Raw genomic sequence first — 144,179 nt, 5'->3', positions numbered from 1 at the left:
CACATAAAGCAAATGAGCCCGCATGTAATATTTTATCATCAGCCAGCAATTTATCTCCTTACTAAAACAATACCGTTACAGTTACATTGGCCAAAATGCTTTCCCAGGGTAGTAGCGTAGCACTCTGTTGACACTAGCACTAGCCATTTCTAGGCATTTCTTGACGAGACACCAGTATTCCTCCTTGGAATATTTGCTGATCTTTGAAAATAAGCGAACACGTTAAGTAAACGAAACTAGCAAAGTTGAGCAGCTACAGAGGACGATTTATTCCAGTCTCATGAATCAGTGATTGTTCAATAAGTTCAGCCATAAATTAAGGTGCAGTGCAAAGGGGAAAGAAATTGTATGAGTAGAACAGGCAGGAGTTAAAGGCAATAAAAATACAGCAATTGTGCTTCCAAGGACCTGGTTTATTTCTGAGTTTGCTTTGGAATAGTTTAGCCTGAGGAACTACCATCGGAGGGAAATAGGAGCTTTGAATGGAAAGGGCCTGCAGGATAATAATACTTAGTTATAAAAAGCACTTTTCATCTCCAAAGGACATTGGCTAATACATAGATTCCTAGATTTCAGGGTTTTAATTAATGCTGGTAGCATGCCTGTAAAGAAAGTAAAAAATGTCTCTGCTTTACAGATGGAGAAATAGGAGCTGAGAGATTATTTGCCTGAGGCCACAGAGAGAACTGAGATGAGAACTCATAGAGTAGAGTGAAACTAGTGGAAAAACTTTACACACAAATTTTTTCATTTGCGGATATTTGACATCTCTCAAATTTAACTTTTTTTCCCCCGTGAAACTTAACAAAATGTCTATCTCTGCATGAATAACATGCAAATGTGTGAAACCAGATCACGGAATTCTGAGCTCCAAAGCCATGTTTGGTTTGGTAGGGAATGGTCTCCACATAGAAATGGGTTCACGTTCAATGGAAAAGCGGCCTATCTTCATACAAAAACAAAATGGGGAAAATTTCAGGCAAAATAAGCCCTTTTTCTGATGCACAACTAAAAGCAAATAAATTTCAGAGCTCATGTAATTTTCTATCTATATACTGTACTTATGTGGGCCTTATCATCACTGTAGTGTGGTAGAAGCTCTCATTCTTTAATCTGTTTATCCTCACAACACCCGTGAGAAGAAGGGAAATGTGATTATCCCCATTTTACAGGTGGGAAAGTGAGGCACGGAGATTTAGGGCTTGTCTTCAGTTTTTACACCGTTTTAACTGATTTAGGCCACGTTTATACGTACGGCACTGCAATGGTGCAGTTTTATCGATACAGCTGCGCCGCTGCGAGCGTGTGTGGTGAAGACGCTCTATGCTGATGGGAAAGAGCTCACTTGTTGGCATAAAAAAACCACCTCTGCAAGGTGCAGAAGCTATGTTGGTGATGGAATAATTTGGGGGAAGTTCTGTGGCATCTCTTATACGGGAGGTCAAACTAGATGATCACAGTGGTCCCTTCTGGCCTTGGAATCTATAAAATCTATGGTTTAATTTAACTAAATGGTAAACCAGGGCTAACCCAAGCGGACAGCTTTATTTTGGTTTGAGAATAGCTTGTTTTGGTTTAGCTTAAACTGACTCTTAATCAAGTATAACTGAAATAAGTCTAGTTTAAAAATGTCTGCACATCCTTTACATTGGTTTAATTAAATCAATTTACCTTCTGTTCAGGTTATCAATGCCTTCTGTTAAGGCTGTGGGGTGGGATGTATACCTGACACTGGCACTGACAGAGATAAGTGGAGCTGGAGAGCTCCATTAGGGCATGTGGGTTGCACCTCAAGGGTGGGCCAGGCCCAACTGAAGGTTGGGGAGGAGCTGTGGTTAGTGTAGTGAGGAAGCCCGGAGGAGGAGGGGGCTGAAGGGGCAGTGTTGGCCTTGGGAGCTTTCCTGAGCAGAAAATTCTGGCAAGAGGCCAGGAGAGACCTGGAGAAGCCTCTGCAAGCTCTGGCAGTGAGCCTTAATGAAAGGACCACATCAGACCTTCGGGGCAGGAAGTTCAGGGCAGTGTTCAACTGAGGAATGAAGCACAAGGGAAATGTAAGACTGCAAAAGTGGTTTAATTTATATTTTTATTTGGGATTTGTTGGGGAACATCAGAGAGGAGCCAGGTGAGCCCCTGCCTGGAAAGAAGGGCGAGCTTGGAGAGGTGTTGATGCCTGGGAAGAGACTTGGGTACACCGTGTGCCCAAGAAGGGGATGTGGGAAAGGCCTGAGGTGGGAAGAAGTCCAGGGAGGAAGCGGGGTGGGGAATCTGAATAGACAGACCTTGCCTGTCTACTACAGTGTCACAGGGCTGAAACTCAGAGGAGAGGGAGGGCCTGCATTCTCCTGCAGGCCCACTGAAAAAGGTGGTGCAAACACCCTGGAGACCAGGGGAGAAGGACTGGTGAGTCTAGACTCTGATCAAAGACTTGGCATGAGGCTGTTTGGACTCCCTTACCGTGGAAGGGGGGAACTAGAAGTGACCTGGCCAGAGGGCTAAGACACGAAAAGAAGCAGTCCATTGTAGAGCCAGAGCAGCTGTCAGCAGGGGGTACCAGACAAAGAGGCTCTGCTATGCCATGCTCAGCCATGAGGGGCATACCAACTGGTCAGTCCACTCCTCCAGAGGCTGGTGCAACCTTATTGTGTAGACAAGGCCTCATTTCTGTGCCTTATCCATGAGGCAACTCTGCCTCTCTAGTTCCATTCAATTTCTCTTTCAATGTGACTTTTTCACACCTCTCTATTTAGGAGCACCAAATTCCCAGACTCGAGCCCATCCCTGTCCTAAGAACATCAGAATATATAAACAGCCATACTGGGTCAGACCAAAAGTCCATCTAGCCCAGTATCTTGTCTTCTGACAGTGGCCAACGCCAGGTCTTTCAGAGGGAATGAACAAAACAGGTAACTGTCATGTGATCTATCTCCTGTTGCCCATTCCCTGCTTCTGGCAAACAGAGACTAGGGACACCATCCCGGCCCATCCTGGCTAATAGCCATTGATGGACCTATCCTCCATGAATTTATCTATTTATTTGTTTTTAAAATAGACATTGAGTCAGCCCCTTGCAAGCTATTAGTTTTAACACAGTTTCACTCAGAAGAGAATGGTCATTCCAGTTACAGGTTAACAGAGAATCCCTCCTATATCTAGCAAGTTCACTTACCCTGGGTGCAAAAGCAATGAGGCAGGAGTGGAGCCTGGGGTCAAAGCCTACTCTTGTTTACAGAGGTGTAAATTTGGAGTAATTCTTCTGAAGTCTATGGAGTTATTTCAGATTGACACTAGCATAGGTTACCAGAATTTGACCTTGGATAAATGCTCCTATCTTTAAACACCTGTGAAAGCTAACATGATGTCATGGATCCCCAAAGATTCATCTGAGGTAAATGTAAGTATATGTTTCTACATTTCTTTTCATATTAATGATGTTTTACTGTAGATTTCATTTAAAATGTTCAGAGGAACTTAACAACCAATACTACACTTTAAAATCCTCCCTGGTGAATTGATTCTGGAGAAGGTGATAACACTCTTCCTACACTGTATGGATCGGACATGTTATTTATTCATTTGCCTTTCTGGGAATAGCAGGCAAACCATGTTAAATCGATAGATATGCAGTGTATTCATTCAAAATAGAACTGACAAACAGATTCAACAAATCACATTTTGTAATCCTGAAGTCTATTTTATGGGCTAGCCCAGCATATTAATCAAATGATGAGTCCAAGTGAAACATGGATTAATTTATTTGAAAAGATAGAACTATGCCATCAGATCATCTGCTGATATAAACTGGAGAAGCCCAATGGAGCTATCTTGATTTACATCAGCCGAGAATCTGGCTGAGTATCTGGCTTTATAGAGACAGCAATTTGGCTGGATACTTGTCCTGGTCAATGAAAAATTCAACTCCCCAGTGTACATTATGGTTAAGTATTTAGATAGCAAGGTCTTTGGGGCAGAGACTTGTACTTGTCTGCAATGGGCATATGTGTGTAAATAAATAAATAACCTTAGTATATAGAATAAGTAATAGGTCTGCCAGCCTCAGGAATAAAGATCGCTGTTGCTGAGTGTACAGTTTATTGAACCTATATCCTGACTCTTAGTTGGAGCGGGCACTCTGCTGGTATTAGTGCTGTCTTTACAATGAAATGTAAAACCAAGGTTCCAAGTCCTTGTAGTTAAAGGTCTGATGGCAATTTTTCCAAGATCTGGGGTATTCATCCTGATGCCCTGGCTAAAGTTCCATTTGGGTAATGGCTACATTCTGTCTGTCTACAGTCAATCTGCACTTTCGTTTAAATACAGCAATGTTGCATAGTCGTGCTGCGCCCTGCTAAAAAGCAAACATATTCCACTTCAAAGGTGTCTCCATTTCATTGATGTGTGATAAATATATTCCACTATTTCTCTTTCTGTTATCAGCCTATCACCAGGGTAGCTATCTATCTACTGTACTTTGTGGTCTGTGAAATTGTAATCCTAAAGACAGTTTCGATGTGTCCAGAATATCAATCAATATTAGAGCTGAGTGAAATGTTCCAGCTGAAACTTCTTTTCAGTGAAAAATGGAGATTCAGCGACTACACCAAAACATTTCACCAAATTATTTGTCTACAAAACAAAAAACACAACCACAACAAAATCTGAAAACATCAGAATCTTTTGTTTTGACGTTTTTTGCAACAAAATGTTTTTTTATGTGAAATGGCTTTTTGTTTTGAAATGTCTTTTTAATTTTAATTTTTTAAAATTAAAAATGATTTAAAAAAATTAAAAATGATTCATTTCAGTTTCAACCAGATGTGTTGTCTGATCTGAAACAATTTTTTTCCAACTTTTTATTTGACAAAAGTTTTGAAAAATATAATTTTTGGTTTGACACAAAACATTATTTATTTATTTTTTGCTAGATTGCCAATGAACCAAAATCCACTACTCACCCAGCTCTAATCAATATATTAAACAAGAACAGGGGAAGGATGGTCTTGTGGCTAATGAATAGGAGTGATAGCAACCATGGCCAAGTGATTGTGACGTGGGCCAGGTCACTTATCCTCTCTGTGCCTCAGTTTATGAATGCACAAAACAGGAATAAGTCCCTCTCACGTAGGTTTTGTGAGGATTAACCAATTAATGGCCCCAATTCAGTAATATACTTAAGCACATGCCTAGCATTAAGCATGTGAGTAGTCCCATTGATTTCAATGTGACTGAGCACATGCGCAAATACCTTGTTGAATCAGAGCCAATATTTGTAATGCCTTTTGTAGTACTTTCCATCTGAGGATTTCAGTCTAAGCATGGTTGTGGACTAGTGGCTTGATCACGGGCTAGGAATCAGGAGCCTTGGAGTGTATTCCTGAATCATTCATGCTAACTCACTGTGTAACGTTGGCCAAGTCACTTCAGCTCTGTGCTCCATTAACTCATGCGAATAAAGGGTGTATTAATACTTACTCATCAATGTTCAGTGCAATTTAAATACAAAGCAGTCGTGACTGGTATTATATGTAAGTGCAGCACATTGTTTCTATAGTGCTGTACTATAGAAACAAAGAATAGTATTTTATTTTAGCATGGTTCTGGATTGTTTCGGGATATGTACATGGTGTATTCATTTACCAGCTCAAAGGTGTTTTGAACATAGTTTTACATAAACCACTGCTTACTCATCTCTTATCTTAGGACAATAGAATATATTCAGTAGAATAATTAGGAAGACAGATTCCCCTTATAAACATTTTCTGCTCTTGTGAATACTTTTTCCATTTTCTAGCCCTGTGGGATCATTAACAACAGCATAGTAAATCTTCAAGATCTATTCCCCTCATGAGCGTGATTCTCTGTAGTTTGCCATGTTACAAGAAGTATAATTAGGACCCATTCATCTGACAGATTGATGAGTGGAGCAGCAAAGGCCAGATAGCAGTATATTAAACACCTAAATACGGCCGTCTTTGCACCTAATGTAATCATGAAATAGCACATCTTCTGTAACAGTTATGGTCATTTCAACATATATATTCTTTAAAATGGATCAGTTTTATGGTACTTTCTTTACTGTGTCTTGGTATAAATATTTATACTTGTGGCTTGGCTTACCAGTAAATATTTAGCATTTTGTTCTATACAGTGATTGCCACAAATTCATAAGCACAAAGTCCTGCATAGATGTGAGCCACTGAGAATGTGCACTTGGCGGTAATCATCTCTTAAAAGGACTAACAAACAGTCTTCAATCTGCTTCTTAAACCTGCTGTGCACCAGAGAGACTCTGAAGACAGCGTTCCCTAGTGGTGGTACCATACACAGCAATTTTAAGTGAATATGTTAGATAAGGCTGTGTTAATATACACTCATTGGGGTGAAGCTCTTTATTACTATCTTTAATCCCATTTAAACAAGTGGATTACTTGAAACTGCTGGATTGTGCAATTTGAGTGTATTTTTCAGTGCTGATCAAATAATTCCATGTGTTCATTATGGGCCCAATACTGCTCTTATTAATGTGATTGTGTAACACCAACAGACCCTGGTCGTCAGCAGGTGGGATTGAACTGGAGACTTCTGGAGCTTAGTGCATGAGCCTCTACTGCATGAGCTAAAGCCAACTGACTTTTAGCTAAGGCTGCATAGCAAACTCATTAATCTCTCTCTCACTCTCTAAGTGGTCTCTGCCACTAAATGGGACAGAACACCACACCCAGGAGGTGTGTAGGTTACAGTTGCATACTCTTGTAGACTTTATTCTGGGTTAGGGACTGGCCTTCTTAAAAATTCAGAATGGAGAGGATTATTTATTTGTATAGTAGTAGCATCTAAAAACCCTAATCAGGGATCTAGACCCAGCTGAAGTAGGCACTGACTGTACACACACATGTAAACCACCCAAAGAGCTTAGAATATAACATAAGAGTCAGATAGACAGCTGGTTCTTATGAGTTTAGTAACCAAAAGAGTGCTCAGAACCATGCAGTTTTTAGGAGACAATCATATAAAATATCACTAGCAAAACAGGCTAGCACTTGGTCACTACTGGGATGAGAGAGCTCACAGAAAACACAAGTGATTCAGTAAGTAGCGATCGTCCCTTTGGGTCAGAACTGACCCTCTCCCCTTATTAGGGTGCATGGTGCTGCACAACAGGAAATACTGTCTTTGGCATACAATGTAAAACTGAAGTCCTGATGAGAGATGTAAAAAAAAACCTGTCAAAAATTATTGGCAAGCCAAAGGCAGTGTAACAGAGACAAGAATTCTCACAAACTAGGTACAGAGTGGTGAGATAGGAGGGTGTGACAGTAATGGAAGAATAAAAAGTGTATAAAAAGTGTGTATAGAGTCAGAGGTTAAAGCAAACAAGAAGATTGTAAGGCAAGTTTTGAAGAAAAAAAGTGACTTGGTGAGTTGGAGAGAGGGTAAATGGGGCAGCCCAACTGTAAGGGTTACTGGAATTCTCCCTTTGTGGGGCATCACAGGGAACTGGATCAAAGAGAGGAAGCCCAGGCTGAAGCAGCAAAGTGGATGAGTGGGGTGAAATACAGGTAAGGGGATAGAAGGTCAGAGACAAAGGGTGGAGCGAGTCCTTGGAGAGGTTTTAAAACCAAGATGGCAATTTTGAATTGGATGGGTAAAGAGCAGCCTTGGGATTGCTCTATCTTGCAGCAGCTGGCAGCAGATTCCCATGGATTGTCTGCCAACTGGAGAGAGCCAGACTGCATTGTTTTCCAGCCACTCCTCTTCACCAACTCTCCTGGCCCTGACATGCCTCATTCTTGAGCTGAGAGGCAGAAGGTGTAGGAGCTGGCTGTGATGGCTCTCTATGCCCACAGGGACTCGTCTACACTAGGGCTAATCGCAGCTGGGCTATTAGTCAGATCCTGCCTGGAGAGCATCTGGCCTGTGGTGTATAACAAATAAAAGGTGGTTCTCTTTTAAGTTTAGGGCTCGTGAAAAATTATGTTGACAGCATAGGAAGACTAAATCCCTATTGTGCAGAACAGGCTCAACATGGGCAACATCTAAGTGAAAATGAGGTACGATCAGAGGCTAAAATAGAAAAATAAGAAGTTCAGAATTACTTAGACAAGTTAGATGTCTTCAAGTCACCAGGGTGTGATGAAATACATGCTAGAATATGCAAGAGCTGACTGAGATATCTGAGCAATTAGCGATAATCTTCAAAAAGTCAAGGAAGATGGGAGAGATTCCAGAAGACTGGGAAAAGGCAAATATAGTGCCAATCTATAAAAAGGGGAATAAGGACAACCTGGGGAATTACAGACCAGTCAGCTTAACTTCAGTACCCGGAAAGATAATGCAGCAAATAATCAAGTAACCATTTTACAGACAACTAGAAGATAATAAGGTGGTAAGTAACAGTCAGCATCAATTTGTCAAGAACAAATCATGTCAAACCAACAGCTTTCTTTGACAGGGTAACAAGCCTTGTGGATGGGGGTGAAGCAGTAGGTGTGGTATATCTTTACTTTAGTAAGGCTTTTGATACTGTCTCGCATGACCTTCTCATAAACAAACTAGGGAAATGCAACCTAGATGGAGCTATGGTAAGGCGGATGCATAACCAGTTGGAAAACTGTTCCCAGAGAGTAGTTATCAGTGGTTCACAGTCAAGCTGGAAGGGCATATCAAGTGAGGTCATGCAGGAATCGGGGTCCTGGGTCTGGTTCTGTTCAATATCTTCATCAATGATTTGATAATGGCATAGAGAGTATACTTATAAAGATTGAAGACAATACCAAGCTGGGATAGGTTACAAATGTTTTGGAGGATAGGATTAAAATTCAAAATGATCTGGATAAATTGGAGAAATGGTCTGAAGTAAATAGGATGAAATTCAATAAGGACAAATGCAAAGTACTCCACTTAGGAAGGAACGATCAGTTGCACACATACAAAATGGGAAATGGCTGCCTAGGAAGGAGTACTGGAGAAAAGGATCTGGGGGTCATGGTTAAGGCTATGTTTTAGTCACTGATATTTTTAGTAAAAGCCATGGACAGGTCACGGGCAGTAAACAAAAATTCATGGCCTGTGACCTGTCCGTGACTTGTACTATATAACCCTGACTAAATCTTGGGGGGGCAGGGGTGCCACATGTGCTTTGGGGGGCAGCCCAGCGGATGCCAAATGTGGTCGGAGTGGCAGCCCAGGACCCTCACTGGTGCTGGGGGGGTGAGCTTTGGTGCGTGGCCTGGGACCCCCACTGGTGCTGGGGGGGTGGCACCACCGCATGACCAGGGACCCCTGCTGGTGCTGGGGGGTGGTTGGCAGGGCTGGCAGGCTCCCTACCTGGCTCTGCGCCTCCCTCTCTCCCTCAGCTCCTAGGCTTCTTGTCCTAACCTCTGCGGATAGGACAAGAAGCAATGGGCTTAAATTGCAGCAAGGGAGGTTTAGGTTGGACATTAGGAAAAACTTCCTAACTGTCAGGGTAGTTAAGCATGGGAATAAATTGCCCAGGGAGGTTGTGGAATCTCCATCATTGGAGATTTTTAAGAGCAGGTTAGACAAACACCTGTCGGGGTGGTCTAGATAATACTTAGGCCTGCCATCAGTGCAGGGGACTGACTAGATGGCCCCTCAGGGTCTCTTCCAGTCCTATGAGTCTATAACGGCTTCAGCCCCACTGCCCTGAGCAAATGCCTCCACCCTGCCCTGCAAGGTGATTTCTGTGTTTTATAGCGTGGCTTCACCCACCCACATGTCTCACTCCTTGCTTCTTTGGGGAGACTATTCATAAGGATGCCCATTGTGATGCAGGCACCTGTTCGCTAGCAACTGAAAACCCATCTCATTTCACAGAAACCACTGAACAGTAATAATCAGATAGTAACGACTTCTGCTAACCACCAACCTGAGTCACATTTGAGCTGGTGACGTGGGGGTAAAAAAGGCTCCGTATCCCACTGACAACTCTGAGACAAGCAGTATGTACAATTCCAGTGACTAGAAGATATTATCTTTTGCTGGGTGAGGGTCCATCTAATGCTTTGCTGGTCTCTCTCCAAAATACAGACAATGGACCCAATATTGCCCTGGTATAAGTGGGTGCTGCTCCCTCTTATTTGGTCCATTGTCTCTGGGTGAGAATAGCCCTTCAGATCTGAAAGTGGTTCAACTTATTTTTCATACTTGTGATGCCGGGGATGCTGGCAGAACAGTAACTAAAGAGGGGTGTGTGTGTGTGTGTGTGTGTAACTGAGTGTGCATATGTTTGTCTGTTTGTGTGGGTGTATAGTACAGAATATGGGTTTCAGTTTGTGTGAGCATGGTGAGAAGTATTTGCATGTATCTTGTTTATGAGAGTGGGTGGCATAGCGTGTGCATGTGTGACAGACTATGTGGTTTGAGGCTGTGTGATTGTGAGATGTGTGAGTTTGTGCGAGAGCATGTCCCGTAAATGCTTCTACTGTTAAAGAGGATTCTTAAGCTGTTGCGTAACAAAGAAGATTCATCTGTTCCAGTTACAAGGCTCCATGCTCTTGTTCAGACAGCGCCCCCAGCTCGGTTTGTTCTCTTGTCCTGAAGAAACGGAACACTTCAAAACTTTAAATAGAATTGGAACATGCAGTGGCTCCTCCAAAACCAAAAGCTTGTGTTTAAACAAAACAAAGAGTTTGTTGCATCATTTCAGCTTCTGACCTTTGACAGCTTTAAACACTGACTCAAAAGCAAAATTTTAGTGTGTTTTTTGCTTAAAGAAAACCTCATTATTTCTATATATGCTGGAACAAATTCTTCTTTCATTTATGGTTGTAAACCTTAAGTAACTCCACCAAAGTCAGTGGCGTTGCTTGGATTTATACCGGTGCAACTAATCGGTGAATTCCATTCTGACTTCTGTAGGCCCTGTGCCAGCGGAACCAGTGCCGTCCCGCTGTGCATGGGGGGCAGGATTCAGGCTGCCCTAGGGTGTGCATCTGCAAAGGGCAGAGGCCAGCTCCTTGGGACCTGCATCAGGAAGCAGCAGCCTGAGACAAGGCTGGGATAGAGAAGAGCTGTGGATGAAAAGTGCTCTCTGGATGAAAAGTGCTATGAAATTGCTTGTTCTTATCTAGGATTCTTGTTCTTATCAGTTTTCAGAATGGCGAGAGGTAAATAGTGGTGTCCCCAGGGGTCTGTACTGGGACCACTCCTATTCAACATATTCATAAATGATCTGGAAAAAGGGGTAAAAAGGTGACAAAATTTGTAGATGATACAAAACTACTCAAGATAGTTAAGTTCCAGGCAGACTGCAAACAGCTACAAAGGGATCTCACAAAACTGGATGACTGGACAACAAAATGACAGATGAAATTCAGTGTTGATAAATGCAAAGTAATGCACATGGAAAAACATAATCCCAACTATATATATAAAATGATGGGGTCTAAATTAGCTGTTACCACTCAAGAAAGAAATCTTGGAGTCATTGTAGATAGTTCTCTGAAAACATCCACTCAATGTGCAGCAACAGTCAAAAAAGCTAACAAAATGTTGGGAATCATTAAGAAAGGGATAGATAATAAGACAGAAAATACCATATTGCCTCTATATAAATCCATGGCATGCCCACATCTTGAATACTGCGTGCAGATGTGGTCGCCCCATCTCAAAAAAGATATATTGGATTTGGAAAAGGTTCAGAAAAGGGCAACAAAAATTATTAGGGGTATGGAATGGCTTCCGTATGAGGAGACGTGAATAAGACTGGGAATTTTCAGCTTGGAAAAGAAACAATTAAGGGGGGATATGATAGAGGTTTATAAAATCATGACAAGTGTGGAGAAAGTAACTGAGGAAGTGTTATTTACTCGTTCTCATAACGCAAGAACTAGGGGTCACCAAATGAAATGAATAGGCAGCAAGTTTAAAACAAACACAAGTAAGTATTTTTTCACACAATGAACAGTCAACCTGTGGAACTCCTTGCCAAAGGATGTTGTGAAGGCCAAGACTATAACAGGGGTCAGAAAAGAACTAGATAAGTTCATGGACGATAGGTCCATCAATGGCTATTAGCGAAGGCCTCTGTTTGCCAGAAGCTGGGAATGGGTGACCGGGGATGGATCACTTCATGATTACCTGTTCTATTCATTCCCTCTGGGGCACCTGGCACTGGCCATTGTCTGAAGACAGGATACTGGGCTAGATGGACCTTTGGTCTGACCCAGTATGGCTGCTCTTATGTTAAGTTTGATAGTCTAGTTAAAGCACAGGGCTGAGATACTGGACACCTGGGTTCAATTCCCAGTTCTGCCATGGACTTTAGGCTAGTTGTTCAACCTCTCTGTGCTTTCACCTGCACAAGGATTGTGGTCCATCTCGGAGGCCACTAATGCTGTAAGGTAGGAGTAGCTTCCTTGGAGCAGCCCCATATTGTTCTCTCTGCATCATAGGAAAGATTCTTCCCTACTTCCCATCCCTCCCCCACCCCATTGACCTCTCCAGTGTCCAGCCACATTATGGAGGTTGAGTGGTAGGGCATGGCTTTGTGCCCAGAAGCAGCATATGGTCCCTTAATTCTGAATTCTCTCTCTCTCCCCCACCCTCTAATAGACAAACACACACAATCTACTGAGAATCATTGTGCCAGCCAGAGTAACCACGGTTGATAGCATCATACCAGGCATTGTAGAGTGAAGTTCCCATATCTGGCTCAATCTGGTGAATCCACAAATATCTGGGATGGCCCCATGAGCGACGCAGGTAGGGTCGAGGCGTGCACCCCTTTGCACGCTGACAGAGTTTGAGAGCACGATGTGTGTTTTTGTCCATCCCGGTGACACAGCTGCAGAGCGTGCAATGCTGCTTTTGAATTTAGTGGGTAATTGGAGGAAGGCCAGACCTCAGTGAGATTATGGCATTTCCACAAAGTCAAGCCACTTTATGCTATATATAATATAGATGAATATTAATTTTCTTCAAAGACAGTTGAAGCAGCCACATGTTTTACCTGGCAAATGTATTCAGGATGACTCATTGCAAGAACACTCTGAAAAATCCCCACCTCCCTTTTACCTCTAGGAAATTCCCTTTACATGGGAATGAAAATCACAGCTCCCACGCCCACAGATTTCAGGGCCTTGGCCCTTCGAAAGGCTACAGAGACTAATCAGCCTTGCAGCAAACACAACGCTTTCCCCGGTTCGGATCGTATTTTTCAATCCGAGCATTTTTATGGTAGGTTTAAGCGACTTCCTATGTTCCTGTTGTTGGTTTTAATTTTTTCCTACTTGGGTGAAACCCCTGCAGGGGGAACTGCACAGGGGGAAAAAGAGAATAAATAAATAATGAAACAAATGTTTCTCTTTCCCCGCCCGCTGTAATGAATGTATGGAAAGCTTTAAGCTGCAGCAGTATTTTGACACTGTGCACAGTACTGCTCTCTCTCCACCCCCTAGTCCTTTGAGGTTCATCTTTCAGACCACAGCTCTGTTCCACTGCCAACTTGTTGGAAGTGTTTAGTGACTGGAGAACTGTTGCCTGCTCTCTTCAGAACTTCACACTTCATTTTTCCAGATCCCTGCGAGCAGCAGCAAATATTTCACCAGCCTGGTTTGCTGGCTACTACCATAAATCAGACTTAGAACGCAAAAAAATATCCAGGCCTGTCAAGGCATTAAGCTTTTATTTTCAGGCTGAATCCAGTGGTAAATGAGGGCTTGTATTTTCCTTTAAAACTGTAAAGGGATTTTAAGGATTGTCGTTGGACAGTGGCCAGATCCAGAAGATACAATGCAGAATGTAACTGGTTAGAGGAGATTTGAAAAAGTCTTGAGTATGAAAAATGGCTTTTCTTAAAGGTTTTTCAATGAAATGTGAAACTGGGCTTGAATTTCATAAAGGCTTTGAGCATCGACTGCTTAAGAGGAAAGCAAGAGGAGAAACACAAGAGGAAGAGCTTTCTGGAAGTATAAGTGGCTATTTGTTCGGGCATATGGGCCCATTCATTAGCCCATTATCTGCCATAATTATTGTCGATGTGACAGTCAGGAAAAACTGAGTAGACAGATTTATTTTCTTGACAGTAATTGCTTTAAACTTTAGATGTACACAAGGACACCTAGTGCAAAGTGATTGTGGAAATACACTGAAGCAACCTGGCAAGGTGCAAGGAGTCAGGACTCTTATTCAGTGAGGATGCTGTAGAGAGAACAGGAGTAGACAGGAGGCTGGTGTTGTTTTTTTTTAAATAAGTCTCTTGCAGGAAACAAGCAGTACCTCCCCAGCTCTGCTATTCATTACTGCAACCAAACAGCAGCATGGCTTAGTGAATAGATGCTGGAAATCTGGGTTGTATTTCTCTGCCACTGGCTTGCTGCGTGGCCTTGGTCTGTAAAGTTTTAGAAATCTGGTGCTTGAATGCCCTAATTTGCATATTTGATTAATTTAATTTATTTGCCCAATTTAAATGATAGCAAGTGTCCTGATTACTTGAAATTAAGCCTGGCAAGGCTCCCTCCAGCAGGGAATGAACTTTGTGAACACAGGAATTGCTGTGCTCCTGACAGACTCCCTGGGTGGGTGTCCAGGTAACTCTGGTGGCTCTGTGGGTTCTGCCCTTGGTTGCTCCTTGTCCTAGGCAGTGAGTGGGGGCCTGTGGTTGGGTTGGTGCCACACGGCATGGGCTGCTGCTTGCCCTGGGCTGGAAGGGGGATCTGGCTGGGCTGGCAGCCCCTAGCTGGCTGACTAGCCCTGGCTGCCCGGTTGCTCACTGGCTGAGGTAGAGGAGCAGGCTCTGGCTGCCTTTAGACAGCTGCCTCCCAGCATCCCTGCACAACAGCTGCTTCACACATGGACCTTTATTCTCAGGCATCAGTTTCCCCATCTCTAAAATGGGGAGGAGGATACCTACCCTCCTTTGTGATGTGCTTTGAGACCTAGACATGAAAGTGCTACATCATTGCTAAGTCTTCTTAATAGTATCATCAAGGGTGGCCTTGTGGTTAAAACACTGGTCTGGGCTCAGACCCTAGCCCTGCCACAAAATCCCAGTGTGAGACTTTGGGCAAATCACTTCACTGCTCAGTGCCTCAGTTTCCCATCTGTGAAATGGGGATAATGAAATCTACCATGCACCAGTGTAGTGAAGCTAAACTGATGGGACGTTTCAAGGCCATAAAAAAGCCATCAAATACATACAATGTTGCAAATATATTGGAATCAAATTTTTTTTATTGTGGCAAATAGCTCTTTCCCAATCTGCATCCTGGACAACTGCACCTGTACATAGCATGTCAGTTTTGCAGCAGGCAGGGTATCTGCTTCAACAAGGGCTGAAAGCAAAAACGACTGCAATTCAGATTAAACCAACATAATAGGATATTGTTGTTTACTCTTGCTTTGCCTGATGCTACTTTTCCTGACATCCTGGGATAATAATGAATAGCACTTTTAGACGGCTTCACAAACATTATCTAATTATCACACACATACACCTTGAGCAGGTAGGTCAGTTTAGCTTCGTTAGCCCCAATTGACAGGCATGGAGAAGCAGAGTGACTTGCCGGCTGCCACACACACTCAGGCCCTAAGAAATTAGGAGTAGGGACTGTCTTCCTTATTTTTGTAAAGGATCGTATACACTCAGGGTGTTCTGTCCGTAACAAATAATAACCGAAAATAAAGGAACTGATTTTATTTGGAGAGACTGATTGGTGGTAAATAAAATTACTGAAGCCACAGGAGAAAAATGGTGATGACAGATACCTAACTGTTGTTCCTTTTTATGGCCAGAATGATTGCCAAGGGGCTTATTCCCAAACAGATGGCATGTCTGTGAACGCGCTACATAATTTAAGATTTCTTTATGGGACGAGGATGCTGTGGATTTGCTCACTGGATTCACAAAGATAATCTTTGATGTGCTCTTTGCATGCCCGGAGAGAGAAAAGGGGCATCTCCAGGCACATCTGTCCCTTGATGAGCCAGAAGCATTCCCAGTTAAAGACATATCCAGCCTGCCTCCCCTTCTCCCAGTTCTCCTGAGGTCTCTGACTCGCCTCCCCTTACTGTATCTGATCTGAATGCTTTCCTTTTTATGTTTCCTCACTGCTGCCCATATTCTGCTGTGCTGCTTGCTCGCTACATTTGTTGCAAAATTTCCCACCTCCTCTGACCTTGCTGCTGCTGCGTCTTGGGTGTTCTGTATTTGAGGCTGCTTCTGCAGCAGGCTCTGAGTCAATTAATTTTCCAAATTATAGCTAGCTCAGCAAGCTGTTCATGAGCAGCAAAGCGGGGCGGCTAGTTTTGCGGGAGGAAAAGGAGTTTAATTGCTGGATTTTTTTTAGCTTGGAGTATGGTGAGGCCAGGCAGGAATGGATGGGTGCTGCTAAACATGATCACTTTCCAGATACATTTAGGCTGCATGCACCAGATTTGCAATCAGTAAAGGGACTGACTTTCCTCTCACTAGGAGAATCAGGCCCTGAGCAAAAAAAAAAAAAAATCCTCTACCTTTGGAACTGTTGCAGGGTTTCGCAGTTGGGGGGAAAACAGGCAGTTCTTGACTTCAGAGGAGTTGCTCCTGACTGACACTGGTGTAGGGCAGAATTAGGGCAGATCTCTTGCTACATTTTAAATAGCACTAAGCACACTGATGTTGCTTAACAAATATACTAATGAATAATCATACTAACTAACTTGAGAAAGGAAGGTCTGGTGATCAGGGTGTTAGCCTTGGATATGGGAGATCTCTGCTCACTACCCTGCGCCACCATAGGCTTCCTGTGTGACCCAAGCAAGTCTCTTAGAGCCAAATCTTTAGAAGTACATAGGCACCTAACTCCCATTGATTTCAAAGGGAGTTAGGTGCCTAAATACTTTAAAAAATCTGGCCCTTAGTCTTGCTGAGCCTCAGGTCCTCATCAGTAAAACGGGAATATAACAACAGCACCTTACCTTGCAGGGGTGTTGAAAGAATAAATACTTTAAAGATTATAAGGTGCTCGGATACTATAGTAACGGCAGGGCATATAAGTACTTTTGATAAATAATAACGAAGTAAACACTGTTCCTATGTAGTTGTCACTATGTAGATTACATTGTTTTTTTAAAAATGATTTTAATCAGTTATCTTATTTGTCTATCGCTGCTGTGTAACATGGAGATTTAGAAGCACAGTACCTGTGTGTGTGTGTGTGATGGACAAATTTGCATGTTCTCATTAAAACATATGGCCCATACTTACCCCCTCCCTTCAATTTAATGACAACAGTGGTTGCCACAGAAGAATCTGCAAGCATATATGTAACACCCTTTGGGCTAGATTCATCATTGCTCGATGTAGTCATTGATTCCAGTGCAAGGTTGGAGCACAACAGTATGGGCTGAATTCTCTTCTGATGTAAATGACACAACTCCATTGACATCAATGCAGCTATGTCCCCTTACTCCAGCAAAGAGTTTAACCTGGCCATTCTGTTTTGATAGCGTTTTTCACCTGCTTTGCATGGGCGTAAAGGGCTGCACAAGGTGCAGAGCAATAGTGAGTCTCTTGCCTCCAAATTATATCCATCAGTGTAACAAAGGGTGGATGTAGAGTGTCTTTCCGGACCAAATCCAGACGTGACTTACATTGATTTCAGTGGAGTTCTATGGAATGTAAATCAGGGTGGCGTATTGAACTCTCTGTATATCTTCTCTTGATTTTTATCATAAACTTGCTTATTTATTAGAAACATTTTAGTTTCAGTGCCCTGATACTCTTTGAAGAACACCGTGCTAGGGTTTTCTTCACTTTAGTAAAATCGGCCCTTGGTGCCATCTGTCCCTTTGGCAGGCTTCTCTAGCAGTTATCTTGGCTTTTTAGAAGTTGCCTCTGGGTTTGTCATCTGGTTAGGCTGTTTGCTTGTCTGGGTAGTGAGGTCCCTTAAGACTGCAGCATCCTTTTATCTCACCTTGGCTTCATTCTGAGCCATTCACACAATTCCATTCCTTTGGAAATGTGCTCCTGCACAAACCGCTCAGGAGATCTGGGAATGAAGTGCGCACTGCCCTGGGTGTAATATACATGTACTGTTGGTATGTCCAGGCATGTTTTGCAGGAAACTCAATGTGTCTGTCACTCTTCAGTTAGTCTTAGTTAAGGTGAAGGCCCTCTGTAACACAGTTCCTCTGTCTAGGAAAAGAAAACATTATTTTTAAACAGTGCACGTACTTAAAATGTCCTCACATGTCATCCAGCCCCAAATTGTCCACCTACAAATGTGTCCTCAGAAGTCTGACACATGTAAGAGCTGGGGATGGCATTTTCAGAAGTGTTTAGCATGGGGCTAATTCTTCTCCCACTGAGTTCAACCAAAGCTGAGCACTTTTGGGAATGCCACCCTCTGATCTAAGGGCCAGATCCAGGGCTGGTGTAAATGGGCACAAGTCCATTGGTGAGGAGGCTGTTCATAACGGATCCTGCAGAATAATAGTAATCTTCCCAAATACAGTGTATGGTTGAGTGGAATTAGAAGCCCCAATCAGGGGTTCAGGCCTCATTGTGGTAGGCAGTGTATGTACATACATGAGCACGCACACTAAAATAATAGTCCCTGTCATGCTGAAGTGCAATCATTCTGAGGTGGGGGAAATGGTTAGTGGAGGTGGTGGGCTGAATTGGAAGGCATCACTAATTTTCCTTGCAGGATACTCTATCAAAAGAACAAAATAAATAAATAAATACAGTGGTAGATTGTGTCTTCTCATCACTGAGTTCCTTTTTGCCTTTAGTCTCTCAGCTATAAATAGGAGAGTCTGTATCCTTTGGATCATAGCAACAAACATGAACCGTGGAAGACTCTCTCAAGTTTTTCCATGTTTCTTAGTTGTTCTCCTGCAAGGAGACCGTTACACAAACAAACAGGCTGCTTTGTTTGTTCTGTCTCTGAAGTCACAATTTCTTCCACTAAATGTTTACGCATTCCAGAGTCAAGTAACTTGACTTGCTTCTTGGGAACCCAAGGGTGGTGATTCAGACTACTTTCTTATGAATTTGAAGATGCATGCTTGATGGGTTTGGGTAATGATGTAATTAACCTGTTTTTAGTTGAGGCTTAACCTTCTGCTGAAATCAAAACACAACTAACATTTATTTTGGTGCTAATGGGGGAATATTTTCTTAAATAGTAAATTCAGTGCTGGTGGAAGGATGCAGACTTGGCAGCTTTTCAGCTGAGAGCCTGATCCAAAGTCCCATTGATATTAATGGGAGTCATTCCATTCATTTCAATTTACTTTCACTCAGGACCTATAATATAGCCATAGAACAGGTAAGGCACTGCAGGCTTCCCACACAACGTTCCACCAGTGTCCTCAACCCTTACCTGGAGGAAATGCAAGAAGAACTTAATGGCCCAGTCAGCCCCTGGGCTCTTTTTGGAATGTTCAACCAGGGATTCTAATTATAGTGTGGGTTGCTGTGTTGTGCAGGGACCAGATAAATGAGAGCACCAAACAATTTGGTCACTACTGACTTGGGCTAGATTTGATCCAGTGACCTAGAGGCATGGAATCTACTCCTGATCCACATTCATTCACTGCTTTTAAGTCTTCTCAGTTACTCATTCATCTGTGAAGCTGTTTCTTTTCCCTTATTTTTACCTTCCCTATTCAGTTCATCCTGATTTCCCCCCTGATTTTTTTTTTAATATACAAAAGAACTAAATTCTATAAACCCCTCAGTAGTGCTATCTGGCCTTTTTGTTTTTAAACTTGGCATCATTTATGAAGTTTCCCTTTGTACGCTTTCCTGTTCCTGTATTTCAGTCATTCAGGGGATCATATACAATAACCATACTGTGGTTTTCCCATGGAAAGAACTGTATTGTATTGATGGCAACTGTTGTAATGCATTTTCATATCAGGATGATGTCTGAATAAATAAACTTTATAGTGTGCGCTGCACAAAAATCTCTGTGCTTCGCTAGACGGTGCAGAGTGTATCTGTGTGTATGTTGTGGAGGGCAATCCTGCGTTGGACTGTGGAGTGGACAAGGTGATCTAATAGGCCTTTTTTACCTGCAGTTTTGATGATCAATTATTACAATATAGGTCTGTGCAGGACTGTAATTTCAGCAGTGATTGTGTGTGTGTGTGTGGTTTAGTTCTGGAACAGCTGAGCTCATGGTTCAATGCAGAATATTATTTCCATCTTCAGTTCAGTGTCCCACGTCTTTCCACAGGGCTGGCCTTAGACAGAAGCATCTATTTGGCTGCGGCAATTGTGCTCTGACCGGGGCCGTTTAATTTGCCTTTTCTGCCACTGAGAGCAGTGTGCGGGGGTTAAGCTGCCCATCAAATCTTAGCTTCTGTCTACAGAACTTATATTATGCATGGAGCAGTAGTGCTTAGTGGCCTCAGGCAGGAATCAGGACAAGATTGTACTAAGCACTGTATAAGCAAGTAAAGCAATGACAATCTACACTGAACAAGCCATGGCCCAGCTTCCACTCCATTTTGGTAGCAGACCAGAAGGGAAGGCGATTTGTGGACCAGCACCCTCTCCAGCAGCTAGGGATGGTTAATTCTCAAAAATCTATGAGGCTGGCTTCTATTTTCCTGTCTTTGTTTCAGCGCTGTCACCTCATCTCAAGAATCTCAGCCAGCAGCACCTCATATCCTTGAGTCCTGCCTGTGGAAATCTCTCTCTGGGATGTGCATGCTCTGTCTTTTATTGTGGGAATCAAAGTACGCAACCTGGCCTACTAATGCGAAACGCCCACCTGGCAACAAGTGGCCTGTTACAAGGTACGGACTCAGTTTAAGAACTGAGCCTGTAGTTTGTCATTTACTCCAAATCTGGTATGATTCCTTGGTTGCTTGGTTTCTTCGCCTTCTGCTGCTCACAGAAATATGCAGTATGGAAATTGGCCTTTGTTTTAGGTGCCACTTGTTTCCATTGTACATCATTCCTACCAGTACTTGTGGTCTAGTTTCTTACATTATTAATTGGTTCATAATTTAACACTCTTTTTAGATTTCAGCTCTTTTGTCATTTCAGCATCCACTTTTCCTATTTGAGATAGTTTGCTTCCCTTTCTATGCTTTCCTCCACTTTTGATCCTCTTATGTTTAACTGAGCTTGTGAGCTGTCACATTGCAGCTCTGTTTTCATGTGTCTCCTATTACTTCCTTTATCCTTCTTGCTGCCTCATTTTTGTGACGTCTTATCCCTTTCTTGGCTTTCTCTCCTTGTTCAGTTTTGCTTTATTCTGATTGTAATGTTCTGGGTTGGGTTTTTTTCATTCCTGTTGTTGGGGGGTTGGTTTTTTTTCATTCTTTTTCAATTCACATTCTCTCCACTGGCTTTGAGCAAACTGGCTGTATTTAATCTTTCTCCAACACCTGTTTAACTGAACTCAAATCAAGCCCCTTCTTTTAAAGTATTTTGGGGAAGTTCTATGGCCTGTGTTACACAGGAGGTCAGACTAGATGATCACAATGGTCCCTTCTGGCCTTGGAATCTACAAATCTCTGAAGTTAAAACAGAAGTATTTCCACCACAATTTTTGCAATTCTTGGTTCTGGTCAGGACAGAGAGTGGAAATGCCAAAATACAACTGGAGAGACTGTTCTCCTGGGGCCTGATTGTGCTCTCACTCTACGGCCTTCACTGGAATTACCACTGATGTTCCTCTACGTTTGGGGCAACTCTCCAAATTAGTGGGGGCTTGTTTAACCTGAACATCAGGGCTCTTTGAGGTTCAAGTGTCTCTACTACATATTCACAATTGAAATCATTACTTAATTGTTAATGAATATGGTCACATTGTTTCTTTGCATACCATAAGGTAGAAGGGGGTTGCCACCTGTCTCGGTGCAGAAGAAACTGCCCCTCCCCTTCCTTCTTATTTGGCTCCTCGAAGCAGCCTTTTATCTAGCAGTGAAAGGAAAACCTTGACACCCAATGCAGGAGTGCTAATGCTTCAAGGCATGGGGATTTCTTAAATCTCCATCCAGAGAATTTTAGCAAAGTCATTACCATCTGATGGCTTTATGGTGCCTTCAACTAAATGAGATAGATGTTCTCAGTCCCCTTCCTAATGGGCAAGTGTCCACATTACCAAAAGATAGTGGTATAACAAACACTTTTTGTTGGTACTCTCAACAGACCAGACAAAAATGGAGTGGGCTATGGAGACCCAAAACCACCGTAACACCAAGAGTTTGCCTCCACAGATCAGTGTTTAGATATGTTGGTTGGAGAAGGGTCAATATAAGAAAGCGTCCACTGTGCTGGTGTCTGAGCTGCACCTATTATGTGGCTAAGGAGAAGTTTTCAGTTCCAGTTGGGACTTCTTGCCAGCACTAACTTCACTTTTATACAAATCAAAGCCTGACGGAGACAATATTTGTTCCTTTCATGTGTCTAAGACTTTTTGCCATCATGAGCTCCACAGGAAATGTATACTTTTTTCACCTCAAAATAGTCACTCGGGTTCATATTGTATAGTAGTCGTAGTATTTATTTGTATTCTGGTAGTATCTAAAGGCCCTGTTCAGGGCTAGATATTGTACATACATGCGGCGGGCTTGCCTCATGGGATAGACCTACGAGTCCTAACTGGGTATTGCCTCTTCTATCCTGCAAAACCCTTTGGAGAATAGCCTACTCTGGTTTCTATACAGTGCCTGGTTTATCAGTTAGCTGTTTACTGTGGATGGGGCATGAGCATGGCATTTTCTGTGGAAAGGTATCACCCTGAGTTCCTGGAATCAACTGAAATCTTTGTTACTCACTACTTTAAAAATAGAGTCTCTTACTGCCTTGCTTTGTCACTGTCTGGACTGTCACACCAAATTCTTAATCCTCATCATTTCTGGTTTCTGGGGCATTTGATGGAGCTAACATTTTTTTCTTTTCTTTTTAGCAAAACTCCATCTTTTCAGGGTTTATCCATTACATCCTGAGTTTATTGGCAACCAAACAAGACTGCCATCTTAAAACTGAGACTAAGCCTGTGGCAAATCTGATAAATGTTTTAGACTTTGCACCACAGACCCCACATCTCTCTAATAATATCTATTTCTGTGGGTGGGGATTTATTGTAGTGGTAAGAACATAGGACTGGGAATCAGGAGACTCCTAAGTTATCTTCCAACCTCTACAAGAGACTTGTTGTAAGACCTTGGGTGAATCACATATTTTGGTTCAAGCTTATCTCCAGTTGTTTGATTTCAAGAACTAAACTAATAACTTGGCAGAGGTCATGATCAACATGACAATGTCCTTAGAAGGAAATGATACATGGTTCATTCGATGGGTCCAAGTTCCAGAGCATTTGGAAAGTTAGCTCTCCACAGACTAAGCTTCCCTGAGAAGCTCAGGGTAGAATTACCACATGCTTCTAAACCTATTTCTAATGGAAATAACACACACTCCAAGGCTTTGTAGATAAGTCAACATTTGGAAGCTAAATAGAGGAAACCTTATATTATCGCTAGCCATTTGAAAATAATTAAACTTCTGGATGACTTTATATTGAGAAAGACAGTGTGTGCTTTGGATCCTCGGGTGAGGTTACTATCTAGATGTAGCTAAGCCTAAACTGCCCCCCTTTTCCCACTCCCATAACTCAGTGAGGAGTGTCGAGTGGCACTGTTGAGCACTAGTGCAAGTTGAAGTAATAAGAAACTTTCAGTTGAATCAGTAGGACAGAAATGATAGGGGTGAATCTCACAGGGTCCTTGTCACCTTAGTTTAGGCCCAGAATTTAGGTTCTGTAAAATATGAAATTAATAGAAATATTTCAATGAATTAAAAACAAAAGCCGAACCATATTGCTCTGAACTCATACCAAACAGCATTTTTTTCCTTGTAAACCAAGCCACTTTACCTACATTTTGTGTCTGTGAAGCACTAGTCTTACCTGTGGCACTGTATAAATGAGTACTAATAACAATACTTATCGGAACCCATTCTATACCAACGTGAAACAAAGGAGTCCAGACCCACTGCCCAAGATGGGGAAGTACAAACAAAGAATGTCAAAGAAAATAATGAGGCCAGACTCGCATGGCTCAACCCTCTGCCCCCCTGCTATTCAACGTCTATGTGAAGCTGTTTGGGCAGCAGGGGCTACGGTGCCAGCAACACATCGATGGCGCTCAGGCAGTATATCTCCTTTACATCAGGTGTCAACAGCACGATCTCCTTAGACAAAATCAGCAGTTGGGTGCAGGCAAGTGACAAAGACTGAGAAAATGTGTCACCTCTATAACATCCCAGTACTGATGGCATCTGCCCTCTGACTCTTAATCTCGTTCACCACCGTGAGAGCCGTTTGAACTCCTCATTGTTGCTGGATGTTCAAATAGCTCTGTTTAAAAAAAAAAAGCCTGTATCCCTCTGCATGTGGCAGAAGATTATGCCCCCATACGCATGCTCACAACTCGCCACAGCGATCTGTGCATTTGTGATCTCTAGGCTTGATTATTGCAAGTCATTTTATCTAGGGTTGAAGCCGCACATCTGAAAAAGTTCCCTCTTGTACAAAGAGCAGCAGCCAATGCACGAGGCAACACCAACTCTGTGACCACATCACCCTGGTGCTCCACTCTGCACAGGCTGCCCATTGAATCCAAAGTCTAGTTCAAGGTCTCTCTCCTGACAGTCAAAACCCTCCTTAGCATCAGCCCCAGCTATCAGTGAGATCACCTCTCTCCCTGCACCCATGACCTCCCAAAACAACCTTGCACTGGCTCAATGGAACTGCTGAGCAATAAGGGGAAGTCTTATGAGTCTCCATCTCTTGAAGTCTCCAAACTAAGACTGGATGCTTTCCTGAAGATGTGCTTTAGCCAAACACAAATTATTGGGCTCAATACAGGGATGACTGGGTGACATTCTGTTGTCCATATTATACAGGAGTTCAGACTAAATGATCTAATGGACCGTTCTGGCCTTTAAATCCATGAATCTGAGTGCAAAATTGTTAGGAGATCTGTTCCTGGAATAAGGAACTTATTCTAGCAATATAAAAGAATGGCATCTGCATTCAGACCTAAATGCTAAGTTCATTTCGTCAACATAATTCTCCCACAATACGTTTTTCACACTCTCACACAGCCCTACAACACACAGGTTCACTTTCACACAGAAACATAAAGACCAAAAAAACCCCACAAATACTGTGTAAACTAATCAAACTATTTCTTCCTCAGGCTGGGAAGGAAAGAAGAGTGTGAGAGGTTATTATTTCTATTCTTAAATCATAGAATCATAGGACTAGAAGGAACCTCGAGACATCATGTAGTCCAGTCCCCTGCACTCAAGGCAGGACTAAGTATTATCTAGACCATTCCTGACAGGTGTTTGTCTAACCTGCTCTTAAAAATCTCCAATGAGGGGATTCCACAACCTCCCCAGGCAATTTATTCCAGTGCTTAACCACCCTGACAGTTAGGAAGATTTTCCTAATGTCCAACCTACACCACCCTTGCTGCTATGTAAGTCCATTGCTTCTTGTCCTATCCTCAGAGGTTAAGAAGAACAATTCTTCTCCCTCTTCCTTGTAACAACCTTTTAGGTACTTGACAACGGTGATCATGTCCCCTCTCAGTCTTCTGTTTTCCAGACTAAATAAGCCCTTGTTTTTCAATCTTTCCTGGTAAGTCATGTTTTCTAGACCTTTCATCATTTTTGTTGCTCTTCTCTGGACTTTCTGCAATTTGCAAACATCTTTTCTGAAATGTGGCGCCCAGAACTGGACACAATACTCCAGCTGAGGCCTAACCAGCGTGGAGTAGAGTGGAAGAATTACTTCTCGTGCCTTGCTTACAACACTCCTGCTAATACATCCCAGAATGAAGTTCGCTTTTTTTGCAACAGTGTTACACTGTTGATTCATATTTAGCTTCTGGCTACATGGCACTTGGATAATTCAGTAACTTAAGTCATGGGCACATGACTTAAGGGGAGGCAAAGGTGGCTTTACATTACCTACATGTTCCCCTGATCCTGAGGTAATTGGGAGGCCAGTGTGGTCCCCAGCACAGAGTAAGGTAACCTAAGGGCTGCTTTATAACTGCACATGCAAAACTGTATGTTCATGCAGTCATGTTAAATAGGTGCATAAATTCTGCATCCACATTTATATAGGTGCAGTTAAGAGTCTACGGTTCTAAAATCAAATGCAATCTTTCCATCATGTCACAAAGATCATTAATCTACCAGAGCTGTCATCTGTGAACATCACTCAATAGTAGAGGTGAAACATGTAATTGTGAGGCACAGTAACCTAGGTCAGCTTTTTCTCCTGGTCAGGGTATCAAACCATAGTAGTACAAGATATGATGTAACCCTGCTCAAGAACAATATCCTGCACTTCTCTAGCACCTTCCATCCAAACATGTGAAAGCACATTGCAAACATGAATGGTTTTACTGTCATCCCCCCACACCCCTGCCAGGTAGGTATTGTGATATCAGTGATGCAGATGAGGGACCTGAAGTACAGCAAAGTTAAATGACACGCAAGGTCTTCCAGAGAGTCTGTTGAAGAGCTGGAAATTGAATATGTCTCCTGACGTCCAGACCTCCATCTTAACCACAAGACTGTCCTTCTTCCATCTATTAGAATTACTCTACTGCAATATAATAAGCAGATAAATATAATAGACTAAGAAAAATAAAGGGGGCAGGAGAGGGGAAATAAAAAGGAAAGGCTCAAAGATGCTGTTTTAAATCACTGGTTTCAGTTCGGGGTTTTACTATTTTCTATGGCAAAGAATAAGTCACGTAAATTCCATGTTAACAGGTATTTTGTACAGTCCCATAAAAGCCAAGGGGCCATGGGTTTTTAAGACCTTTAAACTATAGGGGAAAATTCAAGCCAGTGACTTTGTGCTGTGCAAAAAATCCTGAAAGGCAAGGAGAGTAATGTAACGCACACAGCAACTGGTTTGAACAGGGAAGTACGAACTGGATTTTCAGTCCTGATTCTGTGATCTTGCTGCCAAACAGGGGTTTGCAAAGCAAAGGCCTCTGAAGATTTCTCATACTTCTTGGCTTATTCTCCTGTTCATCTTAACAGAAATCAGCTGTTCCCCTCCTCACTTAGCCAGTATGTTGCAGGATAGAATTTAGCATCTGCTCTGACTAGTGTTAAAAAATGAGAACATCCTGCTCTGTTAGGAGAACACCACCACTGGCAATAAAACGGCAAAGATCATTCAAGATTCCAGAGACCTGCTTAAATTAATCTTTCCTTCCACTTCTCCCTCAATGGATAGAGACCACTGCTTGCTTTTCATATTCCCTGACATTTCCTTCACTTGCATTGTGCTCCTGATTTCCTAGAATTTGGGATCAGGATCGTTCTCTTTTTGGGAGAAGCTGCACAGAGGAGTTGATCTCTGAGCAGTTTGATGCAGTAGGTAGGATGAGATCAAGCTATCAAGGACTTTATTTTTTGTGTGTGTGGGTGGGTGTTTTTTTTTTTTATTTTAAACAACTGCGGAAAGGAAAAAGTAAACAAAACTGGGGGGCTGCATCATTATTTATGCTCCAGTGTGTGTATTTTTAACTGTACAATGCCATAGTCTGTAGGAATAAAAATGAAGGGGGACAATTTCACAGTGAGTTTGGCACCCTTTTCCCATGGACTTTCTATGGAATTTGCGCACCTTACTTCCCTGTGAGAATCTGACCCCCAAAGGGCCACATGGTGTCATCAATTTTTAAGAAGTCAAAGAAAAATGCTGCGCAAAAAAAACTGATGGAGTGATAAAGCCTTAAGCTATTGAATGATGTCAGCTGAGTTCCTGCTGATGTACACTGATATAATTGCAATCAGAATCCAGCCCGGTTAACCATAGAAACACTGACAACTTGCTACATAATGTCACATTTAAACTTTGCAATTTTTTCTTCAAATGTTGGGTTATTCTATCAGCTTTTACTCTATATCTTGATGATCCTTTCTATTTGAAAAGGAGAGGCTGAGAATTATGTTCAGTAAGTGCAGACCAAATTGTATCCTGTTCTTAGCTATACCTTTGTAAATCCAGGGTGAATCTGTTGACAGAGCAGTATTTGGCCTTATGTCTGCATTGTTATTGGCCTGCTCAGCAACTTGCAAACTGGGTTAACTTTCTGTAAACATGTGGTTTAGAAACACACTGTTTAAAGAGATACTGGCCAGTGGCTTAGGCCTGAACACCAAAGTTGTAATAAAAAAGGAAATTAAAATAACAAATAGCATGTTCAAAGCACTCAGTAAATATTAACTAATCCTCAAATAACCCTGCAAAGTAAAGAAGTATTAATATCTCTATTTTACATAAGGGGAAACTGAGGCACAGAAAGGGATGTGACTTGCACTCAACCTTACAATTTCTCAAAAATGTAAGTAAATGAAGTTTTTTTAAAAAAAATTAAATATTCCCATGGAGGACTAGACCCCTAAATGCAACAGCTCTGTGATCATACGTGAGGCCCAGAAAATGAATCCAATCAGTCAAGATTCACTGTCCAACCTATGCAAAAATTAAACAGCACAAATGGTGAAAAGAAAACTGTGTTAAGTTCTTTTGGTTATGTAGGGGATCATTAGCAACCCAGAGAAAGATGTTTTGGAGGCAAGTCATTTAACCTTAAATTTGCAAGCGGCTAGTGATTTTTGGTGCTGGTTTGGAGGGCGAGGGAGGGGTTGGATACCCAAATGGAGGGAACTGTTTTTTGAAAAGAGCTGACCACATGCCCTTCAAAAATCAGGCCCTTTTAATGTGACTCAATTTAAGCACCCAAAAGTTGAGGCACTCAATGAGAATTTAGGCATTAAGCTCTTTGCACCTATCTGTTAAATAGGGATAACAACTCACTGTTCACAGAGGGTGCTGTGAGGATTAATAAATGAAAAATTGTGAGGGGCTCAGATACCGCAGTAAATGGGGGCAATATAAATACCACAGAGAGATAGTAGTATTTTGGAGATAAGTCCCGGTCAGCTACTACAGCAATGGAGAGAGATTTATAATGATCGTGTACCCATAAGCGTGAACTTGTATTCTATATTTCTTTGATGTAGTTTTTCGCTCTACGTTCATGATGTGCTACGGGCTGTTTCCTTAAAGGTGCCGAGTTGAGCTGCTCAAACTATTCATGCAAACCCCTTTATCTCCTGGACTCAGCCTCTATTCACAAATTGTCTGTGAACAGTGCACACGTTTTTAATAAATTTGTTTGTTATGTGAAATTTTCCAACATACTTTTTACGAACAAATTTCAGCCTCTGCGTTCTTCTCAAACTGTTCCCTATAAGAATTAATTCAAGTCTGGCTCTATGAGCAGTACAACTGGTTACTTGAGTCACATGGCATTGTCTCTATTCCCTGATTGTACCAGTTCAATCCTATGGTTTAAGCAGTGCCAACACTCTGGCCAGGGGTGAACTCCACCCAAAAACATTTTTAATAATTTCCCCACTACTTGCTTAGGTCTAGTGCTTGGAAGTTTGCAGCATTTGACCAAAATCTGCATATCAGCTGCTTGAATTTAGGACTCTATCTTCTCTCCTCTTGTAAAAACGTTTTATAATTTTTTGTTTGTTTGGTGCTAACAGTGAGCTCCGTGTTGAACATAAAGACAGATGCTGTCCCAAAGAGCTTGTTTTAGGGCACTGAGAAAGTAGATTTAGAGCTTCTGTTCTCCCTCTCATAGCAGAAGAACAATGGGATAGCCAATGAAACTGAAAGATAGCAAATTCAAAATGGATAAAAGGAAATACTTTTTCATTCAGTGCACAATTAGACTGTGGAACTTGCTGCCACATGATGTTGTTGAGGCTAAGTTGTTTATATGGATAATAATAAAAATGTCCAGAGATTTAACAATTAATGCAAAAAAAAGTTTTAGAAGAGATGAAAAACCTCATGCTCAGGGATGCTAGAACAATTTTTATAGTGGGGGTGCTGAGAGCTATTGAAACAAACTATAAACCCTGTATATAATGTAAACCATTTCAAGTTGGGGGTGCAGCAGCACCCCCAGCACCCATCGTTCCAGCACCAGTGTTCAGGCTTCAGGGTTTAAAATGGTCTCTGACTACTAGGGATTAGAATGAGACTTTTGTGGAGCAGATTATCTCACATCTGCCTATTGTGGGGTTCTTGCACCTTTGGCCACTGTCTAAGACAGAATACTGGTCTAAATGGACCACTGGTCTGATCCAGTCTGCTAATTCCTATGTTTTCTTCTAGGAAAGCACATGAGCTTTCAGTTCACAACCCTTTGTTCCTTCTGCTATCTATGAAGCCCACCTTCATGCTCATCATCCAATTAGAAAGAAACTATTTCTTATGCAAAACAAACTGCTGATGTGCTGTAGATCAGCTTGAAATACTCTGGTATTTTCCCCTTCCCTTACATTTTCACACACAAGTGTCCCTTTTTTGTCTCGTGAGCTTGACTGTGTTCTCGCACTTCTGTAAATCAGGAGCAATTTCACTGAGGATGTGGGGGAGAAATAGCTCAGTGGTTTGAGCATTGGCCTGCTAAACCCAGGGTTGTGAGCTCAATCCTTGAGGGGGCCATTTAGGGACCTGGGGTGAAAATTGGGGATTGGTCCTGCTTTGAGCAGGCAGTTGGACAAGACCCCCTGCGGTCCCTTCCAACCCTGATATTCTATGATTCCTCTCTGAGGTTATAACAAAAATCTGGTCTGGAGTCTGAGACTAAAGGCCATAGTGTTTGTGTGCTTTTGAAAATCCCTCCACTAATTTATTTGAATGCACTGTTTTACATTTTTCTTCTTTTGGATACTAAACAAAACAAGAAGTTGAGGCAGCAATGTTTGCTGAGGACATGTGAATGATGAGTTCTCAGGGCAGCAGAACTCAGACTGCAGAGTTGCATGCTCTACGGTTACCAAAAATGACTGCAGTTATGAATCAGTGACTGCAGCCATCCCTGTGCTCTGGTTGACCAAGAGGTCTATGCACTAATGATTTTTATAGTTTATGGTATAAGCAGTTACCAAACTCCTTAACAATAAGACTTGGAATATATTGAAACACTAGAGAATGAAGTATGTTGCCTGGCACACTGGTGGTTCTTGCTTTCCGGGCAAAGTTTTCCTAAAGTCAGGGGCCAAACTGGTACCATGTTCACCCACAATCTGAGGGACTGGATGTTTGTATTACAACAAACAGCTATTAAATAGCTATTAAACTACTATTTACATTTTCATCATTAGACTTCAGCATTAAAGATTTCTTGAGATGGATGGCGCCTATCACACCTCCCTGAGCTATTGTTTCTCTCTGGAAGCACTGCTTTTGTTCATGTCAAGAAGGTTATCTTCATAACTACAAAGGGCAGAAACTTAATTGCTTTAACTATATTTCGCAGAAACTGATGGGGCTTCTGGAGAAGTGATCATTTGATGTTATCACTGGATCCCCAATCCTGAGTAAAATACAATAAATCAAAACTGCACCTCTACCTTTTTGCCCTTTGTTACTGGAGGTTTAATAGGACTGATGGGAAGAAAAAGAGCTATTAACTCCTTTCCATATGCCTTCAGCTGCAGGCAGCAGATACATTACTCCTGTCTCAGACCCACACCTAAGAGCTGCTATAAATGCGAAGTAGATATTTATTCACAAAAAAATAATGCAAACTGATACCATGAGGCTAAGGCATTTTGTGGGAATGCTCTATGCAGGGATACTCTTAGACATAAGCAATGCAAACAGCTATTTGTTCTATTCCTCCCATCCTCCACGTGGTCCTATGGCAACTCAGCAGCTCACACAACAGGCTGATCTCCTGCTGCCGCTGTCATGGGGAGGGGAGGAAAAGTTAACTTCTCCCAGATCTCCTCCTCACAATTAGTCTGACCAGGTGCAGGGGTCAGTCAGGTAGAAGTGAGAGTGCTGAAATCTGCTCAAGGTCTCCCCAAAATCGTAAGCTCTGCTCACAATGCCTCATGAACTGGCTGTTTGTGCTAAAATTCGCCATTAGGTTTCAGAGTTATCACTCAGTGAAAATGAATGGGAATGTTTACATCCCTCTGAAAAATTCTGTTTAAAGTAGTTTGGCTGCAAACTCAGGAAGAAAGCAGTGTTTGGGAGTGGGGGGTCAGATCTGAAAAGTTTTCTTTGCAGCCATCCAGACTGGAAACTTTATCTTGATGTTTAGATGAAACCTTAAACACTGCAGAAAATGAAGAAACAACCGATGAATTTTTGGTATAGTAGCCCATGGTATATTAGCTCTATCCAGTCCTTGACTGTTCAGGTGTATGACTTGGATAATTAAAGAGACAGCAGAGGAGAAGAAGCAATGAAGAACATTAACAAAAAAGCCATTTTATTGAAAATGAAATTCAAACTTCAAATTAATATTACAATCATGAGAAAATGCCAAACAATTCAATTTACAGTTGCAACATACAATACAAATAGTCCCTTTGAACTTAAAGTAAACTCATCCACAATCGCTGTCTGTGGCACAAAGCAGAATGTGTTTGTACAATATGTGCATGAAAAGCAAATCTTGGGCAACGGTATTTGAAAAAATAAAAAACTTAAAGCTTGTATTTACAAGAAATGCTACAAATGTTTTGTTCCAGCGGAAATTCAAGACTGGTAAAACATATTTAACAACAACAACAAAAAGGAATGTCACTTGTATTACCTAAAACAAAGTTACTGTAAAAGTATGGTTTTGGCTGATATACTTAAAAGTACTGCATTTAAAAAAAAAAGCAACGAGTTATCTGTAAACGTGGAAGTAAACAAACATCTAAAAAAGTTCTCAGAAAATGTTAAAATGAAATGCATTATATTAAAAAAACAGTAAGAAATTCAGGGGTTCAGAGAATCGGGCTTCTTTGATCTTGTACTCATGGCTGGTACCGGTTATAATTATTGCTTTGGTTCATGGCTTGTTGTCTATCTGAATCCTGGCACACTGTATCACCTGGATTCCATGGCAGGCTCCAGTAATCAAGGCAGAGCCGTACTCCGATAAGTATGACAGTGCAAAAGTTTCCCCACTCAAAATGGCGCCTGTTGAGACTGATAAATCTTTGCTGGGGGACTGCTGGCAGGAAGTTGAAGACTAAGAAGTACACAGCAGCTGGTCTGGTAAAAGAATCCATAAATGCCACTTTAATGACATTTTAGGTCAAATCCAATGTGCTTCATACATGTGGTCCCATTGACTTCAGTAGGTCTACGTATATGAGTATGGAGAGCTGGATTTACCACCCTATTTTGTATAAAGGACATCATACCTGTTCTGATGTAAGTACATCTTTGGTAGAATCTGAGAGAGCTGGAGATTAACAAAGGCATTTCGTTCTTTTTAAATCCATGAACTGCACCAAGACTTCCACTCCCCGAAGGAAAAGGGCTCTTGTACCTCTGAGGAAATAATCCTCATAATAATCATAATGTAAATGATACTCTAAGATTAACTCCATAACATACATTTTCCTGAAATCCTGAATCAAGAACATTTCCAAATTCACTTGGAAGCATTTTCCAAAAGCTCAGACATGCGATTGTGCACTGACATGTTTGTGTAGTTACCCCCAATCACCAGTGCAAATATAGGAAGAGATTTTTCAAAAGTGCCAAAGGGATTTAGGAGCACACATTCTATTAAAAGTCCATGGGACTTGTGCTCTTAAATCTTTGGGTACTTTTGCTATCTCCTTCTTAGTATTTGCCTGCTTACATGAGCAGAATTAGCCATTTGCCTGTGTGAACCTAGAAGCTGAGCGCATATCCACATAAACCATGGCAGCAAACCACCGAACCCTGGTCAACAAACTCTGTATTGGGGGGCTCATGATACTTGTGCTTAAAATAGCTGTGTAGGCAGTGCTTTGAAGTTGCAGCTTAGGCTGCAGTTCAGGCTCTGAAGCCTAGAGAGGGGGATGGGCTTTAGAGCCCAACTGCAATGTCTACACATCTATTTTTAGCACAGTAGCATGAGCCCCCCCTTGTCAACCTGACCTGTCAGAAAGCAAGTGCAACAAACTTAAGCATGCATTTTGCATTGCATGCAAAAGCTATTTGCAAGTCTGTTCCTAATGGTCCAGTTTAACAATGGGGTGACACAAACAGAGTTATGTAGGTACTGAGCAAAATGGAAATCAGGTCTGTGATGGATTTATCCAGAAATCAAATGAAGTGCTTGAATGGTACAACAAAATCTTTAAGGAGAAAAAAAATTTCTGGGTTGCTGCCTGCAGCCACTCTCACAACATTTCAACACAAAAGCATCCCTAAAAAATTATTTAATACGCATACAGTAAATCTTTACAAAGCCCTTCTCAGCAATCACAAATAACGTACAAATATAGTACCTTTTATTAAATAGGAAACCGCTTGCACGGGCAGTACATGTTTTTTCTTTTGCTTACTAAACAAAACACAAAACTGAAATGTGTAACCAGACACTGGCTTTTTAAGTGCTACTGAAATTAGCAAACGTACTTTACAGTTACAAATAAATGGACAGTGGTATGCTTCAAGCTACCACAAATAAATAGAATCAATTACAGCTTCCATCTTTGAAGGAAAACTAAGTATTAGAAAAGTGTCTTACTTATTTAAGCATACTTAGTATACAACCTTTAGAAGGCAAAGATTTTTTTGTTTTTTTAAGAGCGAGTAATCACACCAAATTGTGAGGAATGTACCATGGTAATCTCTGTAGCTGACTGGCTAAACCATCGACTGATGATGACAATGTCTATATTGTCCAAATAAATTATTATACTGGATGACTGTTCACCATTTATTTAGTGTGAGGATTACATCCTCATTGTCAACAGAGGTGCAGCCCAAGGAGAATACTGGTTACTGGACGCAATTAAGACTAGCTGGGTCAACAGAGAGCACTGCATACTGGCAGCATGAAGCCTAGGCAGGCTGCACTTCTTGTTATAAGCCAGGGTGGCTGCAATCTGATGTATTCTATGGCCCTGATTCAGCAAAACACTTGAGCGTGTTCTCAAGTCCCATTGAAGACAATGGGAATTAAGCATGTGCCTAAAGTTAAGCACATGCGTAAGTGTTTTGCTGAATGTGGATGGACTGCTGAATCAGAGGTTAATATGTACAGTAGGAGCCTGATCCAAAAACCCATTGAAATCAATGGAAAGATTCCCACTAACTTCAGGGGAGTTTGTATCAGGATCAGACTCCTGAGAACTTGCCAATGCAGCCCTTGGTTTGCAAAATTTGGGTGCCTTGGTTTACTGTTGGTAGCAGACAGGTTAGTTAAGGGTATCTGGTGCAATTTCATATCCCTGTATTAGTGTACAATGCTTAATAGCCAGGAGTGAGCTTTAAGGTGACATTCATCTTCAGTATTAAGTTTGAAGATCTGACTATTGCTGAACACCGGACTGGCAGAGCATTGGTCTGCAGAGCAGTTATTCCCTTGTGCTTGTCTCTGCAATATGACAACTGCCATATTTATTTAAAAGTAAACAAAAAAGAATCCTCATCGCTCTAGCATTTGATGCTAGTTAATTGTGACTAAATCACATCAAGAGGCTAAATACTTTTGGTTTTGTTTCATAAACCAATTATTATATACACCTGGTTGAAATTTCAATGAAAGAAACATTGATGGGATTATCACAAATTTCTCCCTGTCTCCCATTTCTGAGCAACTGCTAGTTGAAATTTTTATGAATTTTGAGACGCTGCCAGAATTTGTCAACATTTCAAAATTAGAAACACGCTGTCAAAATTGACATTTTGAATTTAACATTTTTCAAATGCTGATGGAAAAAACAGGGAGAAAGGAAAATCTGGGGTGGAGGAAGCACTCATTTTTCCTTCCTGTTTTTCAACCAGCTCAGTTATTACTGATTAAAAGGCAAGACTGTGCTGAAGGCAACCAGATAGCTAATAACATTTTTAAACACAATATTTCCTTCATAGGTTATTTTTTTAAAAAAGCTACATCCAAAATAATTTGATATGGATGTATTTTGGTTTGCGGGGAGGGTTAATCGCATTGTAACCAGTTCACACTGGAACTGTTTTTCAGAGTTCAGGTACCGGTCTGAGGTTCACACCCCTGAAGAAATTTTATTATTTTTTTAAAAAACAACCCACTTTTAGAGACCGAAGTCAACATAGCATTACATTAAGAGACGTTTAAAGGGTCCAAATGTCATTAAATAATTATAAATATTTCTTTAAAGTTATATGATGATTTATGTTAGCAAATAACTTCAAATTTCACACATTTATAATTTAAAAAGAAAAAAAAAACACAGCCAAACACAAGTACTACCTATACCATTTTGGCTTGAGTAGCATATATTGCCATTTTTATTTTTTGCATAAGTAATAAGATTTTGCTTTAATTTTGGAGGGTTGGGGTTTATTTTTGGTTAATTGGACAAAGGCAAAAATAATTATAGGAAAAACAGAGGAAACCCCAAGATTGTCTATTCAGATTGGTACCTTGAAGACTTTCTCTTTTAAGTACCAAGAAAAAAAAAAAGCAATGAACCGAAAAGTTCCAACTTTTATGTGCAACAAGGCTTGGATAGAAATTTTGAACATCCACCATGATCTGAATGTGTTATAGCAAAATGGAAGAAAGAAACTTGATCTGTGCTTTCCCTTTCATGTGCACCAATACAAGCCAGTTGAATTGCACTATGTGAGTGAACAGGGTCCCATACGTTGTATGTTTGCAACTGTATCTGGAGCTCAAGGTTTTAAAAAAATAAAATGGAGCGTGACCTTTGCCTTGCTTCGCCATGTTTTTCCTGATAACTGGGGAGTCCGTTTTCTCCTTATTGGCAAACGAACTCACTATTTATGACAACAGTCTAGACAAAAAAAAAATTGGGTTATTTTTGTGTGTAAAAAATACATTTTAAATATAAAACAAGGTGTAAAATGTTTCCAAGAAAAATATGTGCTTTGATCCACATAATCTGAAACCTGGATTGTGCTTGGTTGGTCACTCTTGCGTTATTTATGGCCACTACCATCTCATCTAAATAGTTGCACATATCAGTAAAATCTATTTAAAAAACAGGCACTTTGTAGTTTGCCGACCATTTGTTTTTGGCTCACGGAGATTGGACTGCGCAGAGAAAATTTCAATATGGCCTCCAAACGGACTCATCCATTCTGCCACTAGAATTCAAAACAGTTGGGGAGCTGCTGTGGCTTCCATCAGCCTCCACACCGTCATTCTGGTTAGGCAAGTTAGGATTTAATAGTGTGCCTCCGTTTGATGTGGTGGTGCAGGGAGGAAGCATTCTGGAAGGGGAGCGGTCTCCTCCCGGCACCATGGGGAACTGGTATGATCCTGATGAAGTGCCATAGTAGAGATATGGAGTGCTGCTGGTCTGGAATGGTCCACTTTGGTTTTGGGAAGAGCCTGGATAGGGCGGTGGTAAGTAGGTGTGGTAGTGAGTGGTTGCTGACATACCCAGTGACATGCCTGAGGTGACTGGCGGTGTATAGGTAAAGGTAGCTGGATAGTGCATTCGTGGGTTGGAGAAGCGGCTCTCAGTGAGGGATGAAATGCTTGTGAACTGCCTGGGATCTGAAAATGGGCCCAGCTCTGAAGCACCTAAAAATTATAACAAAAGATGGGGGGAAAATTCTGTAAATATCAATTTTTTTATAATAGTGATTTTTTAAAAGAAAACCCACTTCTTTTGGTCCCCCAAAGAACAGCAAATCATATCAAATAATACATTGCAAGGAAAAGAATCATAGACCTGTCTTATACAAATGCTGGGCCAAAAGCATCCCTGGTGTAACTCCACTGATGGCAATGGAGTTAGTAGTATTGCCAACTCCAAGCATTGAAAAAACACTGGTCGGACCCAACCCCGCTGAGACTTTAAAAAATAATAAATGCTGAATTATATTTTATTTGCTTTCTGGTTTCTGAGCATAAAGGGTGCACTTGGGTCATCTTTACAGGCTTTCCTCTGCAGCCATGAGTGCTAGAAACCTTTTGTTTTAAAAGAAAGCTGAGTCTCCTGTGAGCACTTCCCTTCGGAAGCTGGGCTTTAAGAACAACAGTAATTATCCCGAGACTTACAATAAAATCACAAGAGCTGGCCACACTGAGTTAGTCATGCTAGTGACATCAAGAGAGTTAAACCAGGGATGAATATGCCCCCACTGTTCTTATCATTCAGTATATCTCAGGTCATGATCCACTGGACAAGGTTTTCATCTCTGAAAAAGGTTATTGGCTGCATGTCGAGAGTTTTAAAACAGGTGAGCCACCAAGCTGCTAGGAAGTCTGAGTGTTTTAATTTTCAGCACAGTGCATGGTAAGTTGCAAGCCCAACACTCATTATTCACAGAAGCTGCCTGCTTATAGTGTCTCTTCCATCTTGTTGTCTATAGACCCCACAGCACGTGGTTACTCTAATTCTCCTGGTGGTAACACTCTACAATAAGTTTGTCTCTGATGTGAAGCAGTGATGGGTGAACTCATTTAGCCCAATTTCCAATTCTCTTCAAAGATCCTAGGTTTCAAAATAATAGGCTGGGTGTTCTGCTTAGGAAACTTGGGGGGGAGAGAAGGAGCAGAAAAAGGGATGGTAGAAGTTGGATTAGAGAGCTGGCAGAATGAAAATTGGACAGGGGGAACAGAGAAGGGGCAAAGAAGTCTAATGAAAAAATAGAATGCAGTGTAAGGGCACTCACTTGTGCCACCCTACCTTTAGAGGTGCACAACCCTTTAGAGTGTGTGCTCACTTTCTCCTCATATGAAGTGTGTGTGTGTACACGCATATGGAGGGAGCACTGGTTTAAATTGCAGGGAATGTGTTCATGATTTAAAGCTGCTTTGGCCCTGTGCTTCTTTGTTTGAGAACTTAGCAGCTTTGCAAAACTTCATGACCCATGTGGTTCACCCATCTTTTCTCCCAAAACCACCAAATCTGTTGTATTTAAAAGGGAAATTAGGGTGCCTGTCAGGTGCCAGATGACTGCACTGAACACTGAATTTCTCTGCTTATCCACAGCATAAGCTGCACAACAGATAACAGCAGTGCTTTCCCACACCATAGCAGCAATGCACCTCAAACCTGACCTGCAAACATTCCCATCTAGTGAGGGGGTAGGTTGGTCCATTCCTGTCCTTGGCCTTGATGGTGAGAGACAACGGTGGGCATGAATGAAAACCCTAAGGCAGAAGGATTCTGTTGAGAGTGCCATCAGCTGGCATGGTGGTTTTTATGATTTTGACATTCGACAGTTTCTGACCATTAGAAACTGCACGAAGACCCCCACTAACTCATTTGACATAAGCCAGTCAAAATGCTGCCAGGTGGTGATTAGAAATGTGCCGAAAGGCAATGTTCAGAACCAGATTAGGCGTAGGGTAAAATCACAAGGTCTGATTGAGCGTGAGGGATTCTAATCCAACATCTTCAGAAATTCAAAGAGAGCTAGATTTAAAGTTCCAGTGTGGGGCCGTTTCTAGGAGTGATCATTATATGATTACTACTACCTGATCTGGAGTTGAAGCAGTGACCTAGAAGTGAATGACTCCATATCCATTTACCAGCCCACTAAACCCCAGCACTATTGAACGTAATATAGCTTGTACAATAGAACCTCAATGTTACGAACTGACCAGTCAACCATACACCTCATCTGAAACAGGAAGTACGCAATCAGGCAGCAGCAGAGATAACAAAATACAAATACACGTACTGTGTTAAGCTTAAACTACTGAAAAAAGGGAAAGTTTTTTAAAAAATTGACAAGGTTCGGAAACTGTTCCTGTGCTTGTTTTATTTAAATTAAGATGGTTAAAAGCAGCACTTTTCTTCTGCATAGTAAAGTTTCAAAACTGTATTAAGTCAATGTTCAGTTGTGAACTTTTGGAAACAAACATAACATTTTGCTCAGAGTTACAAACAACCTCCATTCCCGAGGTGTTTGTAACTCTGAGGTTCTACTGTACTTTTATAGCAAACACTGTGTCACTGCATGCAAATTCTTTGGTTCTTAACTACAAACAGCAGCCTGAGGCCATACCACCCAGAAACAAAGCTGTTGTATTGGAACGCTATCATGTTGCTCCTTTTATACTGTGAAAAGGTCTGATACATATCGGGAAATTTAAGGTTATTGTACAGTTTCTCCAGCTGCTTGAGATACTGAGTCTGAATCTGTTATTGCTTATGATGCTCTCACATTAGTGTAACTCTACTGACTTGAACTAAGTTGCTCCTAATTTACACTGGTGCAAGTTACGTTCAAAGGTAGATGTGGAATTTGTACATTAAGTATTTATATTTTGTTTCTTTGCAATAACTACAATTCTTGTTATAAAGTCCAAGATGCGTTTGATGTTTTTTCACTGTTGCTTATAAAGCACAGAGTCCTATTTAGGTAAACACTGAATAAATGTAATTTCTTCTTATCACAACGAGGGTTATGTCTGTATAGCTCCTACTTGCAATTCGGTCACTTGCCCAATTTGCCAAATTCCCTTTTAGCCACATCTTTAACTTTTTGGATTAAGTTGCAATGTGTTTCTTTACCAACATTTCTGTACTGCCCTTGTGCGAGCATATTATTTTCAGGGTTGATCAGAAAAGTGCTGGGTTGAAGGGAGTTCTGAATTGGAAAACAAATGTCAGCCGTGCCTTGTTTTTCTTCTCAAAACCCACTTTTTCAGGCTTACTTGGAAACTCTAACTCTCATTGCATCGAACCATTGATATCACATCTTTTGAAACCTGTAACCCTGGTAACTCATACTCTAGCCTCCCATATGGCCATGCCATTTTATTGACTTCACTTTGCCATAGCCCCCCCCCCCCCTTGTCTTATCTACTTCTGCTGCTTTAGTTTTAACTTAGGCCCTGATCCTGCAACCACTTTATGTGTGTAAATTTAAGCACGTGCATAACTGTTTGCAGGATTGGGATCTTAGATGGTAAGCCCTTCTGGGCATGGAATCTATCTTTATTTGTTTCTGCTGTGAAGTGCCATGCACATAAGTAAGGATGATGGTTTATAGTATAATAATTTGAAAGTGCAGTAAAGCATCTCTCTTGAAATACCACCCTCTTCCCCCCATAAACATCCCAATCGACCATTAAAGATTTACATTGATTTTTCTGATATAACAGTGGTGAAAGTAGTTTGAATTTGAGGCCTCCTGGTCTCACAAAGTGTCACTTTTCACATGAGTGACACATGCAACCTGCAGCCTATTTCAGAGCTGAAAGTTTTGCCTAAGCTACACTTGTTTAGTGAAAACAGTATTTCCTCTGTTGATGTTACAAAGACAGAAATGGAAATCGGCATCTCTAATGCCATTTCTATCTTCTATGATATGATCATTTTATGGAGCTTAATTAACAACATAAAAGAAAAATCAAATCAGAGTTTACCTCTTTACCCAAAGGATTTACATCTCAGAGTTTAGGTGAACGGTACTTAAGTTTACTAGGTAAGTTCTGCACAAATGTCGTTTGGCATACAAATCATCCGTGAGATATAAATTTAGAACAGAAATGAAGTAATGTTAAAATGTCAATCTCTGCACTAAAGCAGTAGGTTAGTACGTACTTTCTTTCCTGCAGACCATACTGCTCTTGTGTTTTGTATTTAAAATATGAACAATTAAAATTCCATGTGGTTTCACTTATTTTGATGCAGAAACCTCATTAAAAACCCTAGACTTGGGAGCTTGCCAATAACAGTCTAGGATAGGATTGCTTTTGCATGAGCTTTTTTTTTTAACCTGTTGCAGCTTCACTGATATATTGTTTACAGCACAGCATGTGCCATGGTCATTTCTCCATTTCAGTTTACGGATGCCAGCTAATGCCAGTTGACATTCATTTTTCAATTAATGAGCTCTGCTTGTAGTTTACAGAGAATAATGCAACAAATTTCCGCCTGGTTTCAGCACTTTGGCCAATCACTTCCAATTATTATAGACTGTAATGTACTGTGGGTATATTAACTCCTTCTGGGTACAGCAAGCTGATGTGAACTTTAAAAGGATTATGGGATAATTTTATAACTTACAAACATTGCAATTTGCTGGAATGTGCTTAGTCATTTTTTGTTATTGGGACATTACTGAAGAAACATTCCCTAAACCTATTGCATATGTCTGCTGTGGAAGGGATTTTTAACAATCCAGTGCAGTGTGTAATCATTAAAAAAATGTATGAGTAAATACAATGGTGTTTGTCTATTCTATGCTATATTAGAAAACAATTGAACAGACAGACCCAAGGAACCTCAGCTTGGCATACTTATAACTATCACTAGGGACTATTTTAATTAATTATATTTCACCTAAATGGTGCATTCACAGCTTTTAGGCTTCGTGTTATGCCTTGTACTGTTTAAAGATTGCAGTAGTTATTCTATCCTGAATAGGCAGGGACGTGGGACTAATTGATCCGATATGGCTTTTTTCTTCCCTAATGTCTAAGATTTACTTGTGCAGTTTAGCTTATTATAGGTAGGGGTGGTAGCACACCTATTATTACAGTTGCCTGACTTTTCCCATTATAAGATCCAATTATCAGTTGTTTATAACTTTGCCAAATTTTTAACCATTTGAGCTGAACTTTTTGTATTTATTTATTATTATTGTTGTTATTTATTATTATTATTTCAGCCAAAACAGTTCTGTTTCTGAGAACGAGGCAAGTGGAAAATAATTGTTTAGCCCTGTGGAGAGTAGGCTGGGTCCAGGACAGACTGGAAAGAACAGAGAAGATGTCATGCTTGGGGGGTAATTGTCCACTAGAGCACACTCCCTCAAGAGCCTAGAATGGAACCCAATATTACTATTCCTCCACTCTCAGCAAATATCTGTGAAACCCACTGGCAAAATGTCCCATATCCCTTTAGTGGTGGTCCACATAGAGGACAACAACATAGTATTGCCATCAGTTACTCCACTAGGACAAGTGGCAGGTCTGTGCGGCATATCTATAAGTTCCAACCTTGCTGAGGACCCACGTGGCTGTCAATATGATGTCACATGATCGAATTTCTATTTGATTTTCAGTTTACCTTTTAAAAAACCTAGGAACTTGAACACAAAAAACTGCTAAAAGAACATCATTAAATCAAGCACCCAAAAGTCAGGATACATGAGAATTAAGGTTGCCGGTACAATCTTAACTTGGACCCCTTGTGCATGTGCATTATGATACAGTACTTGACTACATGATCACATACTATTTTTTTCCGCCACAGGATCTTGCCTCATTTAGTGTACAAAATGGACCTGCTCTGTAGATGAATCAGGGCTGCATAGTGAAGGAGATTGTCTGTCTGTAGGACCCTTGTCTCATTTGTTGCAGACATTGGAAGGTGTGTGGTGAATGAAGCAGAAGAGAGAGGATGGCCTTGTGGTTAAGGCAGCTGTATGCTGCCCTGGAGAACTGAATTCTATCCTTTCTTCTGCCACAGAGTTCCAATGTGATGCTGGGCATATCATTTCAACCAGGTTTCAGTGTAGCAGCCGTGTTAGTCTGTATTCGCAAAAAGAAAAGGAGTACTTGTGGCACCTTAGAGACTAACTAGTTATGTACTCCTCTTTTCTGGGTGCCTGACTTGATACTCTGGGGTCTGATTTTCAGAAGTGCTGAGCCCTGTCAGATACAACGGAAGTCAATAGGAGCTGTGCTTTGAACAAATAAAATGCAATGTAATGTTAAGTACTCTGAAAAATCAGCTCCCTAGATATGTCAGATTTGGCACTCAAAATTAGTGAATACTTCTGACCTTAATTTTTTTGTGCCTCAGTTCCCCAATTGTAAAATGGGGATAACACCACCCCCTGCAACTTGTTAATGTTTGTGAAGCACTCAGATGCTGCAGTGAGGAGCACCAAAGAAAGTCTCATGAGGAAATTAATAATGGTGTCTTCAGAGCAGAGTTTAAACAGTGTGCAGTAAATAAGGCTTGGGGCCACACACTGAACAGTGAGGGAAATAAACTGCTCATTCAGTGAGCAATGTCCATCTTGGGCACTGAATGAGGCAGTGGTCCTGTGGGAAAAAATAGTTGTGTGAACATGTAATTAAAGAATGTATCATAATGCATACACACAAGCGGGCCGAATTAAGGTTGCACAGGCAGCCTTAATTCTGGCATTTCCTAACTTTCGAATGCTTGACTTTGCCCTCTTAATTTTTTTTAATACAGGGGTTTTTTGTGTGCAATTTATATCTGACTTTTTCCGCAAACACACTTTTGCATTACTGTGTCATTTTATTTTACTTTTATTACTTTTCATTTTAATTTTTCTTCTACTGCAACTGAGAGTATTTATAGAACCAGACCCTGATGCTGCAGTTGGACTCCTACAGGTAGACCCTTGACTTCAAGGAGGCTCTGCATCCAGGCACAAGGGGTGACACTGTGGATCCAACTGCTGGACTGGGGTCTGAGGTGATGTGTGGGGGAGGGGGGACTGAGGGGTCATATACCCCCTTACCCCAGATTTGTGGCCTGGCTTGTACTGAGCATGCTCACATGGACTGCTCTCACTCTGCTCCTCCCTCCCCCCTAATATACACACACTATCAGCAGGCACAGGTCGTCTCTGCCTGAGACTGTAATTTCCATGCGGCACAGGCTGCCTCCTTTTATGTCTGTTAATTGGCATGCATGCTTAGGCTCTCATCCTACACAGGTTTACACATAAGCTTAACTTTCTGCATGAGCTCAATGTGACGACTTGCATGCATACAGTTGAGCATATGTGTGAATGTTTGCTAGATTGGGGACTTTTGGTGCTATGGAAATAATTATCATCATCATTTTGTTTTTTCTCAGTGCCTCAGATTCTCCATTTTGAAGGGAGAATGATAACTTCCTACCGCTTGTGCTAATTCTTACAAAATCCTGGGTCTGCGTTTGCAAAGCACTTCATAGATGCATAGTGCTAGAGAAATGCAAATTGCCAGTAATTATTATTAATGTCATTCCTCACACAAATGATCCTCATCATTTCTACTTCATGAAAGTAACATTCGGTGAGGTCTGGGATTTTGTTTTTTAAAATACTTTAAAGTCTGTATAGCTATTACTTTCTATCGCCAACCAAGCACATCTTTAATTAAGGGTTTCACAGCAAGCTATGCTGTCACAAAACTATTTATTCTGAGCAAGGCCATAAGATCAGGAACATTTAAAAAAAAAAAACGTGAATTAGGGAAAGAGGCTCCCCACAATTTTTTTTGCTGTGTTCCACCCTCTTCAACAAAGTAAAGTTTTGGGATTCCCCTTTCCATCTAGTCATAAAGAAAGGAAAGGTGGTTGTGACCCACTGAAACCTGTTTGAAACCCCCACATTGAGAATTCATCTTCTGTGGAACCACAGACTTTTAAAAATAACATTTTTAGCCTTCTCCAATATGGAGATAGTGTACACTGATGTATAGCTGCCATGTTATAGGTTAGCTGAAAATATTTTAATAACAATACTAATGAGAGCTGTACACAACTTTCATTAAAAAACCCCAGATCACACGGAACTCAGTTGGGGTTTGAGCCAAATCCCATTAAAGTCAATGGGAGTGGGATCCAGCCCTGGCTTTGGTTACCATCATTGTGTCTTCCGTGTTGTTCCCTATGTATGGAACTAAAATCTAAGGTTACCACCCTGCCCTTCTTAAAACACACTTCTGCAGAGATGCCCACGATAAACTGCTCACTGATAATGGTTAGGAAGGTACCCTGCATGGACTACTGATTTCATTAAATATCTCGTTTTATTGATATCCTAACAAAACCAAACTAGCTTTGTCCTCCTTTCTGCAAGCCCTCTGTTTGTTACTCACTTGTTGTATCTTATTTAAAACAGCCCCAATTTTGAAATCAGATCTGAAATCAGATATAAGTGAACTGGCATGGAGTTCCACTGAAATGCAAAAGGTTCCTTCCATACAAGTGGGATTACAAGATTGGGGTGTTACAGTGTAACCCTAAGGAGTTTTACCTTAACAGTCATTTTAGTCTGTATTCGCAAAAAGAAAAGGAGTACTTGTGGCACCTTAGAGACTAACCAATTTGTTTGAGCATAAGCTTTCGTGAGCATCCGATGAAGTGAGCTGTAGCTCACCAAAGTTTATGCTCAAATAAATTGGTTAGTCTCTAAGGTGCCACAAGTACTCCTTTTCTTTTTAGGGTTACACTGTAGTTATCCTGTGCGCATGAAAAGCTTAGTTTAAACAAACTGCGCCGAATACCTCCTTGTTGTTTGAGGCATTCAAAAAATAATATATATATTTACTTAATTTGTGTTAAATATTTTCAAATTGCATTTTTAAATCAGTTTTATAGACCAAAACTTTGTCTCCAGACAAACAATAGCAGCAGAAGAGGTGTGAACTGCTCCCCCGTTCGCCTCAACGGGGTATAAACTTCAAGCCTAGGTGGGGACCATTTAAACTGTAATATTATTGAGCACAACAGTCTAACAAAACTCAACTGAACATTTTTACTCCTTCACAGCTGTTTCATTGCATAGTGTCTTCCTGGCCTTGCACTTCCTCTATTTACATGTGAATTTTGATGATATTTCAATTTTTTTTTTAACACTGACTTGTGTGTTTTGGTGCTTAGGCATGGTGAGTGGCACATTAAGATACCATCTATTCTTTAGTTAGATAGATGTTTTCCTTGAATTTTTTGTGTCGCCCCCAAGCATTTTGGTTCATCTAATATCAACCGTCAAAGTACCAAGTATACAATAAAGGAGAGTGATTCCTAGGCATATCTGTCAGATTGCTTAGCAGGTAAAGTGGTGTCTCTTTTCACTTTCCCATTTAATCCAGCGTAGGCTTTATCATTACCCCACTCACTTAACAGGGGGGTGGGATAGCTCAGTGGTTTGAGCATTGGCCTGCTAAACCAAGGGTTGTGAGCTCAATCCTTGAGGGGGCCATTTAGGGACTGGAGCAAAAATCGGGAATTGGTCCTGCTTTAAGCAGGGGGTTGGACTAGATGACCTCCTGAGATTCTATGATGTTTCTGCTACAGTGGCTGCACAGGAAGAACAGAGGAAGTCCTGTTTCTTTATGTATTTTAACTATTTTTGGCAGCTGTCGCGTATCTGTGCACTGGTTTTCACTGAGCTGTCCACTATGACACCAAGGACTTTTTCCTGGGTGGTTAGTTAATTTAGAACCCAGCAACTTGAATGAATAGAAATTCCTTCAATGCCTTGTACAGCACAACACCTCTGGCCAGACGGCTGACAGCAGAGATCGAAACAGGGATCACTGGTTCTAAAAGTGGGGGTGTCTATTGCCTGAGCTACAGCCCCAAAGTACCTTCGTGCAAAGGCTATAGCAGACTCCTAAACCTTTCTATACAGACCCAGCCGGTAGAAAAGGACAGAGGGCCCACTGTGTAAATGTAGTTTACACTTGCATTTGTCAAGAGTGAATTTCATCTGCCATCAAATGCTGCCCATTCAACTTGCTTGATTAGGCTCCTTGCTGTCTTCTCTAGTTTTCACTATCCCATCTTGGTAATCTTTCCCACAATCCACATGTTGGCCCTGTGTGATCATGGTGGAGAGAAGGAACTGGTTGTATTTTGGGGATGAGAGTAATTCATTCTCAGCCAGCTCGACTTGTTAGAAATTTCAACCTTCTCTCATGTTGGGACAGAGCTGGCTGCTGAGACAAAAGAATTTAAAAGCCTTGACACTTTTATGTTATTTGTTAGTCTTTTTTATATAACATACCTCCACAAATAACTATTCCCCACTATTTTTGCACTGGATGATGTGATCTTATATATCTGTGACATGGAGTCTGTCATATAAAGCACTTCTCCCACCATTGTAATAACATAGTACATCAGCTTCTGCTGTGAAATGCACCAACTGTTAACTGTGCACAGCAACATTCACAGCAGTTGAAGGCAGGAAGTGCAGAAGAACATCAAACCCTCTTGAAACTAAGTACTTATACAAGGGCTCATCACTACTTGTACCTATCTATTAATGTATGCAATTGGTGCAGTATGATGGAAGCAGAACATATATAATACTTCTTGGAAATATCACACGAAGTCTGGCAAATCTACAATGCTGTGCAAAAAAAAAAAGGGGGGGCTAATACTTTGTGATGTCACTCACACATGAAACATGCACACCCTGTTCAATTTCCCAAAAGTTTCACCACTGGAATTTTAGTTGCTGCTGTTTTTCACCAGCCCCAGCTACAATGCACTACAGGGAACGTTTGAGGATTTCTTGGATAGCAATCTAAACAGAGCTGTATATACCAGGAGAGTGAAGCCACAGGGCTGAGATCTTTAATGTACAGTAATAGAGAGTCTCTGTATAATAATTCTGTGCAACTCTCATGAATGGGAAGATAATATACAATGGGGGCTAGGAGTCTAGTTTATTATTATTATTATTGCAGACAAATGTGCCTTAACAATCCAATATAAATGTTTGTTTCCCATGTTGTCATGAATTGTACTTTTCCACTGCATGCTCACAACTCTCAAATTCCATCTGATCCTCAAGCAGAGGCAAAGAAACTAAGCTATGCAAGGGGGAAAGTAAACCTTGGCATTTCACTGTAACTTCAACCTTTAAACCCCCTCTTTTTTTCTCCCCTGCCAAATTTTCTATTAGTATCCTGTTCAAATAATACACTTCCCTTTTGTGGAAAGAAAGACAGAGGATTCCTTGCTGGTTCTTGATTAAGAACTTTTAAGAAACCGGGAAGGAAGAGACTCTTTGAAACTGGATCTACTGTAGGACGGAAGCCAACACACAAGACATGGTGTCTTTTAGAAAAGGCCACACACAGTGCCATTGCAGTCATATGACTTTTCTGTCACATCCTGAAGCCATTTCCAGCTCGTGCGCGAGTTTGTACTCCCATTTAGAAGAGGATGGGATATATTGGGAACACACACATGGAAACACTTTCAGGGAATCAGTTTCCATGAAATCCATAATGAGCCAAGTGGCTTCAGATGTGGCGGCATGCCTCAGATTAGCCAAAAAAAAAAAAAAAAAGACAAATCCACCCTTTCAGCCCTTATTTCAGTTTCAGAAAAAAATTAAAAACCACTAATGACTTATGGCTACCAAAACATGAAGCCACCAAAAAAAAAAAAAAAAGGGGTGGGGGTGGGGGGAACCTACCCCTCCTCAATATAGCCTTTTTACTGATGTTCTTATCAATCAAAAGGAACTATTTCTGTCATGGCATTGGTTTGCTGGGCTTAATTAGCTCTTTCTGAAGTGTTGCTAAAAACACTGTGGAGGTGAGGGGTGGGCGAAGTGTGTGTATGGGGTCAGGAGGCAGCCTCTGGTTTGATAACGTGTGGTCAATTAAGATAGTTTTCAAAATTGTAGTTAAATGATAAATGGTTAAGTAAATCTCTCCAGAAAAGCTGCATTCAGATGGGACATCCTTATGTTTGCCTTAGGCCCATATTGGTTGCAACTGGGTCATACGGAAAGCAGGATTTATGAGTTGGCAGGTATGTTGGCTGGCAGGTATTACACACTAGTGTCAGGCTGGAGGTGTGTATCAGCATAATGTGCTCCAGTGGCAGGAGACTTAAAGTTCAGGAAAGACCTGAGCCTGCTTTGCTGAAAGTTACATGTGATGAGGAATGGAGGAGGAGTTCTGGATCTAACTTGGTAATGAACCACTTATTATGGACCCCAAACACTGATCTGGAGGCTGCACTGCAGTTCAGCCAACAACACAGTAAGGACTAGGAGGCAGAATTACCAATGGAAGAACAGAGCAGCAACCCACATCCCAATCTGAGTATTAAGTCAAATAATTGGATTCCGAGGATGTACGGAACATGGGGGAATCATGCACTCACTGAATAGGACATTTAAAACAAGAACAGAAGAGATGTTGAGGGCATCTTTTATTAAAGCTACTTTACATTTTTTTCACTAGCAAATATGATCAAAATTTGGCAATAGCCCTTAATTTGGATCAGATCATGCCACCTTTACTCTGCTATTGGGCAACAAAATGGCAAATGAAATTTAATGTGGATATATATAAAGTAATGCACACTGGAAAAAATAATCCCATCTATACATACAATATGATGGGGGCTAATTTAGCTAAAACTAATCAGGAGAAAGATCTTGGAGTCATCGTGGATAGTTCCCTGAAGACGTCCATGCAGTGTGCAGCGGCAGTCAAAAAAGCAAACAGGATGTTAGGAATCATTAAAAAAGGGATAGAGAATAAGATGGAGAATATCTTATTGCCCTTATATAAATCCATTGAATACTGCATACAGATGTGGTCCCCTCATCTCAAAAAAGATATACTGGCATTAGAAAAGGTTCAGAAAGGGGCAACTAAAATTATTAGGGGTTTGGAACGGGTTCCATATGAGGAGAGATTAGAGGCTAGAACTTTTCAGCTTGGAAAAGGGGAGACTAAGGGGGGATATGATAGAGGTCTATAAAATCAGGAGTGGTGTGGAGAACGTGAATAAGGAAAAGTTATTTACTTGTTCCCATAATATAAGAACTAGGGGCCACCAAATGAAATTAATGGGCAGCAGGTTTAAAACAAATAAAAGGAAGTTCTTCTTCACACAGCGCACAGTCAACCTGTGGAACTCCTTGCCTGAGGAGGTTGTGAAGGCTAGGACTATAACAGGGTTTAAAAGAGAACTGGATAAATTCATGGAGGCCAAGTCCATTAATGGCTATTAGCCATGATGGGTAAGGAATGGTGGCCCTAGCCTTTGCTTGTCAGAGGGTGGAGATGGATGGCAGGAGAGAGATCACTTGATCATTACTTGTTAAGTTCACTCCCTCTGGGGCACCTGGCAGTGGCCACTGTCAGCAGACAGGATACTGGGCTGGATGGACCTTTGGTCTGACCCGTATGGCCATTCTTACGTTCTTATGTACGCTCCCTGAGTAGTAACTTATTCCACAGACAGTCCCCGTGTTTTCAGTAAGACTACTTGTGAAACAAAGGATCTCCCAAGGTAAGAATGAGAGACTCAAGATCTCAGGTAGCCAGGTTGGAGCTTGCTTAGATCTCCAAAAGTGAAATTGGAAAATAAAATCCCAATGAATTTTAAAGCTTGTTTCTACTGCTGGTGCTGCTAAGACTTAGCTTGGAAACTCTGAAAGAGTCTCATACTCCATTAATACAATGCTCTTCTCAACTTCCGCCTCCAAAACTAGATCTGAGATTTGTTTTTCAGACTGTTCTTTCCACCAGAGTTCGGCACAGTAAACTAACTCAAAACTTCTGCATCAAGGAAAAGGTCTCTCTTAAAGTTTTGTTTGGCTTTGCTTTCAAAGAGCTGTCTGTATATTTTAGAATATGTAGAATTTTCCTTTGATTTAAACCTCCCTTTTTAACAATGGACAAGAGATGATTTCTCTGCTAAGTGATTTAAACAAAAACAAACAGATTTTGGTTACTGAGGGCCTTGTTCTTAAAGCGTTTTGGGTTTTTTTTCAGGGAAAAATCAAACCCTACAAATTAAGCTTTTGGCAAAAACTTAAACTCCCAACTCAGTACAAGTTTCTCCTTCTTATTCCAGCTAAACAACATAGTACAAAAGGGTAGAAAAGGTACCTTCTTGTTCCACACATATATAAAAGGACTTCATGTCTAATGTAAACAAACAAAAACATACTGTTCTAGTCCTGAAATAATCTTTGTCTCTTAAACGTACATTTTTAACCTCCATCTCTTTTCATTTCCAATGCCCTTATTTTTTTTTTCTTTTCCCCTGGTATGAAGTTCTCTGTCTCCTGAATGTAAACAGACACACCTAATTCTGTACTAAGGTGTCTGAAAGCAACTCCTTGTTTTCAGAGACCGAACTATGCGGAAGACAAGAAGACTGAAGCTGTAGAAGCAGGAGTTGCAGCTCCTGTGCTGAGTGGAGAGTTTAACATGTGGATTGCTTTTGAATTTCATGGAAAATTATAAGGAGTACTTGTGGCACCTTAGAGACCAACCAATTTATTTGAGCATGAGCTTTCGTGAGCTACCTGTCATGGAAAATGATATAACTATCTTAGGTCAGGCCATCTCATGCAGGGCAAAATACACTGCTGTAGCTCAAACAATGGAAAGAAAACACTCCTGGCAAAGCAGAGGGAGCCAAGTGAATTTTTCCCCCTTACCTTGATGATGGTGAACATACAGTGATATTCCTAAGTGATGCCCAAACCATCTTGTTATTGGCAGCAGTCTTTGGGTAAAATTTTACCCAAAAGTGCCAAAGTGACAAACCTCGATTTTCAAAATGGTCTTAGACACGTAGGCCCAGATCCTCAAAGGTAGTTAGGCAACTAACTCCTAATGGGAGCTTAAATTATCTTTGAGAATCTGGGCCTTAGGAGACTACGTCCCACTGTCATTCAATGAGACTTATGTCTTGTCTACACACAAAAGTTGTACCACTTTAACTATATCAGTACGGTAAATTTTATCTATATCAATATAATTAAAGCAATACAACTTCCCCATGTGTGGATGCAGTTATAGCAGTATAAATGGGTTTATTATGATATAGAATATTCCAGTATGGGAAGGGAAAGAACCTCTAGCAGTATAAAGCACCTTTATGTCGGTATAAGCATGTCTATACTAGGGATTGTACCCTTATAACTGTATTAGTAAAAAGTCACACCCCAACCAACAAACCGAAGTGTGTGTAGGCTCCAAAGTGCCTAAGTCACTTTTGAAAATGTTACGCTGTGTCTGTATTCAAAGCTGCCCCGGTGCAATGAAATATGTGATTGTTCAACCAATTTAGTTAAACTGATGCAAATCCAGGAACGGATATTCTTCGTTTGATACAAACCTGAACTCTATTCGTTGCTGAATTCAGCTAAACCACTATAAGCCAAATTTAAATTGGATGAAAAGCGTCCATGCATGGTTTTGCACCAGTTTAATGAGATCAGTTTTTAAACTGATTTAAAGTTTTAACCTGTTTCAACTCTGAATATAGAGAGAGCCTCAAAATAGTTTTTCCTGCTCCTCAGGGGAGCCTTTGCATTTGACTTTTATCCTCCCAGGGGTCAGTGATGAGGAAGAAGGGGACTGGGTTTTTAGCCTGCATATCCTTAGTTACTACACCATTACTGGGCTGAATCCTTATTCTCTAAGAAAACATTAGCTGAATTGGCCAGATATCAAGAGGCCTTGGAATGTCTCCTTCCCAGACCAGTTGGAGATGGGCGTAGCATGGAAATATTGTTCAGGATGACTGCAAGTGAGGAGAGAGGGAGGTTTTGAGAGCATCCACTTCTCATCCAATCGCTGCAGCTGCTTACAGAGAGGGAATGCAACACAGTCCTTACAGCAGAGTTATTTTCTGACTCTGGCACTGACCTGATGTGTGACATTCAGCAAATCACTTAATTTCTCTGCCTACGTTTTGCCACCTGTCACATGGCATTCTAGTATGTTACCTGCCTGACAAGGTTTAATTAATTAATGTTTGTGAAATGCTTTGAGATCCTCTCATGGAACATGCTAGAGGTAGAAATGCTAGAGGCAAAACCAAGCCAGTATCTTAGAAAAACTCTTCAGCAGATTAAGTTGAACAAAGTGTGGGAAACAGAGAGCATGGGGAGAACTCTGCTTAAGATTAACTTTCACGTTCAGTCACAATATATAAAGTACATTTTAGATGTGAAAGATAAGAGTGATCAATCCATATGATCTTCTGTTGCCTTCAACTGCTCTCAGAGATAGAGCTAAAGTGGTCTTAAACCAAACTTCTCCAGTTCATATGCAAAACAGAAAGGGGCTACGAAATTCAGAACATGGTCAGGAGCAGACCTAAAACACTGAGTTTAAACTCGATTTCTAAAAGCTCATCTACACAGTGAGTTACTATGCAGGAAGATATGGTGTGAATCTACAGTGCACCAGCTTGCTGTGCAGCAATGTCCGGGCTGGATGCTGCTTCGAGCACACAGAACGTCCCAGAGTGCAGCTTAGCCTACTGTGCCTTCAAGAAGTCGTAGGCTAAGCTACACTCTGGGACTTTCAATGTACTGTAGCACATGGGATGTTACTGTGCGATGAGCTGGTGTGCTGTACATTCACCCTAGCTTGCCGTGTAGTATCTCACCAAGTAGTCATGGCCTCATGTGGGACTGTGGCCAGAGGCCTTTTATTAAACACTGTTCCAACCCAGTTTGGCACATCTACACTGGCTGGGCCAAACTAGGAACAAGTTGGCCTGGGATCATATTTAAACCCAGTTTCTTAGCTCATTTTGGAGCCCAGTACAGATGGATCCTAATTAGAATCATAGAATCATTGGGTTGGAAGAGACCTCAGGAGGTCATCTAATCCAACCCCCTGCTCAAAGCAGGACCACCCCAATTAAATCATCCCAGCCAGGGCTTGTCAAGCCAGGCCTTAAAAACCTCTAAGGATGGAGATTCCACCACCTCCCTAACCCATTCCAGTGCTTCACCATCTTCCTAGTGAAATAATTTTTCCTAATATCCAACCTAGACCTCCCGCGCTGCAACTTGAGACCATTGCTCCTTGTTTTGTCATCTGCTACCACTGAGAACAGCCTAGTTCCATCCTCTTTGGAACTCCCCTTCAGGTAGTTGAAGGCTGCTATCAAATCCCCCCTCACTCTTCTCTTCTGCAGACTAAATAAGGCCAGTTCCCTCAGCCTCTCCTCATAAGTCATGTGCTCTAGACCCCTAATCATTTTCATTGCCCTCAGCTGGACTCTCTCCAATTTGTCCACATCCTTTCTGTAATGGGGGGCCCAGAACTGGATGTAATATTCCAGATGTGGCCTCACTAGTGCCAAATAGAGGGGAATAATCAATTTTCTTGATCTGCTGGCAATGCTCCTACTAATGCAGCCCAATATGCCATTAGCCTTCTTGGCAACAAGGGCACACAGCTGACTCACAGAATTTAGTGGTACCTAGAGTTTTCTCTGTCCTCCTTTTCACCCATAAAAATTGCAGGTTGCCTTTTAGCATGAATCAAAATGAAGACAAAAACCCCTTTTAAAAGATATGTTTAAAAGGAGGGGGGGAAGAGTTGCCTTCTCCTGCTTCCCCGGGATTCCTCTGTGGGTCCTCCCGACCGGCCAGGATCCACATCACAGGTCTCTAGTGCTCTCGATGAGTGTTTCAACAATTCCTATCTCATGTTTCTGCTGCCTCTAAATCTCATTGTCTTCAATCATCTCACTGCAGATTTTATGTCAGCAGATCTCCTTGTGCTCCTTGGGCCTCTGACACCTTATCCTAGCCAACAGACTATTCCCCTAACCACCAGTTCTAGATTCTGAGTCCTAGCTCATGGTCTGTTTGTCATTTTGTGTAAGATGTGTCCTGGAGGCTGTTTAATCTTCTATGTTCCTTCTCATGGAGATTTTAGTCCTCTACTCTATATTTCACCTCTGTCAAATGTCCACAACCCCTCGCCTGCCTCTTATGGCTATTGTGGGGCTATTCAGCATTCTGAAACCCTTGTACACTGTGAAAATTGTTTCGGCTCCCAATTCATGGTCAGCAGCTCCAGTTCCTATCGTTCAGCTGTATTCCTAAAACACTCATTGTTTCTCAAGCACTTTTAGTGCATTCTCCTTTTAAAAAAAAAAAAAAAAAAAAAAGCCTGAATCTTAGCTTTGGCATTCATGGTTTCCCGATTTTTTTTTTTAAACTACACCATTCCAGAATGGTTTCCTCCTCCTAACCCTACATACATTACTGATACATTTAAACTTGACCTCCATTTTAACAAAGCTTATGTCTGGAAATTGTCTTTCTTTTGAGGCAAGGTTTTGTTTTAAATAAGTATACTTCGTTGGCTTCTTGATCTAGTGTATGTACCTATTGTCTTGGCAGCTCTGTGATGGCTGGCCAGAGTTGCCCCCTTTCAGCTAGACAAAAGCCAAAGGGAACTCTATCACTAGAACTACTCAACCCTTCCACCTAAGCATCTTTCACTCTGTCTGGGTTTTGCCTGTTGGGTTGAGGGTCCTCCTAGATGCACCAAAGGCAGCAGAGCTATAATACAGGGCAGGATGTTCGCTGTCTTAGTGCAGTGCTACTTTCTGCTCCGTCAAGCTGCACCAAATATTAATGCTACTGCGCTAGGTGGAGATTTTCAAAGCTGACGAAGGACTTCAGATACACAGCTTCATTAAACTAGCCCATAGTTCTTTACATTTTCAAAGAGATGTACAGATATAAACAAATTAATCCACGGAGCCTCCTTGTGACATAGGCGAGGGTCGTTATTCCAATTTCACACATCAAGAAAGCAGGAAAGCGGCCCCAAGAAGGTGAGTTGGGTGGAAGGCAAAATGGTTTAATGTTAGTGGGCTAAGTACAGTCTATAGCTGGGAGCCAGAAGCCTGGGTTCTGATACTAGCTCTTGCCACTGACTCACTGGGTGGCCTTAGGCAAATCACTTGGGTCACTGTTTTCAAACCTGGGTGCCATGAATGGGAGTCAGAACCTCTGAAAATCAGACCAGCAGTTTAGGTGCCTATACGTGGATTATACATACTTGACTGTAAGCACTGACACTTGAAAATTTTGGCCTTAATCTCTCCAAGCCGAAGTGCTGCCAATGGCAGATGAGATAAACCTACCTGACAGGAAGGAGAGAGGGTTTGAGGCAGAATTAATGTTTGTACAGTACTCAGCTGAAAGTTACCACCTACGTATAAAAACTATCATTAAGCACATGCATTGTGGCAGTGGATCTGGAGATCCTGGCTCCCAGTCCTCTGCTCACTGCACTAGACTGTGCTGTTATCACCCTGTAAGCTCTAGCAGATGCGGCAGTTCCGGTGGGGTTCCCCAACCTCATCATGGGCAGTGACTTGGCCTCGGTTCTGGAAACACTAAGGTCTCGCCATGTTAAGAAACTCACACTTGAGCTGCAAAAGATGGCCTTTTCCACAGCAGGATACCACAGATGTTTCAGAGAATAAAGTGATTTTTTTATGTAGGAACATGTGTACTATGGGAGTCATGGGGGCCACTCCCCTTTGCCCAGGTGAAAATGATCTTTGTGCACAAAGCAACATCTGAATACACCAGCTGTTCTGCTGCATAAAAACAGCTGAGGGTAGCAGTGCACAGGGAGATATCGCATCTGAAGTATGAGAGAAAGGATGTTCTGGGAGTAAAGGCTCCGGCCCTTGATTCAGAAGGTATGGATTCAATATCTTGTTCTGTCACAGACTCCTTGTGTGACTTTGGGCTAGCCATTTGGTCTCTTGGCACTTCAGTGTCCCATCTGCAGAACTGGGAGGCTGATAATTCTGCTACTTTCTGGGTTTAGTTAGATTGTAAGCTCGTCAGGGCTTTTATTAGATGTTTGTGAAAAGCCTAGCAAAATGCGGCCTGATCTCAGTCGAAATCTCTAGGTGCTTCTGTAATACGGATATATTTTAACAATAATGAAGCAGGATACATGGAGAAAGCTGCCATTGTGCAGCTGAACCACGCCATATAACATCATGAATCAAGAGGAAAGAGAAGTGTTGGTCAATCAGCCCGCTAGGCTGCTGCCCCCCTGAATTTTGCTCAGAAGACTACCAGCACTGAGTGGCCCCTTTCTCCATTGCCTCAAACATAAGCTACTTGTCTTCTTTCCAGGCCCTTCATGGCCCACCCTCACCCTCCTTATTGTCTCTTTTTCACTGCTGAAATGTTGACTCCCACCTACAATCGACCTACGTCACCAGCTTCCATTGTCTACTTGTTACATTTTTCAAACAAGCACTCTGTGCTGTCTCCTGTGCTTCCCCTCACTCTTGGGACGATGTAAACATCCACAGAGCTCTGTCACTGTCCTCCTTCAAACTCTCCTTTGTCGTGACACCTGCAAAAACTTGACAATGGTGAGGCTGCTGGCGTGCTGCTTATCATGCTGACTGATACTGCCTCATAGTCTCCTTGCGTTCCCCTATCAGTCTGTTTGTATCCATCTTTGTATGCAGTGTTGTTGTAGCCACTGTTGGTCCCAGAACATTAGAGAGAAAAGGTGGGTGAGGCAATAGCTTTTATTAGACCAACTTTGGTTGGTGAGAGAGACCAGCTTTCGAAGTTACACAGAGCTCTTCTTCAGCTCTGGGAAACTTACTCAGAGCATCCTAACTAAACAATCTATTCCACCTTGTACTGAGCTGGGACACTTTAAATTTCCCAAAACTGAAGATGAGCTCTGTGTAAGCTCAAAAGCTTGTCTCTCACACAAACAGAAATTGGTCCAACAAAAGATATTACCTCACCCACCGTGTATCCATCTTGTCTTGCATTTAGATTGTAAGCTCTCTGGGGCAGAGCCTTCGCCTGTGACCCCTACCCCCACCCCACTCATGTTTGTACAGCACCAAGCACGATGGGTCCTGGTCTATGATGTGGCTCCTAAGTGCTACCACAATACAAATAAGAAGTGGCCACAATATGGCAATGGTAAGTGGCTGGATGACAATTCCAAAGGTGGCTTAGCAGCCACTCTCAAACATAATCATTGCTTTGATCGTTAAGCCCCATGTCTCTAGTAAGGCAAACCAGTGTGTGTACCTCCACAGCTGGTCCAGGCAGAGTGCAATGCTCTGGGAAAGCCTTTTTCAAGAAAAAGAAAATGCAACTTGGAACTTGCAAATGCAAAGCTGTAACCAACGTCAGCTCTTGGAAGCCCTCTGCTTCCACAACTGAACAGGGCAGCATGTGCCAGAATTTCATCAGGCATGGAATTAAAAGAGCCCTGGGCTGGGCCATGTGTTTCTCAGTGCATCATACTATCATCTCCCAAGAGCCTCGTAGGTCCCATACGCTATTTTTTCCTGGGGACATTGCTGGGGCTGATGTTGCTCTGTTTTCAGAACAACACAGGCATTTGGCTTCACAACATGAATTCACACGAGGTGGTTTCTGTACACCCACACCCTTCACAACGTTCTGCCACCCCAGGTCCAGATGTTAAGAGGTGTTTTTTGTATTAAACATGATGCTTGTTTGGAAGGTGATACCATAAAGCAGAGGTGCCCAGGTGTTGGAGAGTGATATTCCAGCTAACCCATCAATGACATACAGTGCAAATTGTTCATGTGGCATCATTAACAACTTCCCAGACTGTGACCCCTTTCTTTAGTCCCTTGCCAATTGAGAGAGACACTGTTGGTGCAGATGCCGATATTGACATTCCATGTTGTACCTCCTCCAGTAACAAGCATGTGATGCCAATTGGCAAAGACAAGCAAGAGAGGGGCCTTCCACATAACTGCCTCTTAAGTACTGTGCCCTGTTTAAACACAGGTGTTAGTCCACTGACTTCAACTAAGTACTCCTGAGAGGAGACTCAGCTTCTGGTGGCCCCTCTACTGCCAGTGCCAATACGCTGTACAGAAAGCAGCAGTATTTCACGTATGCCACAGGCCAATTAGGATATTAAGGTGGGAGCTCCACATCTATAGCCACCACAGTGCGAAGGATCAGATTGTGCTTCCTCTTCCTAGTCTCAAAGATGTCGTAGACTCTTTGCAGCAGTTTGGTTATCCCCCAGGTCATCCCCCTCACCCACCCATCTCATCACTGGGATATCTTAGCATGGCATTCCCCCTCCCCATCATCCTCAGTAATGGCTGCCATTTCAGCATCGTCAGTCTCAGTACCTGACAAAGCATCTTACGCTCTGCAATTGGCAACAGTGTCTGCTTTTCCTGCAGGGATGTGGACTCCAGCCTTCAGCCCTGACATGGGGCTCCCTGATTTCTGCTTGGTCCCAGTTGAGCTTGATCAATTAAAGAAAGTTTTGAGCAAACATACCATGAGGCTTGCAGGTGGAAGTGCCTGCCTAGAAGGTGGACAAAGTTGATGAAGTAAAGCACACCCTACAGCTGCCGCCTCTGTGTGCAGCTACAGCCCCTTGAAAACACTGCAGCAATGGTTTGGTGCAAATGACGTCTCTGCTTCTGAAGGGGAACTTCTTTGTGTAGCAGGGGCATTACCTACTCCCCAGTGAGCAAGGGATTAACTTTAGCTCTGCTACCTCTCTTCCTGGCACCAATGGCTATATGTGTGGTGTTTGAGAGATTGAGGGAGGATGCTTTGGAGAGGCTGGGCTCTATACTCAAAAGCTGTAGGAGTGGGTTGGTCCCCAACAACAGTATGCTTAGATAGCGAGGGTCCATAGTGCTGAATGTCCATGGTCATGTTGTCTGGCTTTATGCCAGGTGTTTAAAAGCTCCGCGGGATTGTTACTGACCTGATGCACCCAAGTTAATCATGTATGATCACATCCAATCTTCAGGGCTTGATGTGCAGGGACTTCATCTCCGAGGTGGGTTATATGACCAAAAAGGGCCAACCAGTAGTGACCAATGATGACTTCAGTCCTCTCAAGGCCAATTCTCAACAATACATCCCTAATACTGATAAAATCAAACCACTTTATGCCCAGTAGTCACCACTGGCAATGCATACGAAATGCCTCCAGCCCCTTTATGTCTTGTTTAAGCAAGTCCATGTTTCAGAGCCGTATAAGAGTGTTTGATAAATCTGTACTTTTGTATATAATTTCACCTTCTTTTTGCTCCAGACCCTAAGCAGGTCCTTCATGGCTGAGGCCGCTAAATCGACTCTTCAGATGCCTGGTTGGCTGCACCCATCTGATGACAATTTACCGTCTCAATAGATGAAATCATCCTCTATTTCCACAGTTTGTCTGGCAGCGTAGATGTCTTGTATCACAACTTTTGTGCTGACACTGTGAATTTTTGTTTTTGCCCAAGCAGTCCTAAGCTAGAGAATTCTTTTCTTTTTGCTTTCTCGTGATGTCCCCTTACCCTGAATTTTGAAGGTCTTGCTGACTGTGACTGTTTTTCAAAGGGAATGGCCAAACATAGTGCAAAAGGTGCAGGAGAATGTGCCTCTGTCCAGGAATAATATTCCTCTACCTCATGTAACAAGACAAGTCTAATATCAGTGAAACAAATAAGTTTGCCTTTGTAAAAGTGAGTGATACTTAGGTCAGGATAAGTATAAAAACAGAACCATTCCCATAGGAATTTCAGAAGGTAATTACTGTATTAGCCTACCACCTGTAGGACATAGGGCTAGGATTGGTTGAAAATGTTTTCTCAGTGGAGGTTTTCAGAGGGACAAGAAATATAGCCTCTTACTGATAAATCAGATGAAAATAATTCCTGTTCAGCTGACCTTCCTGATCTCATCAGATAGGCGTAGACAATTAGGGACAGAGAAATGGCATGTGACTCCCACCATGTGATGCATCCAATGGAATACAGCTCAAACTTTAATTACACTTTGAACAGCAGCTTGAAAAAAATCTGCAAGCAGCCAAGTAGAGAAAAATAATTTCCCCCAAAGCTTCAGTGGACAGTTTGCATACACCCCCAAACCAGTTCTGATGAAACACTGGGAGGGTGTGAGATGAAGCGGGGCTGAATCCAGGTACTGAGGTCTGAGTAGAATGGTTTTGCACAGCACTGCTCTGGCCTTTTGGCAAATTAAATTGTTGAATTCAGCTCTCTAATCTGATTTTAACCCTAATCTTAATTTTCTCTATAGTTTCTGTTCTATCCCTAAGACCTACTACAGAAACTGGTTCTTTCACAAACCTCTCTCCTGTGCCTCAGTCTCTGCAGTAATAAACGTAAAGGCTCCAAATATTAACCTGGTCTCAATTGCAATTTGCTCCCTAGAATCCATTGCCACCAAAACCCCTCACTTTTCAAATATGCTAATAATTTTGCATTTAGTACTTACCAGAATGTCTGCAGAATTTAAAAACTCTGCACCCACTGTAGAGTGGATCTAGTCACAAGTGACCAACAAAAGGCCATCACCTGCTTTTATCTTCCTCCTGGCTCTTCCTTTTGTGTCAGCCCTAAAACCTATATTAGGCACGTAGAGTCTCCCTTTCTCTGTGTAAAACGTGTCTCTCCTATTACTCTTGCTTTTTAAAATGCAGTTTTGGGTATTCTCCTCCATCTGTACCCTTCTGTCTTCCCCTCTGACTAGATTCTGTCCTTTTTACTGCCAGAGGATGTGTGAATCATTGTCTCAGCCCTTATCTTCCATTTCTATCACAAATATCATCATTCTTTTTAATCTCTCAGTGAACAGCCAACACCTTTCCAGTTTTGCTTTTCAGCTGAAAAGTTCTACTCTGAATCAGGGGGTGGAAGAGTGTCTAGGCTCTATGGTTCTTCACTTGCCCCATCTGTGAAATGGGGATAAAAAATACTAGCCCTCCCACCTCCGAAGGGTGTTGGGATGGTTTGTTAGGCTCCAGCTCTGCAACTTTCATAATAGGCCAAATTTTGCACTGGTATCAATGGGTAAAATAGCACTGAAAGTCAATGGAGTTGCACCTGTTTACACCAAGAGAGGATTTGGTCTATTGAGTTGGCATTACTGCATGTGAGCCAGGGTTGCAGAGTTGTGCCCTTTAGAGTGTAAAGCTTTTGGAGACAAGAGCGTTGTTTTCAGCATATTCTGCACAGCATCAAGCATACTCATACATTCAGAGGACTGACTCTCCACTGCCTTGCACCTTGTGGAATCATTTCTACCAGTGCAAGCTGATGTAAATGATTAAACAAGATGCAGGGCCCATAGATTCTAAGGCCAAGAAGAGACTATGATGATTATCTAGTCTGACCTTCTGTGTAACGCAGGCCAGAAGATTTCATCTTGTGATTCCTGCACTGGAGGGAATTACTCTTCCTTATCACATATGTGAGTGCCCTCAAGCCCAGTAACTATGGATGTACAAATAATAACAGCTCCCATCTTACAAAGTGTTGTCTGCCCCTCCTGTGGTGCTGAGCATCCTCCTTGTTCCGCTGATTTTAATGGAAGGAAGTGTCGCTTAGTGTAGCTCAGTTCTGCACAGGATCAGGCCTACTGTGTGTCAGTCACTAGGAGGACACAGAAATGGACATGTGCCTATATTCAAAAGATAAGAGGGCCCAATCCTAGAGCCATCGCATGAGTAGTTCATTGACTTGACTGATACTATTCTCATAACTAAGGGTTGCAGGATGAGGCCATTTAAATTTCTGGACTGGCTGCTCTATTGTCCCTACAAGTAGTTACCATTCTATTTCCAAAAGCCAGTAGAGGCTGGTAAGAATAATCATTACAGAAATGTTCAGACTATGAGACCTTATTCCGGTTTAAGTTCATATCATTTTAATTAGCTCTTCAGAAAAGGCCTGGCACTTACGGAAAATATCCTTAATTCACATCAGATGCTAAATTAGTAATCAAAAATGAATATCATTTGGTCTCAAGCTGGAACTAAAGTATGTTTTGGCATCATTATTAACTGTTAGCAGCAAGTTCTGGAAACAGATGCAACTCTAGATACACTTCATAAATAGAAAACACATTGCAAAGAAAACTCAGATAAAAATATATCTCTACATACCTATATATTTGAGTGTGCTATTTCCTGTCTGTATCTGCCACAAATTCATTCCACTTCAAGTTCCACCTGTTTCTTTCTTTTCTATTGTTTACAAATCTCATACTTCTGAAATAAAAACTCTTTCCCTCTGCCCCAATTTCTCCTGTTTGTTTCCTTTCTCAACAGTAATTTTAAATAAATTAAATGGGGCTCTAGTAAGGACCAGGATTGGGTCCTTCAATTCAATTGGGTTCTGAAAATCAGGCCATTTATTTCAATGTCTAAATATGGATGTAGTTGCCAAATTTTAGGTCACCCACATTTGAAAAAATTGGCCTATATCCTAAAGGCAGGGATCATGCAACACAGCTTCTGGACAATAGCTCCAATGAGAGATTCCACGGTAGAGAGAAGCTCCTATTGATGTTCTACATGTGAGTGCCAAGGGGCAATAATGCCTAGGTAGGATTAAATGGGCAGGAAGCTAAAATGGACAAACTGTGGTTTGCAAAATAAATAGTCCCATTTTTTAAAAAAATACGATGAGTCACAGGTTTAGGTACAAAATGCAAATGACAGAGTTGCTTCTGAACAGCACAAATTTATCTTCATTTTTAGTAAAGCTTTTGAGTCCCACATGACAGTCTCATAAGCAAACTAGGAAATGTGGTCTAGAAAAAATGACTATAAGGTGGGTGCACAACTGGTTGATAATTACTCTTTGAGTAAGATCTTTCAATGGTTTGCTTTCAAACTGGGAGGCATATTGAGTGGGATCCTGCAGGGGTTAGTCCTGAGTCTCATACTAGTCAATATTTTCATGTATGTCTTATATAATGGAGTGGAGCATATGCTTATAAAATTTGCAGATGACACCAAGCTGGGAGGTCTTGAAAGCTCTTTGAAGGATAGGATTAGAATTCAAAATGACTGACAAATTGGAGAATTAGTTTGAATTCAATAAGATGAAATTCAATAAAGACAAATGCAAATACTTCACTTAGGAAGGAAAAATCAAATGCACAACTACAAAATGGGGAATAACTGGCTAGGTGGTTGTACTGCTGAAAACGTTCTCAGCGTTATAGTGATCACAAACTGAATATGAATCAACAATGTGATGCAGCTGCAAAAAAGGCTCTTATCTTTCTGGGGTGTATTAACAGGAGTGTCATATGTAAGACATGGGAGGTAACTGTCCCTCTCTACTCATCACCGGTGAGGCCTCAGCAGGAGTAATGCGTCCAGTTCTGGGCACCGTACTTTAGGAAAGATGTTGACAAACTGGAGAGAGTCCAGAAGAGAGCAACAAAACTGACAAACGGTTTAGAAAACCTGACCTATGAGGAAATATCTAAAAAACTGGGCAACTCTATCTTGAGAAAAGAAGACTCCAGGGGGGAACTAATAACAGTCTTCAAATATGTTAAGGGCTGCTATAAAGAGGGTAGTGATGACTTTTTCTCTTATGTCCACTGAAGGTGGGAGAAGAAGCAATGGGCTTAATCTGCAGCAAGAAAGATTTAAGTTAGACATTAGAAAAAACTTTCTAACTACATGGGTAGTTAAACTGTGGAATAAGCTTCCAAGGTAGGTTGTGGAATCCCTGCCACTGGTGGTTGTTAATAACAGGTTAGACAAACCCCTTTCAGGGATGGTCTCGGTTCACTGGGTCCTGCCACAGAGCAGGGAGGAAAAAGAAAGTGAGGTGGTCAAGGAAGAACTGGCAGAAGGCAGTGACCAAGGAGATTGAATGCGCTGGCGTCATCTGGGAAGACATACCACAGCTAGCAAGTAACTATCATTAGTGGAGGAACTAGACTGCCCAGTGGCACAGCAGGAACTAAGGTCTAAGTTCTGAAATGGGTTTAAAATGAGGCATACATATTTTTTTTCTTTACAGGCAGGTGACCCTTCAATGCTAAATTTCAGTGTTGGTTTTTATGCCCGTTCTAAGTAGTTTTTGTCTGACTTCTTTTCACACATTTTTAATAAGGACTGTGAAATTGGGCTCTAGCTAAAATTTGTCCCTACTTTTTGTCAGGTGTCTTTTAAGAGAAACAGTATGAACCTTTCCAAAAATTGGCAGATAGGCGAATCTTGAGTGGATTTTGTACAATGGGTAGTTTTAAAAAGAAATATATAGGTTTTTAAGAGTCTTTTTGCCACTGTTTTTTTAAAAATGAAAGTTTATCTGTCAGAGAGTGAGGCATAAAATCTTCTCATTCAGAGAAATTCAAAATGGATGCCATCTCCCATCATTCTCTAGGTCTGGAGACTGAGGCCACACATCAAACTTCTACAGTTCACAATGCTAAGAGGGGTAGTGTGGTGAAGAAGGGAAGGTTGAGCAGTAGTCTGGTGTGTTGTAGGGGATGCTTTGGTAAAAAGGGGTGCTGGAAGGCTAGCATCCCCTGACAGACAGAGTTAAGTTTATGATCTGTGAGGTATGGTAACTGTGGTAATGGCAGGGTGAAGGGGCGGATGGGTGTGCCTGTGGTTTGTACTGTTAGTTGGCTGTCTTATTTCCTTGCTTTTGTGTCAGGTACCGTAAATGTTTCATGACTAAGTTCTTGTGTATTAATGTTACTACTCTTTTAACATTTATTGGCCAAAGTCTGCAATTGTTGAAGGCCTTGATTCTGCAAGTCCTTGTGTGATCTGCAGGATGGTACTTGGGCAGTTAGCCTGAGTCGCTAGCTGCACCACTGCGGCCACACTGCTACTTTTAGGCATTAGCTCGAGCAGAGTGAGCATATGTATGTCGTCTTGTGCTGCCAATTACACCAGCTGTTGTGTAGACATAAAATGTGTTAGCTGGCATGTGCTACCCAACACCTTCTCACCAAGCTTGAATATCGGTCTAAACAAAGCCATGTAGGCAGGCAGCAGGGACTAGGGTGATATAACGTTGATATATGTGAGACATAACTGTGAATGTGGCCAATGGGAATGTGGGTGTGGCATGTGAGGCCTGAATCATAGTATTATCATTTGTCCTCCCATTTGTTGATAAGCAATAGGCATTCATTAAAGTGCTCTTGTATATTTCTAGCAAAGGTGATAATCAGTTCTCTGCCACTGTACTAAGAAACAATTATTTTTCTCTTCAAGGCCTTGTAATACTTTGGTTCTAAATAAAGTAATTTCTCCCTCATGCAGGAGGGTGCCTGGACTTTTTTTGTGCTCCCAGGAATGTAATTTTTCTTCTAAAAAGCCTGGTTCTACTCTGAAAAATGGCTCTGTACAAATGGATCAAATGGAGGAGGATCCAGTTTTCTCAGTTTACAAGTGATACATTGGTTGTTGTAACTGCCAGCCCGGCAGACTCACGCTAGGCTCTTTCCTTCTGATATCCCTTCACCAATAATGAAGTGCAGTCCAGTTTTTGCGCTCAGTTACACCTGTGCATCCCCACTGCATTCAGTGGTGTTGCATAAGTGTTTCTGTCTATCTATATTTGTGCTGAGGGGCAAACCATTATATCTGAGCATAGTGCAATCATTAGTGATTTTACACCCTCATCTCATAGGGACGCATTAGCCCCATTTTACAGATGGCAAAATGAGGTACAGAATAGATTAACTGACCTGCCCAAGGTAATACAGGGAATTTGGCAGGAATTGAGACCAGTTCTCTTGAATCCCAGTCCAGTGCTCTATCCACAAAACTATCCTTTCTTATCTCACCCTTCTGTGTGGTTGGACAAGTGTAACTGAGGCCCCAAGGTTGGGACTTAGTTAACAATAGGGTTGAAAATGTGGGACAAGGACTAGAATCAAACTCCCCTCCCAGAGCTGGGTTGGTTCTGCTGGGCTAAGAGGAGTAAAAAACAGTACAATTTCTTTTGTTTCCAAAAGCCAGCAAATAGGAGTTGGAATACACCCAAGGAAAGCACATCTCTTGGGTAAGAAGGTGGCAATTTTTGCAGTCACAAAACCACACTTTAACATTCCACTCCACACTTTATAAACAATACGGGCCAGATCCAGCCCTCGCTCATTTGCCACCATGCAGTGGAATTCACTGCGTTGGGGCGTGCAAGCAGGGTTCCAGAGTTTTCAAATTGTGCTACAATATGTCTCCTTGCTGTTTGAGAGTCAGCTCTAGTCCTCAACCTAAGAAAGCCACAGGCAGCCATTCTAAATGGTAGTGAGTTAACACGCAGTATTACGGACAGTCTCAGATATTGGTGACAGATCAAAATCCTCTTTGGTAGATTCAGAACTAAGTGACAAAGCCAGCTTCCTATGTTTGGAAAAGACAAAAACCGAGAGATAGGTTGTTCACCAGAAGGTGAAGGACAGGAGAAGTGAGGATAGCTTGTTGTGGAATAAAACAGAAAAGTACTGCATATGGTCCTATGATGTATATAGTTAGGTCTTTTAGCCATTATGCATGCGCCCCACATGCTAGGCACTCACGTTTGAATACACACTAACAAGGAAGGGCTTCAGGGCAAGTAACTTGTACAGATGCTGCAGTCCCAGTCTGGGCCTTTCCCTGCAGGTATTGCTGGGGGCAAAATTGCAAAAATAACTGCTTTGACCACACAGGGCTGTACAGACCATCAGGGGACTCAAATGAAAGAGAAATCAATCTAAAGCCAAACACATCATTTCCTCAAAATAAAGTTAATTTTGTTTTTAAACCAAATGAGCATCACAAGGAAAGGCCAGAAGGGCCTGTCGGGCTTTGCCAGAACTGTTGACCCATATGGAAATGCTGCATTCTCTGAAAACCCAGAGAGCACTAAGGCCAGAGAGATCTTTGCTGCTATTTGTTTGAGAAACAAAGTTTTCTCCCTCCAAGATGAAAGAAATAAAGGAATTTAAACTAATCAAATCCTACATGCCTGTTGGCTGACATTGTTTGTCCATGATGCAGCTCAGTGAAGTGAGTAACGTTTACAGTGCTCTGAGCTTTGTAGAAGGGAGAAAACAAGACAGAAAGAAATTCACCTGGCTGCAAGTCAAACAGGTATATGGGGCTAGAATCTGAGACTGTAACAGTGTCTTACAAACATGAAAAAATAGAATAAGACCAATTCTTCATGCTTTACTAATGAATTGTAAAGGTTTTCTTTAAATTACACATGCTTTTGGCAGATACCTCACCAATATTTCCACACCTGTCTGTTTAGAATTTTAATGCTCCAGCTAAGACACCTTCCCCTATGGCTCCCCAGACTAACAAAATACACAAGGCCTGCCGTTCCGTTTTTGTATGTTATAGTGGGGCAACCGGCTTACTTTACACAGCTGAATTTACCTTTGTGACCACTTGAACTACATGGGTGTATGCGTATTTGTCTGATAATAAGTGTCAGTGCTATATAGTGTGTGTGCCTAAGAAGATTTCCTCTCTCCTTCATCATTCCAAGGCACAATTTGTCCAGTCTTCCCAGGACTGCTCTGTACCCTAAAGTGACTCAACCAGTTTCTGATAGAGATCTTAATCACACATTAAATAAGGGAATTAGCTATCTTGAGCTACTGAATTGAAATAAGCAAGAGTGAGCCTTAGGACTAAATATTAAATAAACAGAGGCCCTTGACAGTAAGTCAAATCTAATTTAGGAGACAGAAGTCAAAAAATTAAAATATCAAAAATATGGAGAAAGTATCATAGTTGCTTCGTAACAGATAGATAAATGGCCCCCTGTTGAAAACAGTGTGATTCAGTAGTTGAAATCAGACAGTTAAAGATAACCTGACTTAAAATGGACCTTCAGTCACTCCAAACTACATGCTCAGAATAGCACGGCAGCACTTTAATTTTTGAATCAAAACCTTTAAAAGAAAGAAATTTTGACCCCTTCACAGTTCAGAAACTCTGGTACCACAGACAGATCTTCACTTTTGCTGCTAAGCTGCATTTGAGGGCAGATAGCTTCTGCATAAGCAGCCTCAACCTTTCCTGTTCCTGTCTGCATAAGTATTTTAGCTGAAGCATGGTCTTTACCTGAGAGGCGTCTGGGCACATCGGTGATGGCAGGAAGGCCTGTGCCTCGTGAAGAGGACAGGGGAGTTGTGGAATGAATGGATGGTGAAGTCATCTGGCTCAAGTAGGATGGGTAAGACTGGTCATATGACCATGGAGGGGATGATTGTGCCTGTCTGGGGTCTAAAAAACAAAACAAAAAGAGAAAATTAAAAAAGAAATGAAAAGGTTTAGGGACACCAGCAGCTTAATCAATGAAAGTGGCATTATAGAATCTAAGCACATGGATGTCATGAAAAATGAGAATGCTTGACAAAGAAGAATTCCCAGCACCCTTCCCTTCTCCCTGGCTCTGAGTTTTTCACCTTGGAAAATAATATGGCGGGAAATGCTCAGTGCAGAACAAAGCACTTCCTCTGAATTTCTAAAGCAGTAGCAAGCAGAATTTAAAATGATGTAATCAGTGTTCCATAAATTCCCATACTCTCTAATCCAGTCCTAATAAAGCATTCCACTAGCAGCTCAAAGCTGTGTTAACATCCTCAGTGTGTGTGGTTTTTTGTTTTGGGATTGTTTTTCTTTTTTTAATGCTGCAGCTGAACTTAAAACTGGCTTTTTGGGAGGGAAGGAGAACTAAAAGTTGATGGCCACATCTGTCAAGTTGTTATCCAGTTTTCAACATTAAGCAGAAGCATTTTCAGCACCGAGAAAGTGATCCAAGAAGGAAAACGTCATTAATCCTATTAGCATCTGTCCAAAAAAAATCACGTTTGGATTCTAGTCCGATTACCTGTAATCACCATCAATATCATCTGAAACTGAATGGTTTGAGGGTAACCACTGAAAGTTAATTATGACTTTTCTAATTTTTACAGCTTGCCTTGGAGGGAATGATTCAAGGACATGAAGATTTTCTTTTCCACTAAAGTTCTGGTGGGCTGCATTGGGTGAGAGAAGAGGGTGGGCAGTTCTATTTTCCTACTACTAGGTTTTGTAAACAATTTTGCTTTTAGTCAATAACCGGTGATTCACTGCTGACAGGAGGAATTACTCATCAACATTTATTTTTTTCTTTTACATTGGTGAAAACCCAACAGCATTTCCTAGCTAAGAGAGTTTGTTGAGAAAGCTAGGTGGTACGCAAGAGAACTGCATGCCTCTGGATTGCTTTATACCTACTGCAACGCATCCATATTCTCTCTACTATTTCCAAAGTAGCAAATCAATCCCAGTTTACCTCAAGAAGTTGCTACATTTGAGCAGTGTCTCAAGGCTCCACTTTGTTGACAGAAACACAAAATCTGAATGGCATAAGCAAACCCCTCCTCATTTTTTTTTCTTCAGGAAATTCATCTTTAAAAAAACAAAACAAAACCCTCTTTCTGCTCTTCCACATGGCAAAACCTTGTAGTGTCAGCTATTTCTTGTTTATTTTTTCTGTTCAGACATGATTTGTTTGAAGAGATGTCTGGAAAGCAGATACTTCCTTGAAGCAAAATAACTATACAGATACAACCAAAAAAAAAGCCCCTTCTAATTTAATTTTAAAAGGATTTTCCTTCAGTTTGTCGTTTATATTAGAGTTGAATAATATAAATGGTTAACATAAATGCTCCTCAGAAATCTGAAGGACACTTGATTGTTAAATGTAATGAACTTCTTTGTTTTCACAATTTCAAGGCTAGGGCCCTATAGATTGGCACAACTTCAAATAGGACTGGCTGTTGTTATATCTGATATTGACACTTCTTTCTGCCTCATACCAGTACTGTAATCCACTATTCAATGAATAGTAAGCAAATTTAAACTGGGGGGTGGGGGGGGGAGCTTATGCACAGTGGCAAAACAGTATCAAAATTAATGATGGGTCAGGACCAGAACCTCAAAACCAAACTCCTTCAAATTCCAGGAGGTTTTCAATCCCAGTCTTTGAATCCAAATGACGGTCCCTTATAGTTTTGATTCACATCTCATACTGGAAGGGGCTTAATTTCTATTTCAAATGGGGAAGAAATATCCTAAGAATGGATGTTCTCACAAGATTTGGGCCCAAGACAGTGAGACCCTCACGCAAACAGTTGCTCTCATGGGATTTCTGCCACTCAGAATGGTAGAAGTCGCATGGGAGCAGAAGTCCTTTCCACATTTGTGCACCATCACACCTTCATAGAATCATAGAAGGTTAGGGTTGGAAGGGACCTCAGGAGGTCATCTAGTCCAACCCCCTGCTTGAAGCAGGACCAATCCCCAATTTTTGCCCCAGATCCCTAAATGGCCCCCTCAAGGATTGAACTCACAACCCTGGGTTTAGCAGGCCAATGCTCAAACCACTGAGCTATCCCTCCCCCCCTAAACTCAACTCATATCCTAGTCCTCATTTGGCCTGGGACCCTGAAATCTAGCCTAACCCTAGATCTAAATATAGCCTCTTTGGCTCATCCCATCTTAAAATAAGAATAAAGGCTTTAGCGTCATGTAAACTGATTCTTATTTTTGATACTTGATTTCAGCAATTCACCATTGTAACAGTATGAGTTTTAAAAGCAAAAATTATTTTAGAATAGCAGAGGAGGGACTCTCTTTTGGTTAATGCACTGGATTGGGACTCAGGAGATCTGGGTTCAATCTTGGCTTTGCTAGACATAGGTGCTAGAAGTAGGGGTGCTGCTGTACCCCAGGCTTGAAGTGGTTTCCATCATATACAGGGTTTACAGTTTGGTTCACTGGCTTTCAGCACCCCCACTATACAAATGTTTTTAGCCACAAACTCCCAATGTGACCGTGGGCGCAAGTCACTTAACCTTTCTGTGCCTCAGTTCCCCAGGATACTCTCTTTCTCCTACTCTTTATCTTGTCTGCTTAGTTGGTAAGCTCCTTGGAGCACAGACTGTTTCTTACTATGTAGCTAGCACGATGGAGCTCTGATCTTGGTTGGGGCCTCTCAGTCCAGATAGCTCAGTGCAGAGCCGACCCATGCCTGCTGATAGTGGGGGGATACAGTGAGGGGAGTGGCTTCAGCAGATATTACTGAGCATGCTCAGTTCATGTGAGCATGCTCAGTACAAAGCCAAGCAGCAAACGGGGGGGATATATGACCCCGCATGCCCCCACCCCATGTCGCCTCTGACTCAGTGGAAACATATTCCAACGTGACCACTTCTCAAATGAAAGTGAAAGTAAGCTCAGTTTGAGCTCTGCAGAGAAATGAGGGCCCAGTTCATCACTGATTAGAAAAGGAAGCAACTGAAAAGAAAAAACTGAAACCAAATCAAACCCAGGCAACAGTTGATAGAAAAGTTACTACTGCAGTTGAGAGTAACTGCTTGGGAGGAAATCAGGGCTGCGCCAGAATGGATAGTTATGAGACTTCCTCGCCACCGTAAGTCAGAGCTGAGGTCACCATTGGGGCAGGGTGGAGAATCTTGTCCTGTGGCTAGCTGACTTTGTTCACTGTGCTTGGCCTGTTAACAAACAGGAAACTGAAGTTTCTAACTTCTGTGAGCAGAAGCGTTCAAAGCAATGCCACCTCATTAAGAACAGCAGGTGTTTGTGTGTGCATGTGCGGAGGGCTGGGGGGGCCGGGGCGGGGGAGCTGCACTTGTGCTGCCTGTCAAAGATTACTTGCAAAGCCGAACGGTAAATTGCACTCATCTCCCCAAGCTGGGCTGAACGCGCTCATTAACCAGGCTAGATGGGAAATTCAATGCACAAACTTCAAAAACAACTGTTAGTTGTGCAGACCGCTGGCCAGCTGGGGACCCACAATGCAACATTCTGTGGCACGAGGAGCTAGTCTACACTAGAAGCATTACAGCTGTGCCGATGCAGCACGTCAGGTGAAGACTCTCTATGCTGATGGGAGAGAGCTCTTCCATTGGCCTAATAAAACCACCTCTGCGAAACCAGAGGGAGACGCTCTCCTGCTGACATGGTGCTTTCCAAACCAGAGGTTAGGTTGCTGTAAGTTATGTTGCTCTGACGGTGGCTTATTCACACCCCTCAGTGACATAAGTTATACCGACGTAACCTGTAGTGTAGACAAGCCCTAACACAGCTCCCATCAAATGCCACTGGAGCAGGAACTTAGGCCACAAGAGATCAAGCAATCCTATTTGTTTGGGGTTTTTTCCACATACGCCACAGTCTGTACTGAAAACAGAGCCATATATGGAGGGGAAACCCAGCCCCTCCAAGCCTCACGGCGCGTATTCATACCCCAGAGTTTGCTCCCAGATCAATGTTTTCTGGGACATGTGGCAAAGCTGGGCATAAAGACTTAAGAGGGAATCAGAAGGAACTTTTTGAGAGTTCCTTTTTCTTTGCTTGTGTGCTGAGTGATCACTTAGCCTGGATACACGGGGTATTTAGTATGCACTGGTGAAATACATACAAGGGCCTGTGAGCATATTAGTGGGAAGCTTTTTCTGCCTTCTGTACAAGAAGCAAATTCTCTTGTTAGTTCTAACCAGGGCGCTTGTGAGATTTGCCAGGTGATCAGGCAGCTTCTGGGTGTCTGGGGGCCAGAAGCTTTGGATTGTCACATGAAAGATCATTGGTGCTTACAAATGCAGCATCTTTCCAGTTCTTAAAAGCCTAGAACATATGAGAAGTCCCAGAGCTGTTAACCAGAGGGAGTATGACTCTGCCTAAAGGAATCTCCAGAATACAAGAAAATAAAAAAAGCATACTGAGCAGGTCGGGGGGGAGAAGAGAAATAACCCACCCAGCTGTCTTGATGGCAATATGCAAATACTGAAGAAAGGCAGAGCACAGTGAGGTGACCAAAGCCAGGCGTTCAGGGCTAACATATTTCTGCACTTCAAAATTTGGAGTGATTACTAATAGCAATCCTCCTTTTGTAAACATTTTTGTTATGCCTGTGTGGGTGTGAAGAAAAGTGGTGCTTTCATAAGTCATTCACAACAGGGCACAGCTTGCAAATACTCCTAAACTTCATGCACAGATTGGCTGAAACAAGTCAGCCGGGGTGAGGTCTAAACTAATACGCACACAGCTACTTCCTGTTTGCACTTCCAGGTAAAGTTTCTGTGAAGCAGGAAATATCAAATATTGCATATTATTTCATTCCTAGGCTTTGTTGCCACATTCATAGTTACGGTTGGTAGATTTACATACTATTTGACTGTCGCTTCCGTGGTCTACTGTATACATCTTAGTGGATTCTTGGGAAAACAAGGGTGTTTAGAAAGTAGTCAAATGTTGGTTGGACTGTGCAAAATTAAAAATCAATGTCCCAATTCTCCTGTCAATTACACAGGCTTTCCCAGGTAAGTAGCCTTTTGCAATGCTTTGGCAATATGTTATGAGAGATCTAGAGTGAAGAGAAATCAATTTTCCATGCTCCAAACTGAAAGAGTGCTGAAGAACATGATCACCAGATACACAGGGTGACCATTTCTCACTGTAGAGCAGTGGTCCCCAAACTGTGGGGTATCCCGTCCCCCCCCAGGAATGCAAAGGAACGTTCGGGAAGTGTGGAGGCGCCCGGGCCAGCCCCCATGAGGGGTGGGGAGCAATGTTCCCTCTAATTTTTGACAGGCCGTGTGCGTAAAAAAATTCTTCTGTGCAAATTTTTGTGCTTCTGTGCACATTTTTGTGCGTGCAGTGTTACGCCGTGTGCGCAGGGTTTAGGATCTGTGTGCGTGCACACACGCGCACAGTTTAGAGGGAACAGTGGTGGGGAGGGAGCGCCACCCAGCCCCGCTCTTCCCCCCAACTCTGCTCTGGCTCCAGCCCCAAGCAAGGCCTCAGCTTCAGCTCCTGGCTCCGACCCCAGCCCCGGCCCCTGACCTCAGCCTGGCTCCCAGCTTCCAGCCCTGGCCCCGTTCCCAGCTGCAGCTCCAGCCCTGTCTGTGGCCACGGCTCCACTCCTGGCCGTGGCTCTGGCTCCAGCCCCAATCTCAGCTCCTGGCCCACAGCCCCACTCCCAGCCCCGGCTGGGCGCAGACAGATTACATTACGGGTAAGGGAGAGGTGTGATATAAAAAATTTGGGGTCCACTGCTGCCGAGTCTAAAATCTAAAAGAACACGTGCGTGCATGCTTTACGCAATCATTTAAATTGAGTCCCTGTCATCCATTCAACCCTGGTGCCACGTCTGTTTGCTGACTATATTAATGCTACTGCTCATGCTGAAAAACAAGCAGTCCGGAGCTATCTTTTGTAAATATTTAAAGTAAGATATCCTCAATTATGGTCCCAACAAAGCAAAGACTACTCTCTGCATGAGTAAATGGGCTATTGTAGAAAACTCTCTTCTCTGAGTTTCTCGTGGACTCTTAAAAACTCTGGGCCAGATCCGAATCTCCAGGAGTAATTCCACTGATGTCAAGTCTAATGGCATTACTCCTTGACTGACACTGGTATAAGTGAGACCAGATTTTGGCTTTCAGTCTCTAAAATCACCCCACCACCACCAACAACAATCCCTTAAGAGTCACATTTCCTAAAGAAAAAAAACCCGAAACTGCTCTTGCTAACAGAGCAACTCGACAGAGGGTCACCATGACAAGTTGCCAGTAGCTTGCAGATGCGATGGAATAGCATAACATGCAACAGACTGCAGTCACCTCTGTCCACAATGCAGAGCTGCAGCCAACAGCTCCCACTACTCTATGTTTATACATACATCCAAGCATGCTGGGTCCTGTAGTTTCTATGGGCCACATCTCTGTATTAAAGTAAAATGCAGCCAAAACTTGTTTCTCCAGACTAAATTCTGGACAATCCTTATGGGTAAAATTCAACCCAGTACAAACAGTCCAACACTGGGTTCAAATGGCACAGAGGGCCTTGTGCTTGTGCTAATCTTCCCCATTTGATGATAAACCAAAACTGCTGCTAAGGGGCTAAAGGAAGCAGTGTTCTCAACAAGCTAGTCCACAAACCTTTACATAGATTTTGTAGTAAATGGAACTCGCTCCGTTCCATCAAATTCCTGACAATCTACAACAAATTTCTACAAAGCAATGATGCTGGTTCTAGAAAAGCATCCTGCACAGAAAAGAAGGCTCTCTTTTTTTCTCTGGGTGGAATTCATCTCTGTGTAGATGGTCAGTACAAGGCTTATCAATATTTAACACCTCAACATTGGAGGTAAGGGGGACTTCACTGGTGCAGAAGCTTTGTGCTGACCCTCTGCACAGGGATGATTTTGCTCTCTGCCCGTACTCCTGTTAGTCTGTTTGCCTTCTAAGAACATTTCAGCAAAGAGCTTCCTTGGCCTGACAGAGCAGATGAGTTCTCCCAGTGACTGCAGTATAAGTAAGGATGGTAGGATCCAGCCCTAATTGCATTAACGCTGCCTTCTATCACCCTACATGTAATAAATGTCATGAGTTAATGATAGAGATTGCGCCGTCTTTCCCCAGTCTGAAAAATGAAGTTAAATGCTGCTGGGCAGGGGGAAGGGAGTGGGGGAGAAGCATGTTTCACACAACCTGCCTTTGAATGCTGTTATTTCAGTTACTAAAGTCACAGATTGCCTATAGATCAGATGGTGCCATAGTGGTGATGGAGCATGAAACCTCACTTAACTCCCACTTTACAGTTTCTTCTTTGCAGCTGAGATTCCACTACTCACACTGACCGCATTCTTGCCATTACGCCTGTGGCTTTTCCCATCTGATAGAAGCTAATCCTCACTGGTTGTATTTTAGAAAAACAACAGTTTTTCTTGTTTCATGTTTAAGAATTGATGCAACAGTTCGCTGTCTGAATGGGAGGGTAATTTGATACGTGAGCAAGTTGTTCGAGTTCCACTTAAAAAAAAAAAAAAGTAGCAAATATACCAGGAACTGAATGTGAGTAGACATGAGGCTTGATTTATGAGCAATATGCAGGGTTCAAATTGGATCTGCACTACTTCAGCAAAGGTATCTGCTTATTGGATGATTTGTTTTTTAATGACCCTTCGATGTTGCTTTTGCAGAATAATAGTTAAAATGCCATGTTGAATAAGGACAAGTCTGTGCTAAGCTAAGCTATGCTTCCACTGAAACAAACTGGTCCTTCAGCAGGTTCAAGAGCGTGGTGTATTTTAAAAAAAACCACCAGTATTCAGATACTATAGGAAAACAAATAGAACCCAGAAAAAGAAATGTAACAGTAAACCAGCAGATGTATTAGCACACATTCTTAATTCTTTACTACTCAGATAGGAGATGGCCAGGTTCTAAATACTATTTATGTTTGATTATGCAATCATTATGCAAAACCTAAACTGGAATTAAACAAAAGAAGTTTAACTGTGCTTAACTGTGTTACATACTGGCTTTCAAAATAAGGAAACAATTGTGTACTGCTGCAGTTAGTAGGAACTAATGGTTTTCTTTTATCTTAATTGCAGGGTAAAAAATTACCAAACGAAGGCATTTACAAAGCAACACCTAGTTAATTTTATCAAATGTAATAAAAAGCCTTTCTTTCTGTACAAAGGTTACTTCTCTTTTTATTACACAGCCAAATCCTACTCACTCAAATGACCTTACCAAGAGAGCAATGGATAGAAAAGGCTAAGTTGTTATTGATTCATTTTTGTGGGTATACACCTATTGCATAGCATCCATGTTACCTGGAGAAAATACAGCACCAAAGGAAAGCACAAACAGCTCTTTACTCAGGCTGTACTACCCCCAAATAAGCACAAATTCAGCAATCTCCCATGGTCAAGCTATTGATTGATCAAAGAGGTGTGCCTCACTCAGCACTCTGAGCTGTAAACCTTGTCTCTCTCAGGCCTATATTCCTCAGCAAGGGACTCCACTAACTGCAGTACTTGCAATCCCCAAAAGTGCACCAAGGGACTTTCAGGAAAAGCACCACCACCAACATGGTAGAATATGGGGAGAGAAGTGTTCCCTAAGGCAGCCAGGCTCCAAAGTATATAGGGTTACATAGATTAGAATCAACATGATGAACAGCACCCAAAAACAGATAGGGAAGACAGTGCAATTCATGGAGCACAGATGTACCAGGCTCTCACTGATGGCTCTATTAAGCAGGTGGGCTACCATAATGCCAGCAAGTAGTCTTCAATGGCTGAGTGCATTGCATTCATACAAGCAGTGGCGGACTGTGGCAAGGGCTGTGACAGCAGGGAGAGTCTGCAGCCCCTTAACTAGCTGCAATTTTTTAAAAGTGGTAGGAGTCATTGCTGCTGCTTGGGGAAATGACAGCCAGCAGGAATTCAACAGTGCCCAACAACTGTGAATCTCTTTGGCAAGGAGAGGACATACTCCACAACTCCATAGAGAAGTCACCCCTTCCCAGTTCAAGTCGCTTCCCTCTGCCCCAGCAGCACCAACCTCAGTCTTGGGCTATGTCTACACTAGTACTTTTGGCAGTAAAACTTTTGTCAGTCAGGAGTGTCAAAAAACATGTTTCACCAACAACAGCGCTGGTGTAAACAGCGCTGGTGTAGACAGCACTATGCCGGCACCAGACTCTCTCCCAGCAACATAGCTACTGCTGCTCATTGGGGGGTGGTTTAATTATGCTGCTGGGAGAGCTCTCTCCCATCAGCATAGAGTAGGGTGACTAGATAGCAAGTGTGAAAAATCGGGACAGAGGGAGGGGGGGTAATAGGCATCTTTATGACAAAGCCCCAAATATCAGGACTATCCCTATAAAATGTGGACAGCTGGTCACCCTAGCCTAGAGTGGCTACACGGGAGACCTTACAGCAATGTTTCAGAGCTGCAGGGGTACAGCTGTGCCGCTGTAAGGTCTGTAGCATAGACATATAGCCTCAGCCAGCACAGTCTTCATCGCGTTTAACTGTTGATTCTAACTGTGCCGTGAGTAGTGAAGACCAAGGCTTTGTCTGCAGCCATCTAAACATCTGAAGTTTTCACCTCCAGGATTTGTAAGTGCTGCTGCTGATTCATAACAAGGCAAAGAAGTATATTATTAATCCAACCCAGAAGCACAATTTCTACAGGATGCTTTTATGTGAATGAGAACAGTATATGAAGTTACACTTAGTGAGGATTAAAGTTACAAGGGCTCTCAGTCCTTCTGCTTCAGGCCATAAGCTGATCACCAGATGCGGGTCAGGAAGAATTCCACTCTCCCCCCCTCATTAACAGTGTTGCAGAATAGGTAAACTATAGAGAGGCAGAAGGAAGAGGAGGGTTTTGGTTATGCCTTTAAGGGCCTGATCCAGCCGCTCTGAAGTGGGAAGCCTGTCCATTGTCTTTTCTAGAAGTTGAGTTGGGTCCTCATTTGCTGTCAGAGACAGGATACTAGACTAAACAGACCATGGGTCTTTTGGTCTGGCACTTCTTAACTACTGCACTATATGCAGCAAAATCCAGATTTCAGATGCCTAACTAATAAAAGGGAAGCCTGGCAAATGAACCTGATATGAGATATCAGTGGATGGCAGGTCCCATGATATTCATATATATTATATTCATATTTCACAAGAGTTAAAGCGAGAGCTCTAGAGCTGTGGGAAACTTGGCAGTTTCCATTCACCAAGGTTCATGAGAACAATTATTTTTCAGTTTCAATTCTCATGGGGTTTCACATTGAGTTCTGGGTTCAAACAAAAACCCACTTATTCTTTACTGCAAATTAATTAACTGGTTTGAACTTTTTTTTAAAAACAAAGCCACAACATTTCATCTAAACCACTGAGTTTCAGCTGGTATCATGTCAAAACCACTTGAAACATGAAACCATAAATCTTCCCAGGTTGACTCACAATCAGGCACAGGTTGTCTGGAAAAAGTTTGTAAAACCTACTAAGTCTTCATGTTTTTAACAAAATACTGACCCCAGTGAATTTTGGATGTGGATTTTTTAGGATTTTGTTGCAAATCTTTGGCACAATTATAGTTAAAATCTCATTTCATTTTTATAATTTGTCACATACAGTAATGTATTATTTTTCTCTCAGCACAGTGAAATCAGAAGTCAGAACGGCTGCTTACAATCCTCATTAGCAGCCTTGGGAGAATTTCATGTACTCCAGTTTGTTGATTGTGAAAGTGATATAAACTGGCACTAGAGAGAAGCCACAGTGTGAGAAGGTTGCATTGCTATCCTGAAAACACCAGTACAATGTTGGCCACTTTTCTTGCCAGCAAAGTAAACAGCACGGCTGAGTAAATATGTTCAGGTAGAATATCTCTATGTATTGCACCACTGCACATATGTGGGTTATTTCAGAGCATTATGGTGCTTGGATTTCCCCAGATTCCTCATCTATTTGCTGGATTTTGACATATTTTGGTCTTTTAAAAAAATTAATTTAAGAAAAGATAGACATTTTCATCTTTAAATGCTACAGAATAAAATCTGCTCCCCAGCTAGCTTTGATTGGTGCATATCTCTCACTCTGTAACAGCCTCACTTCTCTACAGTCGACACAAAAATATCCACAACCAATTACTACCATTGCCTGTGCAAGTCAAACCTATGGTTCTGTCTCTTACCTGTAATCTGACTCTGTCCTTGTGGATTAAAAGGACTTGGTGCAGAGTTCAGAGAGGGCCGTGGGCTCTGAGTCGGGACCCCTACTCTCATACTGGGATGAGGAATGCGCCCTAAATCACTGAGGCGTTCAGAGAACAAACTAGGTTTAGAGTCATCAAGCTTCTGTCTGTGCCCTGGAAACAGCAAATCATAAAATAAAAGGGTTATTAACACGACTGAACAAATTACCATACAAAAAAAAATCCCCAACTTATCTGTAAAGACCTATTAACTGTTTGTGGGTTCTCTAGGCATTTTGGCTAGAGACAGAAACCAAAGCTGGTGAAAGAACGGTGGCAGGGAGTGAGGGCATATGCCATAGAGTCTTCTGTACCTACTAGACAGTGGTGCACCTGAGTATTAAAAACTGTGGGGGAGATCCTCAGATAGTCTAAATTGTTATAGATCCATTGACTGCAACGGAACTATGACAACTCACACTAGCTGAGGATCTGCCCCACTGTGAGTTCTACAGAATGAAAGAGCAGCATGTACATTGCATGGTCTACGCTATTGTTTAGAGGTGTAATTTATTTGTGACAGTTATACGAGTAAAAGTCCTACTGTGGATGCAGTTACACCACTATAAGCATATACCAAGGGCTTCTGTTTTTCTGGGTTTATTTATTTCATTTTCTGGTGTTTATGTTTTGCACTTTTTGATTTGTACATAGATGCCCCAAAATAGTGTTTTACGGGGCTTTCTCTTTACATATACACACAGTGCTGTTTCACACAGCACTATGTTAAAGAGCACTAGGGAACTTTTAGTGTGCACCAGAAAAGTTTTACACAGACCAACTAATGCGCAACACATTAATGTGCTTTAAAAATCACATCCTTGTAGTCCACAGTATTACTCCAGGTAGACAAGCCCTTAGATACAAGCCAGGGATCAGGGACATCACCTATACAAAAAATCTGCAATGGGAAATGGAAGTCAATATGAATTGAATAACCATTTCTGGTATTTTTCCAGTATTTATTGGATAAACACTGATTTCATTTTTTTATTTTTTGCTTTGGGGTGTTGTACCGGTGTTTGTTGGTTAAAAACCTAAAATCAGAAGCCCGCTGTATACCACATCCACTTCCCAAACCAGAGTGAGCTATACCAGTATAAGCACTTTTATACTGGTAAACTGTGTTCACACTAGCGATTTTTTACTGCTTTAATTATAGTGGGATAATTAAAGTGGCAAAAGTTTCTAATGCAGATAAGCTTCCTATCCATATATGTGTGTGGGTGAGAGATTGTTCCCGGACTGGTTCCATTTATTATGGAGATTTTCAGATAGCTAAGCAAATCTGACCTTTTTTTTGGTATTACTCTGTTACAATTAGTCTTTATGGTTCACTTATTATTCTGTAACTTTGGAGCTTATTCATAAATCAGAACTAAATAGCCAGTCTCTTTTAAGAAGCCAAAAGAGTGGTGTAATAAGGAAAACATGGCAAAACTGCATCTGATGACACGAATCCTGCTGGGTCCCATACTTCCCTTCACTTAATGGGCTACCCCTCATCATTGCTCCCTCTCCAGCTCCTGCTACTAGCTCAGCTGTACGAATACTGCATGGATTAACCAGGAATGTTCTTTAATGTTGTGCAGTTGTTAGAAGTTAAAGGGAGAAATGGCATTAATCAAAAATAAGAATGCCCACTCCAATATGCTGATACTGTTAAGTACTTTTACTTAAGATCTGCCAGTTCTATCATAGAAATTATGCATCCTCCATCATCATACTTGTATTCAAAGACTTTTTTCATTTTAAGGCATTTTCATGATGCTCATCACCAGAGTATCAGAGCACTTAACTGAGTTTAATGAATGAATCTTTAGAATAGGAGATAGTCAGGGTTTATTTCCCCCATTTTACAGATGGGGAAGCTGAATCACAGAGAGGTGAAATGACTTAGCTAAGGTAATAGATAGTGAACTCAGAAGCTAGAACCCAGATCCTATGACTCCCAGTCCTGTACTGTAACCATCCTTCATCTCTAGAAACAGGCATTTTTTATAGCATCCATTATCCTAGTACCTGAGCGCCTGGCATATAACACACATTATCTAATTGGAATCCTGACAACAGGTGGTGGAAGCAGGCAAGCAATTTCTGTACAGGTACTAGTACAAGACTCAGAGAAATCCTATTTCTATACAGAAAATTGAGAGGCTGGAATGGGCGTGTGAAGAGAAGTGGATCTAATTTGAGATTAGAGGAGTCTCAAACAATTTTTAAGGGTCTTTAAACTAATTTGCTGACTTTTCCTGTCATTTTAAAGCATGTTTCCCCCCCACCACCAACAAACATGTTTCTTCCTCCTAATTAAAGGGAAACAGGTGCTACACATTAGAACAGCCCACCCAAACTTAGGCTGGCACAAGTGGGTACCCTATATATTGGAGCAATGTTGATTAACATAGATATAGAATGTTTTTTTGGCTCGTTGTGGTAATGTTATAATCACAGTTTAATTAATATGATAATATCTTAACTGGCTATGTTTTGCATTGTCTCTTGAACCTATGAAAAGCACTGTGGTACAAGTTAGGTGTTGTTAAATCTAAAGAAGTAACTTTCACACATAAAGTATTTTTCCATAGAAGTTCTCCTCAACCTCTCTCCTTTTTTTATATGCTCTGTGTTTGTTTTTCCCTCTGCCTGTGCCATTTTCCATCCTGTTTTTTCCAGTGGATTTTTTCCCCTTTTTCCTTTGCTTGCATTTGTTCCTAATCAGAATATAATCTCTTTTCGGTGAGTTCAAAATACCACAAACAGAGTTAGCCTATCCCTAATCTCTCTCACCAGGGCTGAGTTTATCTGAAAATGAATCAACCCCAAAATGGGCTTTTGCTTTGATTTTTCAGAAAAAAATTCTATTGTACATTTAAGTAGTGCTCTTCCTCCTCAGAGATCCCAAAGCACTTTCCTAACAGACTGATACACAAATTTGAACTATATAATGTGTAAACTATATCTGTGGTTATTTGTAAGTCATCACTGCTGCCCAGGTCTGAAAAAGTATGCATGTGATGGCCCTCAACTTGCTTTTGACCATGCTTTATTCTTCAGCGCATAGCTCTGTAAAAACAAAGGTTATACTACAAACATTATTTACTCCAAACTTAATCCAACACTGAAATGCAGCCACCTCTGAGGTAGAACCCAGCAACTGTCTATTAGTGGAAAATAACTGCACACAGCAGTTTAGGATAGGAAGTGAAGAAGAAAGAACTCTGTAGCTGGTTGAAACTGGAGGAGTCTACAGTAAAAAATTTTAAAAGGCCCAGGAGGTTGGGTTCCCCAGGTCTGGAAAACCCAAAGCATCAAGGAAGCAAAAGGTACGTCTACACTGCAATTAAAAACCCGCGGCTGGCCCCAGCCAGCTAACTCGGGCAAAGGGGCTGTTTCATTGCGTTGTAGACATTCCAGCTCAGGCTGCAGCCTGGGCTCTAGGACCCTGCAAGATGGGAAGGTCCCAGAGCTTGGGCTGCAGCCCAAGCCCAAATGTCTACAGTGCAATTAAACAGGCCCTTAGCCAAAGCACTGCGAGCCTAACTCAGCTGGCATGGGCCCACCACAGGTATCTAACTGCAGTTAGACAGACCCTATCAGGCTTTAGAAGCCAAATAAGAGCCATAGACATTCCCGGCCTGCCCCTCCCCTTGTCAATATTTTTATTTTAGGGCCAAAACACAAAGGAACATTGGGACAAAAGGGTTTCTGGATGCCAGATAACACCCAGCTTACATAGTGACGTCCTCTAGAGAGGTTTTATTAAATTTTATCTTCTCAAGTTTGTGTGATTATTGTATTATAACAAAAGCCATGACTGAGTAAGTCCCTTACCTATCTTTAATGACAAATAAAACCATTCTAACCAAACTTCCATTGTAATAACACCTGTGTGCTGCTGAGCTGTGACTCTTGTAGTGTTTTTAAATCAAAGGCCACCAGGCTGTCCTTGGAGAACAAGACCTGAAAACAATAAATTCAGAAATGCTTACAACCCACAGGAGTTAGAGTGTGATTCACAAAATTATGTAACTGCCTAACTCCCATTGATTTCAATGTGAGTTAGGCATCTATGTGAAGTCCACCCTAAGTGCCTTACATACCTATGGACCTGCGAACCCCTAGTCCCTGTGGAACAGGTACACCATACAGTGAGACACCCTAGAAAAATACTTTCCAAACAGCATGTGAGAAGGAATAATGAAATACATGCTATACATGTGAAGGTCACTGCACAAAGGCTGCTTTTCATCTCAGTAGTGATATATGCATCCGTTGACAGAGAAATTCCTGATCCCCAGGGAGCACACTAAGAAAAGATGTATTTCTCTGTCTCGAGTGTGAGGCATAATTTATTTCAGACAAAAGACCTGGGTGTCACTGTAGACAGCTCAATGAAAACCTCTGATCCATGTGCAACAGTGATTTAAAACATAAAAAAGCAATGTTAGACTGTATAAAGAATGGGAATAAATAATATTGGAAATATTCTAATAGCATTATACAGCTCAATGAGATGGCCTCACCCAGAATACTATGTTCAATTCTGGTCACCCTCCTCAAACAAGTTATAGCAGAAACAGAGCAGGTTCAGAGGTAGGTTACAAAGGTGGTTAGAGACATAGTAAGTCTCTGATATTAAATGATATTGAAAAAACTGGGCCTGTTTAGCCAGGTACTGAATCAGGGTGTGATCCAAAGCCCATTGAAATCACTGGAAAGACTGATGCCAAAAAGAGAGGACACAATATAGGTGTAAGCAGGGTCTGAATGAACTCTTCTCTGACGTCTAGTATGAGCTGGGAAAGAGGACTTTAGGAGCTGACCTTGTTTGCATGGGCACATCCAACAGGATAGGCACTCAGCATGATGGGACTGCTTTGCCCAAATGATCACTTTTGGCTGGTGTCGGATCACAAGTCTCTCTGTTATTGGGGCAGGGGTACTAAAGGGTTATTATCCTATTGTGTGAATCAAGGGCAGCAGAACTGTGCTTGGCATACCCTGATTGGGGGACTCACCCTCAACTAAACTGCACCCACTAGGCAGGGGACATGGGTGCCAAAGCCCATGAATTGAGAAAGCGTGAGGACAGGAATCATGTAGCTGGTGACGTGGGTCTTCCCTGAGGGTCCTAAATACTAGTTGACCCTTCCTTTTTCTAGTGGGTGATAGCAGTAGAATTAGGCATTAGACCTGCTTTGGGACAGTGTCTTTGGTGCAAGAGATTGCCCAGTGTGTATTAGCAGTGAGGGTCCCACACTAACAGCGGAAATCACTGAGAGCTGGGTTACGTGGTGGGACCTGAAGACATCATAATGAGTAGCCAGGGGAGAGGAGCAGTGAACGAGTGCCCGAACAGTGGAGCAAGCAAGGTGCCTTCTTGTGCCGCCTGTTGTCCCCCTTCCCTCCTTCCCAGGGTAGGAGGTGAACTCTGCAGATGCACCTCTGAGCTCTGGGTCTGCGCTGACCAAGGACAACAACTGTGAGTGGGGTGTGGTGGAGGGAGAAGGGAGGAGCATGTAAAAGGAACTTTTGTTTGCTGGACCTGAGGGAAAAGGACACTGCCCAGTGTATTCTGAGATGGGGCTTGTGCTCATGGTTTTATGAATCCTGCTTGTGGTGTTTTCCCAAATTAATGCCAGGTTACTTCCCTCCTTCTGTTAAAAGTTTCTTTTCTACACTCAGGCTCTTTGCTTGCGAGAGAGGAAGTTCTGCCTCTTAGAGGCGCTCAGGGAATAGTATGTAATTCTGCCAGGTTATTGGGTAGGGGGGTGGAGTCAGTTTTGTGTTGTATTGTTGAAAAGGAACCCCTAGATATTGAACCTGGCCCTGGTTGCTGCCAACTCCAACTGGCAAAAGGGTTACATAGGAAGAAGTTAAACAAAATACTCTAGTATATTTGTTCTCAGAGTCCAAGAACAGAGTCAGAGCCTGGAGTAGCATCCAGGAATTCTTATCCTCAAATCCCAACAGCTTCTTCTACCCACATAAGGCTAGATTTAAAGAAGTACTTAGGCACTGTAAAAATCACAGGAACACATTGACTCACAAAGTCTGAGTAGTCAATGAATGGGAGAAACAGGCACCTGAGCCTGATTCACAAAAGCCAGCATGCTAGGCTGGGAGCCGCTTAAGCTAGCCAATGGGATATACCAATGAGAGGGGTGTGCCCTATGCCCCTCTCTCTCAGAGATAGGTGCCTAAATCTCTGCTAGCCATTTTCAGCTGCGAACCCTCTTTGGAGTTAGGAACCAAAGGCAATTTTTGCAAGAAACTGGGGGAGAGGGGCAGCAGGGGGAAAGAGGAACTCCCTCATAATTTTTAGCCTAGTGGTTAGAGTACTCACATAGGAGACTCCAAGTTCAATTCCTCCTCCCTGAGGAGAAAGGATTTGAACAGGGGTCTGCCACAGCTTAGGGGAGTACCGGAGTCTATGGGATATTCTGATGGGGGTGGGGTCCTTCAGTCTCTTCCGTTGAAGCTGTTCCACTGCAGCCAAATACTTAGACATTTGGGCCAGAGAGGGTGCATGTGCGAGAGAGAGAGAGAGCACAACTATGAGAATGACTCAATAGCCTTGTGTGCAGAGCATTCACCCAGGATGTGGGAGACCCAGGGTCCACTCCCACTGCTCCAATGACTCTAAGTATTTATTCACAGTGGAACAACTTCAACAGGAGAGACAGAGAGCCCCACATCATAATATCCTATTGACTAGTGGTTTGGGCACTCACCTACAATGTGGCAGATCTCTATTCAAATCTCTTTTCATCACACAGACGGGGGACTTGAACTGGGGGTGGGTGGGGGGGTGGAGGGTATCCCACATGCCAGGTTAGTACCCAAACCACTGAGTTAAAAGTTATGAGGGAGCTCCTCCTCCTTTCCCTCTCTTGGCTGCTTTCTGTGAAGTCATGTGCAGGGCCTGATCTGGTGGGCAGCCTCTGACACACCTACTGAATGGGGCCCCACAAACAAATTAGGCGGCCAAACACCTGTCTCCACCCCAAGGGGTGTGTGGCTCTGGGATTGAGGTGGGAGATAGATGTTAATAGTGAAGCAGCAGCGTGCATGCCCAGAGGTGGAAACATAGGCACCTAGCAACCTTCTTATTGCAAAAACTAAGAAACCAAGTATATTCAGGCACTTACAGGATTCAGAGGGAGTTTTGTGAATCGCAGTGGAACTTAAACTGGGACAGAGGAGCCTAAACCCAGACTTAGGCGCTTAATTTTGTGAATCTACCACATCATTGCAATGAGCAATATCCTAGTCTATCAATCCTACCCAGCTCTTTTAACCAAACCTGTATATCAAAGGTTCTGGAAGCAGACTGCACTGCGGTTAACCTGCTGCAGGAGTTGCAGCCCCAGTTCAGAGTATGAAAATAGATCTGATGAAATCAATGTAATAAAAGAAAACAAAACCCTGGCTAGACACACATGCCATAACTTCGCATGCTACTCAAACTTGCCAATCAAAGCAGGAAAGCTTGTCAAGAACATGTTAAAGATGGCACATAAGGGCTATCATACATTACCCATTCCTTCCAGGGCAGAAAACAGGCTATAGCTTTGACTCTAGATGGATCTGACTGCTTCCTAGTTTCCTGGATCACAGAAATACTGTCCATGTCTGCTGGCAGGTGACCTTTTATCTGATCACTGGGCTCTGACTGCCAGTTTAGTTGACAGCCTCTGGCCACTTCAAATGAACATTTGAGAGGTCAACCTGGAGAACCCTAATGTAAATCTGATGCCCCAAGATTTTTACCCCCCCCCCTTTTTTTTTATTCTGCAGCTTTTGGGTGTGGGGCTGAAAATTAATCAGATTATACTTGGTCTAGCCATATGCAGGGACAATGTAGATTTCTCTATTTAGCACCAGGCAAACCACCCACTAATTTTTTTATGGTACCAGGGAGCTCTGGTTACCAGATTGTCGACAGATGTTTTTATTATCCCTGAGTGGGCTGGGTATTTTCAATCTTCACCCAGTTGCACCTTTTTCACTTTGATATGCTTTTGTCACAACAAAAACAGCAAATGATGGGAGAGTCAAATATCTTTGTATGAAAGCCTAGCATAGGAAATTCATAAATGAAGGTGAAATTAAGATCCTACATACCCACCTATTGTGCATAGATTTTGTGGATGATCCCGATTAGAATGGAGGCTCTGACATGCAATATTTGCCTCAGTGTCTAGGCAGAGCTGTTATTTGTTGTTATATGCCAACAGAGGGCACAGCACTGTATAAACACAGAGGAAGTGATGGTCACAGTCCCATGCCACTTACAGTCTGAAGGGTAGACAAAGCAGCACATCCAGATTGCTCTTTGTGGCCAAAGGGGTGTTCAGGTTTTCTGTACGTTTCCAAGTTGTGTGACATCAGACTGTGATTGGTAGCAGATGTGTGTTTAAAGGAGAGGTGTGGCAGCCTTGAGTAACACACATGGGAGCTCCAGGAAGGGAGCAGCATAAAGAATTAGATTGTAGCCCACTGATGTTTTTTTCCATTGACTTCAATGGGAGCAGGTTTAGGGCCTAAGGGTGGAATCTCTGATTAATTCCTCTCCCCACTAATGGTAGGAAACTTGAAAAAGGAAAAGTTAAGTTAGATAGTAGGAAAAAAAAATCCCGATACTGGAACTGATTGGCCGATGTAATGATCTGCCAGGAGATGACTACCCTAGCACACTTTGAGATTATTACACTAGTAAAATACTTTGGGGTACATTGTAGACAACATTGCTACACTAGTGAAGGGGATGAATTACATGTCTCAGCAGTTTCTTTCAAGCCCCATTGTCTCTGGACATCTTACTGCACTTGATCCCATTAATATCAATAGGAATTGCACATGTGAACTTACAGCCTGATATGTCTCTATGGGCCTGATTCTGATCTCAATTATACTGGCTTAAATCTGGAGTCAAAGGAACTACTCTGCATTTACCCTGGTGAAACAGCTCAAAATTGGGCCCAAGGACTTCTAGATAGCTTGTTGTGCTGGCAGTGAATGATGTCATTGATTCAGGCAGGGATATTCATCATTCTTATAATGTTCAGATACATCATGTTAGCAAGGTACAGCTCCAAAGCAACTGTCTATCTGGGCTCTAGAGGTAACACAAGAACGCCATAAATCAACCTCTATCCAGAAGGATCACGTTAGCTCTTTGCAAGCAAGGTCCCTCAACTGAGCCAAAAAAGCTCCTGTTTACTAAATCCATATTCCTGTGAATATTTGTTTGTGACAAACCACTGTGCTCCTTGTTGCTTTCCCTATGCAGTTCCCCTCGCTAAGCCATACGTGCTGCATACAACTCAAAATTCATCAACAAGAATGAAAAAGAGAGCCAAACAATTTCTACCCATGAAAGCAGAAAGCTTGGAGCCCTTCCAGTCTCTTGGGTAAAGACATAATTATGAGAAGAAAAATATCTACCCAAGAGACATAATTACATAATTAGGCCATAGGTTCTACATATGAAAAGTTCTTATAATTCATAAAACAAGGCGCTACATAGGCGCAATACTGGCTTTAATTCACTCAGGGGAGGGAAAAAGATGTTTGTTTTTTAAATAGCTAAAGGCACCAGTTTACATGAAAGACTAAAGGGCTTACTCTCCCAACCATGCACACAGGACTTCCATTAGCATTAATGAGGGTTACACATGCACATGGACAGAAATCAAGACCCCCAAAGGTTTTTGTTCTTAAAGTGGAGACGTTTTTACACAGAGCGGGTCAAAAATACACCTGACACTAACCAATAAATAAATAAATGACATGAAAACTAACACAGCAAACAGGCTTAGCTGACTTGATTTCTTATTCTTAGGGCCCGATTTAGTCCACTGGTGGAATCCCAGCTGATCACCTCTTTCCAATTCCCTCACCCCAGTGATACAATGATCTTGGATAGGTTCAAAGCAAGCCAGTACTGCCAACAAAGGGCTGATCCAGATCCTATGGAAGTCAGTCTTTTCATTGATTTCAGTGGGCTTTAGATCAGGTCCAAAGTGGGTAGGGTCAGCCAGGGGTGGGATTTTGAGCCTTGGCACTTAAATGGTGCAAGATCTGGCCCTCAGCACATCTCCCAGTTCAGTAGGCATTTTCCTACTGGGGAGTAAGAGCAGTGCAGCTCATCACCCAGCTAGCCTGCCTAGATGGGACTCCCGCGAAGCCCCATTTGAAATTTAAAGTTTCCTGCAGACGGAGGGGTAATTCCACCGTGGGTCAAACTGCATCCCTCTGTGCCCATGAGAGTGAATCAAGAACAGGGCTTGTAAAATATTTGAAAATATAAAGTGCTAAGATTTCAATTTCTTTTTAACAAAATCATGGCCTATGAAAAGCAAACACATACACACACACACATATGTGCACAGCTAGGAGGAGGCTTTAGGGGTCAGGTTTTTCAGCAAATCACAGCAGCTGAGATATAACCCTCCCTCCCCTAGAATGCGGATGCGAAAATTGGCTGCTGCATCTCACCAGCTCCAGCAGGGGCAGTGTTTCAACAGCCCCAACCCTGTGCCCATTGAGGTCAGTGGGGCAGTGGTGGTGGTCACGGGAGGGAGCTGCTATTCCCTCCACTGGGCCCTATGGGTCTTGTGTGCGGGAGCTCAGTGCTGCGGCTACATTTGCCTTGCAAGTGTTTCATTTCTAGAACAAATCTGGAGCTATGAAAGAGACAAGGAGCCCCAAGAAAAGAGTAAGTGCAGAAGTGAAGGAAGGGTTTCCCTCGTGGCCCTGACTGGAACTGCTTCCCCCGTGATCATCTTTAGTCTGCCCTTCTGCCCTGCTCCTCAGCCCAGCTTGAGGCTGCCACAGTTCAGGAATCCCCCACTTTCCCATCTCCCCTGTGCTCTGCTCAAAATCACACTGCAGTGTGGCATAACAAGTGTCTCCTCCTTCCCTCTTGCCCTCCCCCAGAGAGATCCACACTTCACTTCAGACTTACTGCAGCCCTACAGGTGCTCAATGCTTTGGCATCTACCCTTCTACCCCCACCCCAAACCCATTCTCCTCTGTTCTGCAGCTCAGAACTGTGCATTAAAGAAGTTCCCATCTCCCACTGGGAGATCTTCCCCAGCTCAGCCAAGTGATTCACCATTTCCTCCAGGCTTTTAAATTCACGCAATGCAATGGCTATTTTTAAAAAACAAACCCTACTGCCACAAACACATGGGAAAGACAGAGACCGTGTTGGAGCCTCCTGCATCTCAACACAACTCTTGTTCACCTTTAAACCTCATTAAAGAACATAATGCACCAGTGTATGTGCCAGCAACCCAGCTAGCCATGGTTGGCAAATTTGTTTAGAGGATTCTAAAGAGAAATCGTACAGAGACTTTCACGCAATTCCCAGTCCCTGGCTTCATTCCCGCGGCATGCTAGTATCTGCTGCACTCTTTTTCCTTTTATTTATTTTATGTTTTGTTTGGTTTTGGTCTATTTATTGCTTGCTTTTTTTTTTTTTTTGAGCAAAGGAAAAAATGTTTTAAAAGGGAGCCACATTTCAAAAGAGCAAGAGCTCCTCATCCTGACTTTATCATCCTCATTGTTATCAAACAATCTCTATAAAGAATGGGAAGAAACATTTTTTTTTAAAAAAAGGTAAAACTACTCTATAAAGTAGGTCCTTAGTCTGGTCTTGCTACACTGAAGAGCAGTAAAGATCATAGAAAAAGAAGGAGGGTGAGGGGAGAGTGAAAAAATCTCTTACTTTGAACTGGCTTCCCTCCAACAGGCAGGAGGGGTTGGTTTTCTTAATGCTTGCGAAACCTGACTACTTTAAAGGACTGAGGAGGGGAAGATGTAAACACAATGATTAAAACAGATTTAAGGGATTTAGTTTTAATCTAGTCTAAGACCTCTCCAATTGTGTGCTGTTTTGCAACCCTCTGCTCTGTAGACATCCATAGGGTGCACTTTCGTTTTTTTTTCTCTCCAAAACCAAGGGCATATTACAGGCCGAATGCTGTGGTTAGAATGGGAGTTCAGGCATGGACGATACAACAGTCCATCAATAAGGGAGGGATACATCCGTGTGTATGCACCGTCTTTCAAAACACTGTTTTGCTGCATTAAAAGACTATTGTGTTTCTATCTGTGCAACAGGTTTTAAGTAGATTGTTTAAATGTAATTAAAGAAGGGATGTTTCTAAAATAACCTCTCTAATAAAATTAAGATGGCTAAAGGGAGCTGAAAATGCGATTGAAAATAAAAAGTCGCCGTTTCAGTCTATGCTTGCAAGGGAAACATGATATAAACTCCAAAGGAAAACAGTCTTTACAAGTTAGACTTGAAGGATTATCTTGTGTATCAGCACCCTCTATGGCAAAATAGCATTTATCCCATATCCACCCATGTTAATGCTGTTGCACAATTTACTACAGCCTTGATAGACAAGTAATTGCTTTATCCACCCATGTGTAATAAACGGAGTCTAGCATGTTAATCCTCGAGTTCTTACTGTCTGTTAATGCCAAGCGAGGGAAAGACATACACTGAATGCCCTACCCTTTCATTCCAGCACTACTAGAGTTTACTCACACTCTGACCTGCTAAAGTGTTCTTGTTACATTCCACTCTAGCACTTGGGGTGCCAAGTATTGTGAGTGGTATCAAATTATTGTTATATAAAGGGCACCTCAAATCAGGCTAAATGTAGACAGAAGCCAGGATGCAGCAGTCTTTTTTTTTTTTTTTAAATCAAACACAGCTTTTCAAACTTGCCTTAATAAGAAAGACAGACAGTATTATTTGTTCTTGGTCATAACACAGAAGCTAATTAACCTGAACCATAAGACTGGACTTCTATCCAGTTCGTGTAGAGTCTGTCAGACCTTAGAGAAATGTGAAACATCCCTTGGCCCATTAATGTTTTCCACTAAAAATCTATAAAGGTTTAAAAAAAAAAAAATCAAAAACAGGCGTAGCCTTTAAAAGGTTCACAGATTCCTGGCTGCTCCATGGGCTTAGGTTTGTGGCATCTAATCTGCAATGACAGTTTGATGGATGTCTCTCTTTCTTCCTTTTGAAAGGTATAAAGAATTGGTGGTTTCCCCAGTAAAAATTATGCTTAACACCCTTCTTCTCTGCTCTTGCTTTTACAATCTAAAGCCTGGTTAAAAGGCCGGAATATGATGAAAGTCTTGTGCTGCTGGTAATATATGGGTTTAATGGGGCAGCAGACATATGACAGAATCCATTCAGTTCTCCGGGTGAAATTCACCTCTGGGCCGAGTGCCAGCACAAGCCTATGCAACACTTAAGTCTTACAGATGCCTAGTCTTAAGTGATGCATAACTGATGCCCTAACTGATGCTAGTTGAGATGGTGTCCTGAAGATTCCCCCCAATCCTCATTGCGGTCAGCCACCATTTTGATCTCTTCTCTTTGTTATGCTCTGTCCCCTTTCTGGTGATCTCACTAGTGACAGTCTTGTTCCAGGTGGCAGATGGGGTGGACTGTCTTCTTGTGTCAAAACCTTAAGGGAGAAAGCACTGTCTGGTGGTTAGCACATAGAGTTGAAAGGAGTTGAGAGTTCTGGGGTTTCCCACTGACCCGCTGTGTAATGCTGAGCAGGTCACTCGGGCAACATTTTTAAATGTAAGTGCCTCGAGTTAGGCTCTTAAACTAGCTTTGGGTCTGGTGTTCTGAGTGGTGCTGAGCAGCCGCAGCTTCCACTGAAGTCAATAGCTAAAACCAGGCTGCTTCTTGGGTGCCTAAATAGGGACTTAAGTAACTAAAACTTGAGGAAGCCACAGTTTTCTCCATCTATAAAAATATTTATCTGCCTCCCTGACTCCCAGGGGGCATTACTAGGCTAAATGAATTAGTGAGCCTGATTCATCACTGTGTTACTACATTGGTTTTAGCAGGTCTGAGTGTGAGCAAACTCCAGTAGGTTTCAATGAAGTTACACTGGGGTAAAACTAGACTAACACAATACTAAGTCAGACTCAACCTTTACGAGCTCCAATATCTCTGGATGAAGCATACTCTGAAAGTGCAAAGGATTATTAATATTATTAAATAATTGTTGTTGTTTTGTTGTATTTATTATTCTTGTGACAGACTGGCAATGTCCTGTACAAACCTTATGGAATTATGATAAACTTTACTGAACTAAGTTAAACCTTATTGAATTAGGTTTAATACCTTGGGGTCCCAATGTATTAAAAATGCAGCTGTACATGTGCTGTAATGGGCATTGTATGTACTTTCTTGAGGAGGACAGGGGTGCTTACATATTTCCTCCATTGTCAGCCGTTGGTGTGCTTATACTAGTTCCAATGGGATTCTCCAGGGACCAACAGACAAAGAAAGGATTTTTGGATAAACAGTCTAGTTTTAAACTGGCTCAGGGCCCTCTTCCTGATCAAACAAATGGGCAGGACCCCTGGAGCACAGAGGGCTCCAATCCTTAGGGTAGAGTTGGAAGGACAGTGCTGACAGAGGCCCCATAAGACTATGTGCTTGTTCTGAGGTGAGGCCGTGATGAACTTGTGATCACACAAGAAACCCCTTAGGTTGGGTTTGGAAGACTGCTCCAGCCACAGCCCATTTTAGGGTTGAAGTGATCTCTGGTAGGCTTATTAGTATCTATGTAGGTTCTTTTATTGTTCTTATAGCTTTTCTCTGTAGAGTAAAACAGGCTTGCACAGAAAGATCTGTGTGGTAACTTATAACTGTTGACAGTCATTGTTATCCGTCACTGAAGAGAAGGCAAGCAGGTATGTTTGGGCAGCTTGCTTCTGCCAGGAATAACACAGTGAAGACAGGGAACTGTGCAGAACGGAGTGGGGAGAGAGATGTGGGTCTTCATCCAAGACAGGCAACAGCTGGGGAACTGGAAGCCTGAGAGTTGGTGCCCTTGCTGGATGACAGAGGGAAAATATGGGTGCAGCTGCACTGACAGGAGGTGATTCTATGTGCTGAGCAGCTATTACCATCATCTAGAGATGGAACCTGTGCACCCCCTTATCCATGCTAACCTGGAGAACAAGAGATAATGGATCATTTCTGCTGGCACAAACCACCAGCTAAGTTAAGGCAGTGATTCTCAACCAGGGGCACGTGTACCCCTGGGGATACACAGAGGTCTTCCAGAAGGTACATCAACTCATCTACATATTTGCCTCGTTTTACAACAGGCTACATAAAAAGCAGTAGCAAAGTCAGTACAAACTAAAATTTCATACAGACAATGACTTGTATATGCTGCTCTATATACTAGACACTGAAATGTAAGTACAATATTTATATTCCAATTGATTTATTTTATAATTATATGGTAAAACTGAGAAAATAAGCAATTTTCTCAGTTATAGTGTACTGTGACACTTTTGTAGTTTTATGTCTGATTTTGTAAGCAAATAGTTTTTAAGCAAGGTGAAACTTGGGGGTATGCAAGACAAATCAGACTTCTGAAAGGGGTACAGTAGTCTGGAAAGGTTGAGATTCACTGAGTTAAGGCACAAGATTGTATTTGAAAACAATGTAGCAAATTGTAAAACTCAAATACCCCCAGAAGGGAAATATTTTTAAAAATACAAGACCATGAATACAGATTTTTTTTTTTCGGGATAATCACAGTCTGCAGGGAAAATGGAGGGAAATCTTGCCAGAGCAGTGAAAGGCTTTAAAATTCTGGGATAGTACAACAGGACAGCATTGTTATTTGTATCTAATAAAGAAGGGATGCTGCTTCTGAGAACACATCACTCAGAAGGATCTCAGAAGGGATAATTCATTTGTTGTGAGTCTTAGAAGGAAAACAGAGAGGACCAGATTCTGCTCTGGGCTACATGAATGTAAATCCATTGACTTCAGTAGAGTGATTCCAGGTTTATGCATGTGCAGCTGGGGGCAGAATCTAGCCTCAAGCCTGTAGGGCTGACCTCACCTGCCACAGCTCAGCTGTATTAATAACGGGATTACATTATGGCCCCAGATTTCAGAGTGGTAGCCGTGTTAGTCTGTATCAGCAAAAACAGTGAGGGAATCAGTGCTAATGAGCCAATTCAACTAAGGTGGAGGTGGGCTATTTTCAACAGTTGTCAACTTCCACCTTAATTGAATTGGCTCGTTAGCACTGACCCTCCCCCCCCCAACTTGGTAAGGCAACTCCCATCTTTTCATATGCTGTGTATTTATACCTCTCTACCATATTTTCCATTCCATGCATCTGATGAAGTGGATTTTAGCCCACGAAAGCTTATGCCCAAATGAATGTGTTAGTCTCTAAGGTGACATAAGGTCTCCTCGTTGTTTTACGACCAGTTCAGCAAAGCGTTTAAAGCATATGACTTAATGAGAAATAAGTATATAGCTAAAGTTAAATGCATGCTCATGGGATTTGCTGAACAGGTAATAATGGAGTGGGTCCTTGCTAAATCAGGGCCTAAGCCAATGTTAAAATATTTAACCTGCTCATTAGATTGAAAGGTTAGGTCTAATGTCAATATCAAGCAAGAGTTTAGGAGGGAGGGCAGAGGGATAGCTAGGTAATTAATGAGGTATGTTTGCCACAATGGACTATCTTCTTTAGAAAGGCTCTAACAGGAGGCTGACCCCCTTTGCCTTCAGTTGTAAGTTTGTTTAGTAACAGGGAGCCTCCCATGAACTTAAAAACAATAGGAAAACAGATGCATACTGAATAAATCTCCCACCCCCCGCCCCTAGTTCTCTGTATGCTTGGCTACCAGTAGGCAGCAAATCCCAAAGAATGCGTGCAGGGGGAAGGGGAGTAGGAAGAGGATCAGTTGGGGGGGAGGGTCAGGGGGGAAGCTGGAGTGAGTCCAATGCAAGCAGTGTGTAATGTCATTTACAGCATTGCTAACTGAAATGATAAACACACGGTGAAGGCTTTTGAACAGTGTCTGGGCTACTGCAGGGGGAGATTCTTCATAGAATTTCCCTTTCTCCCTCTTCCACAAACAAAGTCCTTGTAGTACAGCAACATGACAGTTCTGCTTGGCATTTTCCAGCTTAGATAGTGATGATGATGATAATATAATAAATATTAAAGTACCTTTTGCCACGACACCTACAAGAAATCAGCCAATTAATAATGTCAACGTACTGGGGCCCTGGAGGCCAGTTCAATTCCTTTTTTTAAGTATGCACTGTATAAATTGGATCTATTTTGCCTGCATGAATTATCCTTCTCTTCCACCCTTTATACATTGTTAGTCTTCTTAGACTCCAATCTTGCAATGGGCTCTGCCTGTATGTAACCCTGTTTCTGGGCCTTAGACTACAAGCTCCTGAAAGCAAGGGCTGTCTCTGTATATGGAATGTGCCTAACACATGCCAAGTACTACCAGACTATTCATAATGACTCTTTGGTGACTTTGTGCTTGTGGACTGACAGTCCTCACAGTTTCTCTGCAGATACAGCCTGGGCACAAGGTTCTTCATTATGCCCCAGTCTTGACTTGTGGGACCAACTTTAAGATGGGAGGGGATAATTGTCTCTATGCCCATTCCAATCTCAGCTTGTTAACAAGGGTGCTGTTACAGTGGCAATGTTGTGAAATTAGACACTTGTAGTCTAAGACCTGGACTGAGACAACCAACTCATTTTACATAAATTATCATAAGCTATGATGGTATTAACTTTTGGTCACTACCAACCTGGGCTGGAATGGATCCAGCAACCTAGAAATAAAGTCTCTGTCTCATTACCAATTCACTTAACCATGCAATACATCACAAAGCTCCCTCGACTTTTTTTTTATCATAGACTCTAGCTCGCACACTTTGCTTTGACCATGCTATGGCTAGTGCCATGATTAACTGTTAAAAAGAAAACCACTCGCGCATTACATTGTAGGTGTGATCCTTTGGAAAAAAGAAAATCAAAGAAACAGAAGCTGTAAATGTCCACTTATAAAAATCACAAGCTTTTCAAAAGTGCAGCTGTGAAATTAATGGTGTTCAAAGTTGTATTTGCACAGAAATACACCCCCCGTGTGTGTGTATATATATATATATGTGTGTGTGTGTGTGTATATATATAAATATAAAATGTATGTTTGTACGTGTTTAACATTTGCAAAGACCTTAGAATGCATTGGATCATCACTGGCAGGTGTTCCTTTCTAATGAGGCACTAGGTTTGGATGCCCACTAAAGTGCACCAGTGGAAAACATTTCTGCAATGCTGCAGTGGCATTATGTCTGTCTCCTGAACCTGGAGGGAATAGCATTAATGTACTTAAATGCTGGAAATGCTAGTCATCTCTGCACTACTAATATCATTCTAAATACCTCATTCTGCTTAAAGCAAGTTTCTCTCCTGGGGTTCTGGTAGCAAGTCCTATTTTCATTTACAAAACAAAAGGTGTGATCCCAGAAAGAGAAAAAGAGAATTTATATTGGGGCTGATCCAACTACCATTGAAATGAATAGGGGTTTGGCCACTGACTTCATTGCGGCAGCATTGGGCCCAAAGTCTTTCCGTCTTTTTGAAAATCTGCATCTTATTAATGACTTGCTTCTCTGACTGCCATGTGACTTATTCCAAGAATATGATGCCTGCTTACATTCTACAATTACAGTTGAAGGTCTGTAGGGCCAAAATATTATCTCCTTTAAAAAAAATGTAGTGATGGGGAAAATCCTCTGCATTTTAAACAATAAGCACAACGAGCCTCTGATAGTGTGGCTGATGTGATTAGGTCCTATGATGCCACACTATCAGAGGCTCGTTCACCTGCACATCTACCAATGTGATATATGCCATCAACAAAAAAACTTCAAAAACAGACTCCAAGAGACTGCTGAATTGGAATTAATTTGCAAACTGGATACAATTAACTTAGGCTTGAATAGAGACTGGGAGTGGATGGGTCATTACACAAAGTAAAACTATTTCCCCTTGTTTATTCTGCCCCCCATCCCCCACTGTTCCTCAGAGGTTCTTGTCAACTGCTGGAAATGGCCCACCTTGATTATCACTACAAAAGGTCCCCCCCTCCCACTCTCCTGCTGGTAATAGCTCACCTTAAGTGATCACTGTCATTACAGCATATAAGGTAACACCCATTGTTTCATGTTCTCTATGTATATAAATCTCCCCACTGTATTTTCCACTGACTGCATCCGATGAGGTAAGCTGTAGCACATGAAAGCTTATGCTCAAATAAATTTGTTAGTCTCTAAGGTGCCACAAGTACTTCTTTTCTTTTTAATAAAAATAATATTTTCCATGTCTGTCATTGCCAATATATTAGGTTATTAGGACAGAATAAATATTAATAGGACATTTGCTTTTCACCCTTTATGCAGATTGTTTACTTTCTGCACTTCACTCAGCTTTGACAATGAAAACAGTTTTAATTACTTTTGCTTTAGTTTGAGGCAGTTTTACTTTCTGGTGCACAAGAAGTCTGATTATTCTGGTGTAAATCTCCATTGAATTCAATGGAAATGTACTTGTGTAAAACTGATGTGAGTGGAGAATTGGGCCCACTGAACTTAAAGAGGCAGTCAAGTCATATGCAAATAATGGTTAGAGCAATTACACCTGCTCTACCAAGTTTTGTGGTTTTCACACTTTCCTATCTCATTTTGGACATTTCTCACATTATCAACATGGGAAACTGACTAGCTAAGAGCCTGATCCTGCAAATTCTTATGCACAGCGGTAACTTTACTTATGTGAGTAGTCCAACTGGTATCAATGGGGATACTCGCATGTGTACAGTTATATGGGGAAGGGTTTGTGGGATTGCTCCCTCAGGCTCTGATTCCAGAAGAAGCTTTATACAGGACTCAGTGTGTCTGAGTAAGATCAGAGGTCTCCCTGCCTGGATCCAGGTGCAAAACTGTAGGGCTGAGCTATTTACAAGAAATGGTGAAATTGACTATATACAAAGTGCTGTCAAATCTTTATTCTCTTAAAGTTACTGTAATCTTGGGGTCACTTGTATGATGTGTAAAGTTTTTATCTACTATTTTTACTTCTCCCTGGATATTTAAACACCCTTCCCTTTTACTAGGAACTTCTAAAAAAGAGCGGGGAGATTCTTTCTCTTGATCATGGGTTTTTAAAATGCTTTTACAGAACCTAAACTTGGGGCTTAACTCAACCTGACAGACTTTTTTACTATATATTTTTGCTATGTATATATAACAATACATGCCTTCTGGGTCTCAGACATTTTACAATTGCTGTATCATTTATTGCAATGCATAAATTATGCAAGTAAATACACACATACATTCACACACAAAAGCCAAAACGACACTTTCATATTTGCTCACAAAGAGAAACAGTTGTATTTATTATGCACAAACATGACTACTTTCTCTAATTTTGCCTTGATATCTGAAAGGGAAGTGCCTCTGTAATCACATCTCTTCGGAGAATAGTGCCATATGGTTTTAACAGAGGTTTATTTCCTGAAGCAAGGGAGAACTGCAGATTCTCAATCCAACTAAAATAATTATGCAGGCAATTTCACTCTATTACTTTCAGTGGAACCAAATCTGTGTGGTCCTCGCATGCTCGCTGACACCTTTAAGGAGACATTAAGCCATTTTAATATAAAATTCCCTTAATGGGTGAGATGTAGGATGAATTTCCTGGAAGATTAGCACCTGTCGCATTGCATAAGGCATGCGTTCAATTGCTGCATTAACTCTCTCAGCTAGTAGACAGCAAAATCTAAGACTGAGGTCTTCAGAATTGGAAATAGCTAAGCTTCAGCTAGGGTCAACAGGATTTGTATTTATAGAGGGTGAAATTTATCCGACTGCCGATGATTCATGCAAAGTCACTTTACCTCACTTAGGCCCCAATTAAGCAAAGCATTTAAGCACACTTGTGCTGAAATCAATGGGACTTAAGTACAATCTTAACTTTAAGCATGTGCTTAAGTCCGTTACTGAATGAGGGCCCTATACGTCATGTAATGGGTACAACACTGAGACTTATGAAGTGCCTACCTCCTTGTGCAGAACTGCACTGGTAGGAATTTTGCCCTTGAGTTGCTGCTGCTCTCTCTAACCTAGATTCACATTCTGACTGTGAAACTTTGTATCATTCCACCCACAAAGGGGAAAAATCCAGGCAACGTTCAACTTCTGACCGTGAAACAATCAAAAGAAAAAAATCCTCTCTCCATCTCTGAACCTAAACAACAGGAATACTGTAAAAACAGGAATTTAAACCAAGAAACACAATGATTAAAGAATAGTTTAAAAAAAGACCACCCTTTAAGCATGAAAATTTCCCTTTTGGAATAAAATGCAATCTGGCACTTTTTTTTGTTTTTTCCACCACTGTGTCTGATTTAATTAAGGTACCTAGTTTCTGAAATTAGCAAACACACTACATTTCAGACTGGCAAATCTAATTAAATAAGAAGAAAGCATAAAAATATTTATTTATTGTGCCAATTTACCTATGTTATTGTAAAGGTTGCCCCCCTTTAAGCAGGGGAAAAAAAAGGCTGTCAAAGGTTCAGCAGATTTTCACAGGGCTTTGTTGAATTCAAATTAAAACACAAATTTCTCCAGATCAAAAAGGTAAATTAAATAGAAACACTGTCCTGGAGCCTGAGGTCAGATAAGAAACCAGATATGTACTTGCAGCAACAGCATAACCACATGACAGACCAGAAGGGTGCTTCACGGCTGTCTTCATGACAGCTTGAGAATCTTGCCAAGGCACCAACTAATACTACTGAACGAATATATTCCACAGCTGAGCATCTGAGTACCATGATGGTAAACTGCCCCTGTGTGTGGCCTGAGGAGCAAAGAAACCTAGAGGAATAGTGCTTCTAATATTTTCTAGTGGCAATTTCAAAACTATGCTACAGACAGATTACAGCAATGCAAACAATAAAATCCATCCCTTAAATTCCTTAGCTCTGCTATTAATAATAGCCTAGGTTTTTGAGGCAGGCTAGTCTACTGGCTAGGACACTGGACTGGGAGTTAGAAAACTTGGGTTCTACTTTTGGTTCTGCCTGACCTTAGGCAAGTGACTTCCCCTTTCTCTCTGTTTCTTCTCCCATGCTTGTCTATTTAGACTGTAACCTCTTTAGGACTCTCTAATTAATGTTTGTACTGTGCTTAGCACAATAGGACCCCAATCTCAACTCTGGCTTCTAGGAGCTACTGTAATACAAATAATTATAAAACTGAAATGAACTCTAGAAAGCTAATTTACTTTGTATCACTGATGTGTTTGTTTACATTGCCCTGCCAGTACAGCGAGGCTGTCAGTACCATTTATTGACAGTTACACTTTCTGGTTCTTACGCACGAGCAAAGTGTTGTTGTTTTGGGCTTTCAGTGCTGCACAGGAATGTTTAAACCTCCAAATACTCTCTGTTTCTATGACATTCTTAAAAAGCTCTGAAAATATATTTCTTCATAGGGGTTTAACAACCTTCTGTCTCCCTCCCCTTTTTAACAAAACCTCCATGATGAACCAACACGTCTAGTGGTGATATCTGTGGTAAGGAGCATGTATGTATTTTGTCTGTCTGATAAAGATCTCTCATTCTGGTGCCTCTGAGTAAGTTTTCTAAGTGAGGTGTAGTGAGCTGATGGTGTAGGTTAAGGGGATGTTACAAATACAAACATGCATGACTACTTTGTTACCTTTTGAAATCACTGGCAAAGTTCCCATTTATTTCAATGGAATCAGGACCAGTGCCAATCTTTCTATTTCCAGTTAGTATTTCGCTTTGTGGGGAAGAGGGCAGTGCGTGGCTTGTCTTACTTTATTCCCTGAAAGAGGAAGAAAATGCTCCAAAGGGTAAGAATATCTGGTTTTGGCCAGCTTGCACTTACTTTTGATGCTGCATGCCACAAATGTCTAAAGTGGATCTTGGGGAAATTACCCATAGTGGTTTTGAGGTTTTGAATAAGAAGTGGGGGGGAGAGACAAGGAAATTGCATATGAACACAGATTCACTCTATAAATTGATTGAACTTCTTGACTGTTGAACTAAAAGGCCAAAGTGGCAATCATAGCGTCTTTTTATTAAGTGATTGAAATGCAAGACAAAAAACCAGAGCAGTTATAAACTGACAACACATTGTCAAAATGGCACCTTCTTGCTCAATAGATCTGCTCCCTTCCTGCATGTATACACAGTCCTGTCTGCTAAGTGCAGTGACAGAAATAAACTTCCACTAATTCTTAGTCCTGTTCAGATGGCAGAAGCAATGCAGCTGCTACTCAGGTCCAAACTTTGTCCTCAGTTGTGTGCAAACTCACTGGAGATAACTGGGTTTCATGTAACTGTAAATGTAGCTGTGGGCAGAAGTTTGTCTGAATAGTCTTTATTGCAGGTGACTGCACAAGAAGCAAAGAACCCAGCTTTCAGATTCCAGGCTGAGTTTTCCTGATGGGTAATTATTTAAAAAAATATACATATTTTTTTCCTTGTAAAAGGAGAAAATCACTGTGACACAATACGCATGGAACCTCCCAACACCATTTTCTGGGACACTCCCCCAGAACAGACTGTGCTTTAGGTGACAGATTGAATATGTAACACTTGTGTCTTGTTACTACAAACAAGGTTTATGTGCCTGATTTCCTGTGCATCTCTCTGAACATTTCCTGGCCTGTTTAACTGGCTCTTATTTGTGAGACGTATAGCAGTGAAACTAAAGTCATGCTAGATGTGTGGCATTTTTAAATGCATGCTATTTATAAGCATTGCTAACACAAGTTTATTATGAAGGAAATGAAACGTGGTGCAAATTAAAAACTTGTTGATACCCAAGAGAAATTCATGAATTGTATCATTCCTTTCTCCTTCCTGTGCTATTGCCCTATGAGCAAGTTGTTATTGGGTTGGTGGCATTTTGACCCCTGATGTAGGTGTGACTCATCTCTTCAACCTTTCCCTCCTCCTCCATTCATTTGCATAATGCATTCCATTGGTTACAATATGATCCTCATTTCATTTGCATTCTGTAATTTCTGTTGGTTGAAATGAATCATGGAGGATGGACAGCACATGGAGAGAATTTATGTTTACCTGCTGCCTCTCATCCAGAAGAATCCCCCAGTGCTTCACAAATGATGAATAGGACTTGTTTTACACACTAAGTGAATGACAGGGGCTTTGAGGCTGATACACACAGGAATTTAGGACAAGATGTTATGAAGAATGCAGTAGCTATCTGAAACTGCAGGGGAAACGGAGATGGACAGTTTGGATGTGCCAACGTTGCAATTGGCCAGCACTCTGAGCCAACATTACTATCCTTGTGAAAAATGATAGGCAAACTTTGGCCATAAATAGTATGGGCTCAGTTTTACATCACCCCTGAAAGGCAACACTTCTGGCAAAGTAGCAGCTCCGTAGTTCTCCCCTGCTGCATTGGTTCAGCATACTGACTATGGGGAATCCCTGTCAGGGTGGGCCGTAGCACTTTGGAGCGAGCCTATAAAACAATTTTTCCAGACCTGTTCAACTCTGACTTATGTTCACCATGATCATAGTACTATGCACATGCTTGGCCTTACTCTTCAGTGTCATGCTTGGGAAGAAGACCATTAACTAAATGATTAATGGGAATCATCAAACTTTACAAACTCACGTGACAATGCTTTTGGGGTGCCATCAACCTCCATTTCTCCGCAGATGGAGCCCAGTTCCTTTCTGCTGGGATCCACACATAGAATCATAGAATATCAGGGTTGGAAGGGACCCCAGAAGGTCATCTAGTCCAACCCCCTGCTCAAAGCAGGACTAATTCCCAGTTAAATCATCCCAGCCAGGGCTTTGTCAAGCCTGACCTTAAAAACCTCTAAGGAAGGAGATTCTACCACCTCCCTAGGTAACGCATTCCAGTGTTTCACCACCCTCTTAGTGAAAAAGTTTTTCCTAATATCCAATCTAAACCTCCCCCACTGCAACTTGAGACCATTACTCCTCGTTCTGTCATCTGCTACCATTGAGAACAGTCTAGAGCCATCCTCTTTGGAACCCCCTTTCAGGTAGTTGAAAGCAGCTATCAAATCCCCCCTCATTCTTCTCTTCTGCATGCTAAACAATCCCAGCTCCCTCAGCCTCTCTTCATAACTCATGTGTTCCAGTCCCCTAATCATTTTTGTTGCCCTTCGCTGGACTCTCTCCAATTTATCCACATCCTTCTTGAAGTGTGGGGCCCAAAACTGGACACAGTACTCCAGATGAGGCCTCACCAATGTCGAATAGAGGGGAACGATCACGTCCCTCGATCTGCTCGCTATGCCCCTACTTATACATCCCAAAATGCCATTGGCCTTCTTGGCAACAAGGGCACACTGCTGACTCATATCCAGCTTCTCGTCCACTGTCACCCCTAGGTCCTTTTCCGCAGAACTGCTGCCTAGCCATTCGGTCCCTAGTCTGTAGCTGCGCATTGGGTTCTTCCGTCCTAAGTGCAGGACCCTGCACTTATCCTTATTGAACCTCATCAGATTCCTTTTGGCCCAATCTTCCAATTGGTCTAGGTCCTTCTGTATCCTATCCCTCCCCTCCAGCGTATCTACCACTCCTCCCAGTTTAGTATCATCCGCAAATTTGCTGAGAGTGCAATCCACACCGTCCTCCAGATCATTTATGAAGATATTGAACAAAACCGGCCCCAGGACCGACCCTTGGGGTACTCCACTTGATACCGGCTGCCAACTAGATATGGAGCCATTGATCACTACCCGTTGAGCCCGACAATCTAGCCAGCTTTCTACCCACCTTGTAGTGCATTCATCCAGCCCATACTTCCTTAACTTGCTGACAAGAATACTGTGGGAATACATAGCTGCTAACACTGAAAAATGTTTTCCAAGGGTCACTTCACGAAATAAGCTGAAAGCTATTGGGTTGCTAGACATGCCTCTCATCCTTCTGTATTGGTCACTGGTCACTGTGTGCATTCTAACCAACTGTAGGCTATGTGTTCTCTGTTCCTCCATATATTTAACTATTGAATCTGAAGTAGACAGTTATATTAATAAAATTGCTCAAAAATACTGACCCTTACAGCTTTCAGTAAGACAGCTACCAGGGAAAGAAATAAAATCAAGCAGCACAAATAAGAAAGTTAGGTGTGTGAATGTTGTTTGTTTTTCTCCCACTTCTTCCATGTTTGACTTCTCCTATCCTTATCAGTTCTTCTGGTTTTTTCCTCCTTATCTCTCCCCTGTGTCTGAAAAGAATTTCCTTTCCATTTTCCTATTCACACCATTTTCTATGATCCAACCCTTTGCTCCCCTTCCTGATTCCCATCATTCCCTGAACACTCATATTTGTCATCCTAGTTTCTTCCTCTGTTCACTCACTTTCTATGATCCCACCTATAATAATTAAAACTTAAATAACACTTTATGAACAGAGTAATACGTATAATCTGCCCCACACTCCTGTAAAGTGCATAAGTAAGTATTGTCCCCACTTTACAGAATGGTATATTAAGAGAGCAAGGTTTTACATGACATCTTCTGGGGTGTAGTTGAGACAATAACAAGATTAAAACACAGGAAAAAGTCCCTTGTTTCCAGTCACTTACTTAGCCTATTCATGTTGCCTCTCCACTCTGTGGCTGCTCAGCATTAGAAAGTTAGTCATCCACGTACTGCTTCCATTTAGCTATGGAGGTGTGACTCTGTAGTATCTCCAGGCTGAGATGACCTGATTGCAATTAACTTAGAACCAACAGAAGAGGGATACAGTACTTCCAAAACCACATTCAACCTTGCACTTTTTTACCCAAGCTCTGACACCTGCACTAGTGTGAACTGGAAATGCATTCTAGGTATTCATATTCAAAAGAGCTCATCAAGCAGCACACTTGGTGCAGAATGCCCTGAACTGTAAGAAACAGTTTGGGAAGTAAGAACGGGTAGACAAGACTCAGAAATTATTATATGTGAGCATATGGCCCAGGCTTTTCAGAGATATCTGAGGGACAGTGTGAAGAAACAGAGAAGCAAGTTATTAATTATAGATGACTAAAAACTGATAATTTTGAAATAATTACAGTGAGCAGAAGTAAGTAGTGAGGAAGGATAGCCAGTGGGTAGGTGCTAGCCTAGGACTTGGAAGTCCTGGCTTCAAATTCCTGCTTGGCCATAGCCTTTCTGTGTCACTGTAGGCAAGTCTCATAACCCCTCTTGGAAGGTCTATACACCCTGCTGCAGCAAGCTTCCCAGCCTGGGTCGACAGACTGGGCCTTGTGCTAGCATTGTGAAAATAGCTGTGTCGGCAGCACTTGGAATCTGAGTCTTGGGCTGGAGCTCAGACTCTGGGGGCTACATAGACATACCCTCTGTGCCACCGTTCCCCAGCTCACAGGGGTTGTCATAAATAGGGATAAACCCCTTTGAAATCCCTCCTGGCCAGGGGAAAGCGCCTCTCACCTGTAAAGGGTTAAGAAGCTAAAGGTAACCTCGCTGGCACCTGACCAAAATGACCAATGAGGAGACAAGATACTTTCAAAAGCTGGGAGGAGGGAGAGAAACAAAGGGTCTGTGGGTCTGTCTATATGCTGGTTTCTGCCGGGGATAGACCAGCAATGAAGTCTTAAAACTTTTAGTAAGTAATCTAGCTAGGTATGTGTTAGATTATGATTTCTTTAAATGGCTGAGAAAAGAATTGTGCTGAATAGAATAACTATTTCTGTCTGTGTATCTTTTTTGTAACTTAAGGTTTTGCCTAGAGGGGTTCTCTATGTTTTTGAATCTAATTACCCTGTAAGATATCTACCATCCTGATTTTACAGGGGGGATTTCTTTATTTCTATTTACTTCTATTTTTATTAAAAGTCTTCTTGTAAGAAAACTGAATGCTTTTTCATTGTTCTTAAGATCCAAGGGTCTGGGTCTGTAGTCACCTAGGCAAATTGGTGAGGCTTTTTACCAAATCTTGTCCAGGAAGTGGGGTGCAAGGTTTTGGGAAGTATTTTGGGGGGAAAGACGCATCCAAACAGCTCTTCCCCAGTAACCAGTATTAGTTTGGTGGTGGTAGCGGCCAATCCAAGGACAACGGGTGGAATATTTTGTACCTTGGGGAAGTTTTGACCTAAGCTGGTAAAGATAAGCTTAGGAGGTTTTTCATGCAGGTCCCCACATCTGTACCCTAGAGTTCAGAGTGGGGGAGAAACCTTGACAGGGGTGTTGGGAGAATCTGTACACTGAAGATTGTGAGGAGCTCAGATACTGCAGTAATGGGAGCCATATCAATATCTTAGCTAGATAAACATGAAATCTCTTATTTCAAGATGCTGCTTTAACCTTTAGTTTGGCATCCTATACTCATGACCATGTAAGAGCAAAAACACTTCACGACCCACTAGCAATTCCTACTGACTTACAGTGTACAAATTAATGGAACCCAGGCAGATATACTGGCAAAAACACCTCTGTTTGTCACTAACATCAGGCTGCAGAATTCCATGTGAAATAAAGGCTCGTTTGTTTGTTTTTCCCCTGTTCTGAATATCAAACTCTGCAGGTTTTTGTTTTGTTTTTCCTTTTTGGGAGGGGTGGGGGATTAACCAACCAGGTCTTATTGCAGGAGAGCTGCTTGCCCTGATCTGGCTAACGTTCTGTCATCATTTCCATTATCAGTCTTATTTTCAGAGCTTTATAATTCAGCTGTAAAAAGCTCACTCAGGCTGAAACCTTCTTTGTTTAACAGACTCTTTACACTGCTATAAATTTTTAAAAGCTTCTTTAAAAAAAAAAATCTTTCCCAGGCGCTCAGTCATTAATGGGAACTGACGTTTTTGGTGCTTTCTTACTGTTCCAATAAAAAATAATAAAAAAAAAACCCTCTCACTCTGACATTTAACTTTGAAGCCTGGTTACTGCTCCTTTTGCACTAACTACGCTTCATCAAGAGCTCTGGAAGGATGGTCAGTATGCAAGGTAACCAAGCAAAATGCCACAACAAGGCTCTCCAGGCTATATTGTACCCTCCTGAATGTTAACTCGATTGATAGGGTTTACACCCCCTGGAATGGACTGCGGGAGGGAGGGGGGTGCTGAGAACCCATAGACCTCCCTAGTTCCACAGAGATCTGCAGGAGGTCAAAAGCACTTGTGCCAGAAGCCCTCTCCCTCCTGAGACCTTCTGCCTCTCCAATGGGAATTATAGGGGATCCTGTTAGACAGCTCCTCCACCTGACACTACCCCCTTTAAAGTTAATTTCACAGCGTTGGATAGTGCACACAACTTACCGTAGTGTCAGGATGCACTGACATTTCCTTAACTCCCCATTGGGTTTGTATAGGGTCAATGAACACATGGCACCTTCCTCACAGCCTGCTTTTCCTGAAACCCAGCTGCCCATCTCCCACTGTGGACCCTGGCTCTCCACTGGCTCTTTAGACCAGGGGGATAGTGTTAAGGAAGGGGCTGTCCACCTTCCTCTCTTTCCCATCCCTTTCCCTGTAGGCAGGGGGTGATTTTACACCTAGAAATTCCCCTCCTTGCATGAATCCCAAAGGAAATGATGGACAGGTTTCCTTCTGGACATACTGATATGGCACTACTAGAATTCACTGTGTCAGTCTGCAGAATGAGGACTCCCCATGTATACAAAGGAATCCAACAATATTATGGAAGATCCACAGAAAACTACTTTGAGATAGACTGTCACAAGGACATAGACCATTGATGCCACTCCAAAAGTATCCCAGTAAAGGAACCAAGGAGCCACAATTCCCTCCTCCTCCTCCTGAGGAGTAGTGCTGATCACAATTTTCCCCCTCCCCCTTGCCAGAGACTGGCTCAGCTCTGAGAGCTAGTGAGTAGCTCCACTCGTCTCCTGCCCACTCACTCCTGTGTACCTGGACTCAAATTCCAAGTAGCCTGTGTAAAGGAAGTTCTTACTTCCCAGTGCAGGCATGTAGTCCATGTGGAATTTAAACAGTGCATAGGTCTTATGCTGGCTCCCTGCACAGGGGTGAATGCCAGACAAACATACCAATGTTTTAATGATTTCTGTAAGTTAAAATGCAAACCACTTTGTTTGAGTTTGAAGATTAAAATATTTGCCTGCAATGTTTTGAGCCCAAATAACAGAATTGTGCTCCCGTACAAGAATCAGAACATGAAAATGACTAAAAAAACAACCATGTGATGGACTGAGTTCTATTGTCTAATGGGAGCAAAATGCAAAAACTAAACAAAAGCAGATAAATAAAAGCTAGATTTTTAAAGTTCTTTCCATTGAAGAAATGAAGGTGTGGTTGTAGCAGGTAAGGACATTACTGTTGACACTGTCAACATTTCGACTTTCTTTGCAACATAAAAACAAATCAATCCTCTCCTAATGGAAAATGACAAAATCACATGGAAAAGAACCCCCTGCCTCACTCACATATTAATTCTTAATTTTATTTTAATACTAAAAAGTATGGAGAATCCAAAAAAGCTATAAAATCACTTTGACGTGGAGAGTATCCCCTTAATTCTGAATTTCACTGCTTTTGTTGTTTCTTCCAACCGTTGGGGGGGGAGCATTTTTTGAAGCCCTTCCTTTATTTTCAGGTGCAAAAGGTGTGTGTACAAACTAGGTAACTGTCTGTCTAGGAACCTACTCTGCAAGAGCACAAAAAGGAAGCCAGTTAAAGGAACTCCTAGGGTCACATTTTTATTATGTACACAGTTTATGGACTTTAGGTCTGATCCGGAATTCCTTGCACCTATAAAGCTTGCACTGACTTCAGTGGAAGTTTTGCATGTGTAAAGAGTATAGGATTGGACCTGCAATATAAATGCTTCCTCACCGGGCCCATATCTTTCCATTTCATTGCTAGATCTGTTGGAAAACATTGATTTTTAATTTTTGGTTAGAGTGTTGTGTTTTTTTTCAAAATGAATTGTAAATTCTGATTGGTAAAAGGGACTTGCTCTGGCTTCCCTCTCCTTCAGTTCAGATACAGAAGCTGTCTTGCCTCTGAAAAGATATACTTGCCAAGGACCATATCCTTAATGAAGTTCCAGATGGTTATGACTTCAGTCATCCATTCTAGCCAGTCGTCTCAGGTTAAACAAGCAGTTTTGTTCCTTTCTTACATAAGCACCGAAAGACAATACTATACTCGAGTGCATAAAAATATTTTAACTGGTGATGATTTCCAGACAAAATTAACTTGCAGTTGATGCCCACTTGCTTAAATTTAATTCATCTGGGTTCAAACTAATTGCTTAAAAGGAGAAACATTTCCTTTTCTACACACTTTGGTTTCAACCTCCAAAACCATTGCTAGAAATTAGTCTTAACCACCCCGTTGTCTGCCTCAGAAACCAAGCTCAAATCCATCACTTTAATGACATCAATAACAAATACACAGTTTTAAACCCTATTGTGAACAGTGGCATATCAAGGACTATGTGTAGTTGTCATTTCATTAGTCACTAGAAAAACACCATTGAAACCAAAAGAGCCTAACCATGACAAATTATTCAACAGTTTAACCCGAGACATTAATGAGCGCTAAATAGCTTGTTTTCATGCTTGCATAAGGAGATTTGTTTAAAATCCCACCCACATCCACTGAAAGTCACTTGGCTACATAGCCTTATTCTTGTCAAGCTGGTTTTCCTATTCCAGCTAAAATGGAGGGTTGTGAATGTTTGTTGAAGGATGCCCTCTCTTTTTCTCTCACACAGAGGCAAGACACGCGTCTTGCTTTATTGCAAATTCGAACAATGTGCTGACCTACAAATGAGCTGATTATACAGCTTCCTCTCCTCAAACTAAAAGCTTTCCGAACCAAAGGTGGCCAATGAGGCCATTTCTCCTCCCTCCTCCCCCACCCCGCAAAGTTAGACAATTCAGAATCAATTTCAGATGCATAAATATATGCGCCTGATTCTGCTCACGCTTACACACTAGTAAATCAGGAGTAACTCAAAGGAGTTATACTAGTATAAAATTGGTGTGGGAAGAAAATCAAGCCGTATATGTTAATTCCACTTCCCCCAGTCTTTTTGTCTATTTTGCCATTTTTTTAAGCAACCCTTTCCCACTGCTGCCCACAATAGATAAGCCACATTTTAAAATATAGTTTGCGCTAACAGACTTGGCAGCTTTCAGTTTTTTTGAAAGTCGGATTGAAGTTAGTAGAGTCCTTGTTGCCTGTTTGATAAGCAAGGCCTGATCTGACAAGATGTTCACCTCCTGCAAGTTGCCTGTATCTCCTAGCCAGACTTCAGTGAGAGTTGAGGGTGCTCAGCCACCCCCCAGCCCCCGCCTTGCGATTTGAGCTCTAAGCAAATAACATGATTGTGAAAACTCGCAGTAGGACCCAGCTGTGGCCTCTCTCTTCTGAGGGGCAAGAAAAAAGGAGCTAATTTCTTCCCTCCTGAAGAGTGAAGGAGGGTGTTGGTCTCTCATATTCTTTAAACACCAGGGCTGTTTTAATGCTCCACCCATTTTAACTTCTCCAGGCATTTTAACTTCCACCATTGTCAGTCTTGAGTACTTAGAAGGCTGTAGTAGAGAATTACATTTGAGTACCTCACAATCTTCAGTGTAGTTTCCCTCACAACACCCCTGAATGCTGGGGAAGTGCTATTATCCCCATTTTACAGGTGGGGAACTGAGGTACAGAGAGACTAGCAGTGGGATTTACAGAAGCACTAAGGCAGGGCCATCCCTAGGGGAGTGCGGGGCCCAGGGTGGAAGTGACAGATACGTCTCTTCTGAGACTGACAGTGCTGGCCAATCGCACTGGCCTGTGGGGCCCCCCAAAGCAAGGGGCCCGGAGGAGGGGCCGGGGGGAGAGCAGGGTGGAAGTGATGGATTTGTCTCTTCCAGGACGAACTGTGACAGCCAATCGCACCGGCCTGCAGGGCTCCCCAAAGCGTGGGGCCCAGGCGGTCACCCCGATTCGCCCAAGGGATGACTCTGCACTTAGGCATCTAACCTGCTTAGGTGCTTTTGAAAACCTCACTGTAAGTGACTTGTCCAAGGTCATACAGGAAACCTGTGGCAGATTATAGACTTAAGAGACCCACATTCAAGTCCCAGACTAGTGCCATGGACTTTGGGGCAGGACTCCCTTCAACTTAAATTCCTGAAATGTGAATTAGTTAAAAAAAAAAAAAAACAACTAAACAACAACATAACTTGAAGTGTTTTGTTCCCTTTAAGAAGAAACACTTAACCAGACAGCTCTGCTATAATGTTCCAACGGCGCTAACTCTGCTTTTTGCTACATAAAGGGAAAAATGTCATTCAAACAAGGCATGAGTAGAGCTCGAAAACAGGAGCAGTCTCAGAAACGCACTCCAAAAACCTGTGCTGAGTTCCAATATAAAACTCTTTTTCAGTCCATATGGGAGAGCTCAAACATTTACTGGGCTACACTTGAAGGGTCTGGCTTTTCTTTTAATTAAATTTATATGGGAAAAAACATCTTATTTTGACCTGATGGGTTTTTATGTCAAAGCTTCTTTTATCAAAACCTAACTTTTGGACCAAATTTCACTTGACAGTATCCCATTTAAAGAGAAAAACAGTTACTGTAAAATTATTCCATACTGCATATGTGCGCAAAAATCTAATCACTCCCCAAATTCAAGTACTTATAAAAATATGAAGCCCTCTAATCATTTTAAATTATGCTGCACAGTGAGCTTAAATTTTGCAAGTGTTTTACTTTTTTTTTTTAAAAAAATAAACCCTATAGTTTGCAAGTTTTTCAATTTGGATTTTGGGATAATGGTTCAGGACACAATGAACTAATTTTAAAATGTAAACGTAAAAAAAATAGTACCAGTGAGTGACAAATTAGAGAAAATAGAAATTATTTCAGAATACATTGCCTTCCACTGCTTATACAGTGAGGCTTCTCTAGGTCAGCCTTTTTTGGCAATGAAAGACAATAAAAATACATACTCTAAACTCTCTTGGTAAAGCTACTGTGTCTGACATAACACGAGCTCAGAGGCACAGAGAGGTTACTGAACCTTGGCTCCCAGCTACATTAATCCCTATTATAATCACTCTCATGACAACACTTTTTTAACCTCTCAAACTCCCTGGCTCCCAAGAATAGTAACGCAATAAGGGGAAAGAAGAGGAATGGGGAAGGACTTCTTTTAAAACTGTAGAAGTGAGGCGAATAAAACCGTCTCCATAGGTGCCTTTTAACCAGCTCTAACTGGGTTCTCCCTTTCAAATGGTTTGTTAAATGTAGAAAAGACCTGATTTATAAAATGACCAGTACTTTTGTGAATTATAAGCTTGCACTCTGCAGCGCTGCACCATGAACTGGTTTAAGCCAGCTCCTGTGGAGGATTCCTCATCTCCCCCTCTAACTAACGTAAGGGGACCCATCACACGCACACACGCACGCACGCACGCAAGCGCGCTACCTGGACCAGGGGTCTCGGCATGCATGGTTAGGTAACGGCTGCTGTGTGCAAGTTTACACCCCTCCACCCCCAAGCAGATGGGCAGGGAACAGATGGAGCTTGACCACCAGCCATCACTGCTGAGCTGTAGAAGGGGTAGTAATTTGCTGCTTGGCTTAGGCCAGAGTGATTTACTGCCCCACTGAAGCAAGGAGAGAATTGTGGGCCCCTAAGACACCCAACTTGAATCCAGAGTTTACCAACCCCAAAGTTGGGGGGGGAGGGAGCTCTTTGGATCCAGGATGCTGGCTCAGTGTCATCTGAGACTGAGCTGCCCCACATCTGTCAGTTCATACCCAATGCTGAATGTTACTCGGCACAGATTTTTTCTTCGGTGTCTGTGTTTGTTGTTTCTAAACCTAAGCTTTTTTTTAAAAAAACCCTGTTCAGAAGTGCAAAGAAACTGACACAACTGTGCACACTGGCCCTTTCAGAGCCGCAGTGGTGAGCCATGTATCCAGGTCTGCTAGGAGTGTGAATGACTGACCCCACGCTCTGCATAATGGGAGCTTTGGAACTGTTATGGTCTGTTGCACAAATCTTTCTTGGCTCGCGCCCTGCATATATTATGGCCTGCAATGTCTGTGTGGATCGTACCAATGCAAGTGAAGCACACGCACACCAAATTACTCTGAAGAGGCGGAGGGAGGTAGGGAGGGTGGTGGAGCCCTGCTAAATGGTGATGCCTGGAGACATTATACCTGTCTAAATTGTAATGTCTGCAGAGGCCCTGCAGCGTGCAGTGGCCGTTGTTTCATCTCTTACGAAGGTTGCAGCCATGTCCTCTGCCCACCCTTCTGTACAGCTACCCTCCTGTGCGGGTGCATGGGGAGAAGGGTTTCTCAGCACACCATTCTGTTACAAAGCAGAAGCCTGATCCTGTCCCCAATGAAGTCAGTGGCGGAAATCCTACAGACTACCCAGGGAGCAAGCCTGCTCCTGAAACCATTTCCTATGCAGAATGCCCACCGAGGTCAATGGAGTATTTTAAGTACAAATCGATAACAAGGTAAGTAAAATATATTACCAGCAGCAGTGGTACCATTGCCTATCATTAGGGTTGCCAGACAGTTTGCATTAGAAAACCTTGTTTTCAGTTGCTTATAACTTTGCAAAAACTCAACCATTTGGGCTCAAATTTTCCAAGCTGGGTGTCTGCCTCAGGCTGCATTATGTATTAGTTTACTTTAATTTCAGCCAAAATGATTCAGCCATTTCTGAGAATAAGGCTAGGGGAAAAATGTTGTTTTGCCCATGTTAAAAATCCTGGTGATTTTGTTGAACAGCTCTAGCATCCCCATGCTCTGGAGCAGGGATTTGAAATTTGGGAGGTGGTGACCTTAGTATCAGATATGTTGCTTTTGCTGTCCCCATGTAAATCCACACAAATTTAGCCAAGTTACAAGCTTCTGAAAAATTGCCGTTTGCACATGCTCAATGGAGACTCAGATTTTAGCAGCTAAAATCTTTGAAGATTCCATCCTCCCTGAGCATGCTGTAGTCTGGGCTGAGCAGGACTCTCCCTGCAATTCCCTCTCTGGGCTGCTGCGGGCTGGGCTAGTTCGAGCTCCAGACACCAGAGCTGAGAGCAAGATAACTGTCTCTCCTGTGCTCTCAATGACACTCCTCTACAACCACCACCTGCCCACTCTCTTGCTGGGCCCAGATCACTTGGTCTGATGTGATGGAGCTAAAGGCGCCAACCCTGCTGATGGCCTATAGCAGGGATCGGCAACCTTTGGCACGCAGCCCATCAGGGAAATCCGCTGGCGGGCTGGGACGGTTTGTTTGTCTGCAGCGTCTGCAGGTTCGGCCGATGGCAGCTCCCACTGGCCGTGGTTCGCCGTTCCAGGCTAATAGGGGCTGTGGGAAGTGGCGGCCAGCACATCCCTCAGTCCATGCCACTTCCTGCAGCCCCCATTGGCTGGAGTCGGCGAACTGTGGCCAGTGGGAGCTGGGATCAGCCGAACCTGCGGACACTGCAGGTAAATAAACTGTCCCGGCCCACCAGTGGATTTCCCTGACGGGTCGCGTGCCAAAGGTTGCTGATCCCTGGCTTATATGGATGTAAATATGACGCCACATGATGGAATTTCTGGTTTTTTTCAGTTTGCCTTTTTAAAAAACCGAGGCAATTGCACACAAACTGTGTTAAATAATATTAAAGTGGCAAAGTCAAGAACTCAAAAGTTAGGAAATACCATAATTAACATTGCCTTTCCAACTTAAATTTGCCCTGTATGTGCTATGCATTTTGATACAAACTTTACTGACATGATCAACATACTATTTTTCTAATGGACCTTTGCCTCATTCAATGCACAGGATGGATCTGCTTTGGAGATTGTGTCGAATCAGGGTTGTACAGTAAAGGAGACTGTTGTCTGTAAGACCTCTGCTTCATTTGCTGCAGAAGCTGGAAGGTGTACAGTGAATGTGGCAGGGGATTGCAGGATGAGGTTTCATTGTTAAGGCAGTTGAACATTGCCCTGAATAATTGGATTCCACTTCTACCTCTGGCACAAAGTTTCTGTGGGATGTTAGTCAAGCTGCTTAAACCAAACTTTTCACAGGTGGCCACTAAGTGTTCCTCATTTTCTGCGTACGTAACTTGAGACCGTGGACTCTGATTTGCAGAAGTGCTGAGCAATCACAGCTGCAGCTGAAGTCAATGGCAGCTGTGCTTTGAACATATAAAATGCTATATAATGTTAAGTACTCTCAAAAATCAGGTCCTAGACATCTCAAATTGTGCACCCAAAATTATGGATATTTTTGACCGTAGTCTCAGTGTGTCATTTCCACATCTGTAAAATGAGGATAATAATATCCCCTTATCTCAGAAGGATTTTTTGAAAATTAATTTATTAATATTTGTGAAGCACTCAGATGTTATAGTGATGAGTGCCAGAGAAAGCCCAGAGGGAAAGAAATAATTCTGTCTCCAGAGTCGGGTTTAAACAGCATGCAGTAAATAAGGCACGGGGCCACACTTTGTTCTATGAAGATAAAACAAAATATTGAATAGCTGCTCATTAAGTGAGCATCATTCATCCTGTGTACTTAATGAGGGAGGGGTCCTATGGGAAAAATAGTATGTGATCATGTAATTAAAGACTGTATCGTACTGCATATACAAAAGTGGGCAATACTGAAGCTGCACAGGCAACCTTAATTCTGGCATTTCCTCATTTTTGAGTGCTTGACTTTGCAACCTGAATAATGTTCTTTTAACAGAGCTTTTTGTGTGTAATATACATTTAAAGTGTACATTAAAGCTAAGAAATCTGTCCACTTACTCAGTAATATCTGTCTCTTAGATGTCACAACCTTCCAAAAGGAGAGACTAACTGTTTCAACCAAGTACTCATGGAATGGTAGAACACACGATTTAATGAGTGTGAGCTATTTGGAAGAAATTATATTCTTAACCTGGTGCGACGAAAAACCTCAGTGCATAGCCATTAAAGGTAACATTTTCAATAAGTGACTTGGGAGCCTAAGTCTCATTTTCATTGTGATGCTTTTGAAAATGTTATCCTTGTCTTTTAAAATGACTCTTGTTTTGACCGCCAAGCTCAGGAGCTGAAACACAGCGTAACTTACGTTCATGGGTCTGTCTTTCAGCCTCCTGTGTGTCCAACACATCCACTTGCAAAGGTGCCAGTTTCATTATGGTGCTGGTTTTATGAACTAGTGTTTGATAACACACACACACACAAGTCCAAAAGCAAGCAGTCTCCTGAACATAATCCACAGAGCAGACATATGAGAGTCTGTCTAAAGCAATGAGGGTGAAAACAGAAAGTACATTATCCATATAGTCAACTTTTACACCAAGGAATGAAAATTATTGTAATTGATAAGGGAGGGTTTGCTCAATATCCTAGGAATTTCAACACTGAAGCAATGATAAACTTTTGGATTTCAAATGCGTAAAATATACTTTTTCAGTTCTCTAAACTTCTTATTTATTTGTAAGACGCTATTGCCTCCAAGCCCCAATCAAGATCTGGTCCTCATTATTGCTAGGTGCTGCAAAAACACAAAAGTAGATAGTCTTTGCCATGAGAAGCACTTTCCTTTCCCTCTGCACACCTCATTAATTGTACATCCTCATGGGGGGGGGGTGTGTATTTTATCTCTAGCACTCTGTTTTTTAGTTACTTTTGTGTCACTTAAAAATATAGGACTGAATTTTCAAAAGAGACTATTTTGAGTATGTTTTTTTCTTTTTGACCAATTTAAGATTTACTAAAGGGGCTTGATTTTAGAGAGTCTGCACTTTCAGAAAAATCAGCCTGCCTTTGAAAATGTAGGCCATAGATTATACCATATTGGAGCAGATAGTTTGCCCATCGAGTTTGATATTGTACATTTCACACTACCTTTGGCAATGGCCTATCCTATGCATGGTGCTTCCCAGGAAACCTCCACTGGCTATACAATGTTGTTCATAGAGAAATAATTTCTTCCTGACCCTAGGGTTAGTTAAGTGATCTCTGGCCGCATGGGTCTGGGTTATCCCTGTATTTTAGCACCTTAAATTACAAATGTCACTATGAGATTTATCCAGTCCTTTCTTAAATCCTACAATACTATTTTATTTAGATGGTTATTGTCCTGTCTAGCTCAGAAAGACAATGTTACTAGCCTCTGAACTCTCACTAGTGGTGGTATTCAGGATCATTTCCACTACACTGGGGATACAAGGAGTTGGATAGGGCCCCAAGATTAAAAAAATAAGTAGCAAACTAATTAGTACTGGTTTACTGTGGTTGTGATTCTGACAGCCTTATTCATACTGAAGAGTCCCAATGAAATGAAAGGGGCGATGCGAAAAGTAAGGTGACGCAATGAGAGTGAAGTTGGCAGAATCTGGCACTGCGTGACGAGGGACCTGGAGGCAGCAAAACCATCTGAGTTGGTGATATGCAGTGAGAAGGGTGTATGTGGTGCTGTGAAACAAGTTACATGCCAGAGGCAAGGTGAGTGGGTAGTATGAAAGTTTGACTAAGGAAGAAACAGGTAAAATATGCTGATGCAGGACAGCAACACAAACCTTGCAAGCATTTCCAAAAGCTCGGTGCTAGCGGTAGACCCTAAAGCAAGCCTACAATATGCAGCTGGCATCAATACAATGAAGAATGATACTCTTTTCTGATCTTGCAGCTGCTGTAGGCACAACCAGCTTTTTTTATTTTTAAAGCAAAAGGCATGTGAGTCCTTTTTATTGCTAGATTTTGTTCTTCCTTCCTTGGACGAATATCCACACTGCTAACATAAGGGAAAATCCCACTCACAATACGTATTTGGGGTCTCACATGCACATAAGCAGCTAAGCTGGCATGGAAAACAGAAATGGCATCAATTTTATATTATTGTGGGAAAAGAAAGTGAGGACATTGGGACGGTACTGAACCTTCCCCTCTCCATTTGCTCTTCAAGCCATATTGTCTATAACAATCACAGTGTATTATCATCTTTCCATACTTTCGGCTGCTTGTGTATTGCTTCAATGTTTTAGTGAGGTGGAGAACATTGTGGCCTGCAGCTAGGCCATCTCAGGTTTTGATCTCGACTTGGATGACAGACCTGCAAGAAGTGGTATTTGTGATTCATCTAAATCTATGACAACAGTGGGGACATCATCATCTTTCATCGGTAAAAGTGTCTTCAGGGGTAAGAGGCAAGCACGTGGGCAACACTGGTCAAGCTTGTGCAGCTGCTGGTTCTGCTATACCTGTTCTATGGACAAATAGGGAGCTTAAGTCTTCAGGCCTGTCAGTCCAGAACCTTTCGCCAGCACTGGAAACATGACGCTAAAAAAAAAGCCCGTGCATTGTGTATTAGTGAAAATACACACAATGAACTCAAATGGCGACTTAAAGGAGTTGTGGTGAATGTTTTGTGATGGCTGCAAGCAGCCTTGTGTGTTATGAGTTACACACCCATATCAGGTTTCAGGGTGGTAGCATGTTAGTCTGTATCAGCAGAAAGAACGAGGTGGGCTTTAGGCCACGAAAGCTTATGCTCAAATAAATTTGTTAGTCTCTAAGTTGGCACAAATACTCCCATATCAGAAACAAAGCTAACCCTTCAATGTCTATTATAATGCCATACCTCAATATGTACTTTACTACAAGGTATTTAAACTAAACTAAGAGTCTTCCCAAAGCCTCTGAAACCAAATGGGAAAAATACATATTAATTGGGGAATGGAGAAATGTTCTTCAGTCCATCAGTTATATTAGGTTTCATGGAAAGTGCATGATTGCAGAAGGTAAACCAGATGCAGTGTGTGCTGAGTGAAACATGTCCTCCAATTTACATCATTAATGTATCTTAGAGAAACAAGGCCTGGCCTTGCAGTCCACTGAAGTCAGTGGGAGTTTTGCCATCCCCTTCAGAGGGTAGAAGATTGAGGTCATGTTGCTTAAGACAGTGGCCCTCAACCAGGAGTCCGGGGCCCCCTGAGGGGCTGCCATTAGGTTTCAGGGGGTCTGCCAAGCAGAACTAGTGTTAGACTTGGTAGGGCCCAAGGCAGAAAGCTTAAGCCCTGCTGTGCAGGGCTGAAGCCCAGGGCCCTGAGCCCACCACCTGGGGCTGAAGCAGAAGCCTGAGCAACTTAGCTTTATGGGGTGCTCTGTGGTATGGGACCCTGGGCAGTTGCCCTGCTTGCTACTCCTTAACACCAGCCCTGGCGTAGAAAACAGTTGCTGTGGAACAGGTGGGCCATGGAGTTTTTATAGTATGTGTGTGGGGGTGGGGGAGCAGCTCAGAAAGAAAAAGGTTGCGAACCCCTGGCTTAAGAAACCCTGGGCCTGACCTGGAGAGGTTCTGAGCACCTGCAAATCCCAGAGCAATTAATGAATGGTGTGGGTGCTTTGCACTTTCAGGATCAGGCCCTAAGTGGTTTATGTTATATGGCAGATAGTCATGGTGTACGCATTTGAACAGCATAGCACAGCAGCACTCAACATTGCTAAGCCCATATGATCACATTCCAGCTCACATCTTATCGAATGGAACTGCTCATAACACAGACGTAAAGACCTATCAATGGCAGAAACAGCAACTTTCAAACTATGCCCCTGCTGGTCCTTATTTTGTTCTCATTTACAGTGGTAGAAATCCAGAGTAACCTAACTGATTTCAACAGAGTGAAAGAGATAGGAATCAGGCCCCGTTTTTCTAACCTCCACCAGGATGAGAATCCAGCACCCTTTTTATAATATCTCAACGACCTCAGTGTTCATTTAAAATGAAAATTTCCTGACTATGCCAACATATTACCAAATTCATATTTAACCTGTGTTCATCTTCCAGAATACATATTGCTTAAAACATTTTTTAAACAATGTTTAATATAAAATACAAGTATAAAGTGGAATCTGTGCGTATGTAAAATGTGCTCTTGTTCTGAAAACTACACATCTCCTGGCACTACACAAACTAACCACAGTGGAAAAACATATTCAAATCAGTATATATTGGGTTAAGAAGGGGTTGTTGTAGCAGTCTTTGAAAGCAAGCTAGGAAATATTCTAAATAGGGGACACACTGCATGTTTTAACTGCTGTGATAATTCTGCATAAAGAGATGTGAAGGATCCAGCTCCTTGCCGTAGCATGCCATGTATCACTGAATAAAATTACTGCCATGCAGTCTGTTAGTGAAGGAATGCGTAAACAGGCAATGTAGCCTTGCATCAGTTCCACAAAATGTTGCACAACACAAATGCCTCTCGATGTGTCATTTCCTGCTTGGCCACCAGCCCAGCTCCTGACAGTCAGTCAAAAATAAAAAAAAATAAAAAAAACGAAAGAGATTTAAAGCTGTTCTACTCTAAAGCACATTCCACCAACCCCAGACTTACCCCTCCACCCCCACTCCTTGGAAGAAAAGAGAGAGAACTTCCTAAAAGCTGTTACGGTTCTAAGTCTAAGAATCTCAAAAATCTCAATCACTGCTCTGCATTTTATAAGCCAGTCGGCCAAACAGTTAATACCCAGACTGACCAGCTCCTCTTGCTAGCTTGTGCTTGTCTTTTGTAGAGCATACAGACAAAAAGACAATGTTTGCTCATACCTTTCATCACGTGTGTACCTCACAGGCTTCAGCTGCAGATAAATATTCTGCAAGTAAGTGTAATGAAAGCAGAGTTTTTCTCCTACCAATTAATATATACTGAAAGCAGGGCTGACGTTAGGGGGTAGCAAGCAGGGTAATTGCCCGGCTCCACGCCACAGGGGGCCCCACGTGACAGGGCTCAAACTTTGGCTTCAGCCTCTCATAGCAGGGTTCGGGCTTCAGCTTCAGAAAGGTTGCAGAAATCCAATGTGTGAGCAGGTAAGAGAGACGGGGTAGGGGCCTGCTCCTTAGTTTTTGCCCTGGGCCCCAGCAAGTCTAACACCATCCCTGGCTGAAAGCTCAAAATTTCCCTTCCATTTGAGTGGATCACAAAATGTAGTCTAGCCATTTGGAGACTACATTTTATAAGGCTGGTACATTAAAGACAGGGGCGGTTACATAACAGAATATGTCAGGTATTTGAGAAGGCACAAATTTGCCCCAAGATCCCTGCCCCACCCACTCTCCAGATTCTATTACCCTGCATGCCATGCTCCGTCCTAATCCAACACAAAGATTGAGCAGCAGTGTAGAATTCCCTGAACTGCATTCTGGCTAACTCTGAGTTAACTAGTCAAAAACCAGCTCTTTCCTACAAAGAGACACAGGAAGAGGTTCACCTTTCCCCCATGTAAAAATGGGCAGCTTTTACCAGTTCACTTTCTAGACTCAATCTAACAAGGCAACCTGACACCATTGTCTTAAAATATTTTAAAATAATAACAAAGCAGAGCGAGGTGAAAGCAGCAAGCTTCTACAAGTAGATGTTTAATGCAGCTAGACAGAGCTAATATTAAAAGCTTGACTTTCCAAACTGCTGAGCCTCCAAAGCTCCAACTGAAGTCACCAGGTGCTATGAGTGTTCAGCACCCCTTCAGGTCAGGCTCTAAATGATTGCAATATCTGTCAGGGTATTGCTGCTGCTCCTACTGGAAAACATACAGTGTTTGTTCTCTCGAATCAGCTTGCCAACAGAAGGTCAAAGTGCCTTGCCTATCAACACGCCTTACAAATTCAGGATCTAAAGCATGAAGTCATGTTTTAAGACGATAAGCTGGGCAACCCAAGTAAATGACATTCTGTAAAGATGTGCATAAATTTATGTTTACGCTACTTAGGATGAAGGTTCTAATAAGTCATCAGTTGTGTTCCTTTAAAGGGAAGTTTTATAACTGAGATGAATCACAACTGCAAAAGATCAAAGTTAAAAAACATCAATGATGCCATGGGGTACTTTTTAATCTTGTAATGAATGATGATCATGTGCTCTTATGAAGTTGGTCCAACTGCCAATGCCAGATGTGTATATTAAGAAAAGAAATTGTTTGTGATGTGACAGCCCTGGATTAGCCGCCAGAGAGAGGAAAAATAGGATAACATGCTTCAGACATTTGAGTGAAATGCAGGTCCTGGCAAAGAGGGGCACTGTTTGCTGATACATAACTCATTAAGAAAAATACATCTGCTATCAGAGCCACTTGTTGAACAGAAGTCATTATTGCCCCCAACCACCATAGCTTTCCTCATGCAAGGCAGGTGCCAAATGTGCTAATTTATTACATTGATTAATGCAATTACTAAAGAGCAGAAATTAGTGCAGGGACTCTCAGAAGAAAAACACTTCAGTGAAGCTTCTACAGAAGAGTCCATTTTCCAGAGCCGCTCTCTCCCTAAAATTCATATCAATGACTCCCATTCAAAACAACTAGTGAGTCTCTAGCTCTTATGATCCCATATCTTATACATCAGTCCAAAACAACAGAGCTTGCACAAACCAACCAACTCTGAAGATGAGCATCACAAACCAGCCAAACAACATTCCAAACTTAAATTGGTCCTTCTTGGCCACATCTGACTGACTGGAAACGACATACAAGTGGACTCCATCAAAACTACAGGAACTGATTTTCAGAGTTATTGAGCATCCACACTTAAGAGTAGTAGATGCACATCACATCTGAAGATCTGTCCCAAAGAGACGAGAGTAAAAAATTCAAGTTGGTCTTAATAGGATTTCTAAGATATAGCCTGAGGTTTTTTTAATTGCTTATTGTGATGGTGCAGTCCCAGTCTAATTAGATTGTTCCTTCCACAGTCTGTGCCATCCCTGCCTATTCAGATGCTACTCTCTATACACTCTTCTCCCTCCACCCCCAAACTCACACTGTCTCCTCTGCTTGGAGATATCCAATTTCATGGATGCATCAACACATGGAAGCAGCCCCTAAATGGATTAGCCAAATTCATTCCTGATGTAACTAACTCCTTTAGCATTACACCAGGGACACATTTAGCCCGAAGTCTCCAAGCAGGTTAGACAGGGCCAGTAGTCACAGGTGAACACAGCATCTTTGGCAAGAATAGAAAATTTACCAAAAGAGAGTAGACAGACAAAACACTCTCTGCAATGAAACCTGAAAGCAGAAAACCTCCAACAAGAGCAGGCAGCACTGGGGGCATCTATGGAATGAAATGCATAAGAGCAGAGTTGCTTGACTGTTCTCACTTGCTGATTGGGGGAAAATTATGCAGACGGGGCAGGTCTTATGTAAGGCAGAAGACATTTTAAACCGCTTCTCCCAATCTTAGGGGAAGGACCTGCAAAATCATCTGTATCGGCCTGGGAGCCACTTCCACTTGTGTACAACTCTACCTACCTGTACCTTTGCGGTATTTTAAGTAAAAACTCCCTATAATCTCCTCAAAGGTCTAGTCTGAATTTGCTGATCAAAGACAAAACAATGAATTGAGATGCTTCCATTAGGAAATATTTTTAATGTGGTTATTCATCAAATAATCCTTAATCTCTACATATAATTTAAATACAGCTAGACCTGGTTAATCCCAATCAATCTGGAAACACTGTTTCTAGCTAGATTAAGAAAAAAATCTAGGACTGGCTCCTCAGTGGTACCTGCATGATGTAAGATTGATTACCAGTTAAACCTGCCAGCCAGACAGATAAACCAAGATGAATTAACCAGGTCTGACTGTATCTATTAGTAGGAGTTATCTATAACAATTACTGGAACATAACCAAACACAACTGTCATAACAAGAAAGCCAGCAATTATTTCAAATAGATTTTTGATAATTAAGGCGTGTGCATATTATAAAAGGTACAGGGGTGAGTGAAAGTATGTTTTTTTAATTAAACACATTCTCTGTGCTTGGGAAATACACAAAGACAGCGGTGTCAAAATGCTAGGGCTTTTATGGTTACTTATTTCACTCCTTAGCTCCCAGGATCTGTGGTAAGTACCCGGTTGAAAATGGACGTTGTGCTAGGAAAATCCAATTTCAGGTGTGACGTGATTAACCAGCGGTCATTGGGCCAGAGGCATTAAGTGTATGATGGCAAATGAAATCCTGAGCAAAGGAGGAGGCATCACTTTGCATTTCCCCGCATCCACTGAGACTGATCCTGCATGGCACTGAGAGAGTCTGCTAACTTCTGAGTCTCCTCAGTTTGAAGGCAATGGAATTTGAGGGCACACAGCACCTTGCTGGATTGGGTCCACTGTCCCAAAATCAAATGATACATGGAAACAGTAGGCCTGATTCTCATTTACACCAAGGCCCCTTTACACCATACTGGCAGTATAAAGGACCGTTAGTGTAAATAAGAATCAGGCCCACTGTTTCTAATGTTCCCATATAATGCCAGAGTGGTGTAAAGGGGCCTCAGTGTACATGAAATCAGGCTCAATATTGCCCTAATTCAGAAGAATTTAAGCACATGCTTAATTTCAAATGTATGAGTAGTACCACTGAGTTCAATGGAACTACTCACATACTTCAGAGCTAAGCATGTGCTTAAGTATTTTGCTGAATGGGGATCTGTTTCACAAAGAAATATATTCCATCTATAAGACTCTATTAAACAACATTAACATTTTACTTTTACAGACTCACATCAGCAGATATTAGAGCATAAAGAGGGAACATAGTACTTACTCCTTGGCTCTCTTGGTCCATCCACTGTAACTTTTATAGCTCTGTGGTATGTAGCGACTTGCGGGGGGTTCGTAAGGACAGTTATTGTTAAGGTAAAACTCTTCCCTACAGAGAGAACAAAAATAACAAATGAAGAATGACTATAACATGAAAACAGCTATATTCATGGGCAGTAAAGAATAAAAGGCATTTACAATTCTTCCCAGTCACTTCCACAATCATGAAAATTAAAAACACAAACTAATCATAGGAGTTTTCTTCCCCTTCAGTTATACTCTAATAGCAGTAATACCATCCAAGTGTTGACAGTTTAAGATTTCTTATTTAATATTAGATTGTGACACAAGGATAGAACAAGAGTAATTCACTACTGAGGATAAGCCAAATTCTGCTCTCATTTGTACCACTGTAAATCCAAAGCAACTCAGTTAACTTAAATAGAGTTATTTAAGTTTTACTGTGGGGTGACAGAGAGCAGAATTTGTTCCTAATGTTATTTACTTCACATTGTTTTATCATTTTATTTGTTTGACTTCACTACAATAATACGAGGGAAAAAATATACATTCCTCATGGGTGCCATTTAACATTTAGTGTCTCCGTCCTTAATCTGCCTATCATGATATGATGCTATCTTCGTTACTGGAGCAGATGTTTTTTCTTACATATACTCCATCTATTAAATCTTTAAATATCTATCCACTGACAGTGAGAAACTGTTTTTGTATATATAAAATATTTTCTATCACAAATCTGCATTTTAACTTTTCAGTGTTACATTTCATATAGACGTTGTACACGATGATCTGCAGCCTTTGGCACAATGAAGAACTAAATAAATAAACCAAAAGACTGGATCTCAGCATACATTCTCCCAAGACACTGGCCTCTGTTCTGCAGACTCACTGACAGTTGTAATCAGTCAGATATGCAACGGTTAGTCACGTCAGATAGTCAAAACTGCAAACTCTTTCAAGACAGGAAAAGGTGGGCGTAGAACAGTGACTCAATAAAACAGTCAGCAATCTCGGGCCTTATTGCTCATTTAAGCTGCTACTTTACCAGAATCTTAAAACCCTTTTGTTGGGTTTTTTTTTTTTTCTGGCCAGTGACTTTTTTTCCCTCTCGTTGAACTCTGAAGGCATTCAATCAAAACACAAATCTTAAACAATATGTAAGTGCGCAAAACTTAATGCAATCAATTCAAAGCCTAATAGAGAACAGGCTATATATAAACCCTAATACAGAACAGGTCTTTGGCTGTCAAATCTAGTAATTGGTCTTTCTTTTCAAGCCAAGTCAGATACTTTCAAAACCTGCCTGAGACACACATCATTTACTACCAAGCGTACAACTTCAGACGGTCTTGGCCATATTTTTCTAAGAGCAAGCGACAGAGAATGTTTCAAGAGAATAGAACTGTCATGTCGAGTAAAATAACTTTCCAGGTGGAACTGTGTTCCAGTTGCGCCCATTTCTCCAACAGATACAACTGAGAGTGAAGTCTGTGAATTCCAGGCTCTGGCAGCGGGGGTGAAAAACCAAAAAGGTCACATTCTGGTAGCAAGCAGCAACAGGAGCATGTGGAAGAAGTTAGCTGCCCTCATCCTTGCTACTCTAGAAAAAGGTAGAGAGAGACCCTTCTGCAGGTCTCTCAAAACTGACATTGCAGAGAAGAGTAACTATAGAGTAATAGCAGGAATTTAACCTATTGCTTACACAAAAATTCACCAGTGATATTTCACCCATTTGTACAGGGGTGGCTACTGCTAACATCTATGGGAGTTTCCAAGTGCATCTACAGACAGCATTTGGTCCTACCATATTATGGTTTTATTAATATGTCAAATGGTCATAAAAGCCTGTCTAGATTAAAAAAAAAAACACGATAAAGCACACTGCTTGTGACAGTTCAAAAATTCATTCTACAACCAGACAAGTACTGCAAGGTTTTCTAACCCCAAAATATCTCTGCATAATACAATGGCCAAAAAATACACACTTCATATAAAGGGCTATATTTTGCCTTCTGCCAAGGCCTGTGCGCATGTCTAAATTATCATCCTGCCAAAGCCTAACTACGGGCAGTTGAGCACGTCTCATTTGAAAGGGGGAGAGTTTTCTTTTCCCTACTTGATATTCTTAGCTAAACAGATGCAATAACGTATCAGCATTCAGGAAGTCTCAGCCCTCCAAGTAACCAATTCACGGCTTTTTGTTGTACAAGGGCCCAATCCTCAAGGTGCTGAGCACCCTCTACTTCCAGGGAAGTCTAAGGGGATTGAAGGCATCGGCACCTTTTCAAAATTGGGGCCAAAGTACATTTCAGAGGATTATGTATTTGTGTGGACACTTACGCTTTCCACAGTTAGATTTAATTGATTTTCTGGATATCTTTCATCAGCTGCAAAATATTCCTATATACCTTTTTTTTAATAGCTTTCTCTGTGCCCTTAAAAATTTAAACTATTTACTTCTGGTAGCTAATGAATAATTATAGTACTCTTTAATGAGCCTCACAGGGTAAGAAATTATTTGGCACTCTTGCTTGAATGTGTCCCCAAACTGTGCATTCTTTGTCATTAACACATGTGAGTGCAACTGACATACTAATGGGCAAGACTGACATATGTTGGAGCCTAAAGCTAACAAGAGAAATTAGCTTGGAAGCAGACCTGGCGACCTGTGGATGTGTTGCATATTTTTTTCATCCAGATGTTAATGTGCTTAATTCAAAATATCAAGACACAAAAAAATTAAGGGCCTGATCCAAAACCTATTGAAGATGGGAACATTCCATTGACTCCAATGGACTTTGGAGCAGGCCCCTAAGGATAAGTTAGTGCCCTACAACCTCACATAAGCAACTCCCACTAATGGGACTTCCGCATACACATTTAGGGCCCAGTGTTAGGGTACTTGTATTTCCCCATCCAAAAAAAGTGTCTGTGTTGCCATGGGATAGAAAATAAACAAAACGGTGAAGTGGCAGGTAATCTCTTTTGTTGGATAATACTAAAATGTGCAATCAGAGTATCCCCATTGGATCATGGGAAAGAAGGGAAATGGAGAGAAGGTAAAGAGGTAGGTTGATGATTCAGACTTGATGTTTAAATTTAGAGATACAAAGATCAAAGAGGGAGCTATTTTGACAGATGTATATGTAAAGTCAGACACAGGTGTGGATTAGTTTCTTGCCTCTGAAAAATGACTTCTTTACTATTTTATTTTTCCTATCCAACTTCATGCACCCACCAGTATTCTTCTCTGCTCTCTTTGTAGCTTTCTCACGTCTGTTTGCTACTACTGTTTGCTTTCCTGCTATTTTAAGTGGTGTTATAAAAATCTATCATTAATGATAACTCTCTCTCTCTGTTCTGTCTAAGTCTGGAAGACAAGTCTGGACCAATTTCTCCATCCCGCCTCTGGCAGCAGAATGTGGCATTTCAGATCTTCCACCAAGTCCCGGCTGCTTCAAAGGAAAATCCCTACTTTCTTCCGTTAAGATCATAAGAAATATAGGGGGAGGGGGTCAGCTCTGTTTGGACATAATTACACTTCATCAAAAGAAGCTTTCTTCATCTTCCATGCGTGAAAAGTCTGCAAGCAGTTAAGTCTGTCTTTTTTCTTTCTTTTTTTTTTAAATATAAAAATTGCTATTTGGGAAACTAGCCAAAACTCAGAAAGCCAATATAGTAAAACAGTGCACACCCTTTGTTTTTCTTTGAAGTTTCTTAAATAAATATGTTGAGAGTTTGTAAAGTACACTATCACTTTTCCATAGATGTTACCCAGATTGATCAGAGAAAACTTCTTAATCAAAGTCTGAAGAACACAAAAGATAAATGAAACTACTTTGGCCAAATTTGAAAAGTGTTCTATATATATATAAAATAAAAATTAAAATATGTGTGTATATGTATATAGTCCCTGATCCTTTAGATACTCTACTTCATTTCCTATGTTTTAATAAAAAAGTATATTTCATAGGTTTCAAATGAGATTCAGAGTGCACAGGTAGTACATCATATGTCAGTTCTTTTTCATCACTTGTTATGGGATATAACTACTGTACTTTTACTGTAAGGCTGCACCGGTAGTGGAGCCAGAGAACCTTCCGATTTAATCCATCAATGGAAAGACAAAAGCAGACAGCAACTTTTATTTTTTTTTTTAAAGGAAGTAAGACAAATGGAAGAGAAGAACACATCCTAGAGGGAAGTGAACTCCATTTTTATATCGTATTACCTTTGCCGTAGAGTGGTCCTTTATTATACATAATTTTAAAAAACTTAAAAGCTAAAAAGTACGCATTATTGGCCACATACCTAAAACAAAATCTGCTCACTGGAAACACTTATAATGGTAACAATGTGCCATCTGATTTGAACTACAGAGGCAGTTGTCAGAGGTTTGACTTTCTCTGATAAATGATCGCTCTGTCAAAGCTGGATTGCAACTCCTCTACATAGTGTATTATCATAAAATTAGCATTTTTGTTAACTTTGCAACAGAGTGTGTAAACTTTTTTTTTCCCCACTGGATGACTTTTTAAAAACTAAGTATTACATGAAATAAACAAAAATATTTAGGCTGAATCAGTGGCCTGATATAGCAACCCCCCCTAAGGATTCCTTCAGTAAAAACTGACAAGTCAGTTTCCTTCAAGGCATCCTTTCAGTCGTTAACTCAAATTTTAAAGCAGCTGCAAGAATTTTAAAAGGAAATTCTTTTCAATCTTGCCTTGGTTATAAAAGCTTCTTATGACTGGAGTATAGATTTCAGATTAGAGGAAGCTCTTAAGCAGCAAAGAGATAATTTCAGAGCTCTAAATCTTTAGGAAACTAGAAAGTTATATTCTCTGCCATTCTGATGTAAGCAATGTGTATTAGCGGTTAAATTTCATTCAAACCAAAAGCCTACAACCAAGGTTTATAAAGTTAAGCAAGCTACAGAACAGAACATAAGATTGCATGTTGCAGCACATGTGGAGCCTGATCCAAAGCATGCTGAAGTCAATGGAAAGCCCTATGGGATTAGGCCCATAAAGTGTATGGCCTATAGCAGGGATCAGCAACTTTTGGCATGCGGCCTGTCAAGGAAATCCGCTGGTGGGCAGGGATTTGTTTACCTGCAGCGTCCGCTGGTTCGGCCAATCGCAGCCCCCACTGGCTGCGGTTCGCCGTTCCAGGCCAATGGGGGCTGCGGGAAGTGGCATGGGCCAAGGGATGTGCTGGCTGCCACTTCCCACAGCCCCCATTGGCCTGGAACGGCGAACCGTAGCCAGTGGGGGCTGCAATCGGCCGAACCTGCGGACGCTGCAGGTAAACAAACCGGCCTGGCCCGCCAGCGGATTTCCTTGACAGGCCGCATGCCAAAAGTTGCTGATCCCTGGCCTATAGCTAGGGCCCTACCAAATTCATGGCCATAAAAAACGCGTCACGGACTGGGAAATCTGGTTTCCCCCTGTGAAATCTGCTCTTTTGCATGCTTTTTCCTTATACGATACAGATTTCATGGTGGAGATTAGCATTTCTCAGATTGGTGGTCCTGACCCAAAAGGGAGTTGCAGGGGAGTCACAAGGCTATTTTAGAGGGCCTGTGGAATTGGCACCCTTACTTGTGTGCTGCCTTCAGAGCTAGGTGGCCAGAGAGCAATGGCTGCTGAGTGAGGGCAGACAGCAGTGCAGAAGTAAGGGTGGCAATACCATATCAGGCCATCCCTACTTCTGCGCTGCTGCTGACGGCTGCTCCGTCTTCAGAACCGGATTCCCGGCCAGCAGCTGCCACTCTCCAGATGCCCAGCTCTGAGGGCAGCGCTGCCGCCAGCAGCAGCACAGAAGTAAGGACAGCAGTACCGCAACCACCCCACAATAACCTTGTGAGCCCCCCAGACACACAACTTCCTTTTTGGGTCAGGACCCCTACAATTACAACACCTGACGTTTCAGATTTAAATAGCTGGAATCATTAAATTTATGATTTTTTTAGATCATATGACAATGAAATTGATCAAAATGGTCTGTGAATTTGGTAGGGCCCTACCGATAGCACATGTGAGATGCAAAGAACATAACGATAGCTCTTCCTGCTACCAGTTAAGAGGCAGCTTTACTGTTACAGAAGCACATGCGTTTTCCTTCTCTCATTACCATGGCCTGAAATTTGTGGTGTGACTTCATGTAACTCGGAATGTGAAACTCTTCACTTCATTCTCCCCTCCCAATATGAGTAAAATATAGAACCAGGTCGGCAAATATTTTTTTTTCAAAATTCAGATGTCATAAAAACAAGCAAAAAATGTCAGGAGTCAGAAAAACCTGGGAAGGCGCACAGACAACAAACTTGGTTTGGACAAATGCTGAAGTTTGCGAACAAAACCAGCATTTATCCCTGTAAATGAAAGGCTGATGGGGATTTATTTGCAGACTAATCAGTATTTCATTGTAGAATCAGTTTGACTTCTCGACTGCATTTGTTATTCATTATACAAATATAAAATGTAACAGCATACCTCTTCCACTCCTGCCCACAAATCTTAGGTCATTAAACCTGGCCACTTGGTTCTTCATCACAGCAGAAGCATTCCTCAGCTCTGCAGAATAGTTTTCATCATTTCCAGCCATGACGGTGACCACGGTCCCATCAGGTACTTCTCCTAAAGCCACCACCTGTGACAATGGGGAGACAGCAATAATTCTTGAAATTAGGTTTGAAAATGTTTGTCTTTGTTGCAGTTTACACATATGCATCTTCGGTATTAAGCTCTGCGGTGGTTATTGCTGTCAACTGTGGTCAACAGTCATGAGCCAGCAGAGTAAGGAATAAAGAGTTACATCAAACAGAGAAACATATCATAACGTCTCACTTTCTCATAGTCTAATAGAGGGTCCTTCTTTGTTTTACCACGTCAGAAACGTTCAGTATCTTTATGGGGAGTATTATGGTTTAATAAATCCTTAAAGCCAACTTTGTTCTTTGCAGCCCATGTGCAGTGGGACAACATGAAATATGGCTCATATCCATAAATCATACATGAGAATGCATTTGAAATGGAAAGTTGGATATTATTATCAGCAGCCATTTCGCTCTGCAATTCTATTCTATTTAAACTCTTAGACCGACTCCCACCCCTGTAGTATCTGAGCACCTGCTCATGTCAGAATTCACCAGAGAAACTGGGTCAGGCCCAGGACCGGCTCTAGGCACCAGCAAAGCAAGCACATGCTTGGAGCGGCACAATCCCAGGGGCAGCATTCTGGCCATCCTTTTTTTTTTTTTTCGCTTGGGTGCTCGCGCTCTCGGAGCTTGGGGCAGCAAATTTTTTGCTTGGGGCTGCAAAAATCCTAGAGCCGGCCCTGGTCAGGCCTAAAGAGTTGGAGAAGAGACCTCCAAATAACATCTAGCTGCAGCGGGGAGTAATGCTGGGGCTTCAGTAAATGGCACACCTCCTTTGGAAGAGTTCTCCAACATTCTGGTATGAGGCCTTCTGCTGCTGGAACTGACATCTCTCAGATACAACATAAAACCAAGAGCCTATCCACTTGTAGCTGTTAAAGATCTCCTAGCACTTGTCTCAAGAGTAGACAACTGGTGTACTGTCTAACTGTTAACACTGGTGTACTGTTCTAATTCTAACTTGAGTGACAACATTATACCACCATAATTTGACCTTGTATTTCAAATATATATGATGTTCTCACTGCTTGTCCTACAGATTGTGTACTGCTGGAGTGGGCTATTAAACAGATACTGCATTTCAGTGCAGCCAGAGATGAAAACAGATTATTATATTCCGTTTTGACAATGCTTTGGGATATAAAATAGTATTTTTATATTTAAATTAGAACATGAACACTGATTCACTATGAAACTTTATTTCAACATTACTTCAGATAGGATGCAATGATTCTCCACAACAGTACCGAGCAAATAATTTTCCTAGGCCCTTTACTATAACATTACTAACAACAAATATAAATGTGTTACAAATAGAGTCACAAATTTTGCACATGAGAGTTTTAAAACTTTTTATAAAAATATTTGGCCTGAGACATTCTAGCTTATGATTCTACTGAACCCTGTCCCTTTACAGTTACTACCATTTGATGGTCAGATATTACTTTTTTATTATTCATACTCCAAAACCAGGTGATGATCAACTCTTTTTTTCTGAAATATACGCTATGACATTTTGTCATCAATTCAGCTTTAAATGTCTTTCCTAAATATGATCATGTCTGAAACTAATAAGTTCAGGTCAAATCATACCATCAATTAAGTAGAAATACCATAATTAACAGCTCTGAATAAATATGGATGGAATGATATAACCCTGTGTGCTGAACAGCAACAAATATAGTGTCAAATGTATACCAAATTTGAAATATACATTAATTGATAGATTCCATACTAAAAATTATTGCTCTGGTGATCTAAATTGGAGCAAGCATGTAGCAAAGCTGATGCACTGCATATGATGCATTAAATTGATGCTTGTATAATTTTCCGAAGACCACCTAACATACAAAGGGAGTGTTGCCACTAACTTCAGTGAAGCAGGACTTCACCCCAAAAATTACTGCAAAGTGATTTTAATGTCACTGACACAAGAACATAAGAATTAACATATTGAATAAGGCCCATGGTCCATCTAGCCCAATATCCTGTCTCTGACAGCTGCCAGAACCAGATACTTCAGAGCAAGGTGCTAGAAACCCCACAACAGGCAGATGTGGAATAATCTGCCCACCTACCCTCTACTAGTCAGAATTTGGTTTAAACCCAGAAGCACGAGGTTTTATATTACTTCTAAAAAAATTTAAGTTTTGAGTTTTTACTATTACCACTCTGGATATTCTTGTTATCCATATACATGTCCAGTGTAAGTTACAACATATTTTTAAGTATCTTAAAAAACAAAAAAATCCAACACATTACATCCAGAAAAGCAAAAGAAACTCAGAGCAGAGAAGGAAGTGCAAGTCTGTCAAGGGGCCTCAAGATGAGGGAGTGAAATTACTCTGTCCTCAACTCACCTCCTTGTGTCTATGTATGCAGCAAATCAAATATTGGTTAAGATTGATCACAATCTACCTTGAACCCTTATAATAATGAATAATATAGATTGCTATCTGGACACAATGGCGTGAGCATGAGTAAGATAAAATACTCTTTGAAGGCCCTACTATCTTGAACCCTCTACGTCTTCATTTTCAGTGGGTTTCACTCTGATCCATAAGTGGGTTTTTATTTTTTTTAAATGTTGTTGTCTATTTAAGTTCAATTTGTCATTTTAAACAGCAGTACAATTTGTGTATGACACTTCTTGCAAGGGTCATAGTGCTGGTGTGCTGCTCATACCTAATATGCACCAACATTATTCTTAATATACAGCATCCTTTGACACACTGTTATGTAATGTCACTGAATATTATTCTTACTAAGAAAAGACACATGGAGCTCTGGGTGCAAACATGAAACTTTGTCTAATAAAACAAAGTTCAAACATACCGCACAAAAGATTTCTCTACTACTGAGTAAGAATAACACATTTACCACTGGCATTTTACGTTTTTTGTAATGAAATATTAATAGGCTATGGCACATTTGTAATGTCACTGTTCTGGCCCATAACTTTACAAAAAAGTCAGAAAGTTAGAAAAATACATATTATTTATACACTTTTTAAATTAAAAATAACTATGTATTGAAAGACTTTTTGTGTAAAGAAGTGAACTTGAGTTGGCAGTTTTTATACCACGTATCAACCTAAAATGATTTAAAATATCTTAGACAGAAAATCAAGGATTATAATGCATCGCAAAAAAAAAGGGCAGTAGTACTAATCATTAAACATAAATAACTAAGAGTAGCTACTCTGTGGGCTGTTTAGCTATTTTTCAAAGATTAATATCTCAGCCATTTAAAAATATTTATTTTCCAAAAGGCACCAATCCATACTAAAATACCTATAAATTCTGATGGCTAAAAATTAAGCATTTGGGGTTTTTTTTAGCTAGGTCTCAGCAAAAAGGCACCTGGAGCCACAAAACACAAATCTTAGAATTTGAAAATGACTTTATCAATGCATGTACTTTTTCGAATAACAATTCATGTCTGGTCTGGCAACCTGTTTGCCCAGTTTCAGTCCCATGGGATTTGAAATGGCCAAGGTATGTAGACTGAAGACTGACGTTATAAATGTGAAGCAAAAATACTACACAATAATATTATGTAGTAAGACTCTTTACATAGTAAAAAGATTGTTTCCAGAAAGAGCTTGTGAACATGCTATTAGCTGTTTTCAAACACTATTATCTCTATCATTTCAATACCTTTGCTTGCAAAAATAAAAGGCATTATTCGCATAAAGGAGTCCCAGAATGTAAAACCTCCTATATTACAAATAATGTCTTTTCTTGCCTAGAGTTTGCCAAAAGAGCATCTGAAGCTATTAAAAATATTGTAATGGTCTATAACTTAAAACAGAATAACTGATTTGCACTACTTTTTGTTTAAAAAAATACATCTGGACTGACAATTTATACACCAAGTTCAGCTTGAAGCTATTTAAAACAGCTGAGTTATAAACTCTGAAAACTGGGGGTTAGAGTGAAAACGCTGACAGACCCTTAACTACTGGTGCTACTGGATATAGCTTGAATACTGTACATTGATTTTTTTCTTGATTGTTATTATCTTATGTCAACTAATGCTTTTTGCTACTATCAGCATCTTGCAGGACAACAAAGAACATACAAGCCTGATGTAATAACTCTGTCTTTGTGCATTTCAGTAAGATGCTCCCGAAAGAATTGTCAGCTGAGGGACAAATCCTGTTATCCCTACTCAAGTAAGTAGTCCCATTGACTACTATGGAACTACTTGTGAATAACGTGAACATGATTTGGCCGCAGTCCCATTGTCCCAATTTCCTTTATATCTTAGCCACCTGAATATTATTAAGCAGCTACAAAGCTATGTTAAATAAGTGCATTGTTAACATTCTTCACTGTAAAAATAGTTTGCACTAACTTAGTCTTACTACTCAGTATATTAAACAAGAACTCCCTTCACAGCTCATGTAAATATTAATACTCCAATTCAAGTGTCTTACTAGCCAACATGATTTTAAAAAATTATAATCAAAACTAGCACTGTTTATAACATACTTCCTTTCCTACAGTTGATTTAAATCTGTTTTTTTAAATTAAAACAGTGGTATGTCCAAAGCACTTTTTAACTAGAGAATCCTATAACAGAATTATGATATACTTAACACACCATTCAAAATATTATCATCAACATATTATTTATTGCCAATAAAACTTCAGTTGCCAATTTTTAAAAAGCATGCTGTATGTGAGCTAGTTACTGTACATCCCAGATCTGTGTGTATATATATATATAGGTTAAAGATAACTGCTACTGTGTTACATTAAGTTATAGTGATATTTTATTTTTTGTTATATATGCATTTGGATTATTTCATCTTGAAATTGTGCAGAGTTACATACCATTTTAATTTATATAGTGAAAAGAAAACTGATAAAATATGTGTTCAAGATAATTATTAAGTAAATGTAATTAGGATTTACAGTACAGTTTTTCATTAGTAAATAAAGGTAATATATACAGAATGTATATATAATGCATGCATATATATTCTTTGTGTAAAAATACAGATGTATGTAAATGTACACATGCTTTATAGCTGAGTGGTGGTGTAAGTGGTCAAAGAACTGCTTGAGGTCAATTTAATATCCCTGACACCTCAATAAACTGGATAAATCTATGCGGGTCTGTCAATAGGTACATGTATGGCCTTTATTACTGTAGTATTTGAATATTATGCATACTGAATAATTTGTCCAATTTAGCTAGTGTGTGCATAAATATATATAGACAGAGAGGAATTGGGAAATGCTCTAAGACATCTTTCCTTTTATCTGGTTTAAATACGATTTTTTGTAACCATATCTTGTGTCATATTTGGTTCATATTTTTCTCCTAAACTTTTTAATCCAGCAGATGTGATAGTATCCTTTAAAGGTAAGTAAATAAGAAACAGTAGAAGGTGATACCTGACATTTCAAAAGAAGCCAGAGACAGATATAACTGCAATGTGTAATGTTTACTTCTGTGAACTATAATTTTAATACTCATCTAATCTAACAATGATCAAAATTACAATAAAAGTTGTCTGAAATCTCCTCCTCCTTCCCCCCAACCACCAGTTCCCTCTGAATAAGACTTGCTAAGGAGAAGTGATCTACACCTGATATTTGCCATGGCCCTTTAATGCTTGGCAAAGTTACAGAAAGAGAAGATGTTTCTAATGGTTTGTATAGCCTGTTCTCTGCAATCTTTAACAAGTGGGGCCCACAAAGACTACTAATCATTTAACTCTAAGGCAGACCGGGTTCTTACACAACCTTTCCCTGTCATATATGTGAGCTTCAGACAAATGTAGTCTGTTTCTCTGTCTGATATTAAAGCAAGCCATTCAGTCTCTATGTCCGCTTTTCATACACTTATTTTAACATCAGTTTCCTTTACTGATGCTCTTGATTTTTCACTTACAAATATATCCCCCCTTAGTAATGATTACATCTCTATCAGTCAGGAACTACAGCACTCTTAGATAGTTATACTTTGTTCCAGAAAAATACTGATTTCAAACTCTTCTGCTTTTCAATGATTTTCAGGCAGGGTAACTTCATGGATGCTGCAATAGCAGGAGGTTGGAGGGGTTTCGATTTTACACAGGCAGTAACATCCACATTTGCAAAGTTTAGATCTGTTAATTCTGGTGCTGGGTTTTGGACTGACTCAGGTGCTGATGGACAGGCACAGGTGCTTTGGGACAGCCCAGTTACTACTCATTTCCCCACTGAAGGAACTGAAAGAAATCTGCAGCAGAAAGTTTGGTGGGAGGGTAAAGGCTTGCTTAAAAGCAAGCACACAAACAACCACCAAATAATCCTTTCTTAACATTAGCAGAGTGTGTGGATGTCGACTGAAAACAAAAAACAACATTCCCGATTTAGATCTGGGTGGTATTTATTATTTAGATAGCTTATGATGTTTCTGATAACTTATGCACTGTCCCCTGTCAAAATGAGCGTCTTCTGGACAGACACTTCCTAACTTGTCCAGCAGGAGAAGTGAAGGGGTACCATCTCCCATTGGGAGGGCAAGAGCTCTGTCCCCTCTCCCCACTCTTAGCCCCTTTGTAGATCCCAGTTTTAAAACCTGGATAATTTTTCTACGCCTAGCTTGGGAGGATCTGATCTCCAGAAGCGGCTGTAAAATAGTGTAACTCCGGGAGGCAGCAACACCTCCCCCTATCTCCTCACATAATGAAATACAAATAGCTTGTCACTTCGCAAAAAGTAAGTTCAACCTGACACCTAGAGAGACACACCCAAGTGAAAAAGGGGGAAAAAGTTCCATCAGGAACGTGGGTCCTTCTCCTGGTGTCCTTCCTAAATCAACAGTAGGGCATGCACACACAACACCATCAAACCCTGCTTCGTACCCATTAATACATCAATTAAAATGCCTTTAGACATTGTGAAAGGAAGGGGGCAGACCTTTGGTGCTGAAACAGAGGAGAGGGAACATTTGGAGGAAGCTAAAAGCCACCCTTTCTCCTCTCCCCTTTCTTATGACCCTATACATTGCTCTGGAGATGGGCAAATCCCCCCACCTACTGGAAAGATATTCTGCATCCAGTCTTTCTGTTACTTAGAGGTTACACGGCTCATGTGGTTACGGGGTGCATTGTTCTTCTGGTTGGCAGTGTATGATGGAGTGAGGCGTTAGCTCCCTTGCCCTGGTAGTGTTGGGGTGTCTGGGATGTCAGTGGAGAAGCGGGTTCATTGGGTGCTAAGGAGTGGATGACTGTTGTGGGGGGCGCTAATAGGGAGGCATTGTTGGTGGTTAGGAGACGTGGGTATGAATGGAGCGTAGTTAGATGATTCCTATGGTGGTTGAGAGTATGCGCTTGCTAATGGGAGGCGTCAGCCTGTGCATTGCCCCTGTGGCTGGGGGTGCCCGGTCGTTATAGGTGGTGGGTAGTTAGTTGCTGCACTGCCTTGTGGTGAGGGCGGGTGTGGTTGTGAAATGAGAATAAAGGGTTCCTTTTCCTTGTGGCTAGGGGTGTACTGCTAGCGGGGGGGGGGCTGTGAGAAGGGAGGTGGCCCTTCGGGTCAGGGGTCTATGCAGTGACCAGAGGAATGACAGGATACGGTGCCCACTCCCCTAGTGCCTCGGGGGCACGGTTGTTCGGGAGGGACCCCTAAGGGGTGCATAGTCATGGGGGGGGGCACATGGGTGTTAAAGGGGGCAGAGAGAGGACACACTGCCCTTGCTGCGGGGGTTGTATAAGTGTTCACTGGAGAAGGTGGGGAGCGGGAGGCTAGCCTGGCTCCGGTCGCTGGCGGAGAAGCGGCGGGGAGGCTGCCGGGCACACCGAGCGTAGCGGCGGCCGGGGGGGTGTCTTACCTTGAATGCCACCGGGAGGGTCTTGTTGCAGCGCCAGTGCGAGGGCAGCACGGAGCACAGGAAGTTCGGGCTGTCGGTCCGGACCAGCTCGGCGGGGTGATCGGCGATGATCTCCACCATGGTGCGGTTATCGTGGGGGCGCAGCCTGGGCACGGCCGCCGCCGCCTCTTGCTGCTGCTGCTGGGCTGCCACTACCGGGCTCACTTCGCTCATCTTGCCGGGCTGCAGGCTGCTGGAGGGGGGGCTGAACCTCCGGCTGGTGCTGGGATCTACGGGAATACGCATCACAACAGCCACAAGTTAGCGAGCTGAGGGGGCGGTGGGGGGGTCACTCGAGGAGGCGTGTAGTGGGGGGGTTAAAAAAGGGGTGAATGGAGAAGTGGAGGGGAGAAGACGGGAGGAAAGAGCAGGAGCGGGTTAAATGCAGGAGGGGGAAAATCACAGCTAAAAAAAGGGGGGGGGCGTGATGTGGCTGATTTGGGGGCGAGTCTGCAGCCTGGAGGAATGGGGGACACAGTGTCTGGCGGTGGGATCCTAGGGCTGTCCCCCTCTTAGCAAAGCCCAGCTGGAAACTGCATGGTCCCGGGTGCTGCAAAAAGAGCTTCTCCTGCTTCCTTCCTTCTTGTTCAGTCTCTCTTGCTCTTTTTTCCTTCCCTCCTTCCAGCCACCGCGTCTTCCCTCAAGTGCTCGGGATTGCCTTCTTTTCTGTCTTTCCTTTTGTCTCTTCTCTTCTCCTTTTGGATTTTTAAAGGTTGCCTGGGAGAGGTAAAGCAGCTGCTGATTTCAGCTTCCTGGGTTGCTGCTGTTTGCAGGAGAAGCAGCAGCGAGAAGAGGAGGCTAGGTTTCAACTACTGAGTGGGGGTGCTAAGGGGAATGTCCCGTTTTCCTCCAAGGAAGTCTCCCCCCTCCACAAAAAAATCTTGATCGGAGAAAGTTTAGATGCCAAGTAACTTCTCAGCTTTTCCGATTATTAGTTATTGCTTCAGGAGGGAGAGGGGACTGGGGTGGGGGTTAAAAAGTTTTGAAGAGTGTCTCTGCAAAGCTGTTTCCCTTCCCCCAAAGCTACTTCAGCCCAAACAAGAAAGTTCCTGCGTTTTTAGCCAGAAAAAAAAACAACAACAACAACAAACCGTAGTCAAAATACTAATAATTAAAAGAGAAACATTAGGAGGCTGCGTAAAGAGGAACAGGGCTTTTTTAAAATGTTCAGACTTCTGATTCCCGGAAAAATAAGAGGGGAGAATAGACACAAACAATTGTCAGGCTGTTTTCTAAAATGCGCTTAAGTAACTTGTTGCAAAAGGGAGCTTGGGTGCACTCCGGTCCCTTTTAATTAAGTGGCGGCGGGGTTCAAGTCCGTTGAGTCGAATAGACTAACAAAAATCTTTTTTTTTCTTCCCTTGATTAACAACAGCAAAAAAACAAAAACCAAAAAGGTAATTAATTTTTTTTCTGAAAAACTGGTTTTAAAAAACTTTCTTTTGAGTCCCAAAAGTTGAGTCGGGGAGGATGAAGGAGCCGAAAAAAAAATGCCTCCGTTGGTTTTTATTTTTTTTTAACTTTTTTTTTTTTGGTCCTAAATGTGGTTTTTGGAGGCTGGGATTTCTAATGATTAGGTTTTTGTGGTTTATATATACAGGACTCTGGCTAAGGCGATCGTTATGCTGATGAGAGTCAGCAGCACGTGGTGTCTCAACCCTGTCCTCATACTTCGGCAGCCTTCAAAATAAATAAAACAATGTGCATCCCCCACAGGAGAACGAGCTTTGCTTTCCGGCGATCTCCCCCACCCGGGGACAGGACTAGAGGGAATGACAAGACTGTCTCCGATCTGTACTTCTCTCCGGGTTTTTTCCATGAACACATTTTTTGTTTTGAAAAAAGCCCGGACTATCTTGTTTGCCAAATAAATAAATAAATAATAATACTTTATCATTTGGTGCCAAGGATTTTTTTGCTAAGATCCTGTCAATCTAAAGCCTAAAACATTTCCTTGAATAAATGAAAGCTAGAAAAAAAAAAACCCTTCAGACTATTAAGGTAAAGAGAGTCTGGATTGTTTTCGCCCTTTAAAAAAAGGCAGATCTTATTAAAAACAATTTACATACCCAATAGTAAAAAAGTGTGAACGCCTCCCAGAGCAGATAACAACCTATCAAAACTCTCCCTCTAATTTACTTCGACGTGCCACTTCCACCTTCTTGTACAAAGTAAGCGCTGTGGGTGGGGATGGTAGCTGCGCTAAGTGTCGGTGTGGTTTGGGGTGATGGGAGGGGG

At 41.8% G+C, this 144,179-nt stretch overlaps 1 protein-coding gene across 3 annotated transcripts; it reads right to left on the bottom strand.

The window, feature by feature from the left end:
- Positions 1-32,329: 32,329 nt before the first annotated feature.
- Positions 32,330-143,347, bottom strand: RUNX2 (RUNX family transcription factor 2). 3 transcript variants are annotated; one of them, XM_073335765.2, is made up of 6 exons: positions 141,903-143,347; positions 133,906-134,062; positions 127,392-127,496; positions 80,820-80,993; positions 69,379-69,540; positions 32,330-37,575 (listed from the first exon to the last, which is right to left on the bottom strand). In XM_073335765.2, exons 1-6 carry the CDS (start codon positions 142,185-142,187, stop codon positions 37,097-37,099), a joined length of 1,362 nt encoding a protein of 453 aa, XP_073191866.2. In that variant the 5' UTR covers positions 142,188-143,347; the 3' UTR covers positions 32,330-37,096. The 3 variants fall into 3 exon arrangements, with proteins under 3 accessions (XP_073191866.2, XP_078708173.1, XP_078708174.1); XM_078852048.1 differs by having other exon boundaries at positions 32,334-33,374; XM_078852047.1 differs by lacking the exon at positions 80,820-80,993.
- Positions 143,348-144,179: the final 832 nt, after the last annotated feature.

Source organism: Lepidochelys kempii, chromosome 3 (assembly GCF_965140285.1).
Source record: "Lepidochelys kempii isolate rLepKem1 chromosome 3, rLepKem1.hap1, whole genome shotgun sequence".
Taxonomy (NCBI): domain Eukaryota; kingdom Metazoa; phylum Chordata; order Testudines; family Cheloniidae; genus Lepidochelys; species Lepidochelys kempii.
The sequence above is the reverse complement of the archived record's forward strand: the minus strand, read 5'-3'. Positions and strand labels throughout refer to the sequence as shown.

Coding starts and splice junctions, on each gene's coding strand:
- RUNX2 (XM_073335765.2), bottom strand. CDS start 142,187: ATGCGTATTCCCGTAGATCCCAGCACCAGCCGGAGGTTCAGCCCCCCC. Junction 80,994..127,391: donor TGGACCAAGAGAGCCAAGGA/GTAAGTACTATG, acceptor TGCTGTTTCCAG/GGCACAGACAGAAGCTTGAT. Junction 69,541..80,819: donor AGGACAGAGTCAGATTACAG/GTAAGAGACAGA, acceptor TTTGTTTTTTAG/ACCCCAGACAGGCACAATCA.